Source organism: Bufo gargarizans, chromosome 7 (assembly GCF_014858855.1).
Source record: "Bufo gargarizans isolate SCDJY-AF-19 chromosome 7, ASM1485885v1, whole genome shotgun sequence".
NCBI classification, from domain to species: Eukaryota; Metazoa; Chordata; class Amphibia; order Anura; family Bufonidae; genus Bufo; species Bufo gargarizans.
The window spans coordinates 149,976,001-150,101,601 of NC_058086.1; the positions used below are offsets into that span (position 1 = coordinate 149,976,001).

Sequence of the window (125,601 nt, forward strand, 5' to 3'; positions counted from 1 at the left end):
TTAGCATAGGAACGTTGCCTTATACTATCAAGATAAATAATCGCAATACGCGAAGAAAAAAAAAAATCGTATATTATTCGCGATAATTGGAATAATTACGAATATTCGATTTCGACGAATATAACACGAATATTCATTCGAATATTCGCGAAATATCGCGAAATCGAATATGGCACCTCCCGCTCATCACTATTTAGAACATATAACTGCACCGCTGAACGGCAAATATATTTTTATTTTGCCACTTATACACAATACAAAAGGCTTTAGAACATATAACTGCACCGCTGAACAGCATATATATTTTCTTTTGCCACTAATATATGCCACAAAAGGCTTTAGAATATATTACTGTACCGCTGAACGGCAAATATATTTTTCTTTGTCCACTATTACACGACAAAAAGGGCTTTAGAACATATAACTGTACCGCTGAACGGCAAATATATATATTTTTTGCCAGTAATACATGCCACAAAAGGCTTTAGAACATATAACTGCACCGCTGAACGGCAAATATATTTTTATTTTGCCACTCATACACACCACAAAAAAGTATTTGGAACATAACTGCACTGATGAACGGCAAATATATTTTTCTTTTGCCACTAATACAAGCCACAAAAGGCTTTTGAACATATAACTGCACCGCTGAACGGCAAATTTATTTTTCTTTTACCACTAATACACGCCACAAAAGGCTTTAGAACATATAACTGCACTGCTGAATGGCAAATGTTTTTCTTTTGCCACTAATACACAACAAAAAGTGCTGTAATTTTAGCACTTCACCACACAACGGCTAATAAGCCATTTTTTCCCACTAATACAAGCCAAAAATATTTCCTTGTAATAAACCCTGCTAATGACTGTAACACCCCAATATCAAGAATGGTTTGCTGGAATTAGTGTACTTTCACACTAGCGTTTTTCTTTTCCGGCACTGAGTTCCGTCAAAAGGTCTCAATGCCGGAAAAGAACTGATCAGGTATATTCCCATGCATTCTGTTCAGGATGCATAAGGACTGATCAGGCAAAAGATAAAACCGCAGCATGCTACAGTTTTATCTCCGGCAGAGATAAAACTCTTCTGGTCTGTGCATGTGCAGACCGCAGACCGAAAAAAAGCTGAAAAAAATAAATGCCGGATCCGTTTTGCCGGATGACACCGGAAAGACGGATCCGGCATTTCAAAGCATTTTTCATCCTGATCAGTCTTACAAATGCCATCAGTTGGCATACGTTTTACCGGATTCGGCAGCCAGTTCCGGCGACGGAACTGCTTGCCGGATCACTCTGCCGCAAGTCTTAAAGTAGCCTTAGGCTCTGTTCACACGTCCGCAAATGGGTCCGCATCCGTTCTGCAATTTTGCAGAACGGGTGCGGACCCATTCATTTTCTATGGGTACAGAATGGATGCGGACAGCAAACAGTGTGCTGTCCGCATCCGCATTTGCAGAGCGTGGCCCCGATCTTCGGGTCCGCAGCTCCGCAAAAGATAGAACATGTCCTATTCTCGTCCGCAGCTGCGGACAAGAATAGGCATTTCTATAGGGGTGCCGGGTGGGTGTATTGCGGATCCACAATTTGCGGGCCTGCAACACACCACGGATGTGTAACTGGAGCCTTACAGAGCTGTATAATGGCAATTTGGATCCCCAGTCAGTGCAGCAAGGTGTAATAGGATTGTTCCTATTACCCAGGCAGTAACCTCCCCTACTGAACCCTGTTCAACATAAATGCTGTGGAATTATTCCTCCCTATTTTTTCCTTACACCTTGAATAATCTTTCCCCGTACTTGTAAATATTTTTTTTAGCACAATGAAGTTTTTTCTAGCACTCTCCCTAGCTCCTGCTGACGTCTCTCCCTGCACTAAGTACACTGGAAAATGGCAGAATCCAAGATGGCTGAGGCTATTTATAAGGCTGTGACATCACAGGGCTGGCTGGCTGCTGATTGGCTGCATGCATGGCATTATGGGTGATCCTGCCTTCCCAGAGTTCCTTGCTGCATGTCCTCACATGTGCAGCAGCCATTTTAGGAAAAAATGTGATTCGTTACCACGAAGTGTGAGGAAATTTGGATTCGGTGCAAATTGAATTTTTCCTGAAATTCTGATGGAATTCCACTTCGTCAGCTTCGATTGGCTCATCGGTAGATGAAACCACACCTGACACTTTGGAAATCCAAGCACTTGCACAAGAAGATCCCTCTGTAACTGCTGCAGTTAGCAGTATACGATTCCTATGTGGTATGCAAAGAATCTGGAACTGAGGGCTCTTCAATTTTCAAGAGATTCTAACCTCACTGCTGTACTCATCAGATGATATTCCTGTGAGCTCTGAGTCATTTCAGTAGAAAGAGTGAGTTACCTGGGGCCTTTCTCTTAGGCCTCATGCACACGACCGTTGTGTGCATCCGCGGCCATTGTTCCGTTTTCAATGGGTCCGTGGAAAAATCGGAAAATGCACCATTTGGCATCCGCGTCCGTGTCCTGTGTTTCCAGTCCGTGGAAAAAAATAGGACCTGTCCTATTTTTTTCACGGACAACGGTTCACGGATCCATTCAAGTCAATGGTTCCGTGAAAAATCACGGATGCACACAAGATTGTCATCCGCGTCCGTATTCCGTATCCGTTTTTTCCTATCATTTCAAAGGCAAACTTGACTTAGATTTTATTTTCATTTTTCATGTCCGTGGATCCTCCGAAAATCAAGGAAGACCCACGGAAGAAAAAACAGACACGGATCACGGAACAACGGAAACCGTTTTTGTGGACCGCAAAAAAAAAAACGTCAGTGCCCATGAGGCCTTACTAAAAGCAAAAATACTCCACAGAAGAGGTGCAGGGTTTGTTCAAATTGCATGACATTTGAATAGACACCAGATATTGTCCCCAGTGTCCATCAAACACTGGCCTCTGTATAATAAATTGCATCAGATAAGAACACACGTCATTACATTATTTGCCTGAATGTCACAGATTTTTCCAAAATTGTGACCCATTGCCATAAAACATTTTTGTTTGATAATTTTGAGTTTTTCCTTCAATATTTATTTAAAAAAATATATTACCGTATATACTCGAGTATAAGCCGACCCGAATATAAGCCGAGGCCCCTAATTTTACCCCCCAAAAATGGGAAAAATTATTGACTCGAGTATAAGACTAGGGTGGGAAATGCTGCATATGTGGGGGATCGTGGAGGACGCTGTTATGGGGTGGATCTGTGGAGGACGCTGTTATGGGGTGGATCTGTGGAGGACGCTGTTATGGGGTGGATCTGTGGAGGACGCTGTTATGGGGTGGATTTGTGGAGGACGCTGTTATAGGGGATATGTGCTACGACACATAGGGCAATGAGGGGGAGGCAGCATAAGACATATAGCATCTTATGCTGGTCCCCCTCATGGCCCTATGTGTCCCCTCGTGTCCTAAACTGCGCACATAACTGCCTTTGCATGTAAAGTATGTTACTCCTGTGTAAAACAATCTCTCTCCTATTGATAACAGGTCTGGCCTCTGTACTCACTGTTACGATGAATGCACTACAGCGAGCGGGAGCTGGCTGGCCGGCGCGTGACTGACATCACTTAGTAACGCTCCTCCCACTTCAGGAAGCAGGAGCGTTACTAAGTGACGTCAAATCGAGACTCGAGTATAAGACGAGGGGGCTTTTTGAGCACAAAAATATGTGCCAAAAAACTCGTCTTATACTCGAGTATATACGGTATATCTGTTATTTAATGTGTGAAAAATAATATCAAATACTTGTTAGGTTTCCTACAGAAGTTAAATAATTATTTTAGTTAGATAGGCCCTTATGCTAAAATTAAAAACTTGATCTGGTAAGGCCGGGGGTTAAAGTTGAACGCTCTGGAAATTCAGTTATTAACTAGAGTCACATAACAGAAATACATAGGAGGAGATTTATCATGAGGGAAATATTTAAACCCTGTTTTGCAGGAGTCTGCTGTAATGCATTTTTTTGATAAATGTGGTGCATGTCTAAGGCCCCTTTCACACGGGCGAGTTTTCCGTGCGGGTGCGATGCGGGAGGTGAACGCACTGCACCCGCACTGAATCCTGACCCATTCATTTCTATGGGGCTGTGCACACGAGCGGTGATTTTCACGCATCACTTGTGCGTTGCGTGAAAAAATCGCAGCATGCTCCTCTTTGTGCGTTTTTCACGTAACGCAGGCCCTATAGAAATGAATGGGGTTGCGTGAAAATCGCATGCATCCGCAAGCAAGTGCGGATGCGGTGCGATTTTCACGCATGGGTTCTAGGTGACAGTCTATTCACTGTATTATTTTCCCTTATAACATGGTTATAAGGGAAAATAATAGCATTCTGAATACAGAATGCATAGTATAATAGTGCTGGAGGGGTTAAAAATAATAAAAAGGTTAACTCACCTTCTCCTCTTGTTCGAGTAGATGCCGGTCTGTTCTTTAGCTGTGGGCTGAAGGACCTGTGGTGATGTCAGATCACATGCTTCATCACCACGGTGATGGACCATGTGATTGGAGCATGTGATCTGACATCACCACAGGTCATTCAGTCCACAGCTAAAGAAAAGACCGGCATCTACGCGAACAAGAGGAGAAGGTGAGTTAACCTTTTTATTATTTTTAACCCCTCCAGCACTATTATACTATGCATTCTGTATTCAGAATGCTATTATTTTCCCTTATAACCATGTTATAAGGGAAAATAATACAATCTTCAGAACATCAATCCCAAGCCCGAACTTCTGTGAAGAAGTTCGGGTCTGGGTACCAAACATGTGCGATTTTTCTCACGCCAGTGCAAAACGCATGACAATGTTTTGCACTCGCGCGGAAAAATCGTGCATTTTCCCGCAACGCACCCGCCTCTTATCCGGGCAAAAAACATGACGCCCGTGTGAAATAGGCCTAAGGGTACTTTCACACTTGTACCCTTAGTACCCTAACACTTCTGCCTTGAGCTGTTGCTCCACTTTTTTCACCTCTCGTTTACTGGAGTAGGGTGGCAACAATATTTGCGACTTTTTAAATATGTTCCCGATGATAAAACTGGCTTAAAGGAGCATTCGGTTAATTCTAAGCTATCCCCTATGTACTGGAAAGTAGTGTTGATCGCGAATATTCGTATTACGAATTAATGCAAATATCGGCACTTTAAGAATTCGCAAATATTTAGACTATAGCGCTATATATTGGTAATGACTAATGTTTTTTTTTGTTGTTTTTTTTTTTAACACAGTACACATCAGGTGATCATCTCTCCCTTCTTCTAGCTTGTGGGCCAATGAGAAGGCTTTGTCGCAGCTTAGCAACATCCCTAGCAACCAAAATAAAAGTTGCCTGCCCCTTACTATATAAAAACCTCCCCAGCAGCCATTTTTTTAAGTTTATTGCAGTTATGAAAGAGACAGCAGTGTCATTGCTGGGCTCTGTGCTCTATTACATTAGACAGTTAACTTATATATATAATTCAGAAAGTTATGGGGGAGATAGTCAGTGTAGGTTAGATTGATCTATAGTGTAGCAGATAGGTTCCAGTGCAGGGTCTTAGGTAGTGTGATAGGTTCTGCTGTCCATACATACATGCTACAGACATAGTGCTGTGATGTCACAAGTAGCACGTATTGCAAAAAAATATGCGCATCATTAATTACTGAAAATTTGCAAGCACAAATATATTGGAGCACTCTAACTGCATATAAAGCTATTCTAATTTTCTGCCCTGTCAACCATTTTCTCCAGTCTCAGGAAACTTATACCAGGTTGAAAAATGTAGCTTAAGTGACCAACGCCTGTATTTTGCGCGCATTACGCAAATATTACATTGCCGATTTTTGCAATGAAGAATATAATCTTGAATTCGCTCAATATGACAAATATTCTACAAAATATTTGCTAAATATCTCGAATTCGAATATTGCCCCTGTCGCTCATGACTACTGGATAGGGGACATAGGTGGAGGTTCTACCACTGGGATCCCCACCAATCACAAGAATGGGGACTCAGTACCCTGCAGGGCCCCATGAAATAAACAAAGCTGGAGGTCATGCATATTGCCCTCCATTCATCCCTACGAGACTACTGGAGATAGCTAAGTACAGCGTTTGGCTATTTCCAGCAGGTCCCATAGCGATAAATGGAGAAGTGCTGCTCATGCTCGGCATGCTGTTCATTTTGGGGGGCCTGCAAGGCACAGGGTGCCAGTTCTAGTGATCAGTGGTGGTCCCAGCGGTTTAATAGTTATTCCCTATCTTGTGGTTAGGATATAGCTTCAAATTACTGGAATACCCCTTTCAATCAGATCAACAGGCTAGCAACATCCACCTTCCCACCTACTTTTCAAAACTGGAGTGAGTGGTGCAAAAATGCAAAATGTTGCAAAATATTTTAAGAAATAAAATCTAAAATTCTCATAGAGCTGTTATTTTTTCGTGACTTTTTGAAACCACTACAGAGTTTGATAAATTCTCAAAAACTGATCTGGGTCTAATTGAATCCACACTGCTGGAATCTGTAGTCCAACACAGCAGAATTCTTATTCTGCAACCCTTAGTGTACTTAAGAGATAAAAAGGTTAATAGATGCACTAACTCCTAGTTTCTTTTTTTTTCATTACAGGGAGGAGACTGACATTGTTACTTGGCAAGATCTTTTAAGAAAATATCGGCAGACCACAAGCTTCAGAGCTAGCAGCAGATACATATCCGGTCAAGGTTCTATACACTTCATATCCAGTCAAGGTTCTGTCCACTTCAAACCATCAAAAAAAAAAAAGAAAGAAAACCTAATCTCAAGCAAGAGCAGCAAAAAGTAAGTAATAAAAGAATCCGATGCAAATATGTACTCGCTGTGTAGACGTCACTCGTTTTCTATCTTCCTAAATAATCTGGAGCTATCTAGTATATCTCACCCTAAACAAACTATGATATATATATATAACATTATTAGCATAAAACTTAGTAGTCAGAGAAGCATGGTGCCAGCATTCTGTGTAGGCAAGGAAAGAAAAGCTTGACAACGCTTCCTTAAAACTCTAATAAAATAATGAATAGTTACAGTACAAGAGCAGGAGGAGTCATATCATTAACCATTTTATGTTGTCATTTTCCTTTATGTTACTTCTGTATGTTATATTAGCATGTTGTTTGTTTATTATTGAAACCCTATGCTTCAACAATTAACTTTTTCCAGATTTTAATGCATAGTTAGGTTGGTGTCACAGGGGTTGCTTTTTTGGTGTGTGCCCCCCCCCACCCCCATCATTTTTTAAAGTGTATTTTTTGCTGCCTTTTTAACCTTTTTCATGCTGACATGTTTCTTTAACATCTATAGTACATAGACAAACATTTTTTTCTGGCTGTTTTTGGGATACATTTGGGCACTTTTAATGTTTTTTTTTTATTATGCAGCATGTTCAATATTTTTCTGGCATTTTTTCCCATAGGTCTCTTAATAGTGGTTGAAATACAGTAGAAAAACGCAGTTTGAGGCACGCATGAAACTGTAAATTAATAGAAGGGTTTTGACCATTCTGTACCCGCATCCATTAGCCATAATGGAGAACTGTTCTCTCTCTGTGGGACCAGACATGTCCAAATCAACTATAGCCATACACAGGACAATCTTCAGCTGTTTGCTGCGGAGCCTCACCAAGCCCCTGTTCAGAAAATGTATAATAAATGCAGCTCAGCAATCAAAAAGTTAATTCAATGTATATTACTCATGACCACGAGGTACTATTAAAGTGCCGTCATTTTTATTCAGTGCTCTGACTTTAACTCATATTTCATAGTATAGCATTTAGAGAACACTGACTTTTCTGTTCCATCCACGTGACATCAGGCATCAAACACATTTCCTCCAAAAAGCTGCGCAAATAGAACAGGAAAGTCAATGGGCCAGAGTTATCATGACTCTGACAGCTCACTCCACTTTCACATATGGCTAAAGTCAGTTTTAGCCAAGTCAGATTTATGATTGGCCCTTTAAGACTATAATAAATGTGGTTTGATGGTAGCAGTTTATCTATCAGTAAGCGGCTTTACAAAAGTCGCACGTTTTTATGAAAAAGTCGCATGTTCTATTAAAAAGTCTCATAAGATAAGCATGGTCCTCACTGAAGTGAAATTGCGACTTTTTAAATAGTCCCAATAGTAAATCTGTCTAGAGATTCATTTACATAAGAAAACACGCCAACTTTCAGAAAACTGGCGAACATAGTGCAGAGCAGAAAAAAGTCGCAAATTTTTGCGCAGTTTAAGCGATTGCGCAAAAACATGAGACTTTTTCACTCCATTATTCTGACTTGAGCTAATGATAAATCTGGCCCAATGTTTTTTAAATTCTATGCTATAGAAGTATGAATTGAAGTCAGAGGACTGAATAAAGATGATGGCACTTTAAAAGTACCTTGTGGTCGTGAGTAATATATTGATGCTCACTTCTGATATAATGAATTAACTTTTTGATTGCTGAGCTGTGTTTATTATACACTGTGTGACCAGACATGTCCACATATTAAATGGCCAGCTCACGAATTTCAGTGGAAATGGAGCAATCTCTTTGGCCTGTGGTCACTAGGGATGAGTGGACCCGTGGATGTTCGGGTTCGCCGGGTTCGGCCAAACTTCGGGTCAAAGTTCGGGTTTGGGACCAGAACTTGACCTGAACGTGAACCCAAACTCCATTGAAGTCAATGAGAACCCGAACTTTGGTGCACTAAAATGGCTGCAAAATAGTCATAGTAAGGGCTAGAGGGCTTCAAAAGGAAGCAAAAGGGGTAAGAGCAGGATAATTGCCATGCAAACAAATGTGGATAGGGAAATGACTTAAAATAACATGCACTAGAAAAAATAAATAAATAATAATCTTGAACTTGGAGGAGGATGTCAAAGTGGAGTAGGAGGTTGAGGTGGCGGTGTAGGTGGAAGCGGCGGTGAAGGAGATAGCCAAGACTGTTTTTGGTTTTTTTCCCCCTTTTTTGTTTATTTATTATAAATTTGAGAAGGCCACTAAATATTGAGAAATGGAAAAGAGAACGCAAAGAGAAAGTGCGCTGGAGTATAACAATGGCTGTGTGCGGCCGGTATACTTGTCTATTCAGCACAAGTCCTATGGGATCCATGCCTGGTTCATTTTAATGTATAGTGAAATTGAGGCACACAGATTTTCAGTGTTGCAATTCAAAGTATTTAGTTTCACAGTAGTTTCATCCAATTGCCTAATATTTGTTTTCAAGGTACAAACAGAATTTCTAGACTGGATGTTTCGGTCACATTAGTTTATACGCGACGCCGAGGATGTATGTATTCAGCAACTCCCAGACAACTTGTGATCTTGGGCATAGAGCGTTTCTCCTTGAAGTACCGAACATGTATTAATATATTGAGCATTTCTCCTGAATATACTGTCTGCTATTAGCATATGATCAGTATGGACCGCATGCATACTTATACAGGTGCCCTATGTTTACAACAATTAGATCTATTGTGTGATGTTTGCTAATTACATATATCTGGCATTATCCTCTATATACTTACCTTTATAATTTTCACCTAACGAGTCCGAATTTATAAGTACTTTATGAATTACAAAAAATTAAGCCTTAACATAGTTCCTGTCCATTGTGTCTGTGGATTTGCCATTGTGTCATATCGCTTGTATTTCTAGCAACATATTGGATTGTTATATTTCTATATTATTGAATGTATATACCACAATTTCTTCAGTATTTCTACTCCAGCTCATTTCCTGTATTGTATATTATTGCAGATAAAATGTGACCGCTGATGAAGGTCTAATGTGACTGAAATGTCCTGTCTAGAAATTCTGTTTGTACCTTAGAAACAAATATTGGGCAATTGGATGAAACTACTGCGAAACTAAATAAATACTTTGAATTGCAACACTGAAAATCTGTGTGCCTCAATTTCACTATACATTAAAATGAACCAGGCATGGATCCCACAGAACTTGTGCTGAATAGACAAGTATACCAAGAAAGCAGCCAGCCATTGTTATACTCCAGCACGCTTTCTCTTTGCATTCTCTTTTCCATTTCCAAATATTTTGGGGCCTTCTCAAATTTTGTTTGCCTCAATTCAGCCCTTGATTGGCACCAGAACCTATCGAATAGAGTGCGGTTATCCACTTCATTATATATGGTTCATTTTATTGACCTGCCTCGCTAAACACACGACCTGCCTCGCTAAACACACGACCTGCCTCGCTAAACACATGTTTGGACAATACACTGGCCGCAACGCAGGCCAGCACCTCCAAGGAGTAAAGGACAAGCTCAGGTCATGTGCCCAATTTGGAGACCCAGAAGTTGAATGGGGCAGAGCCATCAGTCAGTACGTGTAGGCGTGTGCAAACATACTGCTCCACCATGTTGCTGAAATGCTGCCTCCTGCTAAGACATTCCGTATCAGCTGGTGGTGCTGGTTGTTGTGGCGTGCTGACAAAGCGTTTCCACTTTTCGGCCATGCTAACCCTCTCTTCTGACGTGCTGGCAGTGCCCCAGCTGTGTTGGCGACTTCTTCCTCCTCCTCTGCCTTCACCTTGTGCTTCCACTGTGCCCCCCCTGTCAGGTGGGAATGCCATCAGCAGCGCGTCTACCAGCGAGCGCTTGTACTTGCGCATCTTCCGATCACTTGTAGAGGGGATCCAGCAGGTTGGTCACCCAGTAATCAACACTGATTAGAAGGTGGGCAACTGGGCGGTCATTGTGCAGGCACTGCATCATGTAGTTGCTCATGTGTGCCAGGCTGCCCAGAGACAACGACAAGCTGTCCTCTGTGGGAGGTGTATCGTCTGTGTCCTCTGTATCCCCCCAGCCATGCTCCAGTGATGTCAATGAGCTGCTTTGAATGCCACCCTGCTGTGAACACGGTAACAGAGGAAGCAGAGTAGGAGGAGGAAGCAACAGGAGGCAACGGGAAACATTTTGCAATCCTCGGAGGCAGAAGGACATGCGCCAAACTGCTATTCGCCTCAGGCCCAGCCGCCACTGCATTTACCCAATGTGCTGTTAGGGAGATATAACGTCCCTGCCTGTGCTTACTGGTCCACATATCGGTGGTCATGTGCACCTTGCCAGAGATGGCGTTGCGCAGTGCACACCTGATTTTGTCCGCCACTTGGTTGTGCAGGGCAGGGATGGCTTGCCTGGAAAAGTAGCCACCGCCATAAGGTTTTAAAAAGTTTCCATCTCCACCAGACAGAATGACAGCATTTGAAAGGCCAGGAATTTTGAAATGCTGGTGGGTGGGTAGGGGGGTACTCCCTCTTTCTCTCCAGTTTTTGGGAGATGGACAGCTCAACGCTTCTATGGGACAGTGTGGAGATGCTTGGTGATGGTAACTATGGTGGAGGTGGTGGTATTGCTGCCACAATCTCTGTTTGCTTGGTGGCAGGTGCAACTGTCACTCTAAAGGGGGAGGAAGAGGCCGAGACTGCAGCAGAAGAGGGAGCAGGAGGAGCCTGAGATCTTTCATGGTTTTTGAGGTGTGTACTCCACTGCAGCTTGTGCTTTACATTTAGATGCCTGGTCATGCAGGTGGTGCTAAGGTTTAGAACATTTATGACTTGCTTCAGGCTCCGATTGCACAGCGTGCAAGCAACTCACGTCTTGTCTAGTGGTGAGCGAGCATGCTCGGCCGAGTACCGGTTTGGCTCGAGCATCGCTAGGCTCGGCAGTACCACATGTGCTCGAGCGCCATGCTCGAGTCTCCTCCCCGCACATTTGGCGCCTTCTAAGCTGCCAATAAACATGCTGGTAAGTATTGCCATCACTGTAATGCCATTAGACATGTTTTCTAGTGGCATTACAGTGATTGGCTGGCCAGAACACGTCATCGGGTGCTATATAGCACCCGGGCACGCGGGTTCGGCTTATTGCGAATCAGGGAGAGCTGCTGTTAGGAAGGGACAGAGAGTGTAGGGAGAATTTGATTGCAAATTACTCATTTTAGGTACGTTTCAAAGTCCCAAAAGTTCTTTTAAAGACTATTGTGTGTGTTGACAGCAATTTAAAGTACAAATTTGCACTTTTTTTTTTTTTTTTACAAAAAAATCGCTTCCTTGGCAGAAGGTGTCTGCAGTGACTTCTGACATCAGTGCAATACCTTCTGTGTATCAGGGGCATAGAATATCAGTAAAAACAGCAACCAGTTTTCTTGTCTGCGGCAGAATCCGTTTATCGCAGCGCATTGCATTTTTATACCATCTGAATACTTCAATCCCATATATTGGGAAAAAGTGAAAATCAATATATATACAAATTTCACAGAATCAGCACACAGTTTTCTTATCTGCGCTAGAAACAGTTTGTAACGGATCTCCTGGCACCCCGACCGGGTACCTCCGTTGATGGATGCTCCTAGTGCTTCCCAAGGACTCCAAGTACTCCACTCGACACCATAACCACTACAGGAACCAGGAACAGGAACAGCTTGGTTGGGGTCTCACCGTCCTCCACCCACGCTGGACCCAAGCCTGGGCTTCAGCTTCCAGAGGGTGAACCTCTCCTAAATCCAGAGAGCAGGAACAGCTCTTACAAGAGCTAGTAGTTATAGCAAGGGGAGTATAGCAAATCTTCAGCGTATCGCAATCCCCAGTGTCAATCAGTTACCCAAACACCAGCCTCAACATGATGAAGGGTAAAACAGGAACTCTTTATTGAACACACAAGCATTGACTTATATACACATTTTCCAACAAGGGTACCACCCCTGTGGACCTGGTTGGGAACTGAGGACATAACATAGCAGCCAATCCTTTACAGTTTTACAGTTTAAATACAAAAACTATACATTCAACAAACACAATGGCATCGTCTGTGACGCAATTAACAAACACAATTACCAAAACACAATGGCTCTGCCTGTGATACAATTACCAAACATAATGGGCTAACTTAATCATTTACAGGCAGAAACACACATTTTTCCCCAAAACACAGAAAACACCTCAAAACCCCACATATCTCCATAATCCTGAAGCAAAAGGCTGGCAAACAGGCCCATCCAAAGCCCAGTGGCGAGGTTATTTTCACCACACATCTCCCCCTCCCAGGGAAGACTAACCAGATACCTGACCTCACACCGGTCGGTACCTGAGTTAGTCTGGCAGCCCACCCACAACCAAATACTGGAGCTGTGTAATTTGATAGCCTGTCTCTGTCCAGTGAGTCCACCAAGGTTGTGTTGGTAACTAGTACTCCCGGTCTCTGTGTTGCTCCCTGGCTTGGAGTGGAGGTTGCTTTGTGGGCAGGGATCAGCAGTACTCTGCCCTGGTGCGAGCGCATCAGCTAGGCTAGTCTGTGTGGAGTCAGCCTCTGGACAAGAGGATAGGGGAGGGCAGAGGCCAACTGTGCTTTGCCCAGATGCCAGCTCTTCCGCTGGGGTAACCTGTGGGGAGTCAGCCTCTGGACAAGAGGATAGGGGAGGGCAGAGGCCAACTGCACTCTGATCAGCAGCTCTCCGGCAGAAAACAACTCAAAACCCTACATATTCCCATCATTTTTACACCCATGGATAGCTCTGACCTGGGTGAACAACATATCCAAAAATCCCCCAGATCCGAGCAGGGGTTCCCGAATTCCATGAAAGTCACATATTGCCGACCGCAAGCATGGCTTTCCTGCCCAAAACAGTTCCACAGATTTAGGCTGGGCGGCCAGTCTACCTTCTTCTTCAAAGTTAGTATATGGGCCATAATCCTGAGGTAAGAGACTGGCAAACAGGCCCCTCCATAACCCAGTGGCAAGGTTATTTTTGCCACACCGTTTATCGCAGCGCATTGCATTTCTATACCGTCTGAGTGCTTTAATCTCATATATTGGGAAAAAGTGAAACTCAATCTATATACAAATATTACTGATTCAGCACCCAGTTTACTTGTCTGCTGCAGAAACAGTTTATCACAGTGCATTACATTTCTATATCGTCTGAGTGCTTTAATCTCATATATTGGGAAAAAGTGAAACTCAATCTATATACAAATATTACTGATTCAGCACCCAGTTTACTTGTCTGCTGCAGAAACAGTTTATCACAGTGCATTACATTTCTATATCGTCTGAGTGCTTAAATCCCATATATTGGGAAAAAGTGAAAATCAATGTACAGGGAGTGCAGAATTATTAGGCAAGTTGTATTTTTGAGGATTAATTTTATTATTGAACAACAACCATGTTCTCAATGAACCCAAAAAACTCATTAATATCAAAGCTGAATATTTTTGGAAGTAGTTTTTAGTTTGTTTTTAGTTTTAGCTATTTTAGGGGGATATCTGTGTGTGCAGGTGACTATTACTGTACATAATCATTAGGCAACTTAACAAAAAACAAATATATATCCATTTCAATTATTTATTTTTACCAGTGAAACCAATATAACATCTCAACATTCACAAATATACATTTCTGACATTCAAAAACAAAACAAAACAAATCAGTGACCAATATAGCCACCTTTCTTTGCAAGGACACTCAAAAGCCTGCCATCCATGGATTCTGTCAGTGTTTTGATCTGTTCACCATCAACATTGCGTGCAGCAGCAACCACAGCTTCCCAGACACTGTTCAGAGAGGTGTACTGTTTTCCCTCCTTGTAAATCTCACATTTAATGATGGACCACAGGTTCTCAATGGGGTTCAGATTAGGTGAACAAGGAGGCCATGTCATTATATTTTCTTCTTTTATACCCTTTCTTGCCAGCCACGTTGTGGAGTACTTGGACGCGTGTGATGGAGCATTGTCCTGCATGAAAATCATGTTTTTCTTACCTTGCAGACTTCTTCCTGTACCACTGCTTGAAGAAGGTGTCTTCCAGAAACTGGCAGTAGGACTGGGAGTTGAGCTTGACTCCATCCTCAACCCAAAAAGGCCCCACAAGCTCCTCTTTGATTATACCAGCCCAAACCAGTACTCCACCTCCACCTTGCTGGCGTCTGAGTCGGACTGGAGCGTTCTGCCCTTTACCAATCCATCCATCTGGCCCATCAAGACTCACTCTCATTTCATCAGTCCATAAAACCTTAGAAAAATCAGTCTTGAGATATTTCTTGGCCCAGTCTTGACATTTCAGCTTGTGTGTCTTGTTCAGTGGTGGTCGTCTTTCAGCCTTTCTTACCTTGGCCATGTCTCTGAGTATTGCACACCTTGTGCTTTTGGGCACTCCAGTGATGTTGCAGCTCTGAAATATGGCCAAACTGGTGGCAAGTGGCATCTTGGCAGCTGCACGCTTGACTTTTCTCAGTTCATGGGCAGTTATTTTGCGCCTTGGTTTTTCCACACGCTTCTTGCGACCCTGTTGACTATTTTGAATGAAACGCTTGATTTTTCGATGATCACGCTTCAGAAGCTTTGCAATTTTAAGAGTGCTGCATCCCTCTGCAAGATATCTCACTATTTTTGACTTTTCTGAGCCTGTCAAGTCCTTCTTTTGACCCATTTTGCCAAAGGAAAGGAAGTTGCCTAATAATTATGCACACCTGATATAGGGTGTTGATGTCATTAGACCACACCCCTTCTCATTACAGAGATGCACATCACCTAATATGCTTAATTGGTAGTAGGCTTTCGAGCCTATACAGCTTGGAGTAAGACAACATGCATAAAGAGGATGATGTGGTCAAAATACTCATTTGCCTAATAATTCTGCACGTAGTGTATATACAAATTTCACTGAATCAGCACACAGTTTTTTTGTCTGTGGCAGAAATCGTTTATCGGGGCGCATTGCATTTCTATGCCGTCTGAGTGCTTCAATCCCATATATTGGGAAAAAGTGAAAATCAGTATATATACATATTTCACTAAATCAGCACCCAGTTTTCTTGTCTGCAGTTTAAAATGTTAATCGCAGAGCATTGCATTTCTGTACCGTCTCTGCGCTTTAGTCCCATTTATTAGGAATAATATGGTCATAAATATAAACAACATCATAAAACAGTGTCTGTACTGCAGATTACAATAATCTGTGGCTAAAATACTGTCCAAAATCTGTGCTGTTCTGTGTCATATACTGCCATGTACCTGAAAACTTTATTTTGTGGACAGTAAAAAAAACAGCGTCACAACCAGTAAAAAAATCAATAAATATGTACAAGTTTATGGGGTACAATGTTTTATGGGGTTTGCTCACCTTCAGGCCCTCAACCATAATGTTTAAGAGGGTCAGCTGAGCAGCAGGCCCTCACCCGTAATGTTTTAGAGGGTAACCAGCAGGTCCTTGCTCCTAATGTTTTTTGAGGGTCAGTTTCAATTTAATAAAGGGTGTGTATAATGCCCTCCTTTATGTGTAATAACAGGTGCAATGGAGTGCCTGTTCCTTGTAATTTTTGGCAGGCCTTTTACTTATTTCATAGGCTGTCTGAGTGTATGAGTCCCACTACCTGAACAATTGCAGCACCATGTGAATGAGGCCCTACTTTATGTGATATAGAGGCTGTATCTCTTTTTCCTTGTAATTTTTTGCAGCACTTACACTTTATATACAATTGAATCTACAGGAAAGAATTCAATTTCCTAACAATTTTTCCTCTAAAAAGGATATATATATTTTTGTGGGGGCGGGGTTTTGGGCATTTTTTTTTGTCAGTCTGTGAAAGTGGCGTACAACTCAGACAACATGGTTCCCAGCAGCAACATTGGTGTCCAAGATGCAGCCAGACATGGTCGATTTTAGAGGTGTTTACATCACTTTCAGACCTTTTCCTGTGAACCAGGCACCCTCCCCTCATCCGAGCAGGGGGTGCCTGGTCGCCTCCCATTGACTTCCATTATACTCGGGTGATCGGCCGAGAGCACGAATATCGCAATGTGTTCGGACCGAACACACAAACACTTTGGTGCTCGCTCATCACTAGTCTTGTCGTCAGCACATTGTCTGAAGAACTGTAATGTCAGGGAATTCCTTGGAGATGGCTTTGGTGAGCTCAGTCCCTGGGTGCGGTGGGCAGTATTAGACATACTGGCTAGGGGACGGCCACTCTCCTTTTGCAACCTGCTCTCTTTTGCTGTGTGGCTGGCGCTGAGTGACCTCTTTCTCAGAATAGTACATGTCACTCGCATGACTTTGATTCCATGTGGGGCCTAGGACCTCATCATCCTCCACATTATCTTCCACCCAATGTTTACCCCTGCCCTCCTTCCAGGTCTGCACACTGCAGAAAGCCACAGCATTCGTCATCATCAGAGATGTGCTGAGGTGGTCCTCCTATGTCCACCTCCTGAAACATAAGTGGTGGGGCATCAGTACACTCAATCTCTTCCACTTCTGGTGCAGGGCTAGGTGGATGGCTCACGGAAACCCCTCCAGCAGAGTCATCAAAAAGTATAAGAGACTGCTGCATGACTTGGGACTCAGACTGCTTGGCGGATTTTCAAGGGGGTGAGGTGAAAGACAGATGCCCATGGACTGCAGGTACAAACTCTGCGCTTTCAGGAGGGGACTGGGTGAGAGACAATGTGAAGGAACTGGAGGCACTGTCAGCCACCCAATCTACTACCGCCTCTACTTGTTCTGGCCTCACCATTCGTACGCCGGTATTCGGGCCTACAAAATAATGCTGAATGTTCTGTCGCCTATGTGCACCTGAGGAAGACGTTTCATCTGTGTAGCTGGCACAGATCAACCACGTCCTCTCTTTGCAACAGGAGCTCCACCAGCAGCACCACGACCAGGGCCACGTCCCTTATTTGACGCTCTCCTCACCCACTGAACTAAAAGACGGATTAACTATATTAATTTCCCTGTCTCATATGGAGTGCAGGTGTACCTCACACCAAAAAATGGGTATATGTCACCCACTCATCTAAATACGGATTAACTATATTAATTTCGCTGTCACGGATGCAGTGCAGTTTAACCTCACAAAAAAAAATGGGTATATGTCACCCATTGAACTAACAGATGGATTAACTAAATTAATTTCCCTGTCAAGATGCAGTGCAGGTGTGCCTCACACAAAAAATGGGTATATGTCACCCCCCTAACTGACAGACGGATTAACTATATTAATTTCCCTGTCACGGATGCAGTGCAGGTGTACATCACACAAAAATGGGCATATGTCCTCCACTGAACTAACCGACGGATTAACTATATTAATTTCCCTGTCTCAGATGCAGTGCAGTTGTACCTCACACAAAAAATGGGTATATGTCACCCATTGATCTAACAGACAGAATAACTAAATTAATTTCCCTGTCAAAGATGCAGTGCAAATGTGCCTCACACAAAAAATGGGTATATGTCACCCGCCGAACTAACAGACCGATTAACGATTTTAATTTCCCTGTCTTAGATGCTGTGCAGTTGTACCTCACACAAAAAATAGGCATATGTCACCCATTGAACTAACAGACGGATTAACTATATTAATTTCCCTGTCTTAGATGCAGTGCAAGTGTACCTCACACTAAGGCTGCATTCACACGTCCATGTGTGTTTTGCGGATCCACGGATCCATGGATCCGCAAAACACGGACATCGGCGATGTGCGTTCCGCATTTTGCGGACCGCACATTGCCGGCATTCTCATAGAAAATGCCTTTTCTTGTCCGCAATTGCGGACAAGAATAGGACATGTTCTATAATTTTCGGGATCGGAATTGCGGACCCGGAAGTACGGATCCGCAATTCCGGATCACGATGTGCTGCCCGGATCCGGAATTGCGGATCCGTACTTCCGGGTCTGCAATTCCGATCCCGAAAATTATAGAACATGTCCTATTCTTGTCCGCAATTGCGGACAAGAAAAGGCATTTTCTATGAGAATGCCGGCAATGTGCGGTCCGCAAAATGCGGAACGCACATCGCCGATGTCCGTGTTTTGCGGATCCATGGATCCGTGGATCCGCAAAACACACATGGACGTGTGAATGCAGCCTTAGTGTGAGGTACACTTGCACTGCATCTAAGACAGGGAAATTAATATAGTTAATCCGTCTGTTAGTTCAATGGGTGACATATACCTATTTTTTGTGTGAGGTACAACTGCACGGCATCTAAGACAGGGAAATTAAAATAGTTAATCGGTCTGTTAGTTCGGCGGGTGACATATACCCATTTTTTGTGAATGGACCCTAAAAATGGGTATATGTTACCCATCGATCTAACAGACGGATTAACTATTATATTTTTGTGTCAGGGGTACAAAGATGGTGTATTGCACCCACAAAAACATCACTTTAGGTCACCCACAAAATTAACAGCCAGACTAAATATTATATTTCTGTGTCAGGGGTGCAAAGCTGGTGTATTGCATCCACAAAAAAATCACTATAGGTCACCCACAGAATAAATAGCCAGATGAGATTCCAAACACTTTCCCTCAGTTCAGCTGCCTGCTTCCTGTCCCTGCACTACTCAGAGCTGATGGGCGGTGCTACACATGATACAGCTTGTATAGAGGCTGGGTCACATGATGCACCGGCCAATCACAGCCATGTCATTACTAGGCATGGCTGTGATGGCTTCTAAGTGCCCACAGCTTAAAAGCTTGTTGATTGGCTGCCCTGCAGCCTTTCAACAAGCTTTTTTAAATGCCCATGGAAACAAGCAGTATATCATTTGATGGAAAAATGAATCAAGCCAGCAAAGGAGACATTATGGACAATCACAATAGATTTGTAAGTGCCTTGTATTAACTTTCTCTACATGATAAATGCCATTTGCTGAAGTGATGCAACCTCTTAAAGGCTCAATGAATGGGGTTCCAGCATTTGGGCACCTTGTAATCAGCTTAAACTGGTTTATCAGGCTCCTGATATTGAGGACCTATGCTCAGGATAGGTCATTAATATCTGATTGGTGAGCGTGTGTCATCCCGCTCCCACACTCATCAGCTGTTCCCTGCAGCCTCCAGTGCAGGAACCAAGAATAACAGCTCCATTCAGAGCGTACTGGCCGTGCTTGGTTACTGCAGCCCATTTCCCATCTAAGTGACTGGGACCTGAGCAGCGGTAACTAAACATAAAAGGATTTCCAAAGTGGACTATGAGTTCAAATCAATCATTCCAATTAGACTTTTGTTAGTCAGATGACACACAGTTGGACTATCATCAGAGCTGAGCAGCGGTAACTGATCAAGGCCACTACACTGTCCCAATCCTCAGCTTGTGTATAAAGGTCCTAAACATAAAAGGATTTCCAAAGTGGACTATGAGTTTAAATCAATCATTCCAATTAGACTTTTGTTAGTCAGATGACACACAGTTGGACTATCATCAGAGCTGGGCAGTGGAAGGACGTTCACCTTTTTATCATTTGACTTCCCTAATGTTACATTAACCTTCTGTCACATATCATTGTGCTGAAAAGGTAATTTGACCTCTTACCTCCTTAGTGACCACGCACATTTTTTCATCAATATACCTTTATGAGGCCTTTTTTTTGCAGGACAAGTTATAGTTTTTAATGCACCATTTTGGATACATATAATCATTGGTTAACACCAGCTATCTGTCTTAAGCCCCCTTTGTTTACGTCAGTAAAAAGTCGTATTGGTGATCACTAAGGGGTTAATGCACCTTGATGTAGATGAACATCATGGAATGACTTTTCAGAAGGCACCATGGCATATATACATGGTCACAGAAGATGGAGCCCCAAGGAGCCTGCTCCCACTGTAAAGCTTGGATCAGAGAAACTCTGATCCCAACCATTGAATCCCTTATCCCATGATTGATGTAAAAAATGAAAATCAGACATCATAAAGTAGATGACAATCTCCTTCTGACAAGATCAGGAGACAGTTGAAGGATAAAAACTGAAAATGTGCGGCCAGCTCAGTGAGCCGGGCAAATAAATACTGTAAGGCTACTTTCACACTAGCGTTCGATCGGATCCGTTCTGAACGGATCCGATCATATTAATGCAGACGGAGGCTCCGTTCAGAACGGACCCGTCTGCATTAAAATGGCAAAAAAAAGCTAAGTGTGAAAATAGTCTGAGCGGATCCGTCCAGACTTTCAATGTAAAGTCAATGGGGGACGGATCCGCTTGAAGATTGAGCCATATTGTGGCATCTTCAAACGGATCCGTCCCCATTGACTTACATTGTAAGTCTGGACGGATCCGCACGCCTCCGCACGGCCAGGCGGACACCCGAACGCTGCAAGCAGCGTTCAGCTGTCCGCCTGTCCGTGCGGAGGCGAGCGGAGCGGAGGCTGAACGCCGCCAGACTGATGCAGTCTGAGCGGATCCGCATCCATTCAGACTGCATCAGGGCTGGACGGAAGCGTTCGGGTCCGCTCGTGAGCCCCTTCAAACGGAGCTCACGAACGGACACCCGAACGCTAGTGGGAAAGCAGCCTAAGAAAGATAACAAACAGCAGATTTTATTGAATAACTCAGTGACTATACAAAAATGTTTATTACATGAAATTACAAAAGTATTAAGATCCAGGTGCTGGTTTGAAAACTGTAGAATTTTTTTCATAGGAGAACCGCTTTAAATGTTTTTGTTACATCTAGCAACATAAGCATAGCCTAATACATTGCATGTCAGTGTTACACAGATTGGCAATAAAGCCTTATAATACTAAATATTGGATTTGCAACGTTCCCTTTAACTTTACAAAAAATATTTTGTTGTTAAATGAGATCAATTAGATTTTAAAATGAAGCTAATTTAGAATATTGATCTTTCACAAGATGGTGACGTGTCTTGAACGTATGGCTTTCTCTAACGCACACAGCTGTCTCCTGTGTTAAGAGCAACTAATAGGCTGCCCGTCATAGACAAGAGCTCCTGTCCTTGGTTCAGCCTCTATGAGGTTCAATCTCAGACTGCCAATTCCCTGGAAAAAAATTACAGCATGCACACTGAAGACCTGTAAACCTGGCAATACTGTGGATGAATGACAGAACATAGCCGACAGACGAATGAAACCTCTGTCTCTTTGTGATACCTTTATTTGGTATGTGATGGCGCGTGCTGCAGTTTCTATCTGGTAGATTCTCATGGAATCCATGAGAGGTACAGTACTATGGGTGCCTTATTAAAGCGTTGTACCACACAGATCCATAATATAAGATTCTCCAGGAATGGGGGGACTGCACTATACATTATGCTTTGATACTTGCATATAGAACACCTTGGTGAGTTTACCTGTCAGTCTGCTCAGCCATTATGGCATATCATAGGAAGGATCACATCATTACCATTGATTGTAGAGCAGTGTAGTGGGGTCTGACCCCTTTACCCTCCCAGGCAGCTCTGAAAGTGGAGGACATCAGTTCTCGTCACATATGAGGACAGGTGACTGGCAGACATTTTAAATCATTCCCAGAGAACCTCTTTAATGAGCCACAATGCTTGATGGGGGTTTCTGGAATCAGCACATCAATAGTTTATTCTTAGAATAGGTCATTAAAAAGGTTTGTTCAGGATGATATTGATGGCCTATCCTCAGGATAGGACATCAATATCAGACCAGAGGGGGTCTGACACCGGGTGATCAGCTGTTTGGTTATAGCTCCTGCACCAGTAGTCAGCAATGGAGCTACACAGCTCCGCATACTTGCCAACGTTAAACTTGATAAATTTGGAGAATATAAGCCCCTCCTTGGGATATCCCCAAACCCACAACCCCAAACCCACCCAGGACCACCCACATAAAGGTTGGGCTTATATAAGCCACACCCATTTTGGCATGAGATAGTCTGAATTGCTGGGACTGGATCTCAAAATTAGTGACAATTCCTGCATATTTAGGAATGATGGCAACAATGTTACTGCCGCACTGCCCAGCAATAGGTTAGGCCAGTGGTGGCGAACCTATGGCACGGCTGCCAGAGGCGGCATTCAGAGCCCTCTCTGTAGTTTTTTTTTTTTTTTTTTTTTAATATATTTTATTAGTTTATAATACAAAAATTCATATCCATATTACAATTATAATATTATAAAATCCTACAGTCCGTGAAATTTGTAATTTGCAACATGATTAAGAACAATTTCATACAAGTATCCATGCTTATGGAGACATCAAGAATACAAATGGAGATCTCACTTGCTGGGGGAAATGCGGGATACGTCCGTCATCCACAGCCTAATACGGCAAAACAAACACACAAAACATCCCACTTGACATGTTGTTGTCTATACAGGGGGAAAAAAAAAAGGTAAGGGGCCCGCAGCCCGGGCAGCCTCCGGGCCCCTTACCTTTTTTTTTCCCCCTGTATAGACCTCTCTGTAGTTAACCACACCCTGGAAGAAATCTATGGTGTACCAATCTGCCTTAGGGTAGCAGGCAGCGCATTGAATGTAGGCAGGCTATTATAGCTAAATGATAAAGTACACGGAAGATATACTGTAATTGGTATTCAGGTTAAATTGCTGTGTTGGCACTTTGCAATAAATAAGTGGGTTTTGGGTTGCAGTTTGGGTACTCGGTCTGTAAGAGGTCAGCCATCACTAGAATAGGCCATCAATTGTTGAAATCCTGGACGATGAACAGTATAATCTTGAAATCTTGAAAAGGAAATGGCACCTTTTCAAACAGTTGATCGGTAGGGGGGCTTATACACACCCAACCTGATGATGATGACCTTTCCTATAAGTCGTCATCAATAGAAACCCCCTGCACAACCCCTTTAAGGCCTAGTTTACACCCTTTGCAGATATATTACCTATTTTTTTTGTTAAACCTGGAATAGATCTGGCTGCTGATAGATATATATATATATATATATATATATATATATATATTATTTTATTTTTTAAAGCAGACTCAAAGTAAATTCTTGTACAGGCTGTTCACATGAGAACATAAATCAAGCACAGAAACAAATATTTATCCAGTACAAATTATACCTCACAGATGACGCAAAGAAATTTCTGAATAGTGCCTATCCTTCTGTAAGATTATTTGGCTCGCCAATTATCTAAGGAATTATTATATATAAATATATATTAAATATATACTATATACAATACACCCTCTTACTGGGTCTGATTCGAGGTTGGATGCAATAAATGAGACAGAAGAGTGAACGTATTAAAAAAAAGATATATTGTATAGTGTGGGAAATTGATATTACAGTATTATTATTGATGAGCATGGAATTACAATGGAACAAAAATAACTAAATATTACGTAGAGAGAGACTTATACACTAATAACAATAATTCCAATTACTTCATCAATCCAAGATGACAAAACTTATACAACAGACAACTCTGCAAACCTTACAGTACTGTATTTACCACGCATGGCCTTTTTAAATCTGTACACCAGTCTCCTATCCTGTCCCCTTCCAAGTTTCTCCCAGCCTTCTCCAGCTTTTCCCCCAGCTTCCCCAAAGCATGGATCTTTTATTCTTTGAAAGCTCTCAACCCCCACCCGTGCCAACGCCCCATATCAGTTATCTGAGTCTCTGGGCCTGCCGAGAAACTGAATCTTGATCAACCAGTTATTTTAGAATTTTACAACACTTCTCTGCTATTGAAACATTTTGTTCTCTGCCAATCAGCATATGTAAGAGATACAGGATAGTACAAGGCCTTTATCTGTGAGAATCAGAGTAAGACAAAGTCAGCTAGATACATACTAATGCGTACAGTCAGCTACCGGTCTCTGATTCACACAAATAAATCCCTCATAATCTATAAAATATAATGCAACATCATGCATATATTATTTCCAAAACCTGTATTTCTTACACTTGTCCTATCTCACCACATAGAAATAGCATTTCTTGATAAATATATTATAGCACCAGGCCATACACCATTTGAGCTTTTTAAAGGTCATTTCCTTTTTTTTTTTTTTATATTAGATTTTATTACCAAATTATAGTATTTACCAATGCTTTCCACTGAGCAATATTTTACTGTGCCAAGAATTGTTCGATGGAGAAAACTGCAGGTATGGCGTGGCCATTGCTCCTCTTCAAGGGACGAAAAGATACATACTTAATGTTACTTCAGGACCAGGCCACTTTCCATTTTTTCATTTAATTTTTTTTACTCCCTGCCTTCCCAGAGCCCATAACTTTTTTTTATTTTTTCCATTCACACAGCCGTATGAGGGCTTGTTTTTTGTGGGACAAGTTGTACTTTGTAATGGCACCATTTATGGTTGTATATGGTGTTGAGCGAGCACCATAGTGCTCGGGTGCTCGGGGGCTCAGCCCAAACACATCGGAATGCTCGGGTGCTCTACCGAGCATCCGAGTATATTGGAAGTCAATGGGAGAACCCGAGAATTAAACCACGCATCCCCTGCTCTGAAGAGGGGAGGGTGCCTGGTTCCTAGGAAAAGGTCAGAAATTGATGGAAACACCACCAAAATGGTTAGGGAACAGCATGGCGAGGATGACTGGATGCATCTTGGACTGCCAGATCGCTGCTGGGAACGATGTTGTCCGAGTAGTACGCCACTTTTACAGGCTGACAATAATACGCACAAAACTGAAGATAAAATACGTTTTAGCTGAAAAATTATTAGGAAACATTCTTTCCTGTATATTTACTTGTATATAAAGTGCAAGTGCTGCCAAAAATTACAAGGAAGAGGCACTCTGAGACAACCTGTATATCACATAAAGGAGGGCCTCATTCAATTTGTTGTACAGTTGTTCATGTAAAGTGACTCGTACACTCATAAAGCCTATGCACTAAGTGAAAGGGCTGCCAAAAATTACAAGGAATGGCTCTACAATACACTCTTTGTTACACATAAAGGAGGGCATCATACCCAGCCTTGAAAAAGTATGATTGATGGCCTGCTGGTGACCCTCAAAAACATTTTGAGCAAGGGCCTGCTGATCTAACCATCTAAAACATTATGGGTGAGGGCCTGCTGCCGCTTTGGTGACTCTAGATAACCTGGGGCCAAACGCACGTCCCCGTGATGGCAACGATCCATTCGGATGTCTGGCCTATCAACTTTCTATGTTATTGTCAGCGCAAACCATGGTGACTATGGGTAACGGGAAATCAGGGTTCAATTCCAGAGAGAGAGTCTTAGAAACAGCTACGGTTTCCACATCCAAGCAAGGCAGCATGCGCGCAAATTACCTATTAGGTATAATTAGGCGAGGGTCTGCAGGTGATCTGACCCTGTAAAAGATTTTAGGTGCAAGCCTGCTGGTGAGATGACCCTGTAAAAGATTGTAGGTGAAGGCCTGCTGGTGAGCTGACCCTGTAAAACATTATATGCGAGTGCCTGCTGGTGAGCTGAACCTCTTAAAATCTACATGCGAAGGCCTGCTGGTAAGCTGACCCTTTAAAAAATGATATGCAAGGGCCTGCTGGTGAGCTGACCCTTTAAAAAATTATATCCGAGGGCTTGCTGGTGAGCTGACCCTCTAAAAAATTATATGCGAGGGCCTGCTGGTGAGCTGACCCTGTAAAACATTGTAGGTGAGGGCCTGCTGGTGAGCTGACCCTGTAAAACATTATATGCGAGGGCCTGCTGGTGAGATGACTGTAATGACCGGTGTCATGCACGGGGAGGAAAACAGGGAAAGCCCTGCCTAAGGGAGAGGGAAAGGTGGTGACCCCTAACTCACCTTGTGGCTGGCACCTGACTGCCCTGACGTCCCTAGACGGGTTCCTCACCCGTGCGGCGATCACGTGCCTAAACCCTGGCTTTCCCTGAAATGAGCCCTAGATAGTGAACGGGCCAGTGGGATCGCTAGTCCTCACCACTGCACTAAGAGGGAAACACCAGGGAGAGGACAGACAAACACAGACAAACACAAACACCCAGGTGGACGACAACAACTGTCCACAAAGGTCCAACAGGGATCCGGAGGGTAGCGTTCTGAATCAACAGTCAGAGAACGCAGCAACACAGCTCCAGTGGGTCAGGATAGATGTCCAGGCAGGAAGCTCTATCTCTGGCAACCAGAGAAGTGTGAGAGAGGAATATAAGGAGGTTTGGGAGTGCTGGACAAGGAACAGCTGAGGAGAAGGAGCTACGGATCCCTGAGTGAGCCAAAAGGGTTTGCAAAGCAAACCCAGAAAGCTACCATAAGGAAAACAGCCCTATCTTAAATAGAGCGTGCAGCCAACCGCTGTGACTTCCTGACCCCGGGTATAACGGAGTCAGGCGTGGTTCTTGATACCCTCATGACAGTACCCCCCTCTCTACGAGGGGCCTCCGGACACTCAGGACCAGGTCTCTCAGGATGAGAGGCATGAAAAACCCGAACTAACCTGTCGGCGTTTACCTCAGACGCAGGAACCCACATTCTTTCCTCGGGACCGTAACCTCTCCAATGCACCAGATATTGAAGAGAGCGGCGTACCGGACGAGAATTAACAATTTTGGATATCTGAAATTCTAGATTACCATCCACGACAACAGGAGGGGGTGGCAGCGGTGATGGTTCTAGAGGTGGAACATATTTTTTGAGTAACGACTTATGAAAAACATTATGAATTTTAAAAGTCTGAGGTAACTCCAGGCGAAAAGCCACGGGGTTGATGATGGCTACAATTTTGTAAGGGCCAATAAACCTAGGACCCAGTTTCCAAGAGGGAACCTTCAATTTAATATTCCTAGTAGACAACCACACATAGTCATTCACTCCTAGGTCCGGACCTGGCGACCGTCTCTTATCAGCCATGCATTTGTATTTACCTCCCATATTTTTCAAGTTAGCTTGCACCTTCTGCCATACCGATGAAAGAGATGACGAAAAACGTTCCTCTTCAGGAACCTCAGAAGACCCCCCCTCTTTGAAAGTACAGAATTGGGGATGAAAACCATATGCACCAAGAAATGGTGACTTGCCAGTGGATTCCTGACGACGATTATTTATGGCAAACTCAGCTAACGGTAAATATGATGACCACAACTCTTGGTTTTCAGACACAAAACATCTTAGATATGTCTCAAGGTTTTGGTTGGTTCGCTCAGTCTGTCCATTCGACTGAGGATGGAAAGCTGAGGAAAAGGACAAGTGTACCCCCAAACGGGAACAAAAAGCTTTCCAAAATGTAGAAATAAACTGGGTACCCCGATCCGAAACAACATCGGAGGGGACCCCATGAAGCTTCACGATTTCACTGACGAATACCTGAGCAAGAGTCTTAGCATTAGGTAGTGCGGGTAACGCAATGAAGTGTACCATTTTGCTAAACCTCTCCACTACTACCAAAATCACTGTTTTACCCGCAGACAAAGGTAAGTCAGTGATAAAATCCATTGACAGATGTGTCCACGGTCTATTGGGAATGACGAGTGGTAATAGAGACCCTGCAGGACGTGTATGTGAAACTTTTGCGCGCGCACAGGTAGAACAAGAAGACACAAAATCCAATACATCCTGATGCAACCTTGGCTACCAAAATCGACGAGACAATAGCTCCAAGGTTGCTTTACTACCCGGGTGCCCAGCAAGTGCCGAATTATGATGTTCCTTTAATAATTCGAAACCTAGGTTCAATGGTACAAACAATTTCTCTGAGGGGCAAGAGACCGGGGCGTCCCCCTGGGCCTCTAACACCTTCCCCTCCAAAACAGAGTGTACCGCAGAGACAACCACTCCTCTTTGTAGAATGGGCACCGGATCACTCACATTACCCCCTCCAGGGAAACAACGAGATAGTGCATCAGCCTTGGTGTTCTTTGCCCCAGGACGATAGGTAATAACAAAGTTAAACCTGGTAAAAAAATAGCGACCACCTAGCCTGTCTAGGGGTGAGACGCTTAGCTGATTCGAGGTACAGGAGATTTTTGTGGTCCGTAATCACAGTGACGGGGTGGACTGCCCCCTCTAAGAAGTGTCGCCACTCCTCAAACGCAAGTTTAATAGCTAATAGTTCCCTATTGCCAATATCGTAGTTCTTTTCTGCTGCAGATAGTTTTTTCGAAAAGAAAGCACAAGGACGCCATTTGCCAGGAGACGGACCCTGAGACAGCACCGCCCCCACTCCCACCTCTGACGCATCGACTTCAACAATAAAAGGCTGAGAGACATCAGGTTGGACTAGTACAGGTGCTGAGGTAAACCTCTCTTTTAGAGAGGAAAAAGCAACTTTAGAGGATTCAGACCATTTAGAAAAATCAGTCCCCTTCCTAGTCATGTCAGTAAGCGGTTTTACAATAAGTGAATAATTTTTAATGCATTTCCTATAGAAATTCGCGAAGCCCAAGAACCGTTGTAGTGCTTTGAGGTTCTCAGGAAGATCCCAATCTAAAATTGCCTGGACCTTCCTAGGATCCATACAGAAACCTGAAGCAGATAAAAAATAACCCAGGAATTGTATTTCCTGAACGGCGAAGACACATTTTTCAATCTTAGCATATAATTCATTCGTCCGTAGGACCTGCAGTACTTGTCTGACATGCTCCTCATGTGTTCTCAGATCAGACGAATAAATTAAAATATCATCTAGGTATATTACCACAAACCTGCCGATTAGATGACTAAAAATGTCATTAACGAAATGTTGAAAGACGGCAGGAGCATTGGTCAGACCGAAAGGCATAACTAGATTTTCATAATGCCCCTCAGGGGTGTTAAACGCTGTCTTCCACTCATCCCCCTCCTTAATACGAATCAGATTGTAGGCCCCCCTAAGATCAAGTTTGGAGAACCACCTAGCACCCGCAATCTGATTAAACAGGTCAGGAATGAGAGGAAGAGGGTATGGGTCTCGGAGGGTTATCCGATTTAATTCGCGAAAATCTAAGCAAGGACGCAGGCCCCCATCTTTCTTTTTAACGAAGAAAAACCCTGCAGCCACGGGTGAAGAAGAGGGCCTGATGTGTCCCTTAGCCAAGCTCTCGGAGATATAATCTTTCATGGCTTGTCTCTCTGGACCCGAAAGATTATATAACCTGGTCTTGGGTAATTTTGCGCCGGGAATAAGGTTAACCGGGCAATCATAAGGACGATGAGGTGGTAACTTCTGACAACCCTTTTCAGAAAAAACATCCTCAAAATCCGAAATAAATGTAGGTAGGGTAGTTATGGAGGCGACTAAGCAATTGCTATTTAAGCAATTTTCTCTGCACTGCTCACTCCACTCCAATATCTCCCTGGCCTGCCAATCCACTACTGGATTGTGCGCTACCAACCAGGGAAGACCCAGCACCACCGGAGTGGGAAGCCCCTCCAGAACATAACCTGAAAGCATCTCGTTATGGTGGTCCCCTACCCGAAGGTGTATATTATGAACAATGTGGGTGAGGTTTCTCTGAGACAGGGGAGCAGAATCAATAGCAAATATGGGAATGGGTCTCTGTAACGTACAGAGAGACAAACCCAAAGTGCGGGCAAAATGGGCATCTATCAAATTTACCCCTGCTCCACTGTCTAAAAAGAAAGAAATAGTCTCCGTCTTATCACCAAAAACAATAACCGCTGGCAACACAAATTGCGATGTACGTATGGAGGAGACGTATACCCCCCGGCTGACATCCTCCACACAGCCTGGGGTTAGTAGTTTTTCCGACGGTCTTTTGTTTCTGAGGAAAGAAGGACAGACATTAATGAAATGACCCCTCTCCCCACAAAAAAAACAAACCCCACGCCTACGGCGAGCCTCAGGAGGACGGACCTGACGAGTAGTTCCTCCTAGCTGCATAGGCTCGTCTAAGTCCGTACAGACTAACTGCTGCTTGAGAGGAGTTACCAATTTCTCCGGTTCTTTCAACCTGTCCCTAAGGCGTCTCTCTATACGGATAGAAAGGGACATAACCGCATCAAGGGAAAAGGGGGTCTCATATAATGCAAGCGCATCCTTAACCCTTTCGGATAACCAAGAGCAGAACTGACTCCTGAGAGCCGGGTCGTTCCATTGGGTATCCGTAGCCCACCTACGGAATTCAGAGCAATACTCCTCTAACGGCCGTTCTCCTTGTAAGAGTCTCCGTAATCTTGATTCAGCCAGTGCTACTCGGTCAGGGTCGTCATATATGAGACCCAAGGCCCCGAAAAACTCATCCACTGACCGAAGAGCCTGGGAATCAGTAGGTAAAGAGAACGCCCAGGACTGCGGGTCCCCCTGCAGCAGGGAAATAACAACCCCCACCCGCTGATCTTCATTACCAGAGGAGTGAGGGCGCAGTTTAAAATATAACTTACAGGCCTCACGGAATGCCAAAAACTTGTCCCTTCCCCCAGAACATCTGTCAGGGAGAGGGACCTTGGGTTCCGCAACAACCTGGTTACCAGTAGCAACCGCTGGGCTTGCAGTCAGTTGTAATTGCTGCTGTTGCTGGAGGACCGACGCCTTCAATCCTACCACCTCCAAAGACAGGCCATGAAATTGTTTGGACAGAGCAGCAATTTGATCCATACTGGATTCTAAGTAGGTAAAAAAAAAAATATATAATTTTTTTTTTTACCTACACAAAATAAAGGCCAGAGATAATGTAATGACCGGTGTCACGCACAGGGAGGAAAACAGGGAAAGCCCTGCCTGAGGGAGAGGGAAAGGTGGTGACCCCTAACTCACCTTGCGGCTGGCACCTGACTGCCCTGACGTCCCTAGACGGGTTCCTCACCCGTGCGGCGATCACGTACCTAAACCCTGGCTTTCCCTGAAATGAGCCCTAGATAGTGAACGGGCCGGTGGGATCGCTAGTCCTCACCACTGCACTAAGAGGGAAACACCAGGGAGAGGACAGACAAACACAGACAAACACAAACACCCAGGTGGACGACAACAACTGTCCACAAAGGTCCAACAGGGATCCGGAGGGTAGCGTTCTGAATCAACAGTCAGAGAACGCAGCAACACAGCTCCAGTGGGTCAGGATAGATGTCCAGGCAGGAAGCTCTATCTCTGGCAACCAGAGAAGTGTGAGAGAGGAATATAAGGAGGTTTGGGAGTGCTGGACAAGGAACAGCTGAGGAGAAGGAGCTACGGATCCCTGAGTGAGCCAAAAGGGTTTGCAAAGCAAACCCAGAAAGCTACCATAAGGAAAACAGCCCTATCTTAAATAGAGCGTGCAGCCAACCGCTGCGACTTCCTGACCCCGGGTATAACGGAGTCAGGCGTGGTTCTCGATACCCTCGTGACAATGACCCTATAAAAGATTTTAGATGCGGGCCTGCTGGTGAGCTGACCCTTTAAAAAATTATATGCGAGGGCCTGCTGGTGAGCTGACCCTGTAAAACATTATATGCGAGTGCCTGCTGGTGAGCTGACCCTGTAAAACATTAAATGGGAGGGCCTGCAGGTGAGCTGACCCTCTAAAACATTATATGCGAGGGCCTGCAAGTGAGCTGACCCTGTAAAAAATTTTAGGTGCAGGCCTGCTGGTGAGCTGACCCTGAAATTTTTTTTAGGTGCAGGCCTGCTGGTGAGCTGACCCTCCAAAAGGTTGTAGGTGAGGGCCTGCAGGTGAGCTGACCCTCTAAAACATTATATGTGAGGGCCTGCTGGTGAGCTGACCCTCTAAAACATTATATGCGAGGGCCTGCTGGTGAGCTGACCCTTTAAAAAATTATATGCGGGGGCCTGCTGGTGGCTGACCCTGTAAAAAATTATATGCAAAGGGCATATATGCGAAAAATAAGTATGTGTTGATATGATGGAAGAGGAGAAGGAGGATGAGAAAAGGAAGATTCAACCATACACCCTTGTTTGTGGTGGAAGGGGTGCATGGGAATACAGTGTATTCAGTACATTATTAACAACACATTTAAAGTGCCTTTATGTTCATCAGATTTCCTCTGGTGGAGTCGAGAAGTCATGGTCAATCCAGGCCTTGTTAATTTTTATAAGAGTCAACCTGTCAGCATTTTCAGTTGATACGCTTATCTGTTATAATGCCACCAGCAGCACTAAATACCCACTAAGACAAAATGCTGGTGGCAGGGCAGGCCAGCACCTCCAAGTCGTAGAGCGCCAGTTCATGCCACGTGTCCAGCTTGGACACCCAGTAGTTGTAAGGCACTGAGGAATCAATGAAGATGTTGACACGGTCTGCTATGTACTCCTTCACCATCTTCCAAAATGTTTCCCTTCTTGTGACACTAGGCTATGCATCAGAGTGAGGGTGCTGGCGAAGTGTCATATAACTGTCCCAGGCTTTGGAGAGTCTTGCCCTGCCTCTGTTGGAACTGCTGTGTGTTCCCCCTGTCTCCCCTCCTCGGTTGGCCAAGGAACTACGGACGCCACCAGCGTTGTCAGATAGAAATTTTTAGAGCAATTTTTCAACAAGGATCTTCTGGAATTGCATCGTTTTGATCTTCCTCTCCACCAGAGGAATGAGAGATGAGAAGTTCTCTTTGTAGCAAGGGTCGAGAAATGTTAAGAACAACCAGTTATCTGTGTTGTCCAAAATGCGTATAACGCGCGGGTTGCGGGAAAGGCAGCCTAACATGAAGTCAGCCATGTGTGTCAGAGTACCAACAGGCAAGACTTCGCTGACATCATCAGGAGGATGACTCTTAATCTCCTCATCCTCTTCCTCCTCTTCTGCCCACCCACGCTGAACAGATGGAATTAAACTTCCATGGGTACTACCCTCTGTAGCGGAGGCAACCGTCTCCTGCTCCTCCTCCTCCTCTTCATTGTCCAATTTGCGCTGAGAAGACTTACTGAGGGGGGGTCTGGATATCACCCTGTGTACTTTCTTCCCCTATTTCCACCTCTTCCACATGCAAAGCATCGTCCTTAATTGTTAACAGCAAGCATTAGAGTAGACACAGAAGTGGGATGGTTATGCTGATAAAAGCATTATCGCCACTCACCATCTGTGTTGATTTCTCAAAGTTTTGGCCATGCTGCAGCTGGTATTCCGCTACTGCCCTCTGCTGCTCTCTACTTCCCTCTGTCCAATATGTAGAACGTCGAGTTCCAGCACGTGCTCATGTCGCACAATAGCCTGCGAGCTTGCAATTTCAAGTGCTGCTGCAGCGTTGACAGACCGGCTGAAGCTGTCGATGACTTGCGGAAATGTGCACACATGCAGCACACCTTCACCAGTAGCTCAGGTAAATTGGGGTAGGTTTTGAGAAACCGCTGAACCACAAGGTTGAACACATGGGCTAGGCATGGGATGTGTCTGAGCTTGCCAAACTCCAAAGCCACAACCAAGTTACAGCCATTATCAGACACAACCATGCCCTGGTTGTAGGTTGAGTGGCGAGAGCCACAGCTCACTCTGGTCTCTTATCCCCTGCTACAGCTCTGCGGCAGTGTGTTGTCGCCTAAGCAAATCAGCTTCAGCACGGCCTTTTGCCGCTTCCCCACTGCAGTGCTACACTGCTTCCAGCTACCGACTGATTACTGACTGGTGCTGCACGCGGATAAATCGGAGGTGGAAGTGGAGGAGGAGGCGGAGGAGAAGAAGTGGGGTATGGAGCCACTAACGTAGGTGCTGGCGGAAACCCTGATCAACAAAGGGCCTGCATTCCTTGGCGTCGGTAGCACCTGTGCCATCCCAGGGTACGACTCGCTCCCGGCCTTCACAACATTCACCCAGTGTGCCGTCAGGGAAATGTTAAGTGAACCTTCCCAGTAACTGCGTTGTTCAGGGCACGTCTGATGTTACGGGACACATGTTGGTGTAAGGCGTGCACGGTACACCTTGAAAAATAGTGGCTGCTGGGGACTATGTAACGCGGGACGACTGCCAACAGCAGGCTGCGGAAGGCCTCAGTGTCCCCAAGCCTAAATGGCAATATTTCCAGGGCCAGTACTTTGAAAGCTGCGCATTTAGTGCTATGGCCTGTGGGTGGGTGGCTGGATATTTTCACTTGCGTTCAAAGTCCTGGGGTAAGGACATTTGGACACTGCGCTGGGACACGGAACTGGATGTGGTCGCTGATGTTGCAGGGCGGTAGGCATCAGGGTCTGCGCTTTCGACAGGGGATTGGCCAGAACGTAACATAGGGGAAGAGGAGGCAGTGGTATGACTCGCAGACACAGATTGTGGAACCAGGCGTTCGTCCCACTTATTTCTGTGCTTGGATGCCATGTGGTGGATCATGCTGGTGGTGGTGAGGTTGCTAGTGTTCATGCCCCGGCTCATTTTCGCATGACACAGGTTGCAAATGACTATTCTTTTGTCATCCGCACTTTCCTCAAAAAAGTGCCATACTGCGGAACATCTACCACTTGGCAAGGGAGATTTCCGCAAGGGGGTGCTTCGTGGAACAGTTGCGGGCCTGTTTGGTGTGGCCTGCCTTCTAACTTTTGCCACCCCATAGCCTCTTCAAGCCTGTTACGGTGCTGCAGATCCCTCCCCCTCTGTACTGCTGTCCTCGCTCAGCTTTCCACCTTCCCAGGTTGGGCCAGTGACCTCATAGTCCACCCCCTCCTCTTCCACTTCCTCACTCTGATCATACTCCTGATTTGTTGAACTAACCGCAACCTCAGTAATTGACAACTGTGTCTCATCCTCTTCATCAACCTCTTGAGACAGTAATTGCGGTTGACTCATTGGCAACTGTGTATCATCATCATCCACCTCATTAAACAGTAATTGCCGTTCCCCACCGTCATGTTCTTGTGACTGTGGATGCTCAAGAGGTTGAGAATCAGGGCACAAGATCTCATGTCTCTCTTCAAGCGTGCTTGGCGAGAGGGCCAAATCAAGTAATCGTGATGAAAAGAGGTCCTCAGAATATCCAAGTGTGGGATCACTTGTTTGGCCAGACTGTACATGGTGAGAGGAAGGAGGATCAGGGTGAGGATTGTGTTGATCAGACAACTGGCTACTAAAGCTGGACTTGGTGGAAGACAGGGTGGTGCTTAACCGACTGGAAGCATTATCTGCTGCAATCCAACTGACCACCTGGTCACACTGGTCTAACTTCAAGAGTGGTGTCCAGTGCCTCCCTGCAAACTGGGACATGAAGCTAGGTATTGTGGATCATTGTTTTTCTTGTGCTCTGGCAGCAGGGACGTCCTCTGCGTGCACCATCAGCATCACAGCCACTTCCCCATCCCTTACTGCTCCCCTTCTTCATTTTACATTCGATATATGCTTGAAAGTATGTCACACGTACAGTAGCGTAGGATTCGGAAGTGTATGAACAAAAAAATTTACAAAGGTATTTGTGATTAGGAAACGTTATACAGGACAGGTACCACAGGTAATGTCACTGTTCGCAATGTCTATGGAAAAAGGTACACATGACACTGATATTTTAGTGATGCGCACACTTTAAACAGGAAATGTGGCGCGGATAATTTAACTGTCCGCAGCGGACACCGTCTACGGAAAAAGTGCACTGGATGTCACTGATATTTTAGGGCTGCGCACACTTTAAACAGGAGATGTGGCGCGGATAACTTAACTATCCGCAGCGGAAACAGTGTACGGAAAAAGTGCACTGGATACCGCTGATATTTTAGGGATGCACACACTTTAAACAGGAGATGTGGCACGGATAATTTAACTGTCCGCAATGGACACCGTCTACGGAAAAAGTGCACTGGATGTCACTGATATTTTAAGGAAGCGCACACTTTACACAGGAGATGTGGCACGAATAATTTAACTGTCTGCAGCAGACAATATCTACTAAAAAAGCGCACTGGATGTCACTGATATTTTAGGGATGCGCACACTTTAATCGGATCCGCAAAACACGGACACCTGCAATGTGTGTTCCGCATTTTGCAGACCGCACATCGCCGGCACTTAATAGAAAATGCCTAATCTGCGGACAAGAATAGGACATGTTCCATTTTTTTTCGGTATCGGAATTGCGGACCCGTAAGTGTGGGTCAGCATTTCCGGATCCAGGCAGCACATCGTGCGGTCCCATTGAAATATATGAGTCCGCAATTCCATTCCGCAAAATGCTGAACAGAATTGCGGATGTGTGAATGGACCCTAAGGCCTCATGCACACGACTGTATTTTGTTTCCGTGTCCGTTCCGTTTTTTTTTTTTTGCGGATAGGATGCGGACCCATTCATTTCAATGGGTCTGCAAAAAACGCGGACAGCACACTGTGTGCTGTCCGCATCAGTATGTCCGTTCCATTGCTCCGCAAAAAAAATAGTGCATGTACTATATTTTTCTAGTTTGCGGACAAGGATAGGCATTATTACAATGGATCCGCCCAAAAAATGGATCCGCAAAACACATAAGGTCGTGTGCATGTAGCCTAACACTGAGCAATTTTGCGCAGGTTGCGCTACAAACATATATTGCTGCTGTCACACATAATAGTCCTTCCAAGGACTTTTGGGTCTCTGAAACGTTTTGGTACCAAAAAAATATTAAATTACACTCCCTACACTCTCTGTCCCTTCCTATGCTCAGCTCTCCCTGACTAAGGCCTCATGCACACGGCCGTTGTCCGCGGCCGAGAGCGGACCGTGGAAACCCGGCCGGGATTCCTCCTGACAGCATGAGCGCACGGCGTCATTGGTTGCTATGACGCCGCGCGCTTCATGCAGCCGCTCCTGTACAGTAATACACTATACGAGTGTATTACTGTACAGGAGCGGCTGCATGAAGCGCACGGCGTCATAGCAATCTATGACGCCGAGCGCTCATGCTGTCAGGAGGAATCCCGGCCGGGTTTCCACGGTCCGCTCTCGGCCGCGGAACACGGCCGTGTGCATGAGGCCTAACACTGAGCTGAACATGTGTCATCAGGTGCTATATAGCACCCGATGACACGTTCCGGCCAGCCAATCACTGTAATGCCAGTAGCCAACATGGCTACTGGCATTACAGTGAGGGCAGTACTTACCTGCACGTTTATTGGCTGCGTAGCAGTCAGGAAACGTGCAGGGAGGAGACTCGAGCATGACGCTTGAGCACATGCGGTATTCGGCCGAGTATGCTTGATCATCACTAGTTGCATACAATGTAGTGGGAAGCGGATTTTTTTTTTTTCATATGGGGTGGAATTATAACAAAAACACAATTCTGCCACAGTTTATGTGTTTTGTTTTTATAACATTTCCTAAGTGATAAAACTGAACTGTTACTTTCATTCTTTCAGGTCTTTTCAGGTCTCTATCATTACAAAGAAATGTATATAGTATTTCTTGTGTTTTAATACTGAAATTTTTTAACTTTATATTGCCATATTAATACCCCTAAAACTTTTATTTACAGTAAATGTCTATGGAGCTGTGTGAGGGCTCATTGTTTGCAGGATGAGCTGTAGTTTATATTGATACCATTTTGGAGTATGACTTTTTGATCCTATTACTTTTTTGGGGGAGGTTACAAAAATGGTGAATTAGCGATTTTGATGTTTTTTTCCATTTCGCCATTCACAGTATTGGATAATTATTTTTATATTTTAATAGTACGGGCATTTTTGCATGCAGCATGTTTTTTTTTAAATATTTTTAAAAACTTTTTTTTAATAGTTCCCGTACAAAACTTGAACAAGCGATCATTATATTGCTCCTCTTATAGACTCCAATATATTAGCATTGGAGTCTATGAGAATTTCACTATGTTCCTATTGTGCCCTGCCACAGACAGGGTCTCTATAGGAACATAGCTGTGGTAATCTCGAATCCATCAGGAGGACCAAGGCTGCTGCACACAACATCCGTCTCCCCTATTCTTCGCATGGAGGATGCTGGTGCACGGCCGGGACCATGACATCTGAAGGGTTAAATGTGTGCAATCAAAATTATCATTGATCGCAAACATTGCTCCTAAGTGTCTGCTGTTTAAAACAGCAGGCTTCCCTAGTGGCTAGGACGCCTGCTTGCCGGCGCTATCTTTAAATGCCTGACTACTGATGTATATTTACATTATCGCTTGGATATGCCACCAATGTCAGATAGGTATAGGTACTGCTACGCATGTGCAACCTCCCTCCATTCATTTCTATGGGACTAATGAAAATAGCCGAGCCAGCGCAATCTCTAGGAATGAATGGAGCTAGGCTTTTCTTGTGCATTATCCATTGCTTCTAAGGAACTTCCGAAAGTAGTTGAGCGTGCTCACTCACTATTTTCGGAACTTCTATAAAAATGAATGGAAAGCATGCTGCGCATGCATGGTGCGATCTTCTTCACTTTCTATGTCTGTTGTGGAGATAAATGAAGGTTTCAAAGGTAATACCTGCACCTATCTGACATTGGTGGGATATCCTAGCGATATGCCAACAATGTCTCAGATGAGGCAACCCTTTAAAGATTTTGAGGTACAGATTCTGAAATCATTTTTTTCAAAGGGTTTATTACATCAGACCAGGAGAAATAAATATAGCAACAACTCAAATAAGGTAAATAGAGAGGGTGTGGTCCATGTTCCATTTGTGAAAGTGTAAATGTGTAGCACAATGTATATTATGTAATCACATTTGGCAGAGGTACCTTTGATGAATCATGTATAGTTGAATAATTATATTTTTGGCTACTGGTGAAACATAAATGTAGGAATCTAGAATTTCAGTCAGGATGGGAATGATCAGATAGCAGGCACCTTTTTTGCCCCAAAATCCAATTGCTAAGGGGCACTTTTCACTCCCAGTAGATGTGTGTAGAGAAAAGATATGATACCATTTGCACCCTGCAAACTAAGAAACCAAAAAAGAGGGTTCCATGGCTTGTCTGTAAAGGTCAGGGAATCTAGTTTGTAAGGTATGTCTAAACTGTAATGGAATAGGGGTGTATAGAGACTTTATGTGAAGGATTCCTACATTTTGCCATAAACCAAAATGGTAGGTTGATCAAATTGGTAAACATGTGGTTGAACCATTAATAGGTTATATTAGGTAGACATATAAAGTATGTCAAGGCTTTTGCCTCTTTCCAAACTGTAGTAGTTAATGTATCTAGAGGAAGGTGAATCCAAGAAAGCATAACAGGATGCTCAAAACATGGGCATAGAGTTTGGATGTTTAGTCAAGATGATGTTTGTGGTTGGGTAGTTCCTCCATAAACACCTATGCTAATAAGTGCCTCAGTTTGCTGGTCTGATAGTAAAGAAATAAGTCTGGAAGAGCAGTTCCTACCAAAAGTTTAACTCCTTCCCAACACATGACGTACTATTACATCATGGAGAAAACAAGGAACAGAGCTCATAGTACCGTATGTAAAAATATAATTTTTATTGTAACATGATTAAAATGTAAAAAGAATAAATAGTATGCCGTTAAAAAGTGAAGAGAAGCAGCAAAGAGAACGCCATCCTGGGGCTGCACACGTATCAAATATAGAAACGTAATAATGAATGGTATTGATTGTATGTAGTACAATGACCAACTATTGAAAGAGAATAAGTCATAAATATTGGGTCAACAGTCAAAAATAATAGCTGCACACCTGGAGAGGAAGGGATTGCATGCAAGTGCAGCGGTGACCAAATGGGAGCAATCCACAATAGTAACCAGGTATCCACAATAGTAACCAGGTATCAAAATAGTACCTATATCCAATGCTGTGTAAGTTAAAGATGACAGAGACTCACCTAAATAGATCGTGTGCTGTATCAACCAGGATGGCGCTACCCCGACGCTCGTTTTCGGCGTTTCAGCTTGCCTTCGTACCTCATGGAAGCCAGTGAGTTTCCGCATCACGACATAATAGTTAACTCCGGTCACCACACTGCATCACGCAGTGACCGGAATAAGATGGCTGCACTAATCGGCAGGTAGCCATCTTAGTTGAGGGCGAGGAAGAGTTTTTCCGCCCTCCTGCATCCCTGATTGGCTGATTAGTGGCTGATTAGTGAAGACCGGACCATTGCAGTGCCGGCAATGTATGGAGCTGCAGGGAGGCTGAGCTAGAGGTGGAAGGGGCTGATGACATCAGCCCATGTCTCCTCCTAGGTCAGGGAGGGGACACAGGTGTCCCTTTCCAGCTCCGGGATTGGCTTGAGCAACGCTCCAGCCAATGGCAGCGCTATACTACTATTAACGAATCTGTGGTGCCGCTGGTGGCTGGGACGGAGGTGATTGGGGCTGATTACATCAGCCCATGTCACCTCCGAGGTCAGGGAGGGGACATCAGACACTGAGGTGCCCTCCCAGTGCTGCGATTGGCTGGAACAACACTCCAGCTAATGGCAGTGATATGCAGCTGTAAGAACAGTTGGTTCCTCTCTAAAGAACAACATCTGGAACAGCTGTAGTGATCTTTGGCTTTTTATTTATTTTTTGGGCTTTTCCAGCTCTGCACCACTTTTTCTGCATTTTTTTCAGCACTTGTTTTTATATATATATATATATATATATATATGGTAGAAAGGCACAAGGGACCATTATAGATAGAAGATATGTGTCACCAAGGTTCCTGGCCTCTGTGAAGTAGGAGCCAGTAGTGCATATGTCGGCAGCAGTTGCTGATGGACACTTTAGTAGTTACCATAGCTGTGAAAAGCTAATCTGGGACGGCTCTTACTGAGAGTAGCCATAGTGCTGGGTGGGTGGCTACTCCGCACAGTCCAGGCCGGATTTTGACGCGCTTACAAAAAGTCAGCCAGCAGGGTCAGGGATGTCGGTAATTTCCTGGCTGATGGTGGAACTCTGTGTTTTTGGAGCTGATTGAAAACCAGAGGGTCTCTGCCAAGAGACAAAGGACAAAGCAAGGTCCCCATCCACTCCGTGGGGAGTGTGATACTGTGCCCAAATCCTTCCCTCTGGTTGGACTCTTAAAGGGCCAGTAGCCTAAATTACTGAATGGACTTTTTTGTTGAAAGGAAGTTATCCAATTGATGTCCTGGTTTAAAGCAGCAGCTGAGCTTCAACAAGAGTCGGTGAAAATGGAGGATCTTATCAAGCAGATGGTGTAGAGCAATCTGCAGCACCAACAGGCATTGGAGCAGCAGCAAAGGGCTCATGCAGAGGATTTGCAGGCTCAACAGCAGACTAATGCCCATCCGCAGGAGACAAACCGCCTACTGTCTGAGCAAATTGCAACCCTAAGGGCCGTTTCACACGAGCTGATGCCGTGCGTGGCATCAGCTCCGTGAAAGAGTGCCAAGACCCGATGCAGACTGCAGAGGCTGTGATCTCTTTACGTGACAACTGTGATTTCGTAGTAAAGAGATCACAGAGAGGCACGGAGCATTATCAGTCATGTTAATGCTCCGTGCCTCTGCAGTCTGCATCGGGTCTTGGCACTCTTTCACGGAGCGGATGCCACGCACGGCATCCGCTCGTGTGAAACGGCCCTTAGAGAGAGGGTGGCAGCATTATCCCCTATCTAGACAACTTATTAATAATAAGCAGCTCAGAAGAAGAAAGTTTGTGGACCACCCAAAAGGTTTTAGACACTCTTTCAGATCTAGGATGGATTGTAAATCTAAGAAAATCTACTCTAACTCCATCTACAAGGATAAGATTCCTAGGTGTAGAGTTAGATTCCAGATCTCAGAGGACATATCTACCCGGGGACAAAGCAGAAACCCTCCAAGAGAAGATATCACACTTTCAGAAGGTTCACAGATGTTCCATCAGGGAGGCTATACGTCTATTAGGAAATCTAGCTTCCTGTTTGATCTCAGTTCCTTGGAGTCAGTCTCACACAAGAGTGACACAGACCTGGATTCTAAAGGAATGGAATGGGAAACAATCAACTCTAGACAAAAAGATTCAGATACCACTAAGAGTAAAGACAGATCTCACATGGTGGAGGAATCTTCTTCAAGGTACAGACTGGCTCAGACATCCAGAGGTACAGATCATAACCAACACCAGTGCCTCGGGCTGGGCACAAAGATAGGGGGTCAGTTTCTTCAGGGAATTTGGCCCAGCAGTATAAGAAGAAAATCCTCAAATACAGAGAACTATATGCAGTTCTCAGGACTCTCTTGGAAGGGGAGAATCTTTTAAAAGGCCGACACCTGAAAATCCTCTCCGACAACGTCACAACAGTAGCATACCTGAAACACCAGGGAGGAACAAGATCGAACCTATTAGGGGAAGTGGCAAGGAAAATTTTCTCCTGGGCAGAAGAAAATATTCTTTCATTAACAGCATTTAAAGGGTTCCGACAATATAGAGGCAGATTTTCTAAGCCGGAGAAGGATAGACAGGGGAGACTGTTGGCACCATAAGGAATGGGAAGGGGAACTCCAAACCTTCCTCTAGCCCCGCATACCACCCCAACTAACCCCTTCAATAACGACACTGACACCGTTCAACTTTTAACCTTTTATTTTGTTGGGTGGTAATCGGCCACAGCTTTATTCAAACGGCAACTATAACCTTGAACCGTGCTCTCCGCCAGCTGCTGGTCTCCCAGCGGGCGGATTCGCCCATTTCTCCTCCAACACCTTTACGCTGCAATAACTAGCCGCCAGCTGTGACTTAAACATTCCAAAGAGGCACTCCGCCTCAATAGCCGTTCCCCAGAATCACTTCTGAGCACACCATCCGAACCATAAACCAAACCATCAACTCACAGGGGAGGGAGGGAGGGACAAAGCGCTTCCGCTCAAAGAGGAAGAGGGAAGGCGGGACAGTGGCATATATGCCCTCCCGGCTGACCGCCCACTCTCCTAACCGGAACCCTACATTAACCCCTGCATGCCCAGGCATAAGAGGAAGAACGTTCTAAAGGGGGGGGGAACAGGGGGGAGGGGGGCCCACCAGTCCCTGCCCACCCTCCCTAAGCCGTCGGGTGGCCACCAGAATGATCCCTAAATCGGGATATCTTCCAGAAAATAACACCCAGGTGGGGTCGGACAGAAATAGATCTATTCTCATCAAGAGAAAATGCTCAGGTGGATCTATTTTGTTCACTAAATCCAAGAGACAGACCATGGGCAGTTTATACCCTATCAATAAGTTGGCATTGGACTCTAGTCTATGCATTCCCTCCGATTCCTCTAATTCCTCGGGTCATATAGAAGATAAAAAAGGAGGGAACAACAGTAATCTTAGTGACCCCACTTTGGGCAAAAATAAGTTGGTTCTCCATTCTAAAGCAATTAGCATTGGAGGAACCTTGGGAGATCCCGTTCCAGAAAGACATGCTGATTCAGGGTCCCATACAACATCCAGACCCTCAAATATTCAGACTAGCTGTTTGGATCCTGAAGGCGAGACACTCAGGAAGAAGGGTCTATCAGAAAAAAGTAATTCTTACCCTGAAAGCCAGCAAGAAAAAGAGTAACATCGGCCATATATCTCAAAGTCTGGAGGGGATTTTGTAGTTGGCTGGGAGAGGAACGTCCAGATACTTCTTCCCCTCCAATAAACAAGATCTTAGATTTCTAACAGAGTGCATTAAAGCTAGATTTAAGACCTAGTACCCTTAGGGTACAGATAACAGCTTTAAGCACCTTTTACAACACTTGTTTGGCAGAACATAGGTGGATAAGGAGATTCATAAGAGCTGCCTTTAGGGTAAGACCAGCGTCCAGAGTTTCTCAGTGGGATCTAAACATAGTACTAGAGGGACTAACAAAACCACCTTTTGTTTCCTTATCCGAAATTTCGATTAAACGCCTTTCTTTCAAGACAGCCTTTTTAATAGCCATCCCTTTTTCCGCAAGATGTATAGGGGAGATCAAGGCAATTTCTTGTAGAGAACCTTACCTCCAGATTCTTGACGATTATATAAAACTTAGATTAGATCTAGGATTCTTACCTAAAGTAGTCTCTTTCATCGTGAACAGGAGATTGTCTTGCCCTTGATCCCCAACTTTCAGGGAAAGGAGATTGAGGATAAGATGAGACTCTTAGATGTAAGATGTACTGTCTTGCAGTACTTAGAAGCCTGCAAAGAATTTAGGAAGGATGGTAACCTATTGATCCAGTTTTCAGGAAAAAATAAAGGAAAGAAGCTTTCTAAATCCTCCATAGACAGGTGGATCAGATCCACTATCGTTTTCTGCTACTCCCTTCGGCCCCTTTTACACGGGCGAGTTTTCCGAGTTGAACACATTGCACCCGCACTGAATCCGCACCCATTCATTTCTATGGGGCTGTGCACATGAGCGGTGATTTTCACGCATCACTTGTGCGTTGCGTGGAAAATCGCAGCATGCTCCTCTTTGTGCATTTTCCACGCAACGCAGGCGCGATTTTCATGCACGGTTGCTAGGAGACAATCGGGATTGGGACCCGATCATTATTATTTTCCCTTATAACATGGTTATAAGGGAAAATAATATCATTCTGAATACAATAGGCTGGAGGAATTTAAAAAAATTATAATAATTTAACTCACCTGAATCCACTTGTTCGCGCAGCCGGCATCTCTTCTGTCTTGTTCTATGAGGAATAGGACCTTTGATGATGTCAGTACATTCATCACATGGTCCGTCACATGAACCATCACCATTGTAAAAGATCATGTGATGAACCATGTGACGAGCGTAGTGATGTCATCAAAGGTCTTATTCCTCACAGAACAAGACAGAAGAGATGCGCGAACAATGGATTAAGGTGAGTTAAATGTTTTTATTTTATTTTTAACCCCTCCAGCTCTATTGTACTATGCATTCTGTATTCAAAATGCTATTATTTTCCCTTATAACCATGTTATAAGGGAAAATAATACAATCTACGCAACCTCGAATCCAAACCTGAACTTCTGTGAAGAAGTTCGGGTCTGGGTACCACATTCAGTTTTTTATCACGCGCGTGCAAAACACATTGCACCTGCGTGATAAAAACTGAACAACGGAACGTAATCGCAGTCAAAACTGACTGCAACTGCGTACCTACTCGTGTGGGTTTGCTGCAATGCACCGGGACGCATCCGGACCTAATTTGTACACGCTCATCTGCAAGGGGCCTTCAGAAGAAAGCATTCCCAGAGAGTATTAAGGTGCACTCTACTAGAGCCACCCACTGCTTCCTCTTGGGCTAAGAAGGGAGGCGTTTCACTGGATCAAATTTGCAAAGCCGCAACTTGATCCAGCCTTAATACCTTTGTCAGACACTACCACCTGTGTCTGTCCAATTCTGCAGAATTACAGTTTGGTCAGAAAGATATGCAGGCGGTATCCTACCTTAATAATATTTGTTAGTTCTCATTGTAGCTGTCATGGTGGATGAAATGGATAAAACTGCAATTAGTCTTACCGGTAATTCCGTATTCTTGAATCCACCATGACGGCCTGTACAAATCCCTTTCCAAAAAAATAAAATAAAAAATATATATAGGTATATAGATGTGTGTGTTTATATATATATATATATATATATATATATATATGTATATATATATATATATATATATATATATATGAAGCTAGGGTATGAAGAAATATCCTAAGAACTCCTATTACAGTTCACCTACCTTGGTAATTTGTTAAACACTTAGGGGGTGAGGGGTGGGGGGTAGATTTAAACTCTCTGTGTGTTCCTGCCGTACAGAGGTCAAGGGTCATCACTCATTGTGGCCGTCATGGTGGATTCAAGGAAACAGAATTACTGGTAAGACTAATTGCGTTTTTTTTTCTATTAGAAAGTCCACTAAGAGATATTAAATGTAAAGAACAGAGAGGGGGTATTTAGTAAAACATGTGGCAACCTGTAACCCTAACCCTTTGACCGTTTTTAGCCACTCCTCACTTCCTAAAGGGGCATAATCACAGATTTGCTCCTATAGACATAGAGGCCTAAGAATACGTCAAAATATGGATTTGTTGGATAGCTGCCACATGCAACTTCACCAACGCTAGATCATCACTGTAGAATCCCACTCTATGCTATGCATTAAGCTCAGCTGATCCAGGTGGCTCAGGTGACTTTATTAAGTTATTGCCTAAAATCTTAGTAGGGCCCCATGCACACGACTGTAACTGTTCTGCAGTCGGCAAATGGTGGGTTCACAATATACGAATGCGGCCCGTGTTGCGTCCCCACTTTTTGCAGACCTATTGATATCAGAGGGTCTGCAGTCCGCATTTTGCAGAAAAATATAGCACATGTTTTGTCATTTTGCCAAATGGACATACAGATGTGGAAAGCACACGGATCATGTAACAGTGTTGAAGTGTCGTGTTGCCTCTTCCTAACCTCAAGTACGTCTTTTGCAACGTTTACAACATTTTAGCCTCTGCAGCCAGGTACACAATGCAAATTTAAGGAATTGTAGTTTCTACTTTCACATTGCCTATTAGCATTGTGAATTTGTAGCAGCTTTGGAACATGTTGCATTTTTTAGTTTGTTGTCATGCTCTTGCTGTGTTTTTCCATTTTGATAATGATTATTATTATTTAATACATGATACTGTATAATAAATACCACTGGTGTGAACTAGAAGCAGGGGAGTAGCTAAAGGCTCATGGGCCTCCTTCCCTCAGTACTTTGTGGCCAGGGGCAGGGAAGCACATAGCCTTCATGCTGCCCAAGGCAAAAATTTAAATGGCACCCTCCCCATGCCAAATTCTAGACCTAACCCCTTCCCTCCGCCAGAGGTATAACTTGACCAGCATGCACTTTCTATAATACTGGTGTCTTCTTATGTGGCACAGGGGTCTTTGGGACCCCTCAGGCTCCAGGGCCTGGGAGCGACTGCTACCTCTGCACCACCTACACCCCTGCCCCACATACTTCTGTTGTTCCTGCTTACTTCTGGTCATCCTGCCTTCTTGTGTTGCCCCACCTTCTGCCAATCTGGACCCGCTGCCCGCTGGTAACAATGGTTCGCTTTTAGTTTTTCTTCCAAGGCCATTTTGAGTTCCCAGTCCACCCCTGTTTATATGTTTTTTTTTTCTGTATGCTGCACTTCATTAGAGGCATGGGAATTTCCATATCCTTTATTGCTGAAAACGTAAATTGCTTCTGTGCACATGATGTTCAGTACAGTTCAAACATAAAGGATGAATTCAGAGAGCAGAATTGTTCCAGAAATTTTTTATGACTGAAAGCCAGTTTTGTTCATCTACATGAGGTTGTTTTGGCAGCAAGCTTATGTACTCCTGCAAGCCCCAATGAGACGAATTGGAAAACTGGAAACATTTCTAGAACACCTGTGCGACATGTGAATTGACCCTCAAAATGGTGACACACATTTTTTTATTTTATATGCCAACTTTTGGGGACACAGAAGGACATGTGGGGGAAAAATTATATTATGGTGGGATACTGTGTTTGTGTGTGTGAAAAATATTATGGGAGGGATTGCAATGTGGGGCAATAATTATGGGAGGAAATAGGGATTACTATGTGGGGGCAAATTACTATATGGGGCAATGTGGAGGAAACTACTGTGTGGGGCAAATTATTAATGGCGGTAGTGTGGGCAGTTTGGGGAAAATTACTGTGTGGGGGACACTACTGTGAGGGGGCAGTGTGGAGAAATTTACTATATGGGGCAGTGTGGGGGAAATTACTGTATGGGGCAGTTTTGGGGAAATTACTATATGGGGCGGTGTGGGGGAAATTACTATATGGGGCAGTGTGGGGCAGATATCTATATGGGGCAGTGTGGGGGAAATTACTGTGTGGGGCAGTGTGGGGGAAATTACTGTGTGGGGCAGTGTGGGGGAAATTACTATATGGGGCAGTGTGGGGGAAATTACTATATGAGGCAGTGTGGGGGAAATTACTATATGAGGCAGTGTGGGGGAAATTACTATATGAGGCAGTGTGGGGGAAATTACTATATGGGGGCAGTGTGGGGGAAATTTTTGTGTGGGGGTAGTGTGGGGGAAATTACTGTGTGGGGATAGTGTTGGGCAAATTACTATATGGGGGAAGTGTGGGGGAAATTACTGTATGGGCGGCGTGGGGGGGCTATTGGGGAGGCACTGTAGGGGCAATTCTATTATTTCTGGGGACACTATACAGGGATTATTGCCTGGAGCACAATATAGGGTGTTATTATTACTGGGGGCTCTCTAGGGGATGTTATAGCTGCTGTGGACCCTATAGGGATACTTGGGGTAATTTATCAAAGTGGTGTAAAGTAGAACTGGCTTAGTTGCCCATATCAAATTCCACCTTTCATTTTTGACATCTCTTTTGGAAATCACGTTCTACTTTACACCAATTTGATAAATGACCCCAATTACGTCTACTTGGGTCACTATTTTTTCAGCAGTATAGTACCTGGGGCATTGAGGGGCACAATGGGCACAGTATTGGGGGTGGCAGCAGGATGACACTGTGGGGACATGTGGATGGGGAGGTTGATGTAAAAATTAAGAAGTCTAACGTGTTTGTGTTACAAACTCTGTAGAGACGAGATACGGCTGAAAGAATTTGTCATGGCGGTTTTCAGTGTGGGGATACCTCAGGGTCACTTCAGATGCAACTTTGCTCAGTAAGACCATTCCAGCTCCTTTCCTTCTTAGCCCTGTCGTGTGTTTCTGTAAACTGCAGAATCAGGGCAATACATATTGAGGTTTTTTTTTTGTTGTTAACCCTTAATGTGTTACAGGAAAAAAATTATAAAAATGGGAAATCTGCAAAAAAAAATGTGACATTTTAAAATTTCACCTCTATTTTGCTTTAATTCCTGTGGAATACTTAAAGGGTTAACAACATTTGTAAAACAAGTTTTGAATAGTTTGAGGGGTGTAGTTTCTAAAATTGGGTATTGGTGGGTGGTTTCTATTATGTGAGCTCCTCAAAATGACTTCAGAACTGAACTGGTCCTTAAAAAAATTGATTTGGGAAATTTTCTTGAAAATTTCAAAAATTGCTTCAAAAATTCTAAACCTTCTAACAACCTAGAGAAATAAAATTACATTACCAAAATTATGCCAATATAAAGTAGACATATGGTGAATGTTAATTAATGAGTATTTTATGAGGTATTACTTTCTGTCTTAAAAGCAGAGAGATTCAAATTTATAAAACTGAAAAAAAATTCAACTTTTTGTTAACTTTTGGATTTTTTTTATAAATAAAGGTGAAATATATTGACTCAAATTTACCATTAACATGATGTAAAATGTGTCACAAGAAAACGATCTCTGAATGGCTTGGATAAGTAAAAGCGTTCCAAAGTTGTGGTACAGAGGACCTCTTGAACAATATGCTTCCTGATGAAGGAAAAATCTTGGACATTGATATTTGGCTCCAGTCCTTTACTTCAGATTGGGTCTCTGATTTCAAGCGACCTCTAAAAGTCATTGAGGATACATCCTGCATAGCTTCAGAGGATGAGCATCTCCATTAGAATGAACTGATCTTCTTTCAACCCATAAAAAAATTAGATCGGATGCGGACTGAAAACACGGTCATGTGCTTGAGGCCTTATTCACACGTCAGTGAATTACACCAAATCCGAATTTCCTTACGCTTCGTGGTAACGAATCAAATTTTTTCCTAAAATGGCTGCTGCACATGTTAGGACATGGAGCAAGTAACTCTGGGAATGAGAGATCACCCATAATGCCATGCATGCAGCCAATCCGCAGCCAGCCAGCCCCTGTGATGTCACAGCCCTATAAATAGCCTCAGCCATCTTAGATTCTGCCATTTTCCAGTGTACTTAGAGCAGGGAGAGATGTCAGCAGGCTTTAGGGACAGTGGTAGAAAAGACTTTAAAACTTTTATTTTGCTGTATAGAAGTTCAGGGCAATGATAGGGAGGAATTATTACACAATATTGAAGCAGAACAGGGTTCAGTAGGGGAGGTTACAGCCTGGGTGATAGGAACAATTCTATTACACTTTGCTGCACTGACTGGAGATCCAAATTGCCATTATACAGCTCTGTAATTCCAGCAAACTGTTCTTATTATTGGGTGCAAGTGCTGATTGATACAGCCATTAACAGGGTCTATTACAAGGAATTATTTATATGTCTTATTTGCCCTTGTGCAGTGCAGTTATATGTTCTAAGCATTTTTTGTCTTTTATTTGTGGGAAAAAAAAGGTCTTATTAGCTGTTGTGTGGTGAAGTGTGAAAATTACACCCATTTTTGTTGTGTATTAGTGGCAAAAAATTGTAACTAAAATTGTAACTTTGCCATTCATAAAAGTTCATAACAGTAAAAGCGCTCTTGTATTAGGTCCAATATATGTGGAATATGGACTAAATAGGGTACATATGATATCACTATTGCATCATCCGAAGCAATATGTCCAAAAGGATGATGTATTATAACCAATTAGAATTGGCCCATTCATGTTAATGACATATTCAGAACGATCCTCTTTTGGTTGTTAGTATCCTCCTTTTTCTTGCAAACATATGTTACTGTTTAAATAACGTCTCTACTCACTCAAGACTTGTTTTATACCTACACCAGAGGCGTCCCTCCTGGTATAGGTACACTCACCCACCCTTGTATCTTCGTCAGGCGTGTATGTGTTGGCTTTCTGTGCAGCGGCCATACTTCTTCGGTCTCGCGCTATAGCTGGCGTCCCATGTGATGCCCTATCACGTGACTCGTGTGGTGGAGCTTGTGATTCAATGTTTGTCACGTGATGCCTAGATGGGTGTTAGATAATTTGTAAAGAAAATACTCAGTTTTATCCTGGAGTGCCTTTTTGTTGTCCTTAAATGTACAATATAGATGGGTTATGGTGGGTAATTGGCCATTGGTGGGTCTATTTGCCATTCAGCGGTGCAGTTATATATTCTAAAGCCTTCTAAAAAGGCTTATTAGCTGTTGTGTGGTGAAGTGAGAAAATTACAGATTTTTTTGGGATGTTTTAATTTCCTATTTATTTATTTGATCTAACAGCATGTCAGACAGAGAAGTGCCAGGCCCTGCACAGGGGAGTGGCAGAGGCCTAAATGTTTCTGGCGCAGGCACAGGTCGCAGCAGAGTAAGGCGTCGTGGCAGCAGGAGTCGCAGCGAGAGGCCTGAGCTTCCAGTGTTATCTAGCGGTTGTGTGTTGACCAGCAACCCAGTGGTTCTTGAATGGTTGACTCGGTAATCCACTTCAACCCAACTGACATCAGACACCCCCATACAGCAAGGACGAGCTAATAGAGGACAGTCAGCAGCTACTGGCCAGCCAAGATGTGGAGGAGACATCCGCTGCTTCCTCCAAAAGGCAGGCAAGTAGTGATGAGAATAGTGGCGTGGGAGCTGGTGTTGCGAGCAGTCAGGCTCCTGTCCCAGAGACCTTTGAGGAGGACATCAGTGACGTGCAGACAGTACTCGATGATGTAGCTGATCGCACTTGGGAGCTGAATGAATTTGGGGCTTCATCATCATCGGGAGTAGAGGGTGGCAGCTTGCCTGTGAGGCAGCGGCGGAGCCAGCAAATCGCTAGCGTGGCCGGGAGTCAGCAGGGTGGCTGCAGTGGGAGATCGGGAGCCAAACGTGCCCGGGGTAGACCACCCGCTTTGCAGGAGCCTACCTGCCCGGAAAGTAGTGGTGCAGGGGTTCACAGAAGCAGCGACGGAGTCAGTCAGTGTGGAGTGTTGAGGGTAAAATCACCTACTCGGCGGTGTGGCAGTTTTTTGTTAAGCCCCTGGAGGAGGTGAACTTGGCCAATTGTAGAATCTGTGGGCAGAAGGTGAAGCGTCAACACATATGCAGCATCACCATAAAGTGGCCTGGGAGAACCGTAGCTCCGCTGTGGTTGTTCCAGCCTGCTGCATCACCCAGTGGCACGCATCCGATTTCAGGCAGTCAAGGCTCCACCACCTCAGCCAAAGGGAGCTGTTTGTCCTTTCCATCATCTGCTGGTCCTGATGCTCCTGTTCCTCCTCCTACTCTTTGTCAGTCGTTCCGTCAGAAATAGATCACCGAAGCAATTGCCAAGAGACAACATTATGCGCGCACTTATCCAACAGTGCAGATGCTGAATGTGCTCCTGGCCAAGTTGCTGGTGCTGCAGTCCCTCCCTTTCCAAGAGAACTGATGGCTTGTGCCAAGCTGAGGTGGAGAGTCCCAAGCCGTCATTTATTTGCCAAAAAGGCAATACCAGCCCTGCACACATATGTAGAACAGAAGGTGTGCCAGACTGTCGGTGTCTGCCAAAGTGCACGGCAACGCCGACGTGTGGAGCTGTAACTGCGATCAGGGACAATATATGTCCTTTACGGCCCACTCAGTGAATGTGGTTCCTGCACAGCCACACCAGCAACTTGGCCAGGTGACACCGCTTAAGCTTCCACGTTCTCACACCATTGGTCCTGCAACAATGTCTGCCTCTGCCTCCTCATCCTCCACCGTGTCCTCAGCCTCCACTGCAGGGACAATTCACAGTGCCCCTCCAGCATACCACATGTGCAGGGCACGGCGATGTCACGCTGTTCTACACCTCGTTTGCCGAGGAACTGCTCTATGTCCTTCATCAAGAAATGAAATCCTGGCTTTCTCTGCGAAAACTCAAAATCAGAACCATGGTGACCAACAATGGGAAGAACATGGTGTCGCCACTGCGTCAAGGAGGGCTGAGCCATGCACTCTGCATGGCAAATGTGTTCAATCTGGTTGTCAAGCGGTTCCTGAAGTCTTCCACCCATCTGTAAGACATCCTAAAAATGGCCAGGAAACTTTGCATGTACTTTAGCCACTCATACACCGCAAAGCACACCCTCCTTGAGCTGCAGTGGCGGAACCGCATCCCCCAACATAGGCTATTATGCAACGTTTCCACACGGAATTCCACCCTCCATATGTTGGACCGACTATACGAACAGAGAAAGGCCATAAACAATTTCTTGATGATCTAAGCGAACAGGACTCCCCTGTGTAACTTTGATGTCATCCAGTGGTAGCTTATGCGTGACACCTGCCGTTTGCTCAGACCTTTTGAGGAGGCCATGTTATTTGTCAGTCGCCAGGACTACGGTATGAACAACGTCAATCCACTGCTTCATGTCCTGGAATAGATTCTGGTAAATCTGGCTGTTCAGCGGACTGGAGACGTGGCGCTTAGATCGCACGGCCACATGAGCCCTGTGGGGGCTGAACTGGAGGAGGAGGAGGACATTGGAGCACAAGTAATGTGTAGCGAAATTGGTGTTATTTCTACACAGGTGACAGGAGAGACAGAGCAGGAGCAGCAAGAGGAGCTACAGGGTGATGAGGAAGAAGAGGCAGAGGACCCAGACACATCATGGCAGTATGCTGTGGAGATGGAGGCAGGGAGTCCTTCCGAGTCACTTGCACAAATGGCCCGATGCATGCTCACTTGCTTGCGTAGTGACAGCCAAATTGCCACCATTCGGCAGAGGGATGACTTCTGGCTCTCCACCTTGTTGGACCCTCGCTACCGGTCCAAAATGGGGGCCTTTTTTACACCCGCTGAGAGGGAGGACACACTGAACTACTATAGAAACATCCTATGTAGTCAGTTGGCTGCTGCCTATCTGCGCCATCTTCCATCCTCTTGCAGGTCTGACTGGGGGGCCCTCTGCGCTCACGTTCCTCTGCCATGGCTGCTGTGGCAAGGTGGGGGGGTAGGAGCAGTTCCAGCTCCATCAGCAGAAACTTGAGACTAGAGTCACTGATGAGCAGCTTTCTTCACCCACCTAGAGAAGAAACTACTAACCAGTAGCAGCAGCAGCTAGACCTGGAGCAGGACCTGAACCAGCAGGTGGCGGCATACTTGGATAGCACCCTGCCGCCCCACATTGAAGATTCACTGGACTACTGGGCAGCCAAATTGGATTTGTGGTCGCAACTGGCAGAGTATGCCCTGGAAAAGTTGTCCTGCCCGGCCAGTAGTGTGGCATCAGAGCGGGTGTTTAGTGCAGCGGGGGCCATAGTACCCCAAGAAGAACTCGCTTGCCCATCCAAAATGTGGAGACTGACCTTTGTCGAGATGAATCAGGCATGGATCAGCCAGGATTTCCACCCACCAATGCCTAAAGCATCAGACTAGATCATCCATGGTGCCACACCAACACGTTGACAAGAGACTGGTTTCTTTTGACTACCTGCCTCAGCTACTATTCTGATGCTGCCACACATCTGATGCCAAGTGCTCCTTCTTTCACCCATCATCTTCAGCTGGTACTGGTATTACCACCATCCTCCACACTCTGCCACCGGGTCACTCTGTGGTCTTCTGATGCTGCTGTTACCTCAACACTATGTCACCTAGCCACTCTGTGGCCTCCTGATGATGCTTCTACCACCTCCACACTCTGTCATTGTGCCACCATGTGGCCTCCTCCTGAAACTGCTATGCTGCCACCTCTACACTCTGTCATTGTGCCAATCTTTGGCCTCCTGATGCTGCTGCTGACATCTCCACAATCTGTCATTGTGCCAATCTGTAGTCTCCTCATGCTGCTTCCACCTCCGAACTGTCATTGTGCCACCCTGTAGCCTCCTCCTGATGCTGCTGCTGCCGCCACCTCCACACGCTGTCATTGTGCCACTCTGTGGCCTCCTCATGCTGCTTCCACCTCACCACTATGTCATAGAGCCACTCTGTGGACTTCTCATGCTGTTCCCACCCTCCCCACTTCATGATTGGTCCACTATTTTGCCTTTCGGCCTGGCTGACAAAATGTATTTGACCCTTCTTCTAATCTGTCAGAAGGAATAAAAAATGAGACGCACAGTGGATCCTGTCTATGTAACAGCTGTAAGACCTGCATGACATGGTCCTTATTTTGCATCAGAATTGGCTTATGATTTGGTAGCCAAAAGCAGGATTGGGTTCAAAACACAGAAGACATACAAATATTCCATTCACGTGTCATTTCTGTTTTGGATCCACTCTTTTTTGGGGCTTTAGCAATACTGATTGATTACTGACCAAATGCTGACCGAGTGAAGGCAGATGCTCCACGGACAGGATCCGTTTTTTGGGGGGTTATTGTTGTGATGGATAAGAGGAAGGGCAAAATAATCAGTGATGTCAACACAAACTTACTGCTGACACCCTCTCCACTCTGTCAGGGGGCTCCATTTGTATAAGCGTTTAATAGAACTGGTTCTGTAGTAATCTATGTGGAATCAGCTGTCGATGGTGTAAAAAGGGGGCTGAGTTCACACTTGAGTTATTTGGTCAGTTTTGGACCCTTAACTGCCCAAATAAGTGAAGTGTGCAGTGATTCTAAGAGCGACGCCTGTCATCTGCACGTCATATGGACTCACAGTATTGTTTCACTACCACATCAGACTCCCTATGTGTGTTACTGAAATGCACAGTGTTCTACACCACTATAAATGCAGCACGCCAGACCTGCAGGGTGTTGCGATAGTAACTGTCTGTAATTCTGAGCTACTAGTCTATATAATACATATGTATTATATAGACTAGTAGCTCAGAATGGCACCAATATCCATTTACTATTACTGCCAGAACATGTTGGGTGTAGTAGTTTCAGCCCAACTGGGCAGTCAGAGGTTGCCGGCTACAGAAATATAGGAGAGCTAGTTATAAAGCCAGCCCCTGCCAGCCCCCAGCAGACCCTACTCTGAGTCTATTCTGAGCAATTCTGAAGACCTTTTTTTTATTTTATTTTTCTTTACAAATCTAATCTTATCTTCATTTCGGACTGGCACCTGCATCTTCGCGAGCTTCCGGCGCCTTCTCCCTGCTGCGTCTCGGCGTCGTTGTGCGTCTGCGCAGCCTTGGGAAGCGTCATGTCCGGTGCGGCCGCCCAATAGGAAATGACGAGGCGCGCCGCACCGCCGCACCGCCGCACCCACAGGAGAATCAGGGGAGGAGAATCAGGGGGAGGAGACTGAAGGAGGGTAGGGCTGGCACATAGCACATAACACTGGGAGGCGGGCCTGGGAGGCGGGCCCGGGAGCGGGCCCCGGGTCGGCCGCCTGGTTTATACAGCACTACTGCAGGGCGGGGCCAGGGGTCCACAGGCGGCCGGGCCCCCTGGAGGGCCGGGCCCGTCGCAACTGCGACCCCTGCGACCCCTGTATGTACGCCCCTGCCTGCTTTATATTAAAGTACCTCCGCCTCTCCGCTTACTTCTCTGCTGGGTTGGAAGGTGGCTGCAGGTTTCTCCCAGGAGGTCCATTCCTACTACTGGGGTTACTTAATCTGTGTTAGCTGGATTACTGGTCTCCAGGCAGGCTGTACTCCTTCTAGCCTCCTGGTGCAACTAGAAGCCTGGACTATCCAGCTGCATGTCAGGAGGAGGCCCTCAGCATATCTCTGGCTGGTGCCTTCTCACTTCTGTCTCCACAGACTCCTGACTATGACCTAACCCCTCCCTGTCTGTGCCTGGACATTTATACTAGGGGCTCCCTATCTCCCTCTAGTATCTAGGATGTCTAATTACACCCAAATAGGCCTGCTGAGCATTAACAGGGGAAACATACAAATATAAAAACACACAGAAAATACATTACAATGCATGGATAAATATAATATCACTGTCCCTTGTGAGCAGAAGTAACACGCTACCCAATTGACCCTTGTGTAGTGCCCACTCCTACCTAGTGGGACACTACATAAAGGCTCTTTGCAACTAGGAAATAGCCGTTTTTTTAACACGATTCGCCGCAAATAAATTCGGCGAACCGGCCCAATTAAATTTTTGAGAAATTCGCTCATCTCTAATGGCTACCTCAGATACATTCAGGATTGCTTGCCTCAGTAAACTGTAACAAATAATTTACAAAAAAATAAACCAGGGCTCCACATTGTTCATAGCCTGAATTTTATTAAACTGAACAGAACAGGAGTGTTGATGGTATGGCCATAACTAACAGTGTGTATCACCAAAATTGGTACACTTAGAGAATCTGGAGAAACTTTATATGCTTTTTAAAATTTTATTATCAAATATCTGACTGAGCCTAGTTGCTCCTTAGTATGAGTTTTCAAAAATGCAAATTTTTATTTACAGTATATATGAAGATCAATATGTAAGAATAGAAACATTTTTATTGAAATTTCATGTTTTTTTTAAACCCATTTACATAGGTCATGTCAAAAACTGTAGCGATAATTGGCTCTGGTATAAGTGGACTTGCTGCTCTGAAATGCAGTTTAGAGGTTGGCCTTAATGCAACCTGTTTTGAGAAGAGTGACTGTGTTGGTGGCCTCTGGAATTTTATGGTAAGTTTTTAGGTGTATTTTCTTCTTCTGTGTCTCTACTAAATGCTTAGAAATAACAATACAACTTGATATTCTACAACTCGATAACTCCTTTTAATATTAGGACTGAAATGCCACAAATATGCTAAAATGCACTTAAATTGCATATAAGGAAATGCAATGCACTTAATGTGATTGTGAAAGAATTGAGGTGGGGGGGCATCCTCTTAGTCAGAGCTGTGAAGGGAAGCTTTCTTAACTGCTTCTAAGTGCTGGTTCCCCACTCCTTCTCCTGTTGGCGTTAAAAGTTTTGCTGGGCTCCATCGCTAAAACCATCTGGACACCTGCAGCCATTTACTGGCCATGGCAGTAACCTGATCGCCTTGTGTCATGTGACCATTTATAATGACTTTAGGGGAGGCAGATTGGCTGTAGCCATGTCAAACTGGATGTTCTCAGCAAGGGAGACCAGCAGAGCATTGCAGGCCAGGAGGAGAAGGAGCAGAGAGCCAGTGCTGGAAAGTAGGTAAGTTTTCCTTTACAGGTGTAGCCAAGTGGGTTGGTTTGCCAAAACCCTCTCATTCTTGCACAACCCTTTAAAAGGGAATCTGTCATCAAATCCATTCTATTAAAACCAGCTCACATGTCCAATGAGCCCTTGCCAGTTGAATCTAATGTTCTTGCTCCCATGTCGAACCATGACCTAATTGCAGAGAAACTGTTTTATGATCATATGTAGGGATGAGCGAACTCGAACTGTATAGTTCGGGTTCGTACCGAATTTTGGGGTGTCCGTGACACGGACCCGAACCCGGACATTTTCGTAAAAGTCCGGGTTCGGGTTCGGTGTTCGTCGCTTTCTTCGCGCTTTTGTGACGCTTTCTTGGCGCTTTTTGAAAGGCTGCAAAGCAGCCAATCAACAAGCGTCATACTACTTGCCCCAAGAGGCCATCACAGCCATGCCTACTATTGGCATGGCTGTGATTGGCCAGAGCACCATGTGACCCAGCCTCTATTTAAGCTGGAGTCACATAGCGCCGCCCGTCACTCTGCTCTGATTAGCGTAGGGAGAGGTTGCGGCTGCGACAGTAGGGCGAGATTAGGCAGATTAACTCCTCCAAAGGACTTGATTAACTGATCGATCTGCAGCTGTGGATCATTGAGCTGCTGATCCTCAATTGCTCACTGTTTTTAGGCTGCACAGACCGTTTGTCAGTCTCATTTTTCTGGGGTGATCGGCGGCCATTTTGTGTCTTGTGGTGCGCCAGCACAAGCTGCGACCAAGTGCATTTAACCCTCAATGGTGTGGTTGTTTTTTGGCTAAAGCCTACATCAGGGTGAAGCTGTCACACCAAGTGCATTTAACCAGCAATAGTCTGTTCATTTTTTGGCCATATACAAAATCAGGGGCAAGCTGCGCCTGTCACCAAGTGCATTTAACCCTCAATGGTGTGGTTGTTTTTTGGCTAAAGCCTACATCAGGGTGAAGCTGTCACACCAAGTGCATTTAACCAGCAATAGTCTGTTCATTTTTTGGCCATATACAAAATCAGGGGCAAGCTGCGCCTGTCACCAAGTGCATTTAACCCTCAATGGTGTGGTTGTTTTTTGGCTAAAGCCTACATCAGGGTGAAGCTGTCACACCAAGTGCATTTAACCAGCAATAGTCTGTTCATTTTTTGGCCATATACAAAATCAGGGGCAAGCTGCGCCTGTCACCAAGTGCATTTAACCCTCAATGGTGTGGTTGTTTTTTGGCTAAAGCCTACATCAGGGTGAAGCTGTCACACCAAGTGCATTTAACCAGCAATAGTCTGTTCATTTTTTGGCCATATCCCAGTCTAATTCTGTCACTAAATCCATACCGGTCACCCAGCGCCTAAATACTAGGCCTCAAATTTATATCCAGCTAAATCTGTCCCTAGTGCTGTAGCTGGGCGAGTTATTTAGTGTCCGTTCAAGCACATTTCTTGTTCTGGGTTGAAATACAATTCCCAATTTAGCAATTTCATAATTTAGTGGTTCCTGCTATATCAGAGCTCTTTGAAATCTATCCCAAAAAGGGTATATAATATTGAAGGTGCACATAGGGTCATTCAGAGTAACTTCACACACACCCGCTACTGTGTATTTCCAAGTCTAATTCTGTCACTAAATCCATACCGGTGACCCAGCGCCTAAATACTAGGCCTCAAATTTAATTCCCTCTAAATCTCTCGTTACCCACCGCTGTACTGTTGTTGCTGGGCAAGATATTTAGTGTCCGTTCAAGCACATTTTTTGTTCTGGGTTGAAGTACAATTCCCAATTTAGCAATTTCATAATTTAGTGGTTTCTGCTATATCAGAGCTATTTGAAATCTATCCCTAAAAGGGTATATAATATTGAAGGTGCACATAGGGTCATTCAGAATAACTTCACACACACCCGCTACTGTGTATTTCCAAGTCTAATTCTGTCACTAAATCCATACCGGTGACCCAGCGCCTAAATACTAGGCCTCAAATTTAATTCCCTCTAAATCTCTCGTTACCCACCGGTGTACTGTTGTTGCTGGGCAAGATATTTAGTGTCCGTCAAAGCACATTTTTTGTTCTGGGTTGAAGTACAATTCCCAATTTAGCAATTTCATAATTTAGTGGTTTCTGCTATATCAGAGCTATTTGAAATCTATCCCTAAAAGGGTATATAATATTGAAGGTGCACATAGGGTCATTCAGAATAACTTCACACACACGCTTCTGTGCATTTCCAAGTCTAATTCTGTCACTAAATCCATACCGGTGACCCAGCGCCTAAATACTAGGCCTCAAATTTAAATCCCTCTAAATCTCTCGTTACCCACCGCTGTACTGTTGTTGCTGGGCAAGATATTTAGTGTCCGTCAAAGCACATTTTTTGTTCTGGGTTGAAGTACAATTCCCAATTTAGCAATTTCATAATTTAGTGGTTTCTGCTATATCAGAGCTATTTGAAATCTATCCCTAAAAGGGTATATAATATTGAAGGTGCACATAGGGTCATTCAGAATAACTTCACACACACGCTTCTGTGCATTTCCAAGTCTAATTCTGTCACTAAATCCATACCGGTGACCCAGCGCCTAAATACTAGGCCTCAAATTTAAATCCCTCTAAATCTCTCGTTACCCACCGCTGTACTGTTGTTGCTGGGCAAGATATTTAGTGTCCGTCAAAGCACATTTTTTGTTCTGGGTTGAAGTACAATTCCCAATTTAGCAATTTCATAATTTAGTGGTTTCTGCTATATCAGAGCTATTTGAAATCTATCCCTAAAAGGGTATATAATATTGAAGGTGCACATAGGGTCATTCAGAATAACTTCACACACACGCTTCTGTGCATTTCCAAGTCTAATTCTGTCACTAAATCCATACCGGTGACCCAGCGCCTAAATACTAGGCCTCAAATTTAAATCCCTCTAAATCTCTCGTTACCCACCGCTGTACTGTTGTTGCTGGGCAAGATATTTAGTGTCCGTCAAAGCACATTTTTTGTTCTGGGTTGAAGTACAATTCCCAATTTAGCAATTTCATAATTTAGTGGTTTCTGCTATATCAGAGCTATTTGAAATCTATCCCTAAAAGGGTATATAATATTGAAGGTGCACATAGGGTCATTCAGAATAACTTCACACACACGCTTCTGTGCATTTCCAAGTCTAATTCTGTCACTAAATCCATACCGGTCACCCAGCGCCTAAATACTAGGCCTCAAATTTATATCCCGCTGAATTTGAATACAATACATTGGGCCAAATAATATATTTGTTGTTGTGGTGAACCATAACAATGAGAAAAACATCTAGTAAGGGACGCGGACGTGGACATGGTCGTGGTGGTGTTAGTGGACCCTCTGGTGCTGGGAGAGGACGTGGCCGTTCTGCCACATCCACACGTCCTAGTGTACCAACTACCTCAGGTCCCAGTAGCCGCCAGAATTTACAGCGATATATGGTGGGGCCCAATGCCGTTCTAAGGATGGTAAGGCCTGAGCAGGTACAGGCATTAGTCAATTGGGTGGCCGACAGTGGATCCAGCACGTTCACATTATCTCCCACCCAGTCTTCTGCAGAAAGCGCACAGATGGCGCCTGAAAACCAACCCCATCAGTCTGTCACATCACCCCCATGCATACCAGGGAAACTGTCTCAGCCTCAAGTTATGCAGCAGTCTCTTATGCTGTTTGAAGACTCCGCTGGCAGGGTTTCCCAAGGGCATCCACCTAGCCCTTCCCCAGCGGTGAAAGACATAGAATGCACTGACGCACAACCACTTATGTTTCCTGATGATGAGGACATGGGAATACCACCTCAGCATGTCTCTGATGATGACGAAACACAGGTGCCAACTGCTGCGTCTTTCTGCAGTGTGCAGACTGAACAGGAGGTCAGGGATCAAGACTGGGTGGAAGACGATGCAGGGGACGATGAGGTCCTAGACCCCACATGGAATGAAGGTCGTGCCACTGACTTTCACAGTTCGGAGGAAGAGGCAGTGGTGAGACCGAGCCAACAGCGTAGCAAAAGAGGGAGCAGTGGGCAAAAGCAGAACACCCGCCGCCAAGAGACTCCGCCTGCTACTGACCGCCGCCATCTGGGACCGAGCACCCCAAAGGCAGCTTCAAGGAGTTCCCTGGCATGGCACTTCTTCAAACAATGTGCTGACGACAAGACCCGAGTGGTTTGCACGCTGTGCCATCAGAGCCTGAAGCGAGGCATTAACGTTCTGAACCTGAGCACAACCTGCATGACCAGGCACCTGCATGCAAAGCATGAACTGCAGTGGAGTAAACACCTTAAAACCAAGGAAGTCACTCAGGCTCCCCCTGCTACCTCTTCTGCTGCTGCCGCCTCGGCCTATTCTGCTGCTGCCGCCTCGGCCTCTTCCTCCGCCTCTGGAGGAACGTTGGCACCTGCCGCCCAGCAAACAGGGGATGTACCACCAACACCACCACCACCACCTCCGTCACCAAGCGTCTCAACCATGTCACACGCCAGCGTTCAGCTCTCCATCTCACAAACATTTGATAGAAAGCGTAAATTCCCACCTAGCCACCCTCGATCCCTGGCCCTGAATGCCAGCATTTCTAAACTACTGGCCTATGAAATGCTGTCATTTAGGCTGGTGGACACAGACAGCTTCAAACAGCTCATGTCGCTTGCTGTCCCACAGTATGTTGTTCCCAGCCGGCACTACTTCTCCAAGAGAGCCGTGCCTTCCCTGCACAACCAAGTATCCCATAAAATCAAGTGTGCACTGCGCAACGCCATCTGTAGCAAGGTCCACCTAACCACAGATACGTGGACCAGTAAGCACGGCCAGGGACGCTATATCTCCCTAACTGCACACTGGGTAAATGTAGTGGCAGCTGGGCCCCAGGCGGAGAGCTGTTTGGCGCACGTCCTGCCGCCGCCAAGGATCGCAGGGCAACATTCTTTGCCTCCTGTTGCCACCTCCTCCTTCTCGGCTTCCTCCTCCTCTTCTTCCACCTGCTCATCCAGTCAGCCACACACCTTCACCACCAACTTCAGCACAGCCCGGGGTAAACGTCAGCAGGCCATTCTGAAACTCATATGTTTGGGGGACAGGCCCCACACCGCACAGGAGTTGTGGCGGGGTATTGAACAACAGACCGACGAGTGGTTGCTGCCGGTGAGCCTCAAGCCCGGCCTGGTGGTGTGTGATAATGGGCGAAATCTCGTTGCAGCTCTGGGACTAGCCAATTTGACGCACATCCCTTGCTTGGCGCATGTGCTGAATTTGGTGGTGCAGAAGTTCATTCACAACTACCCCGACATGTCAGAGCTGCTGCATAAAGTGCGGGCCGTCTGTTCGCGCTTCCGGCGTTCACATCCTGCCGCTGCTCGCCTGTCTGCGCTACAGCGTAACTTCGGCCTTCCCGCTCACCGCCTCATATGCGACGTGCCCACCAGGTGGAACTCCACCTTGCACATGCTGGACAGACTGTGCGAGCAGCAGCAGGCCATAGTGGAGTTTCAGCTGCAGCACGCACGGGTCAGTCGCACTACAGAACAGCACCACTTCACCACCAATGACTGGGCCTCCATGCGAGACCTGTGTGCCCTGTTGCGCTGTTTCGAGTACTCCACCAACATGGCCAGTGGCGATGACACCGTTATCAGCGTTACAATACCACTTCTATGTCTCCTTGAGAAAACACTTAGGGCGATGATGGAACAGGAGGTGGCCCAGGAGGAGGAGGAGGAGGATGAGGAAGAGGGGTCATTTTTAGCACTTTCAGGCCAGTCTCTTCGAAGTGACTCAGAGGGAGGTTTTTTGCAACAGCAGAGGCCAGGTACAAATGTGGCCAGCCAGGGCCCACTACTGGAGGACGAGGAGGACGAGGATGAGGAGGAGGTGGAGGAGGATGAGGATGAAGCATGGTCACAGCGGGGTGGCACCCAACGCAGCTCGGGTCCATCACTGGTGCGTGGCTGGGGGGAAAGGCAGGACGATGACGATACGCCTCCCACAGAGGACAGCTTGTCCTTACCCCTGGGCAGCCTGGCACACATGAGCGACTACATGCTGCAGTGCCTGCGCAACGACAGCAGAGTTGCCCACATTTTAACCTGTGCGGACTACTGGGTTGCCACCCTGCTGGATCCACGCTACAAAGACAATGTGCCCACCTTACTTCCTGCACTGGAGCGTGATAGGAAGATGCGCGAGTACAAGCGCACGTTGGTAGACGCGCTACTGAGAGCATTCCCAAATGTCACAGGGGAACAAGTGGAAGCCCAAGGCCAAGGCAGAGGAGGAGCAAGAGGTCGCCAAGGCAGCTGTGTCACGGCCAGCTCCTCTGAGGGCAGGGTTAGCATGGCAGAGATGTGGAAAACTTTTGTCAACACGCCACAGCTAACTGCACCACCACCTGATACGCAACGTGTTAGCAGGAGGCAACATTTCACTAACATGGTGGAACAGTACGTGTGCACACCCCTCCACGTACTGACTGATGGTTCGGCCCCATTCAACTTCTGGGTCTCTAAATTGTCCACGTGGCCAGAGCTAGCCTTTTATGCCTTGGAGGTGCTGGCCTGCCCGGCAGCCAGCGTTTTGTCTGAACGTGTATTCAGCACGGCAGGGGGCGTCATTACAGACAAACGCAGCCGCCTGTCTACAGCCAATGTGGACAAGCTGACGTTCATAAAAATGAACCAGGCATGGATCCCACAGGACCTGTCCGTCCCTTGTCCAGATTAGACATTAACTACCTCCCCATAACCATATATTATTGGACTCCAGGGCACTTCCTCATTCAATCCTATTTTTATTTTCATTTTACCATTATATTGCGATGCTACCCAAAGTTGAATGAACCTCTCCTCTGCCTGTGTGCTAGGCCTAAATATATGCCAATGGACTGTTGCAGTGGTGGCTGACATGAAGCCTGATTCTCTGCTATGACATGCAGACTAATTCTCTGCTGACATGAAGCCAGATTGTCTGTTACGGGACCTCTCTCCTCTGCCTGGGTGCTGGGCCTAAATTTATGACCATGGACTGTTGCAGTGGTGGCTGACGTGAAGCCTGATTCTCTGCTATGACATGCAGACTGATTCTCTGCTGACATGAAGCCAGATCGTCTGTTACGGGACCTCTCTGCTCTGCCTGTGTGCTAGGCCTAAATATATGCCAATGGACTGTTGCAGTGGTGGGTGACGTGAAGCCTCATTCTCTGCTATGACATGCAGACTGATTCTCTGCTGACATGAAGCCAGATTGTCTGTTACGGGACCTCTCTGCTCTGCCTGTGTGCTAGGCCTAAATATATGCCAATGGACTGTTGCAGTGGTGGGTGACGTGAAGCCTCATTCTCTGCTATGACATGCAGACTGATTCTCTGCTGTCATGAAGCCAGATTGTCTGTTACGGGACCTCTCTGCTCTGCCTGTGTGCTAGGCCTAAATATATGCCAATGGACTGTTGCAGTGGTGGGTGACGTGAAGCCTCATTCTCTGCTATGACATGCAGACTGATTCTCTGCTGACATGAAGCCAGATTGTCTGTTACGGGACCTCTCTGCTCTGCCTGTGTGCTAGGCCTAAATATATGCCAATGGACTGTTGCAGTGGTGGGTGACGTGAAGCCTCATTCTCTGCTATGACATGCAGACTGATTCTCTGCTGTCATGAAGCCAGATTGTCTGTTACGGGACCTCTCTGCTCTGCCTGTGTGCTAGGCCTAAATATATGCCAATGGACTGTTGCAGTGGTGGGTGACGTGAAGCCTCATTCTCTGCTATGACATGCAGACTGATTCTCTGCTGACATGAAGCCAGATTGTCTGTTACGGGACCTCTCTGCTCTGCCTGTGTGCTAGGCCTAAATATATGCCAATGGACTGTTGCAGTGGTGGGTGACGTGAAGCCTCATTCTCTGCTATGACATGCAGACTGATTCTCTGCTGTCATGAAGCCAGATTGTCTGTTACGGGACCTCTCTCCTCTGCCTGGGTGCTGGGCCTAAATTTATGACAATGGACTGTTGCAGTGGTGGCTGACGTGAAGCCTGATTCTCTGCTATGACATGCAGACTAATTCTCTGCTGACATGAAGCCAGATTGTCTGTTACGGGACCTCTCTCCTCTGCCTGGGTGCTGGGCCTAAATATATGCCAATGGACTGTTGCAGTGGTGGCTGACGTGAAGCCTCATTCTCTGCTATGACATGCAGACTAATTCTCTGCTGTCATGAAGCCAGATTGTCTGTTACGGGACCTCTCTGCTCTGCCTGTGTGCTAGGCCTAAATATATGCCAATGGACTGTTGCAGTGGTGGGTGACGTGAAGCCTCATTCTCTGCTATGACATGCAGACTGATTCTCTGCTGACATGAAGCCAGATTCTCTGTTACGGGACCTCTCTCCTCTGCCTGTGTGTGTGCTGGGCCTAAATATATGCCAATGGACTGTTGCAGTGGTGGCTGACGTGAAGCCTCATTCTCTGCTATGACATGCAGACTAATTCTCTGCTGACATGAAGACAGATTCTCTGTTACGGGACCTCCCTCCTCTGCCTGGGTGCTGGGCCTAAATATATGCCAATGGACTGTTGCAGTGGTGGCTGACGTGAAGCCTCATTCTCTGCTATGACATGCAGACTGATTCTCTGCTGACATGAAGCCAGATTCTCTGTTACGGGACCTCTCTCCTCTGCCTGTGTGTGTGCTGGGCCTAAATATATGCCAATGGACTGTTGCAGTGGTGGCTGACGTGAAGCCTCATTCTCTGCTATGACATGCAGACTGATTCTCTGCTGACATGAAGCCAGATTCTCTGTTACGGGACCTCTCTCCTCTGCCTGTGTGTGTGCTGGGCCTAAATATATGCCAATGGACTGTTGCAGTGGTGGCTGACGTGAAGCCTCATTCTCTGCTATGACATGCAGACTAATTCTCTGCTGACATGAAGACAGATTCTCTGTTACGGGACCTCCCTCCTCTGCCTGGGTGCTGGGCCTAAATATATGCCAATGGACTGTTGCAGTGGTGGCTGACGTGAAGCCTCATTCTCTGCTATGACATGCAGACTAATTCTCTGCTGACATGAAGACAGATTCTCTGTTACGGGACCTCTCTCCTCTGCCTGGGTGCCGGGGCCTAAATATCTGAGAATGGACTGTTCCAGTGGTGGGTGACGGGAAGCCAGATTCTCTGCTATGGAACCTCTCTCCAATTGATTTTGGTTAATTTTTATTTATTTAATTTTTATTTTAATTCATTTCCCTATCCACATTTGTTTGCAGGGGATTTACCTACATGTTGCTGCCTTTTGCAGCCCTCTAGCTCTTTCCTGGGCTGTTTTACAGCCTTTTTAGTGCCGAAAAGTTCGGGTCCCCATTGACTTCAATGGGGTTCGGGTTCGGGACGAAGTTCGGATCGGGTTCGGATCCCGAACCCGAACATTTCCGGGATGTTCGGCCGAACTTCTCGAACCCGAACATCCAGGTGTTCGCTCAACTCTAATCATATGATAATTAGTCCTTAGGTGTGATGGGGGCACCTGGCAAGCTTCATCCCTGCACTGTGCATGTACCGAACACAGGGGCAATGAGCTACAATGCTTTAAGGGCCAGGGATGCATAAATCTACAACCCTGGCCCTAATCTACAACCCTGGCCCTGTCACTCAAAGAGGAGAGGTGCTGTATGTAGAGAGTGAGCGGTGCAACAATGCCCTCATTGCACCCAATAACTAACTGACATATGATCAAAAGGCTGTTTTCTTTGCAATAAGGCCACAGAGCGACATGTGCGCATGAATTTTAGAAACAGCTGGCAAGGGCTCATAGGGCATGTAATATGATTTTAATAGGATGGATTTGATGACATATAAATTTTAAATGCTTTGCCATTGTACACGCATTGCAAATTCATTCTCCAAAAAGTAGATCATGTGAATGATGGCTGATGAAGTGGCTCACCTCTACATTACATAGCTGTGCCCATGTGCTTTTATGACAAGCCATGTACATATGTAAGCAACTTAATACTCTATGACGTGATATGTCTATGGAGCTAGCACAGCCCACAGGGGGGAGGCGTGCCATAAAGAGGAAGGGGTGGCAATGCCATGGATGGTCATAGTTCTCATTGTGATAATTCCTTCTCTGACTCTCCCCCAGTTGCTGCTGCAGTGGTGGTCATAGTCTTCATAGTGGCTGCCTCCCAGGGCAATTGTGTCCCAGTGTTTAGGAATGCAGAGTGGTGATGTGGCCCTAATAGTTTGTGTCACGGTGCTCCTACCTGGATACTGTGGCTCCCCATGGTTAGGCTCCGTAGTAACATAGGAGTTGTAGTTCGTGAAGTATGTAGAGTCCAGACCTGGTAAAGTTCAATGGTTTTTGATTGAATAAACGTGCAATAAACTGGTGTCATCCAAACAATACTTGATCTTTCTGTTGGCTCCAGCAAGCTAACATTAAACTGGAAGGTACTCTTGAATGCTTTGCTTTATCTATCTGCTTCTGTGGTGATATCTGGGATAAGCCTGGTTCCTATCAGCTTCAGTTACTGTTTCTTATGAGGGTTAGGTATCCTGTGACCTGTTTTGCTGAGTAGGGTATCTTTAGCTCCATTTTCCCTCTCAGTAGTACTTTTATATATCAGGAGTGGTCTGCTCTCTGAGCTACTGTCCCATGGCTCCTGCAGCAGTGAGGGGAAACGCTCCCTCACCACACCATGCTGCTTTACTCTCTCGCTCCTACTCTAAACTCCACTCTCTCTCCAGATTTCTACAACCTCTCCTTTAGTAGGAAGCCCACTACTGCCCAAAAAGGGGGAGAATGTGCAGTAAGCCAGATTGGGACTAATGCACACTGGCGCAAAGTTAATAATTTTTAGTTCATGTGTCACGGCTGAGGATGGGCGATGCCAGGTGGTGTAGTGGCTACTCGGCCATGAGAACAGAATAGGGAGCAGGTCACCTCCTCACGCATCCCTACCCTGACCCTAACTCCTAACCTGCATGGGCCGACCTTTAAGGTAGGAGGACCCATGCGCAGGAACCTGGGTAAGACGAGCTACTCCTCCTTGGCACGGAGGAGCAGGAGTCTCAATAGCCAAGCTGTTGGGAAAAAGGGGGACATGAACAGCCTCAAAGGAAAGGCAGGCGAACACCCAGTTCCACCAACCTGCCACAGCCTTGCTGACTGGATCCCTAAGCAGACAGGAGACCAGAACCGTGAGCTGCACCAAACATAAGAAGGTCCCAACAGAACAACATACAACCACACACGCATAAAGACATCAAACAAACGACAATTATTTTATGACCACAGGGGTGGCTCTCACAGGCAGATCATAAGCACAGGAGGCTGCTCCAGCCATGGATGACTGAAGCAACCTACTGAGCCATGCCAGACACTCAGGCTATATAGGCCAAGAAGCCACACCCCACAGTCGGACACACCCAGTGACGTCACACACACTGGGAAGGGAGTTAACCCTTCCAGCACCACAGAAGGGAAAACACACAGACAGGGTAAGTGTCCAACAGATCACACTGTGGCTGTTGCCGCTGGCAACAACATGGGTGGCAGCCGTCCAGAGAGACAGCCCGAAGGCCAGGACACTGCCACCACATTTACAACATACCAGACGCTGCCACGGGCAGCCACAGTGAAAGGAAGATGTACGTGCGCACCAATCAACAACAAGTGCACACCAGACATACAAACAAAGTGCATCCACACACGCACACAACTCCCCGGGAACCGCACACATAGCTGTTGTCCGCGGCAACCGCACTGAGGCCAACTACATTATGCCTCAGCTGCGGTTGACACAACAACCACAACCGCGGGCAACTGTATGCGGCTCCCAAGGAGTCACGACCATAACAGTGGCCGTGACATCATGACGCCAATTGCAATGTGCGCAGGTTATAGTCTCAGGCCCCTTTAAGAGGTTATAACTCACGTACCAGGTGAGGAATGCCAGAGGGGGATAATGTCTCAATGTAGTGTCAAGGGTGTCTCCTACCTTGGTACGGCTGGACTCCTGGATCCTGGCTCACTTGCAATAAAATGAGTGTTGTTAATAGGAGTAATGGAGGGATAAATGAGATCCAGACTTAAAGTATAATGCAACTTGTCTTTACTGGATGGATGGCAACATAAATCCATACGAGTAAAGCAATAGTCTTTAGGTCCCAGCAGGTATTGGCAATGTATGGCAGGGAATAATATCTCTTCTGCAGTTTAACTATATGCCTGGAGAATCTGGCAGGTATTTATCTTCTGCGCTGTCTGTCTTCTGCTTAGTATGGGCCTGACTAGCTGAGGAAGAATTTGGCTTCTCCTGGACTCTGGATAAGTACTCACAGGACCGCTCGCAGGGAATGATGCTTCCTGGAGATCTGTAGTTCTGGAGGTGTTGCTTGCTTGTCACCAGCTGAGGTAGATGACTCAGGCTGGGAAGAGTGATCTTTGGCCTCAGCCGAGGCTGGATCCTAGGTTGGGATCACTGTAACTGGGAGCTCCTACTAACACAGCCTACCCCATGCGGGGGTAGCTGGTACACTAACAACTTCCTTCTCCTCCTCATGAGACAGGACATGGGAACAACCCACTTCTGCTTACACAGGGGAGACTAGATTGGAATGAACTATTCCGGTCTAGGTATAGTAAACTAACTATGATCTGCTGAACATATTGCTGCCACCTGCTGGTGCACATAAAAATTACAGCAAAATACATAAAACAGGCCTAAAAGTATATATACAGGGAAATGCAATGTTAGATTACACAAGATGACAATACATTTACACCTGACATGTTGTAGCAGGGAAACAGAGTTTAGTAACATACTCTGGGAGGTTACAAATGGAATGGTAAGTTCCATTCTAACTAAAGTTCTCTGCCAGATACACTACCACCTGCTGGTAAACCCAGGCACAGTGCATGAAATACAATACATAACAGTTACATAGCACCTAATGAACAGACCTGAAAACAGAAGGCATGTTGATGGCACACATTGGTTAGGCATTTTAGACAGTAGCAGGTTGTAGGAATGGCAATCCACGCTCTGGGGTACTACAACTGCTAATTCAACACTTCCCCAAGTCATGGCTGCAGTGGTTGAAGGAGTGCACCCTTTCCTACCCTTAGGTCAACACGCTGGGTTTTGGGTCTTCCTACCTGGTGATTCAAGGCAGGAGAATAGTGTAGGAGCGGATGATGGAGGTAAATGACAAGGCTAATTGGGCTATAGCAGACAAGCGTCTCTTTACTGGAGATGATGAGTAGTGCAAATATAAGTAGTATACACAGTTCTTAAGTATTTCACAAGGCAGACATTTCCCAAAAGGCTTTGTATGGGGGGCAGACCAGGGGCGTAACTAAAAGCTCATGGGCCCTGGTGCAAGAGTTCAGCTTGGGCCCCCGTCCCTCAGTGCTTGTTGGAAAGGGGCAGGGGAGCACATAGCCTTCCTGCTGCCTGAGGCAAACATTGAAAGGGCACCCCCTCAAGCCAAATTCTTAACCTAGCCCCTTCCCTCCAGCCAGAGGTGTAAATTGACCAGTATGCACTTTCTATAATGCCAGTGTCTTATGTGGCACAAGGGTCTTTGGGTCCCCTCAGGCTCCTGGGCCGGGTAGCGACTGCTACCTCTGCACCCCCTATAGCTATGCCCCTGGGGCAGGCATTATGGTGGTCCCTACTAAGTCTCTCTACAGATATTCCTTGCAATCCTTCCAAATGACCAAAGTCATGCAAGTCCTTTCTCAATATATTGCAGCAATACCCAACTGCAGGTTGCAGTCCTAGATCAGATGCCCGGTCCGTCTCAGTAGTGTTGTGAGCCAAACCACTTGCAGTAAAGTCCAAAGCTGTAAAAAAGCATTACTTTTACGGTCTTTAATGTCCACACATGTCCCCTTCAATAGTCCTTAACCATCTGTAGAAATTCAATGCTTCCCTCAATTAGAGGTTGTCTCTCAGCACACTTTCTTTTCTGGTAGCTTGATATCTCACAGGGATGTTTTTTTTCCTGGATAATTCTACACAACAGCTTTTGGCTTGGCCTACTTGTCAGCAGCACTTACTAGACATGTCCTCTCTTTTGCGGATGCAGTACCCTAGAATGGTTACTGCAAAGGGTTAATTGCTGTAGTTCCATTTTATTGACTTGAATGTTGTGATTGTTTGTATCTATGTACTTAATAGCATTGTATGGACAGTCTTGGCTCACCGTGTTAGGCTGCAACTTAGATTAGGAGTTCCGGCTGTGCTAAGTGAAGACATACATGTGCAATCTCCTCAGAGCTGGGCCGAAGTTCAGAGAATCCTCATTAGGGATGAGCGAACTCGAACTGTATAGTTCGGGTTCGTACCGAATTTTGGGGTGTCCGTGACACGGACCCGAACCCGGACATTTTCGTAAAAGTCCGGGTTCGGGTTCGGTGTTCGTCGCTTTCTTCGCGCTTTTGTGACGCTTTCTTGGCGCTTTTTGAAAGGCTGCAAAGCAGCCAATCAACAAGCGTCATACTACTTGCCCCAAGAGGCCATCACAGCCATGCCTACTATTGGCATGGCTGTGATTGGCCAGAGCACCATGTGACCCAGCCTCTATTTAAGCTGGAGTCACATAGCGCCGCCCGTCACTCTGCTCTGATTAGCGTAGGGAGAGGTTGCGGCTGCGACAGTAGGGCGAGATTAGGCAGATTAACTCCTCCAAAGGACTTGATTAACTGATCGATCTGCAGCTGTGGATCATTGAGCTGCTGATCCTCAATTGCTCACTGTTTTTAGGCTGCACAGACCGTTTGTCAGTCTCATTTTTCTGGGGTGATCGGCGGCCATTTTGTGTCTTGTGGTGCGCCAGCACAAGCTGCGACCAAGTGCATTTAACCCTCAATGGTGTGGTTGTTTTTTGGCTAAAGCCTACATCAGGGTGAAGCTGTCACACCAAGTGCATTTATCCAGCAATAGTCTGTTCATTTTTTGGCCATATACAAAATCAGGGGCAAGCTGCGCCTGTCACCAAGTGCATTTAACCCTCAATGGTGTGGTTGTTTTTTGGCTAAAGCCTACATCAGGGTGAAGCTGTGACACCAAGTGCATTTAACCAGCAATAGTCTGTTCATTTTTTGGCCATATACAAAATCAGGGGCAAGCTGCGCCTGTCACCAAGTGCATTTAACCCTCAATGGTGTGGTTGTTTTTTGGCTAAAGCCTACATCAGGGTGAAGCTGTCACACCAAGTGCATTTAACCAGCAATAGTCTGTTCATTTTTTGGCCATATACAAAATCAGGGGCAAGCTGCGCCTGTCACCAAGTGCATTTAACCCTCAATGGTGTGGTTGTTTTTTGGCTAAAGCCTACATCAGGGTGAAGCTGTCACACCAAGTGCATTTAACCAGCAATAGTCTGTTTATTTTTTGGCCATATCCCAGTCTAATTCTGTCACTAAATCCATACCGGTCACCCAGCGCCTAAATACTAGGCCTCAAATTTATATCCAGCTAAATCTGTCCCTAGTGCTGTAGCTGGGCGAGTTATTTAGTGTCCGTTCAAGCACATTTCTTGTTCTGGGTTGAAATACAATTCCCAATTTAGCAATTTCATAATTTAGTGGTTCCTGCTATATCAGAGCTATTTGAAATCTATCCCAAAAAGGGTATATAATATTGAAGGTGCACATTGGGTCATTCAGAATAACTTCACACACACCCGCTACTGTGTATTTCCAAGTCTAATTCTGTCACTAAACCCATACCTGTCACCCAGCGCCTAAATACTAGGCCTCAAATTTAAATCCCTCTAAATCTCTCGTTACCCACCGCTGTACTGTTGTTGCTGGGCAAGATATTTAGTGTCCGTCAAAGCACATTTTTTGTTCTGGGTTGAAGTACAATTCCCAATTTAGCAATTTCATAATTTAGTGGTTTCTGCTATATCAGAGCTATTTGAAATCTATCCCTAAAAGGGTATATAATATTGAAGGTGCACATAGGGTCATTCAGAATAACTTCACACACACGCTTCTGTGCATTTCCAAGTCTAATTCTGTCACTAAATCCATACCGGTGACCCAGCGCCTAAATACTAGGCCTCAAATTTAAATCCCTCTAAATCTCTCGTTACCCACCGCTGTACTGTTGTTGCTGGGCAAGATATTTAGTGTCCGTCAAAGCACATTTTTTGTTCTGGGTTGAAGTACAATTCCCAATTTAGCAATTTCATAATTTAGTGGTTTCTGCTATATCAGAGCTATTTGAAATCTATCCCTAAAAGGGTATATAATATTGAAGGTGCACATAGGGTCATTCAGAATAACTTCACACACACGCTTCTGTGCATTTCCAAGTCTAATTCTGTCACTAAATCCATACCGGTGACCCAGCGCCTAAATACTAGGCCTCAAATTTAAATCCCTCTAAATCTCTCGTTACCCACCGCTGTACTGTTGTTGCTGGGCAAGATATTTAGTGTCCGTCAAAGCACATTTTTTGTTCTGGGTTGAAGTACAATTCCCAATTTAGCAATTTCATAATTTAGTGGTTTCTGCTATATCAGAGCTATTTGAAATCTATCCCTAAAAGGGTATATAATATTGAAGGTGCACATAGGGTCATTCAGAATAACTTCACACACACGCTTCTGTGCATTTCCAAGTCTAATTCTGTCACTAAATCCATACCGGTGACCCAGCGCCTAAATACTAGGCCTCAAATTTAAATCCCTCTAAATCTCTCGTTACCCACCGCTGTACTGTTGTTGCTGGGCAAGATATTTAGTGTCCGTCAAAGCACATTTTTTGTTCTGGGTTGAAGTACAATTCCCAATTTAGCAATTTCATAATTTAGTGGTTTCTGCTATATCAGAGCTATTTGAAATCTATCCCTAAAAGGGTATATAATATTGAAGGTGCACATAGGGTCATTCAGAATAACTTCACACACACGCTTCTGTGCATTTCCAAGTCTAATTCTGTCACTAAATCCATACCGGTGACCCAGCGCCTAAATACTAGGCCTCAAATTTAAATCCCTCTAAATCTCTCGTTACCCACCGCTGTACTGTTGTTGCTGGGCAAGATATTTAGTGTCCGTCAAAGCACATTTTTTGTTCTGGGTTGAAGTACAATTCCCAATTTAGCAATTTCATAATTTAGTGGTTTCTGCTATATCAGAGCTATTTGAAATCTATCCCTAAAAGGGTATATAATATTGAAGGTGCACATAGGGTCATTCAGAATAACTTCACACACACGCTTCTGTGCATTTCCAAGTCTAATTCTGTCACTAAATCCATACCGGTGACCCAGCGCCTAAATACTAGGCCTCAAATTTAAATCCCTCTAAATCTCTCGTTACCCACCGCTGTACTGTTGTTGCTGGGCAAGATATTTAGTGTCCGTCAAAGCACATTTTTTGTTCTGGGTTGAAGTACAATTCCCAATTTAGCAATTTCATAATTTAGTGGTTTCTGCTATATCAGAGCTATTTGAAATCTATCCCTAAAAGGGTATATAATATTGAAGGTGCACATAGGGTCATTCAGAATAACTTCACACACACGCTTCTGTGCATTTCCAAGTCTAATTCTGTCACTAAATCCATACCGGTGACCCAGCGCCTAAATACTAGGCCTCAAATTTAAATCCCTCTAAATCTCTCGTTACCCACCGCTGTACTGTTGTTGCTGGGCAAGATATTTAGTGTCCGTCAAAGCACATTTTTTGTTCTGGGTTGAAGTACAATTCCCAATTTAGCAATTTCATAATTTAGTGGTTCCTGCTATATCAGAGCTATTTGAAATCTATCCCAAAAAGGGTATATAATATTGAAGGTGCACATTGGGTCATTCAGAATAACTTCACACACACCCGCTACTGTGTATTTCCAAGTCTAATTCTGTCACTAAACCCATACCTGTCACCCAGCGCCTAAATACTAGGCCTCAAATTTAAATCCCTCTAAATCTCTCGTTACCGCTGTCCTGTTGTAGCTGGGAAAGTTATTTAGTGCCCGTCAAAGCACATTTTTTGTTCTGGGTTGAAGTACAATTCCCAATTTAGCAATTTCATAATTTAGTGGTTCCTGCTATATCAGAGCTATTTGAAATCTATCCCAAAAAGGGTATATAATATTCAAGGTGCACATTGGGTCATTCAGAATAACTTCACACACACGCTTCTGTGCATTTCCAAGTCTAATTCTGTCACTAAATCCATACCGGTCACCCAGCGCCTAAATACTAGGCCTCAAATTTATATCCCGCTGAATTTGAATACAATACATTGGGCCAAATAATATATTTGTTGTTGTGGTGAACCATAACAATGAGAAAAACATCTAGTAAGGGACGCGGACGTGGACATGGTCGTGGTGGTGTTAGTGGACCCTCTGGTGCTGGGAGAGGACGTGGCCGTTCTGCCACATCCACACGTCCTAGTGTACCAACTACCTCAGGTCCCAGTAGCCGCCAGAATTTACAGCGATATATGGTGGGGCCCAATGCCGTTCTAAGGATGGTAAGGCCTGAGCAGGTACAGGCATTAGTCAATTGGGTGGCCGACAGTGGATCCAGCACGTTCACATTATCTCCCACCCAGTCTTCTGCAGAAAGCGCACAGATGGCGCCTGAAAACCAACCCCATCAGTCTGTCACATCACCCCCATGCATACCAGGGAAACTGTCTCAGCCTCAAGTTATGCAGCAGTCTCTTATGCTGTTTGAAGACTCCGCTGGCAGGGTTTCCCAAGGGCATCCACCTAGCCCTTCCCCAGCGGTGAAAGACATAGAATGCACTGACGCACAACCACTTATGTTTCCTGATGATGAGGACATGGGAATACCACCTCAGCATGTCTCTGATGATGACGAAACACAGGTGCCAACTGCTGCGTCTTTCTGCAGTGTGCAGACTGAACAGGAGGTCAGGGATCAAGACTGGGTGGAAGACGATGCAGGGGACGATGAGGTCCTAGACCCCACATGGAATGAAGGTCGTGCCACTGACTTTCACAGTTCGGAGGAAGAGGCAGTGGTGAGACCGAGCCAACAGCGTAGCAAAAGAGGGAGCAGTGGGCAAAAGCAGAACACCCGCCGCCAAGAGACTCCGCCTGCTACTGACCGCCGCCATCTGGGACCGAGCACCCCAAAGGCAGCTTCAAGGAGTTCCCTGGCATGGCACTTCTTCAAACAATGTGCTGACGACAAGACCCGAGTGGTTTGCACGCTGTGCCATCAGAGCCTGAAGCGAGGCATTAACGTTCTGAACCTGAGCACAACCTGCATGACCAGGCACCTGCATGCAAAGCATGAACTGCAGTGGAGTAAACACCTTAAAACCAAGGAAGTCACTCAGGCTCCCCCTGCTACCTCTTCTGCTGCTGCCGCCTCGGCCTATTCTGCTGCTGCCGCCTCGGCCTCTTCCTCCGCCTCTGGAGGAACGTTGGCACCTGCCGCCCAGCAAACAGGGGATGTACCACCAACACCACCACCACCACCTCCGTCACCAAGCGTCTCAACCATGTCACACGCCAGCGTTCAGCTCTCCATCTCACAAACATTTGATAGAAAGCGTAAATTCCCACCTAGCCACCCTCGATCCCTGGCCCTGAATGCCAGCATTTCTAAACTACTGGCCTATGAAATGCTGTCATTTAGGCTGGTGGACACAGACAGCTTCAAACAGCTCATGTCGCTTGCTGTCCCACAGTATGTTGTTCCCAGCCGGCACTACTTCTCCAAGAGAGCCGTGCCTTCCCTGCACAACCAAGTATCCGATAAAATCAAGTGTGCACTGCGCAACGCCATCTGTGGCAAGGTCCACCTAACCACAGATACGTGGACCAGTAAGCACGGCCAGGGACGCTATATCTCCCTAACTGCACACTGGGTAAATGTAGTGGCAGCTGGGCCCCAGGCGGAGAGCTGTTTGGCGCACGTCCTTCCGCCGCCAAGGATCGCAGGGCAACATTCTTTGCCTCCTGTTGCCACCTCCTCCTTCTCGGCTTCCTCCTCCTCTTCTTCCACCTGCTCATCCAGTCAGCCACACACCTTCACCACCAACTTCAGCACAGCCCGGGGTAAACGTCAGCAGGCCATTCTGAAACTCATATGTTTGGGGGACAGGCCCCACACCGCACAGGAGTTGTGGCGGGGTATAGAACAACAGACCGACGAGTGGTTGCTGCCGGTGAGCCTCAAGCCCGGCCTGGTGGTGTGTGATAATGGGCGAAATCTCGTTGCAGCTCTGGGACTAGCCAATTTGACGCACATCCCTTGCTTGGCGCATGTGCTGAATTTGGTGGTGCAGAAGTTCATTCACAACTACCCCGACATGTCAGAGCTGCTGCATAAAGTGCGGGCCGTCTGTTCGCGCTTCCGGCGTTCACATCCTGCCGCTGCTCGCCTGTCTGCGCTACAGCGTAACTTCGGCCTTCCCGCTCACCGCCTCATATGCGACGTGCCCACCAGGTGGAACTCCACCTTGCACATGCTGGACAGACTGTGCGAGCAGCAGCAGGCCATAGTGGAGTTTCAGCTGCAGCACGCACGGGTCAGTCGCACTACAGAACAGCACCACTTCACCACCAATGACTGGGCCTCCATGCGAGACCTGTGTGCCCTGTTGCGCTGTTTCGAGTACTCCACCAACATGGCCAGTGGCGATGACACCGTTATCAGCGTTACAATACCACTTCTATGTCTCCTTGAGAAAACACTTAGGGCGATGATGGAACAGGAGGTGGCCCAGGAGGAGGAGGAGGAGGATGAGGAAGAGGGGTCATTTTTAGCACTTTCAGGCCAGTCTCTTCGAAGTGACTCAGAGGGAGGTTTTTTGCAACAGCAGAGGCCAGGTACAAATGTGGCCAGCCAGGGCCCACTACTGGAGGACGAGGAGGACGAGGATGAGGAGGAGGTGGAGGAGGATGAGGATGAAGCATGGTCACAGCGGGGTGGCACCCAACGCAGCTCGGGTCCATCACTGGTGCGTGGCTGGGGGGAAAGGCAGGACGATGACGATACGCCTCCCACAGAGGACAGCTTGTCCTTACCCCTGGGCAGCCTGGCACACATGAGCGACTACATGCTGCAGTGCCTGCGCAACGACAGCAGAGTTGCCCACATTTTAACCTGTGCGGACTACTGGGTTGCCACCCTGCTGGATCCACGCTACAAAGACAATGTGCCCACCTTACTTCCTGCACTGGAGCGTGATAGGAAGATGCGCGAGTACAAGCGCACGTTGGTAGACGCGCTACTGAGAGCATTCCCAAATGTCACAGGGGAACAAGTGGAAGCCCAAGGCCAAGGCAGAGGAGGAGCAAGAGGTCGCCAAGGCAGCTGTGTCACGGCCAGCTCCTCTGAGGGCAGGGTTAGCATGGCAGAGATGTGGAAAACTTTTGTCAACACGCCACAGCTAACTGCACCACCACCTGATACGCAACGTGTTAGCAGGAGGCAACATTTCACTAACATGGTGGAACAGTACGTGTGCACACCCCTCCACGTACTGACTGATGGTTCGGCCCCATTCAACTTCTGGGTCTCTAAATTGTCCACGTGGCCAGAGCTAGCCTTTTATGCCTTGGAGGTGCTGGCCTGCCCGGCAGCCAGCGTTTTGTCTGAACGTGTATTCAGCACGGCAGGGGGCGTCATTACAGACAAACGCAGCCGCCTGTCTACAGCCAATGTGGACAAGCTGACGTTCATAAAAATGAACCAGGCATGGATCCCACAGGACCTGTCCGTCCCTTGTCCAGATTAGACATTAACTACCTCCCCATAACCATATATTATTGGACTCCAGGGCACTTGCTCATTCAATCCTATTTTTATTTTCATTTTACCATTATATTGCGATGCTACCCAAAGTTGAATGAACCTCTCCTCTGCCTGTGTGCTAGGCCTAAATATATGCCAATGGACTGTTGCAGTGGTGGCTGACATGAAGCCTGATTCTCTGCTATGACATGCAGACTAATTCTCTGCTGACATGAAGCCAGATTGTCTGTTACGGGACCTCTCTCCTCTGCCTGGGTGCTGGGCCTAAATTTATGAAAATTGACTCTTACAGTGGTGGGTGACGTGAAGCCTGATTCTCTGCTATGATATGAAGACTGATTCTCTGCTGACATGAAGCCAGATTGTCTGTTACGGGACCTTTCTCCTCTGCCTGGGTTCTGGGCCTAAATTTATGAAAATTGACTCTTACAGTGGTGGGTGACGTGAAGCCTGATTCTCTGCTATGATATGAAGACTGATTCTCTGCTGACATGAAGACAGATTCTCTGTTACGGGACCTCTCTCCTCTGCCTGTGTGTGTGCTGGGCCTAAATATATGCCAATGGACTGTTGCAGTGGTGGCTGACGTGAAGCCTCATTCTCTGCTATGACATGCAGACTAATTCTCTGCTGACATGAAGCCAGATTGTCTGTTACGGGACCTTTCTCCTCTGCCTGGGTTCTGGGCCTAAATTTATGAAAATTGACTCTTACAGTGGTGGGTGACGTGAAGCCTGATTCTCTGCTATGATATGAAGACTGATTCTCTGCTGACATGAAGCCAGATTGTCTGTTACGGGACCTTTCTCCTCTGCCTGGGTTCTGGGCCTAAATTTATGAAAATTGACTCTTACAGTGGTGGGTGACGTGAAGCCTGATTCTCTGCTATGATATGAAGACTGATTCTCTGCTGACATGAAGCCAGATTGTCTGTTACGGGACCTTTCTCCTCTGCCTGGGTTCTGGGCCTAAATTTATGAAAATTGACTCTTACAGTGGTGGGTGACGTGAAGCCTGATTCTCTGCTATGATATGAAGACTGATTCTCTGCTGACATGAAGCCAGATTGTCTGTTACGGGACCTTTCTCCTCTGCCTGGGTTCTGGGCCTAAATTTATGAAAATTGACTCTTACAGTGGTGGGTGACGTGAAGCCTGATTCTCTGCTATGATATGAAGACTGATTCTCTGCTGACATGAAGACAGATTCTCTGTTACGGGACCTCTCTCCTCTGCCTGTGTGTGTGCTGGGCCTAAATATATGCCAATGGACTGTTGCAGTGGTGGCTGACGTGAAGCCTCATTCTCTGCTATGACATGCAGACTAATTCTCTGCTGACATGAAGACAGATTCTCTGTTACGGGACCTCTCTCCTCTGCCTGTGTGTGTGCTGGGCCTAAATATATGCCAATGGACTGTTGCAGTGGTGGCTGACGTGAAGCCTCATTCTCTGCTATGACATGCAGACTAATTCTCTGCTGACATGAAGACAGATTCTCTGTTACGGGACCTCCCTCCTCTGCCTGGGTGCTGGGCCTAAATATATGCCAATGGACTGTTGCAGTGGTGGCTGACGTGAAGCCTCATTCTCTGCTATGACATGCAGACTAATTCTCTGCTGACATGAAGACAGATTCTCTGTTACGGGACCTCTCTCCTCTGCCTGGGTGCCGGGGCCTAAATATCTGAGAATGGACTGTTCCAGTGGTGGGTGACGGGAAGCCAGATTCTCTGCTATGGAACCTCTCTCCAATTGATTTTGGTTAATTTTTATTTATTTAATTTTTATTTTAATTCATTTCCCTATCCACATTTGTTTGCAGGGGATTTACCTACATGTTGCTGCCTTTTGCAGCCCTCTAGCTCTTTCCTGGGCTGTTTTACAGCCTTTTTAGTGCCGAAAAGTTCGGGTCCCCATTGACTTCAATGGGGTTCGGGTTCGGGACGAAGTTCGGATCGGGTTCGGATCCCGAACCCGAACATTTCCGGGATGTTCGGCCGAACTTCTCGAACCCGAACATCCAGGTGTTCGCTCAACTCTAATCCTCATCTCTGAGACTTCTACAGCCAAGAAAGCAATTTTACTATGAACATGCTCCAGAGACAAGGAAATTAGAAGGTCTAGGACCCTCAGGGCCATGTATTGGAGTCAGACAGAAAGGTAATGTGTACGTTTATGGCCAAAAGACTTTGCTGCTGTGAGAGGGAACATTGCTAACGCACCCTTCCACAGTTTGAAATGGTTTAATCAACCTTATCTTGTCTGCACCACTCAGCCGGGGAGTAGCAGAATTGTTCAAGAACATTATTCCATGCTTATGGTCCTGCAAAGAGACTTTAAAGAGAGACAGGTCAAGGTCTACGTGCTTCTATTGGGGAATGATTGCGCTTTAGAACTAAGCCTTGTTTCTTTTGGACATACTACTACTCCCATTCTGAACTTTAATAAAGAGAGAATTATTTATTAGTACCAACTGGCCTGATTAGTGACTCCACCATCCACCGGCCTTTACACCTGCTCTCCTGCCTTGCACCCAGACAAATACCTAACATCAAGGGCTACCTACTCCAGCTACCTACAAGGAGGAGCCCCAACTTCAGGAAGTACCCGAGGGGAAAAAAGGGTGCTTCGTCCTGCTTTGTCCCAGGGAGAGTTAGATGTGGAGATCACCACTGTGACCTGTGAGTACCAGAACCACCTTTCTGGCCATAACTACCACTCCCATTCTCCTCCATACACTCCCATGTGCGTTGCTGCACTTGTTCACCAGAGGATTCATTCACCAAAGAACTTGCTCATCATAGGACTCATTAACTAGGGGATGGAGCCTGCCTGGTTCGAATTGTCAGTTAACTATTTCCTACATATACATAGCCTGTTGCAATACATGGTGCATAATTAACACCACAGTAAACACTTTAACACTTTAACCCATAGCTTTAATCCACTTCAGATTATAGCATTGACCCATTTGTTATTTTCTGTATAGGACCGTGCAGAGGATGGGAGGGCTAGCATCTACCATTCAGTATTCACAAATGCTTGCAAAGAAATGATGTGTTATCCAGACTTTCCTATACCGGATGACTACCCTAACTTCATGCATAACACTGTGTTTCTGGAATACCTAAAGTTATATGCCAAGAATTTTGATCTGTTGAGGAACATCAAGTTTAAGGTACGTAAGTGCTTTGTAAAGTTTTATTTCTATATCATCATAAATAATGTGAAGCATAATGGGAATCAATTTCTAACACTTTGCATTTTACATTGTGTTAATATGTTCTCAACTACAAAATGAATAGACGAAGCTGTGACCTTTAAGTTGCTCTTGGCAAGGAACTGCAAGGACAAACCTGCAAGAATCTGTTGCCGCAAGTCTCAAGGATGTGTCTACTGCAGTAGTACAAGCTCTCTCTGTTTCCCATGTTGATTCTGTATCAGTCTCAGCATTGGCATAGCACGGGTTGCCCGCCCTGGGGCAAGCCAAGTATTGCATGCTCATAATAACATTATAATAACATTATTCAAAGACCAAATAATACCACTTCAAAATTACCTTACCCATATAGGTCCTATTCATTAATAATTCTATGTATGTCCCCACTCAGTTACTTATAGGTGATGTCTCCTCTGACTGAAGTCATTCTCATGACCAGAATTTGATTCTGCATCACTGGACACACAGAACACAACTATTTAGTTATAATGCCTCCATTTATGCCCTTAGTAATCTTCTCCATTTAGGCTCCAGTCCCACTTGGCAGTAATTTACATTTAGGCCCCAGTAGATATAATGTCCCCTGTAGTGTCCTCTGTACATATAATGGCCCCAGTAGTGCCAACTGTACATTAATATCCCCAGTAGTGCTATTTGTACATTTAATGCCCACAATAGTGCTCTCTGTACATATCCTGCCCCAGTAGTGCTATCTGTACATATAATGCTGCCAGTAGTGCTATTTGTACATGTAATGCCCCTAATAGTGCTATTTGTAGATATTATACCCCTCAGCAGTGCCTTCTTTACATACAATGCCCGCACAGTACCATCTGTACATAATGCCCCCAGTAGTGTCCCCTTTACATATAATGCCCCAAATAGTTTCCTCTTCACATATAATATCCCCTTGTAGTGCTCTCTGTACATAAAATGTCCCCAGTAGTGGCCTCTTCACACATAATTCCCCTTAGTAGTGCTGTCTTTACATATATTGCCTCCCAGTAGTGCCTCTCTCAGTAGTGCCTCTATATATAATGTCCACCTGGTAGTGCTGTCTTTACATATAATATCCACCAGTAGTGGCCCCTACACATAAAATGCCCCCAATAGTGCTGTATTTACATATAATGTTCCCTGATAGCACCCCCTGTACATATAATGCCCCCCAGCAATTCCATCTGTACATAAATATAATGCCCCCAGTAGTTCCCTATTCACATATAATACAGACCCCAAGTAGTCACCTCATTACATATAATGGTGCCCATTAGTGGCCGTATCACATACAATGCCCTTTGTACATTTATTGTCTCCCCCCCCATGGTATCCACCCCAAAACAATACTTACCTTACTCCCACCATGTGCGAATCATTGGGCATCATCATCGTGACCATCCTGCACCATTTTACTGCCTTCTCCAGTGTCCTCCTGTCAACTCCGGTGCCCCTTTCCAATTTGGTTCCCCGGGCAATTGGGCCTCCTCCATGCTATGCCACTGGTCCTCAGTAAAATTTTGCAAAGCAGGGGATGTACAGAAGCAGGATTATGGGGTTAAAATCTTTGTGTCCGTAGACCTTTCCTCACTTCCCCGCAGCTCCCCTCCTTCTGCTGATTAGACACTCTATATCGTCTGCTATCTGCTGATGAAAGGACATTGCTGCGTGGTATTTGGTTACATTTTGCCAGGAGAGGGCAGACAGCTTTGCAAACCTTAGTCCAGTCAAAGGGGGACGGAGAGATTGACGGCTCTGGTGTCTCCAAATCACTGCTGTCTGGAGCAGTCCTTTCCTGCTTCCACAACCTCTGTCATAGTAACCATGAAAGCCTTCAGAGAATAGACTTGATGGTTTTCTTATATCTTGCCACGTGTAAACATAGTATACGCCCACGCGGCACAGTCGTGATGCAGTCATCATGCAGCTAGGAACCACGGCATTTCATTTTCCAATAGAAGTCAAAAGAAAAAATGTTTCTGAGACAGACCTGGCATTTTCAAAGTTGTGATGACTGCACCTGGTTGATTGTGGATACGGGCTATCTTCCTATAACTGGAATGTTGTTTTAATCCTTCACTTTACTCAAATAGTAGTAACACCAATTTTCCTATTAGACAGCTGTGGTCAGTATACAGAAACGACCAGACTTTGCAACAACTGGACAGTGGGATGTTGTTACAGAACATGATGGAAAACAGAAGTCGGCCATCTTTGATGCTGTGCTCATTTGTACTGGCCATCATGTTTATCCGAATCTTCCCCTTCACTCTTTCCACGGTATGCCATATTTCACAAATAATACTCTAGTGAAGCATGTGACATTAGAAATCATTATATCACTGAATGTTACAATGTCTAGTTTTAGTATACACTCACCTAAAGAATTATTAGGAACACCTGTTCTATTTCTCATTAATGCGATTATCTAGTCAACCAATCACATGGCAGTTGCTTCAATGCATGTAGGGTTGTGGTCCTGGTCAAGACAATCTCCTGAACTCCAAACTGAATGTCAGAATGGGAAAGAAAGGTGGGTTACAACAGCAGAAGACCCCACCGGGTACCACTCATCTCCACTACAAATAGGAAAAAGAGGCTACAATTTGCACAAGCTCACTAAAATTGGACTGCTAAAGACCGGAAAAATGTTGCCTCGTCTGATGAGTCTCGATTTCTGTTGAGACATTTAAATGGTAGAGTCCGAATTTGGAGTAAACAGAATGAGAACATATATCCATCATAGAAACATAGAAACATAGAATGTGTCGGCAGATAAGAACCATTTGGCCCATCTAGTCTGCCCAATATATCTGAATCCTATGAACAGCCCCTGGCCCTATCTTATATGAATGATAGCCTTATGCCTATCCCATGCATGCTTAAACTCCTTTACTGTATTTGCAGCTACCACTTCTGCAGGAAGGCTATTCCATGCATCCACTACTCTCTCAGTAAAGTAATACTTCGTTATATTACTTTTAAACCTTTTCCCCTCTAGAGGGCAGACTGTGCAAGCTGGTGGTGGTGGTGTAATGGTGTGGGAGATGTTTTCTGGGAACACTTTAGGCCCCTTAGTGCCAATTGGCCATCGTTTAAATGCCACGGGCTACCTGAGCATTGTTTCTGACCATGTCCATCCCTTCATGACCACCATGTACCCATCCTCTGATGGCTACTTCCAGCAGGATAATGCACCATGTCACAAAGCTCCAATCATTTCAAATTGGTTTCTTAAACATGACAATGAGTTCACTGTACTAAAATGGCCCCCACAGTCACCAGATCTCAACCCAATAGAGCATCTTTGGGACATGGTGGAACAGGAGCTTTGTGTCCTAGATGTGCATCCCTCAAATCTCCATCAACTGCAAGATGCTATCCTATCAATATGGGCCAACATTTCTAAAGAATGCTATCAGCACCTTGTTGAATCAATGCCACATAGAATTAAGGCAGTTCTGAAGGCAAAAGGGGGTGCAACACCGTATTAGTATGGTGTTCCTAATAATTCTTTAGGTGAGTGTATATCATAGATGCCATGCAACTGCTGTTGGGGCATTGGTTAGAAGAAGATAAGCCCTGGTTGGTCAGATGCCCTTTTCTATTGGATGACAAGACCCTATGCAGAACTCCAGAAAACATGTATTTTTACCAGTTTCCTATGAAACAAGAATTGTACCAACTGCATGGAAATGGTGTGGCTGGGAAACAAACCAGGCATCTCCTCCTCCTCTCTCTCTCTCTCTCTCTCTCTCAGAATCAGAATTTTTTGAAAAATGTTAGAATTGATTTTCTAATCTTATATTTTAAGTATTAGAGGATGTTAAACTTAATGGTGATAAAAAGCCTTAAGGCTGTGGTAAGGGTAACATCATCCAGGGGTGCCTTAGCTGTTAAGGAGAGGAGTGAGGATCTTTGGCATTTTGGGAAATACTATATCTCCTTATGGAGAGAACCTAATCAGTATGAGGAGTCTTGTAGGCCAGGCAATATTCCACTGGTATTCTGGGAAGAGGGTATGCAAATTAGGTATTTTGCAAGCTCTGCCTCTAATGCCACCAGATGAAAGTTAGCTATCCTATAAGTCAATGTTCTACCTTTTAAACAGGCTTAATTATTTTCCGAGTCATGTCTGAAGGCCTGTTTAAAGGTTGAACATTGACTTATAGGATAGCTACCTTGCATAAGGAGGCATTAGAGGCAGGGCTTGTTAGGAGCTCATTTGCTCTTGTTGCCCGAAAACAAGTAAGTGTAATATGCAGATCCAGGTATTTGGTGGGCTACATTCCTATCAAAAATGTTTAAAGTGTTGCCAGATGGCACAGTTGTATAAATGGGCAATCTTATGATGCTTGTACAGTGTAAGAAAGCACAGATTAGTATGCTGGGGCTACACTTTAAGATGAAAAATGCTGGTGTTTACTATACCATTAAAACTTTGTATAGCATCTACTTCTTCCATCTGTAAATGGCTTCTATTGGGCTTTCGTTCCAAAATACATTTTCCTACTTCCAAATTTAAGGACCTATTTAGGGTTTTATTAGAATTTTTTTTTTTTTTTTTTTTTTTTTATATATATATATTCAGTATCATTATAAACTGTACAATCCTGTTAATTTTTTAGGCATTGAGAAGTTCAAAGGCCAGTACATGCACAATAGAGAGTACAAGCATCCTGAAAATTATACTGGAAAAAATATGCTTATAGTTGGTTTAGGAAACTCTGGAGCAGATATTGCTGTTGAGCTCGCCCGGACAGCTAAAAAGGTAAGTCAGTAACAAGGCATCCCTATTTATAAATGGAAGCAAGAAAAACCATTCTGTATCATTTCATTAAACATTAAACAGATTCAATTTAACCTTTCATGTAAGGCTTCTTTTACACTTGTAGTAAGCTCTGTGGCAGGCTGTTCTGGCAGATGACTCTTGCTGGACCTCTCTGGATCCGGTATAGCCAGATGTTACCGCAATGCCCATTTGCCTCATTCACCAAAATGGGATCAAGGAATCAGATGGACAAAAACCTGTAACATCCGGCAATGCAGACTCCAGAGAACTCCAGCAGGCTGTTCTCTGCCGGAACCATAGGCGTGCGAACGGGGCGTGCCCCCCCCCTGCTAATTCAACTTTAACTGTTAGACTGGCCCTGTAAATTGCAATACCTGGCTGCGGGCGGCAGCTAGTAATTCACATAGGGGGCGGACCTGGCAGAGGCAGAGCCATGTTTGCTGCGCAGGCTCAGCCTGCGAGTGGTCCCGTCTGGGCGGCAGAGTTGACGTCACGATGCGTGCCCCGCGCACCTGCTAGTGAGGTGATGGTGGCAACGGTTTGGCGTGATAGTGTTGAAAGGGAACTTGGTGCCCAGCTGCTCCGGTCCGGGACCTATATAACGCATTATAAAAAAGAAGTATGTATCCTGTCCCACAGTGCTACCCCTCCTCGGTTGTCCCGTGTATAATGTACCCTTATAATATAACTGATGGGTATCAGGTTAAATTATACAGGGGGTAATACAACTAAGGGGTATCAGGGTACATTATTATACAGGGGTTATATAACTGAGGAAGGCTGTCAGACATTATACAGGGGTAATATAACTTATATTACCCCTCTATGATGTACCCTGATACCCCTTAAGGCTACTTTCACACCTGAGTTTAGGTGCGGATCCGTCTGGTATCTGCACAGACGGATCTGCACCTATAATGCAAACGCTTGTATCCGTTCAGAACGGATCCGTTTGCATTACCATGAACAAAAAATAATAATAATAATGCAAACGGATCATTTTTGACTTACATTGAAAGTCAATGGGGGGCGGATCCGTTTTCAATTGCACCATATTGTGTCAGTAAAAACGGATCCGTCCCAATTGACTTACATTGTAAGTCAGGACGGATCCATTTGGCTCAGTTTCGTCAGACGGACATCAAAACGTTTTGGTGTCCGCCTCCAGAGCGGAATGGAGGCTGAACCGAGGCAAACTGATGCATTCTGAACGGATCCTTGTCCATTCAGAATGCATTGGGGCTGAACTGATCCGTTTTGGGCCACTTGTGAGAGCCCTGAAATGGATCCCACAGGTGGACCCAGAAACTGCAGTGTGAAAGTAGCCTTAGTTATATTACCCCCTGTATAATGTCCCCTGATAGCCCTCCTCAGTTATATTACCCCTGTATAATGTACAGGGGTAATATAACTGTACTGTATGTGTGTATATAACATATATATATATATATATATACATACGAACACCCTAATGCAATAGGCTGCGGACACCTATGGCCAGAACTATAAAGCCTCTTTCACAAGGGCAAGGTGAGGTGAACGCATTGCACCCGCACTGAATCCGGACCCATTCATTTCTATGGAGCTGTGCACTGTGCACTGTCATACAACTTACCACCCAAAAGAATTTTACCTCCTTTTCTTCTCACTAATAGAGCTTTCGGTTGGTGGTATTTCATTGCTGCTGACATTTTTCCTTTTTTTATATTAATCGAAATTGACCAAAATTTTTGAAAAAAAATGAAATTTTTCACTTTCGGTTGTAAAATTTTTCAAATAAAACTACATTTCCATATAAATTTTTATATAAAAATCAATTTATTGTTCTACATGTCTTTGATAAAAAAATGCAATAAGTGTATATTTATTGGTTTGGGTAAAAGTTATAGCATTTACAAACTATGGTACAAAAATGTGAATTTCCACAATTTGAAGCAGCTCTGACTTTCTGAGCACTTGTCATGTTTCCTGAGCTTCTACAATGCCCAGACAGTAGAAACTCCCCACAAATGACACCATTTTGGAAAGTAGACACCCTAACGTATTCACTGATGGGCATAGTGAGTTCATGGAAGTTTTTATTTTTTGTCACAAGTTAGCGGAAAATGTTTTTTTAAATAAATAAAACAGCCCTTGAGAAGTGATCACTCACTCGTGCTTGAAAACTTCACCCACACTTGGCATTATCCCAAATAGTCATAGTTTTCAAATTGATTGATAAGGGAACGGCGACACTGTTCACGCAACATCTGTAGCGACCAGGATAGCACAGTAGCAGTGATCCCATGGAAAGTAATGGTGTTGCCGCTCAAGTCACAAACAACCCACACAGCTGGATTTTTTGCAACTCGTGCAGCAATCTCATTAATTTTCATAGGATTACCACTACTCTGCAATACTGGCCGCTACGCTTGGGAGAGAAGGAAAAACATATTTTGCAGAGCTTATACTATCAGGACTAGTGTGAATAGGAACTTTATTCTGACCACAGGTCAGTTTACACTGTGGATTTTTTTAAGCAGAGTTCAGATGAGATTTCCTAAAATATTATCCACTTTGCTGGTACTGTCAACTTTGTAGATTTGTCAGACAAAACTCTGTGACGAGGAATCTATAGTCATACTTCAGGATGGGCCACCAATATCTGATCTGCAGGGATCCAACAAACACACCACACTCCCTGCTGGCTCCAGCATCATCTGTAGTGGACAGAGTTGGATACTTCAGTGTTGCGTTCAGTTCAATGCTGGAGCTACTCTGAAACAAGACCTAAGGATAGCTCATCAATATAAAAAATGGGAAAACTGGAAGTATGTGTACTGGAGAGGATCCTCAAACAGCTGAGCTCTTTCTGCCGTGCTCATTACTACTCAATAAGGGGACCACCACATGGTGTGGTCGCACTGCAGTCGAGCACCATATGGTTGCAGCAGGCAATATTAAATGAATAAAGACCACACTGTTTAGTACAGGTCTATATTGTTAATGGCCACACAGCATCTTTAATACTGTGTGGTCATTAACAATGCAGACTGAATAGACAGCTTGGTCTTTATTAGTTGTACTGGAAAATGCTGAGGCCAAATGGCACTGGACTGAGTGCAGCTGCAACAGGACTGTACCATGTGGTTATACCCTAAAGCAGGCATGTCCAAACGGCAGCCCTGCAGCTGTTGCAAAACTACAACTCCCAGCATGCCCTAATAGATGTAAGCTATCCAGGCATGCTGGGAGTTGTAGTTTTGCAACAGCTGGAGGTCCGCAGTTTGGACATGCCTGCCCTAAAGTGTCTTCAAATGCAGGATCAGAACCAGTAATGCCAAATAGAGCTGGTGTAGAAATATTAACCAATGGAACACTGGGGCAGATTCACTAATCATGTAAAGTGTAGACAGTGTACTTAGACAGGCAGTCTACACATTTACATCTACACACGCCAAATTTATCATAGTGGTTCAGAATGGACGATAAATTTGGTGCTGGAATTCAAATTTGCACAAAATGGTGCATCGCATACCACTTCTCTTTTCAGGTGATGCATACTGTATTCGATTATACTTTTTTGGTCACTTACATCATAAATATATCTAAAATCAGATGCGCCATAAATGTGCCAATTTGGCACAGCTTTGCTTTTACTGTATATTTGGGGCTAAATACATTTGGGACCTTTAAACCAGTAAAGTGTCATTGACACCTTTGCCCCCACACACAGATCCCGACAATAGATAATATTCTATAGATGCTGCCTGACAGCATTATGATGTGAAACAAATCTATACTTGACATATTCTAGATTTAAGTGACTTCAGCAAAGATGTCAAGTATGTATTGTACGAGGGGTTGAAGCAAGACTTTCTGACGACCAGATTTTCCTTTTTTGTTTCTTTCTTCTATATTCTATATTCTTCTTCTCTATCATTATTTTTGTTTTAGGTTGTGCTAAGCACCAGAAGTGGCTCTTGGATTATGAGTCGTGTTTGGGATAACGGTTATCCTTGGGACATGATTTATCTTACTCGATATCAGAGCTTTCTAAACCACATTCTACCAAGGGTAGTTTCCGACTGGCTCTATGAAAGAATGATGGAGAAAAGATTTAACCATAGCCACTATGGTTTGGTACCTGTGAACAAGTAGGTTAATATTTTTGATACATTTTACTCCTGTCCATATGCATGACTGTGTACTTTGCGGAATATGATGGTGGTGTTTCTTTAAGTTAAACAAATCAGCCACAAAAATAAAGGTGATACGGAAAGAACCAGAATGCCATGCACTGCTTTAATGACAGTTAAAGCACTTTCGAATTTACAGAAATTTGATATCTCTACTTAGGAGACTCTGCAAGGGGCTTGAAGTGAATGGACTCCTGTCCATTTAAATAAATATGCCTACTTACTTGAATAAAGTGTGCTTATATATGGCACTATGTCTGGCAAAAAATGAAGGGGATCCAGCGCTTAGTGGAGTGCCACAGCTAGTGTTAAGCAAACCAGAACTGTAAAGTTCGGGTCCATACCGAACTTTGTGAGTTCGGGTACCTGGACCCGAACTTTGCCGGAAAAGTTTGAGTTCGGTGTTCAGGCATTTAATAAAGCTTGTTGAAAGGCTGCATTGCAGCCAATCAAAAAGCTTTTAAGCTGTAGGCATCCATCACAGCCATGCCTACTAATGGCATGGCTGTGATTATCTGGTGCATCATGTGACTGTCACGGTGGGGAGTGGGGGAAGCCCCCCACCATGCGGTGTCAAAGGGTAAAAGGGTATCAGCCTGGCCAAAAGGAGTAATAAGGGAGCAGGTAACCTCGTACAGCATCCCTAATCCTCTCTCTGACTCCTCACCATATGAGTGGACCCCGATGGTAGGACAGCTCATACTCTGGATTCCTAGAGACCCTGAGTCGCTCTGGTAATCCCTCACCAAGGAGCTAGGAAGAGATGTTCATCCCAGTCATGGAGGAACAGGAGTCTCTATCTGAGGCCAGGCTGCAAGGAGAGGGGAAGACATACAGCTTATGGAGTTGGCAGGTAAGCGAAACCCATAACACGCTTACCTGCCACAGACATACTGACTGGAACCCATGCACAAACCACAAACACACAAGAACCCAGGACACCCATAGCTGCAATAAACATGAGACAGGAGAATGTCTAGCAAACATGCTGGACACCAAACATCACCAGCCATGTAACATAACACAAGACATACAACACCCTGAACATAACAAAAAGATAAGAAGGGAAAAATACACCATAATAACATCAATGACCACAAGGGTGGCCCTCACTGGACAGATGTTAAAAGGCAGGAACAGTGAACCACCAGCATACACCAAGGCTGGAGGAACACTGCGCTTCAGGCATCCAGCAGAGGCTAAATAGCCCTTATAATCTTGTAGCAGCTCTGGGCCTAGCCGGTTTGACGCACAACCCTTGCCTGGCGCATGTGCTGAATGGTGGTGCAGAGGTTTCTGAAAAATTACCCCGATATGTTAGAGCTGCTGCAGAAAATGCGGGCCACTTCACCACCAATGAGTGGGTCTCCATGCGGGACGTGTGTGCCGTGTTGTGTTGTTTCGAGTACTCCACCAACATGGCCAGTGCAGATGACGCCGTCCTCAGCGTTACTATCCCACTTCTATGCCTCCTTGAAAAAAACACTTTGGGCGATGATGGAAGAGGATATGGCACAGGAGGAAGAGGGATCATATCCTCGGTTATCAGGCCAGTTATTCACAAGTGGCTCAGAGGGTGGGTTACTGCACCAACAGAGGCCAGGTACACAACTGTCCAGCCAATGCACAGTTCTGGAGGATGTGGAGGAGGAGGATGATGAGGAGAAGAAACAGTTTTCACAGCAGGGTGGCACCCAAAGCAGCTCATGGGCATCACTGGAGCGTGGCTGGGGGGAAACAGAGGATACAGACGCTACACCTCCCACAGAGGACAGCTTGTCATTGCCTCTGGGCAGCCTGGCACACATGAGCGACTACATGCTGCAGTGCCTGCTAAACGACCGCCGAGTTGCCCACATTCTAACCAGTGCTGATTACTGGGTAGCCACCCTGCTGAATCCCCGCTACAAGGACAACGTTCCATCTTTAATTCAGTCACTGGAGCGTGATAGGAAGATGCGCGAGTACGCTGCTAGGCGCGCTGCTGATGGCATTCCCACCTGACAGCGGCGGCTCAGTGGAAGCACAAGGAGAAGGCAGAGGAGGAGGAAGAAGTCGCCAACGCAGCTGGGGCACCATTAGCACCTCAGAAGGGAGGGTTAGGATGGCCGAAATGTGGAAAAGCTTTATCAGCACGCCACAACAACCAGCACCACCAGCTGATACGGAACGTCTTAGCAGGAGGCAGCAATTCAGCAACATGGTGGAACAATATGTGTGCACACGCCTACACGTACTAAATGATTCAACTTCTGGGTCTCCAAGTTGGGCACATAGCCTGAGCTTGCTCTTTACGCCTTGGAGGTGCTGGCCTGCCCTGCGGCCAGTGTATTGTCCGAACATGTGTTTAACACTGCAGGGGGGGCGATCACAGACAAGAGAACATTTATTAAAATGAACCTGGCATGGATCCCAAATGACTTGCCCGTACCTTGTGCTGAGTAGACAAGTATACCGGCCGCACCCAGCCATTGTTATACTCCAGTGCACATTCTCTTTGCATTCTCTCTTCTATTTCCCAATGTTTTTGGGTCTTCCAGAATTTATTTAAAAAAAATACCAAAAAATGAAAAAAAAAATTAAAGAAAAAACAGTAGAAAAAAACTAAAACTGTGTTGCTACCTCCTCCTCCTCCACTGCCGCTTCCACCTACACCGCCATGTCCACCTCCTCCTCAACCTCCTACTCAACTTGACTTTCGCCTCCTAGTTCAAGATTATTATTTTTAATTTTTTTCTATTCTATGTTATTCTAAGTAATTTCCCTATCCACATTTGTTTGCAGGGCAATTGTCCTGCTCTTACCCCCATTTTGCTTCCTTTTGCAGCCCTCTAGCCCTTACTATGTATATTTTACAGGCATTTTAGTGCCCCAAAGTTCTAGTCCCCATTGACTTCAATGGGGTTTGGGGTCAAGTTCGGGTCCCGAACCGAACTTTGAGCCGAAGTTCGACAGAACCTGGCGAACCCGAACTTGTAGGTGTTCGCTCATCCCTAGCCACAGCCCCTATATTCAGCTGATTAGTAAGATTGCTGGGAGTTTTGCAAACCCATTAGATATTGATTGCCTGTGATAAGAACAGGCTATCAATCTGGTCCCAAAGAACACGTTTAAATGTTCTTAGTTTTATTAGAGGGAAGCTGTCAACATGAAAATGCAATCTCCCAGCAACATGTTGCAGAGCAGGAGGAGTTTTATGGGAAAATATTCAGTATAATTTATATTCCATTTAAATGTTTGTTCTTTTTGGTCTTTAATTTGGTCTTTAAAGTCTGAGATGGGGGTCCTGTCAGTGATTGACCACTATCTACCGTATTTTTGACCCTATAAGATGCACTGGCCCATAAGATGCACCTAGGTTTTAGAGGAGGACAATAAAAGAAAAATATTTTTCATTAGATCTCAGGTCAGACCATCAATCAGACCCCCAATGTTAATCAGACCTCAGCTAACAGCCCCAATTAGACCCCCAATGTTAATAAGACCCCAACAAGACCTTAGATCAGATCGCAATCAGACCCCAGCTCAGACCCCAATGTGAATGACTCCCAATCAGACCTCAGATAAGAGCCCCATGCCTCTCATCAGTCCCCATATGCTTCACATCAGCCCCCAGCAGCCCCCATTGCCTCATATCAGCCCCTATTACCTCTCATATTAGCCCCCAGCAGTCCCCATTGCCTCATATCAGCCCCCATTGCCTCTCAGTTGCCCACAGCAGTCCCCATTGCCTCAGATCAGCCCCCAGCAGCCCCATATTGCCTTAGATCAGCCCCCAGCCTGCCCTATATTGCCCCAGATCATACCCAGCAGCCCCATATTTCCTCAGATCACCCCCCAGCAGCCCCATATTGCCTCAGATAACCCCCTAGCAGCCCCATATTGCCACATGTTTTATAAAATAAAATAAAACACTTGCCTCTCCTGCTACGGATGCTGCTGCTCCAGCGCTCTTCTTCCTCCTCCTCCATCAGCTGTACTGTGATCTGGCGCGCACAGTGCCCTCACGCTGAGCGCAGCCCCATCACATCTGACCGCCGAGGACCAGGAAGCGGTTAGTACAGAGCCTTCACCACTTCCTGGTCCTCCAGTACTAATGAGCACTTCCATAAAGGAAGCTCTCATTAGTATTTGCCCCATAAGACGCAGGGGCATTCCCCCCCACACTTTTAGGGGAAAAAATACGTCTTATTTGGTGAAAAATATGGTATATATACACGTTCATAGAGGGAAGGCTGCCAGTCACTAGTAGGACCACCTTCTTGACTTCAAAGACCAAAAAGAGCAGAAATTAAAATGGATGAAATACAAGTTCTACTGAATCTTGCCCCATAAAACTTTATATCCGTCTACTCAGCTCCTCCTGCTCTGTAACATGCTGCTGACAGATTGCATTTTCATGGTGACAGGCTCCGTTTAAAGGGGTTGTCTCACTTCAGTAAGTGGCATTTATCATGTAGAGAAAGTTAATACAAGCAACTTACTAATATACTGTTATTATCCATATTGCTTCCTTTGCTGGCTGGATTAATTTTTTCATCACATTATACACTGCTCGTTTCCATGGTTACAGACCACCCTGCAATCCAGCAGCGGTGGCCGTGCTTGCACAATATAGGAAAAAGAACTAGCCTATATGCGCTCCCATGGTCCCAGCCACCAGAGAGACTGGCGCTTTATCCTATAGTGTGCAAGAACGACCACCACTGATGGATTTGATGGTGGTCTGTAACCATGGAAACGAGCAATGTATAATGTGATGGAAAAATGAATCCAGCCAGCAAAGTAAGCAATATGGATAACAAAATATTAGTAAGTGACTTGTATTAACTTTCTCTACATGATAAAGGCCACTTGCTAAAGTGAGACAACCCGTTTAAGTACTGTAGATGTAGGTATTGAAAAGTAGTTCCCTAAATCCTAGTGCCTTGCTAATCTAATTACAGAGCTAATTTTAATTAATAACTTTTTTGAGTGATCACTTTTCCTCAACTTCCTTTTCTAGATCTCTAAGGAAAGAGCCTGTATTTAATGATGATCTACCAACTGCCATTACATGTGGCACCGTGATTGTAAAACCTAACATCAGAAAATTCACTGAATCCTCTGCAGTCTTTGAAGATGGTTCTGTGATGGAGAATGTGGACGTTGTCATATTTGCCACTGGTTACAGCTATGCCTATCCATTTATGGATGACTCCATTGTCAAAAACAACAACAACAAGGTTTCACTTTATAAAGGAGTTTTCCCTCCAAAATTAGAAAAGCCAACACTGGCAGTCATTGGATTGGTGCAGTCGTTGGGAGGGATACCACCAACTTCAGATGTGCAAGCCCGATGGGCTGTAAGAGTTATCAAAGGTACGTATGTAGACCATTACCATTACAAGTTCTTGCACTTCATCTGCTCAGGACTCCTATAGGAGCAAGAACAAAGAGACCCTAGAGCAGAACATACATTTTAGATAGCTGTAAAATGAATACTTGTTTAGTTAACAGATTTCTCTCCTGACTCTTCCATGTACATGCACACTGAGTTTGGTCAAGGGTGCATGTGTTCTGAATGAGGAGAGGGGAAAAAGTAGGTGCCAGACACCTGATGGTGGCTTATCTCTCTGAGAACAAAAGGATAAGAAATGTTGGAATTGAACTGCCCAATCCTTCTCCCCACAACATATACTGTTGGGGATGAGTCGGGAGGCTCCTATTCTGACTTTTACCAGGTTCCCACCTCTTTTGTTCTTCCTGGCTCATCTTGACACACAGAAAATGCCTGCTCAGCCAATGACTTGGTGAAACAGGTCAAAAAGGTGGTCCTGCCACTTATATTGGTGAGCTATCATCAGGATTGGTCATCAATATCTGATCAGTGGGGAAACGACACCCAGCATCCTCACAGATCACCAGACACTTCTGAGGTCACACCCAATCTCTACCCTCAGACCAGGGAAGCACAGGTGAGGGCTAAGAGTGTGCAGAAGAAGGAACCTCCCACCACATATTAAAGTCAGGAGACATGGCAACAGAGGTTCCCTGGCAACAGCTGATGCTAGGGGTCCCGGGACCCCTGACAAGCATCAGCTCTGGGAATGATGGCGTCCCGTCTCCTAGCACTACCAAGATTCAAAGTGGATCTCACAGAGTGATTCACGCACGTAAAGCGTGAACCTTTACTAGCTCTGCCCTTCAGGGGCAACACCCGACCCTCGTGGCAAGCGAGGGGCAAGGGATGTCCCGCCGGAGGTCTGGAGACCACCTGTGAGAATGAGAGACACATCATCGCGTGGTGATATGCTTCCTGTGAGACTGCGTCTGTCTCCCTTGCTGCCTAACAGTAACCCCCTCTTGAGGAGAGACCTCCGAACTCTTACCACCCAGTTTGTCCGGGAACCTAGAATGGAATTCAGCAATCAACATATCGGCATGGAGATGCCTTTTAGGGACCCATGACTTCTTCTCTGGCCCATTCCCTTTCCAATGCATTGGGTATTGAACTGAATTTTTGACCTTCTGGGAGTCAATAACCTGTTAAACCTCATACTCCTCCTGACTATCGACCAGAACAGGACCAGGAGGAGTATGGGATACCAAAGGCTCCCAGGCTTTTTTAAGGAGGGATCTGTGAAACACATAAGGATTCTTTAAATTCTCAAGGAGTTTAATTCTAAAGGCAACCCGATTGATTACCTCCAGAACAGGAAATGGTCCGATGAACCTGGGGGCGAGCTTAAAGCAGTGCACTTTGAGTTTCAAATTTTTGGTGGATACCCAAGTCTCCAACGATTGGTTGGTTCTTTCCATAAGACCATTCGACTAAGGATGATATGCTGATGAGAAAGATAACTCCATCCCAATATGCCCACAGAAGGCTTTCCAAAACCTGGAAATGAACTGTGTGCCTCTGTCGCACACAATGTTACAAGGAACCCCATGAAACCTGACAACATTGATAAACACATTGATTATTTCCCAGAATGAAGGCAACTGAGGAAGAAAACTGATCCACAATAACCCAAATAATGGCCATGCCTTCAGAGATAGGGAGATCAATAATGAAATCCATTGAAATATCCAACCAGGGCGGGGGATGGGTAGGGGAGGGAGCTTCCCAGTCTAAGCGGACCGAGGTACCGTACTCCTGGTGCACACCTCACATGAATGGACAAACTCACCAACATCCTCCCCCAAGGAAGGCGACCAAAACTTCTGCCTAACCAGATCTGTCATCCCTTTTACCCCTGGATGACCGGCCAGCATGGAATCATGGCAACTCTGAATAATATGGCGTCTCAGATTAACTGGAACAAACAACTTATCCCGTGGGGTGTCTGTAGGAGCTAGATGTTGCGACTTCATCACCTACCATTCAACGTTGGTTGAGGCGACTACCATTCCCAGGGAAAGAATAGGGGGAGGACTGGGCTTTTCTTGCTGGACAGAGCACAGACTCCTGAATAGAGCATCTGCTCGAATGTTTTTAGGCCCACCTAGCCTGTCTGGGGGTAAGCCTTTTAGCATTTTCCAGGTAAATTAAGTTCTTATGGTCAGTAAGCACCACACATGGATGTCTGCCCCCCTCCAGGAAGTGCCTTCATTCCTAAAGGTACCATTTAATGGCTAATAACTTCCTGTTACCAATATCGTAGTTTAATTCTGTGGTTGAGAACTTTCTAGAAAAGAAATCACAAGGTCGGCGGTACGTGAGGGAAGGGGACTCCTGGGACAACACCGCCCCCACCCCAACCTCCGAAGCATTCAACTCAACTAAAAATGGCCTGTCTAGGTTGGGTTGGACCAGGACAGTGGCAGACGCAAAAGCCTCCTTGAGGCTGGAAAATGCAGAAACAGCATCGGCCCCCCACCTAGACACATCTGCACCTTTGGAAGTAAGGTCAGTAAGGGGCTTCACAATTTTTGAGAAACCCCCTAATAAACTTCCTATAGAAATTGGCAAAACACAAAAAAACAATTAAAGGGCCTTAGGGTCCCTGGGGTTAACCCAATCCTGTATTGCTTGCACCTTGGTGGGATCCATCCGAAAGCATGCAAAAGAACACTTGGGTAAATTTACATACAGGAAGTTATCCTTGAGCCTTTTTAGAACTGTACACACGTGGTCCCTGTGTGACATCTTTAGAAAATATCAAAATGTCATCAATGTACACAATGACGAATAATCCCAAAATATCCCTGAATGTGTCATTAACTAAAGCTTGAAAGATGGCTGGGGAATTGCAAAGTCCTAAAGGCATCACTAAGTACTCAAAATGCCCTTCTTTGATACGGACAAGGTTGTAGGCCCCCTTAAGATCTAATTTAGTAAAGATCTTGGCCCAAATAAGCAGGTTGTACAAGTCAGGAATAAAAGGAAGAGGATACTGATTCCTAATACTGATCTTATTTAGTTCATGATAGTCAATACATGGCTTTAATACCCCATCTTTTCTAGACACAAAAAAGAAACTGGCTCCTACAGGAGACTTAGAGGGGTGAATAAAACCTTTGGAAATATTTTCCCAGACATAATCCCTCATGGCTGCCCTCTTGGGTTCCAAGAGATTAAGGATTCTTCACTTAGGCAGAGGGTCCCCAGGAATCAATTGAATATAACAATCATAGGGTCAATGAGGTGGTAAAATCGAACTTCCCCCCTCCAAAAACACCTCAGGAAACTCCTTTATGTAACATTAGACCTGTGTAAAGGAGCATCTAATTTGACTGATCTTTTTAATACATTCACCCTGACACTCCTTACTCCAACTAGTAACATCCCACTGGCCCAATCAATACAGAGATTATGTTGTCTGAGCCAGGGCAGGCCCAAAACCACAGAGGCAAGGAGAGAATGAATAACCCAGAAGGTAATCTCTTCCTTGTGAAGACACCCCACCTGAATGTATACTGGTCTGTCAGTAACCGCCTCTGCACTTTGGGCAAGAAACGAACCGTCAAGTGAGGTGAGTCTAATACCTGACTCCAAGGCTCTATGGGGCACCCCAGATCCTTGGCTATGGCAGAGTCCAAAAGATTAATCTCAGCCCCGCAGTCTACAAATGCACGCCCCTTCACCTCCCGCCCCCGGAAAGCAATCATAATAGGAAAAAACATTTTTTTAAATAGGGGTACCTAGGTGCCTAGTTGGGAAGCCCCTGATCCAACTAGGATCGGTAATTTCCTGACCGCTCCAGAAGAAGGCAATCCCGCACCAGATGTTTAGGTGACCCACAGAGCAGACACTGTCTCCATTTCCAGTGACGTCGCCTTATATCAAGTTAAAGGGCGGTCTTTCCCAGCTGCATAGTTGTTGACCCTGCCACAGGCGAGATCCCCTTGTAGGCGAACATATCTTGTAGACGTTCATGTCTCCTTCTAGCGAGACAAACAGCCAAGGTCATGGCAGTTTCGAGACTTTGTGGCTTTGAGTGGTGCAATCACAGAAAATAATGCACTATTATAGTAGATGCAAGCATAACATATTGACTAAGCCCTCACTCTATTGATAAAATCTGAGACACTTGGTCAATATATTTTGATCAAAACACATCTAAGCCCACCTACCAAGCGACAAGGTGGTCTCAGTTCAGGCGGGTCCTACGCTAAACCTTCATAGAAACATAGAAACATAGAATGTGTCGGCAGATAAGAACCAATTGGCCCATCTAGTCTGCCCAATATATCTGAATCCTATGAATAGTCCCTTCCTATGCCATTATGCATTTATGTTCAGGAGCGCAGACCCCACACATATAGTGTGTTGCTCCTAGTTACCTCCATGTGCAACAGCAAACGGTGGGAGGAGAAGCACACACACCTATATGTGCCACCTTAAATCAAGGTCGCCTATTAGATAGGTGGGACAAAAGTGCACATAAATACTACTCCCAAAATTGGAGCGTATTCACAAATGAAGGTGCCACTCCTTCAAGACAAGTTAAACAAACAACGGGAAAAAAAAAATATAAATCATCCTGCACGATATAATAATGAATGTTGCGGATGTACATGGCTACATTTATACAATCACAGAAAATAATGCACTACTATAGTAGATGCAAGCATAACATATTGACTAAGCCCTCACTCTATTGATAAAATCTGAGACACTTGGTCAATACATTTTGATCAAAACACATCTAAGCCCACCTACCAAGCGACAAGGTGGTCTCAGTTCAGACGGGTCCTACGCTAAACCTGTCTATGCTGTTATGCCTTTATGTTCAGGAGTGCAGACCCCGCACATATAGTGTGTTGCTCCTAGTTTAAGTAGTGCACCAACATGTCCTTGATGGAATCCGCTAACCTACTCAGAAAAGAATTTTGCAAGGCTAGATCATTCCATCCTGTTTCAATGGCCCAACGCCTGAACTGGGAACAATACTCCTCTGCCAGAAGATCGCCCTGATGGAGTGATCTAAGGTTAGACTCTGCAATGGCGGTTCTATCTGATTCATCATAAATGAGGCCCTAAGAAATTCCTCAATAGAATTACGAACCAAAGAATTCTCAGCTAAAGTGAAGGCCCACGTCTTGGGGTTCCCCTAAGAAGGGAAATGACTAAGCCCACCCGAGTCTTCTCATTGCCCGAGGAAGTGGGTCTAAGTTGGAAGTATAGCTTCCACCTCTTATGAAAATTTTAAAAACTGCTTGCAATCCCCAGAAAAAAACTCAGGTAGGGAAACCTTAGGCTCAGAAAATGCCCTTCCCCCTAACCCGGGACTTAATAAGGGCTGATTTGATACCTAAAAGATTTTAGTTTGTTTTTCAATTGAGTTGTACAGTTTATAGGTCACATTAAAGGTGGAAAAAGTTCTGAAATGATTTATCTTTGTCTCATTTTTTTTACATCACAGAAATCTGACATTTTGGGGAGTGTAGACTTTTTATAGCCTTGTGTATGTAAAAGTATGAATGTCTATTCAATAATAGGTCTTCACTTTATAGGATTCACCTCATAAATATAAACATTTGGATTGAACTCCTTAATCCTTTGTTAAATAGATATACCTCCTTATCAGAGTGTATGTATGATATGATCATGCATCATTAAAAAGAGAAAGAGGGACAAAAGAAGATGCAGGTGTCACCTATTCATCTGTCCAGATTTTTCCTTTCCTATTTAGATGTTTGTGCAATGGTCCCTTCACTCACAAGAGTACCCAGAGAATGAATACAGCCTACTAGATGAAATGGAAGTTCCCTTAAGAAGGTAAGGAGTCATCCATCAAAAGGCTGCTTGATATTCTCTACATCCAGATGATTGACAGCAATGAGAGAACATTATGTTGCACAGAAGGGCTGTGTCAATTATCATTGATATAATCATATCACACACCACGGTGCTGCTTCTACCATCAGATAGCCAACTCTCTTCTAGATGACATTATAATAGCCATCACAGCCATACAGACAGAGGAGACCCAGGGTAACAGCCTCTCAGCATCCACATTGGTTGCCAAATTGGCCCAGAAGGTGCATGAACATATCATAGATAGACTCTGATAAGGAGGTATATCTATTTAACCAAAGATTAAGGAGGTCAATCCACATGTTTATATTTGTGAGGTGAATCATATAAAGTAAAGACCTATTATTGAATGAACTTTTATACTTTTGCATATATTTTATACGACTATATGAACAATATACAGTATGTACTTTCTGACAAAAAAGGGTCTCTATCAATAAAAAAATAAAAAATACCCGAGAGTTGGTCACATTTTGAGGAGTAGTTTTTTTCTCTTAAATGTGTATTGTTGTGGTCTTGTTTTGTGCAAATCCATATGTATTGTTGTGTTTTATCTGGAGTGATTACGGCACATATGGTAATCTCCAATAGTTTATCCCCAGATGAACCAGTAATGTGGAAATGTGTCTAGATAATTATGGAGATCTAATTACCAATATCATATTATTTTATTTGTGTTATTAATATTTGGCTACCACTTAACATTTGTGTGGTTTTTGTTTTGTAATATGTTGTAAAGTTATATACAAGGAAATGTAGGCAATGCTTTGAACCAGAAATGTGTATAAAATCCTTCCATGTTTGAGATCAATACAATTTTTTATACTTCTGTAATATTTTACACTTAAAAAGCAACACTAATCCAGCTAATTCTTGGATCCAAACCACTCCTCTTGTGCAGCACAAGCTCCTGGAGTTCGGGTCCCAAACAATTCCACAAATATAAATTGATAATCCAGCACTAAGACTTTGGAGTTGCCAAAATGGAGCACAGTGTGCATGTTTTAGAACATTGCCTTATTCAAGTAAGTATGCACAACACACAAGCATATGTGTACAAGAATACAATCATATCTGCAAAAGCAAACAGAAGGAAAGTTACCTCAGCTGTATGATTGTGACCCAGAGTAATGTCACTACTTCATAATTTTACCAATACCCAATTTATCTTAAAAGGAAAAAGGGGGTCAGTCAGCACATCCCAAAGCGCAGGAGCACGTTGCTATGGCTGAGAACAAGACTGTTAAACAAGATATACAATGCAACAGCTCACTGCAAACCAAATAAAGTACAAAATTGCATCACAGTTGCAAATGCTATACTAATAAGTTAGAGATGCTTGGCAAATCATTTTGTACCAAATTATTTGAGCCCGTCTGCCGCATGTCAAGGCGATCTCTAGTTAGACGGGTTCCTAACACTAAATTCTATCTGTTATGTGCCATAACGGCTATCATATAATTCAGCAAGTGTAGGTTCCACATGCATGCTAGGCCTGCTTTAATTTCTGTAATTTTTTGGTGCCAAAATGGTCTCCATTATATCCTAGAAAAGCAGGTACCAACATGCATGCCGGGCCCACTCCACACCACTCCCGGCGCCAAATGGCCACCAAGGACTGCAATGAGAGTCCACACACTATCTCTCTCCTGGTGCCATATGGCTTCAGTGAGTGAGGGGGAGCAGGCCAAGCTATATACTCACACTAGTTAAAATCAGCCTATGGGGCAGACAAGCTGATCAGGAGTGCACGGCTGGGGAGGCAGCCACACCTCCAGCACAAACTACAAAGGAAAAAGGGGGTCAGTCAGCACATCCCAAAGCGCAGGAGCATGTTGCTATGGCTGAGAACAAGACTGTTAAACAAGACATACAATGCAACAGCTCACTGCAAACCAAATAAAGTACAAAATTGTGTCACAGTTGCAAATGCTATACTAATAAGTTAGAGATGCTTGGCAAATCATTTTGTACCAAATTATTTGAGGCCGTCTGCCGCACGTCAATGCGATCTCTAGTTAGACGGGTTCCTAACACTAAATTCTTTCTTAATTATCTTAAAGTTGGACATATTTGTATCTTCACCTTTTCATCTCTGCTGGGACTCACCCTGAGGTGTCTTTTGCCATCATCTTTAATCTGTGAGCGCTTTCACCGTACATTGTATGTGCTTGGTATCGCAGGTCAGCTCCATTTACTTCTATGGAGCTGAGCTGGTCCTAGGTCATGTGACTGATGGACGTTTCGACACTGGCCTAGGAAAAGCTGTGAGAAAGCCACAGCACTACTTCGAGCGCCACTGCCTTCTCAAATAGCTGATCGGCATGGGTCCTGGTTGTCGAACCCCCACCAATCAGATAGGTCAGGATAGGCCATCACTTATGAAGTCTTGGAAAACCCCTTTAAGCAGTAACATGAGGAATTAAAATGCAACACATTGCTGGAAGAATTGTTTTGGCTAAAGTCAGAAGTCTGTCTCTTTTTTTTTTTTTCCACTGTAGAATAAACCTACTTAAAACATAACTTTTAATTAATGCTGTTAGGATAAGTCCCACTAGACAAACAACAAACATATATCGATAAAAAGTATTATTTACTCTAGGGATAATCTCAAATACAAGTTCAGGAAGACAGAGCTTTGGTAAATACTCAGATTTCACTGTAATCATGCCACTCACGGTTTTGTTGCTTGATGAGTAGCAATGAAGTATAGTGGTTCCAATGTCTAAGGTCTGGAAAATCAGATGCCTTCGGTGTCCATCCAGGTACCACTTTGCCGTCAGATGATATTTTTGCTTTTTTAGGCTGGGTTTTGGGAAATCTTACCCTAATTGTACTAGTATATCCTGCCTAAAAGCTGAGGAATCGGCCCGAAAGGGGCGGCTCCACTTATCAGTGTCTCACCCTATTCTGAACTTTCCCTTCCGTTCCCTATCCCTTTTGTTGTCTTCCCAACGCTTTGACAACTAAACTTCCACACCTTACCTGTTTTTACCCTAAAAAAACAAGAACCACTGTATGGGTGTGTGGTATGGGCTACCCTGCAGGGCAGCACAACAGCTTACAATCTTACAGTGCTCTACAGTATTCCCCCTCCCATAACTGGTCCTGTAGCACGTGCCTGAGTATTCCTTCTGAGCAAAACACCAGCCTGGCTTGAGTTTGTGGGAATTTTATCGGCTCTCCAATGTGAAATGTCACTTTAAGTTATGGAGTCCTTGCAATGAACAGTAGTAACACTTGTAACACAGAGACCCTAACTAACTAACTACAGGCCTGGTCTCAGTCTCAAGGTGCAAACACTGTAATGAGGTGCGTGCACGATCTTACAGACCCAGGTCTGCTCTGCATCTGCTGGTGACTCTGAGCAGAACAAATGCCTCTCTAACAAGCATGCACTACCACAGTGTATGTAGCTTTGCTCCTCAGCTCTCACCAGCGTCCCTGAAAGCAATCCTTGTTACTCTGGACAGATTCAGGGTCTTGAACACTATCAGCTTTATTTAGCTGTAGCTCTGGTCACTGAGGGATGCTTTCACACCTGGATGCTATTGGATTCTCTGCTCACACAGTTCCTCAGTCTCAGCTTCCTATAAGATGGATACTTCCTTTTCTTCCCCAGGCCCTTAATCTCCACCTCTCATGAATATGAAAATATATGCAGTCTGTTAGCTGTGTTTTGGAAACAGCGGCATCTTATGGCCAAACAGCCGAATTTCAGTCCAGATAGTTTAATTTAATCTATACAAACCGTGTTAAGACAATGAGAGCTGTTTCCCCATCTCACAACACTATAGTCAATCTGCTGCCTTTTTATGCCCCGTATCATCTGGTTCAGATGTATATTTAACTCATTACGCCTGCACTCCCTTTCAGTAGCTTCCACTATTTTGGCATGCATACCAGCGTTGATGCGCCTGTGCAAAATCACACCATGTCTCGCGATACCTCATTCGTGTCTATTTCCTTCGTGAGCATAGGCAGTCCAAAACGCATGTGCAAGATAACATGGTGTCTCATGACATCTTGCCGCCAGGCCCAACCTCTCTGACCACACTCCCGGACTCATGCGCCACCCCTCGCAACATTGCCCGAATGAAGAAACATGTTCCCCATACATGCTATGCATGTACCACATTAGAAAGTCCCCATGAATTTTCTATCCAACCATGTGTCCTGTTTATTTGGTGGTTTATAATAGCTGTGGACAAATCAGTCCTCCAATGATCTACCTCTTCTGTATGTGATTGCTGGGTGGTAAGGGATGATATATTTGATGTCTGGGCCTAAACGCAATAGATCAAAGGATTTTTTTTAAATGTCTCGCACTCCCCTATTGTAATTATCATATGTTCCAATAATTTGGATGTTTTCTCCTTATTTTTGTTATTATCCTCTTTATTAGATAATAGGTCCATCCTATTTTTTACTTAGGGCAGATTTAAATGCTCCATGTAAAACCTGGTTAGGATAGCCTCTCTTTTGGAATCGTGTTTGCAGATCCCTAGCTTGGTAGAAAAAATCACTCTGAGTGGAACAGTTTCTTCAAATGTGCAGATACTGTCCTTTCGGAATTCCACACCTTAAACTCATTGGGTGGTGACTCTCCCATCTGAGCAGGTTATTTGTGGCAGTGGGTTTTCTGTATGGTCTGGTGTGTAGAGTCCTGTCTGTAAGGGTAATTTGTAGATCTAAGAATGCCAGGCTATCTTTGTTAGTCTCTGTAGTGAAGTGCATGCCAATGTGATTGGCATTAAGTTCATCCATAAATTCAGAAAAAAGTCCTCTGAGGCGTGTCACAGGACAATTATGTCATCTATGTATTGGCCCCAGAAGACGATCCTTGGTGTTCATATACTGTTCTATGTGAACACCAAAGTGTCCTCCCACCAGCCCAGGAACAGGTTGGCATATGTGGGGGCACATGCGCTCCTCATCGCTGAACCCCTGAGCTGGTGGAAGAACTTGGAGTCAAACAGAACGTAATTGTGCCTTAGGGCAAACTCAATTAATTAGAGAATAAATTGGTTATGTGCAGCAAATTGAATTCCTCTGATCTTTAGGAAATGATTTATGGCAAGTATCCCCATTTCATGGTAGATATTGCTATAAAGTGACCCTACATCAGTTAATGCTAGTAGTACCCCATCTTCCAATTCCAAAGTCAATACATCAAATTTGGTTAATCAGTTGTATACCTGATGTATGATGGGAGGGCTGTGACAAAGTTTCTTAGAACTGTCTATATAGATCCCACATTCTGTGCCATAGAGTTAATACCTGCTACTATGAGTCATTCTTTTAAAGGTTTTAGACCCTTATGGATTTTTGGTATGGCATAGAATGAGGGGATTTATGGATGTTCTATGAGCATGAATCTGAGTTCGTCATGAGATATCAGTCCCTCCTCAAATGCTCCTAGGAGTGAAACCTCAAGCTTGGTATGAAAATCAGGTGTTGGATCCTTGGTGATTTTAGTGTAACATTTTTTATCATTTAAGATGGTGTTACACATTTGTTTGTAGTTGTGGTGGTCCATGATTACTAGATTACCTCCTTTATTGGACGGTTTTATCATGATGTTAGAATCTGATTCTATCTTACTCATCACTACAACTTCTAGCTTGTTAAGATTTGATTTGTAATTGTGCTTTCTCTGTTCTAGTTTCTCTAGTTATTGGGTAACTACACTCAAGAATAGATCTATAATATTAGTTTCCATTGGAGGAGGCGGTTTTGTGATTTTTAGTTTTAACTTAGTAAAGGGACCTTCTCCAATACCTTTCTCCCCTTCACTGAGGAGATCAGCCATAAGTCTGGCTACTGGGAGTTCTTCTAGTGGAATCCCTAATTTGAGGCTTTCTTCCAAGTCATTATGAAAATCTTGTGCCAGAACAGATGTATGTCTTTAATCCATGTGAAAGAATTATATCTAGTAGTTGGTTCCCTTTGAGAGAACACTAATTTCTGTATCTGAAAAGGTTATTTGTGATAAATTAATAATCTGACCCGTTTCACTCTGATCAGGTTCTATTTTTCTAGTCTGGGGCAGTCCCTTAGATGGTAAGGAGCCCCCCTCCCGATTCCAAAAAATCAGAATAGGAGCTAGAGGATCCTAAAGATTGTGCTGATTCTAGATGTGCTGTCATCTGGTCGCCCCGATTTTCATTTCCCCATCTCTGTCCTTGGTTTCTGGGTCCTCTTCGTCCCCTATTTCCTCTTTTTTTTGTTTACCCTTAAAGGTTCTATCAGCTGATCTTTCTGTATATGAGGTTTCTACATCAGATAATGATGCCTCTTTATCTGGTATAGTCTTTTTCTCACTCAAATAAGAGTAACCACTTTTTTCCTTAATCTCTAGAAGGTCTCTTTTAAACTGTTTATGTTTTCTTTCTTTTATGGAGAGGTGATATTTCTGAATAGATGTCTGTACATTACTTTCTTTTTTAGGGAAATCAGGGTCACCTTTAAACTTAAGGATCTGGTCTATTAATATGTTCAATCTGGTCATAGTTTTGATCAGTGTTAGTTGTTCTTCAGCTAGTAATAATCTCATCAAATTTTATTGAGCTATCTGTCAATATCTGTTCCCACTTAACCATCAACTTGGGTTTTTGGGTTCGGTATGCCAGTATCAGGGGGATCCGTAAACCCTTGAGGACTATACATGCTTTAATATAGTTTTCCAGGGACTGGGTTTCCCACCAAGATTTGATGTTGTCCCTATAGCATTAGTATAATTCTTTGAATAAGGTTTTCAAATAATTTGATGAGCCCTCTGGTTCTAAATCTTTGTCTGAGAAGACTTGGGAAGCCTTAGCAAGATATTGGTCTGTATTTATTGGCCCTGTCAGTACACTGGCCATTATTTAAATACTACAAAATCACTGAAACAGATAAATAATAGTAGGTGTGTATACTGTATTTTTCACTGTAGAATAAACCTACTTAAAACAATAACTTTTAATTAATGCTGTTAAGATAAGTCCCACTAGACAAACAACAAACATATAGCGATAAAAAGTATTATTCACTCTAGGGATAATCTCAAATACAAGTTCACGAAGAGAGAGCTTTGGTAAATACTCAGATTTCACTGGAATCATGCCACAGTATTACCAGAGCTCTCTCTTCCTGAACTTGTATTTGAGATTATCCCTAGAGTGAATAATACTTTTTATAGATATTTGTTTGTTGTTTGTCTAGTGGGACTTATCTTAACAGCATTAATTAAAAGTTGTGTTTTAAGTATGTTTATTCTACAGTGAAAAATACAGTATACACACCTACTATTATTTATCTAACTGTTGTAGTGATTTTGAGACGTCTGTCTACCATCATCCTGGCTACTAGGGATGAGCGAACTCGAACTGTATAGTTCGGGTTCGTACCGAATTTTGGGGTGTCCGTGACACGGACCCGAACCCGGACATTTTCGTAAAAGTCCGGGTTCGGGTTCGGTGTTCGTCGCTTTCTTGGCGCTTTTGTTACGCTTTCTTGGCGCTTTTTGAAAGGCTGCAAAGCAGCCAATCAACAAGCGTCATACTACTTGCCCCAAGAGGCCGTCACAGCCATGCCTACTATTGGCATGGCTGTGATTGGCCAGAGCACCATGTGACCCAGCCTCTATTTAAGCTGGAGTCACATAGCGCCGCCCGTCACTCTGCTCTGATTAGCGTAGGGAGAGGTTGCGGATGCGACAGTAGGGCGAGATTAGGCAGATTAACTCCTCCAAAGGACTTCACTTGATTAATCGATCGATCTGCAGCTGTGCATCATTGAGCTGCTGATACTCAAATGCTCACTCACTGTTTTTAGGCTGCCCAGACCGTTTGTCAGTCACTTTTTTATGGGGTGATCGGCGGCCATTTTGTGTCTTGTGCGGTGCTGCGACCAAGTGCATCCAAGCTGCGACCAAGTGCATTTAACCCTCAATGGTGTGGTTGTTTTTTGGCTAAAGCCTACATCAGGGTGAAGCTGTCACACCAAGTGCATTTAACCAGCAATAGTCTGTTCATTTTTTGGCCATATACTAAATCAGGGGCAAGCTGCGCCTGTCACCAAGTGCATTTAACCCTCAATGGTGTGGTTGTTTTTTGGCTAAAGCCTACATCAGGGTGAAGCTGTCACACCAAGTGCATTTAACCAGCAATAGTCTGTTCATTTTTTGGCCATATACTAAATCAGGGGCAAGCTGCGCCTGTCACCAAGTGCATTTAACCCTCAATGGTGTGGTTGTTTTTTGGCTAAAGCCTACATCAGGGTGAAGCTGTCACACCAAGTGCATTTAACCAGCAATAGTCTGTTCATTTTTTGGCCATATACTACATCAGGGGCAAGCTGCGCCCGTCACCAAGTGCATTTAACCCTCAGTAGTGTGGTTGGTCAAGCTGTGACACCAAGTGCATTTAACCAGCAATAGTCTGTTCATTTTTTGGCCATATACTACATCAGGGGCAAGCTGCGCCCGTCACCAAGTGCATTTAACCAGCAATAGTGTGGTTATTTTTTGGCCATATCCCAGTCTAATTCTGTCACTAAATCCATACCGGTCACCCAGCGCCTAAATACTAGGCCTCAAATTTATATCCCGCTAAATCTCTCGTTACCGCTGTCCTGTTGTGGCTGGGAAAATTATTTAGTGTCCGTCAAAGCACATTTTTTGTTCTGGGTTGAAGTACAATTCCCAATTTAGCAATTTCATAATTTAGTGGTTCCTGCTATATCAGAGCTATTTGAAATCTATCCCTAAAAGGGTATATAATATTCAAGGTGCACATAGGGTCATTCAGAATAACTTCACACACACGCTTCTGTGCATTTCCAAGTCTAATTCTGTCACTAAATCCATACCGGTCACCCAGCGCCTAAATACTAGGCCTCAAATTTATATCCCGCTAAATCTCTCGTTACCGCTGTCCTGTTGTAGCTGGGAAAGTTATTTAGTGTCCGTCAAAGCACATTTTTTGTTCTGGGTTGAAGTACAATTCCCAATTTAGCAATTTCATAATTTAGTGGTTCCTGCTATATCAGAGCTATTTGAAATCTATCCCTAAAAGGGTATATAATATTCAAGGTGCACATAGGGTCATTCAGAATAACTTCACACACACGCTTCTGTGCATTTCCAAGTCTAATTCTGTCACTAAATCCATACCGGTCACCCAGCGCCTAAATACTAGGCCTCAAATTTATATCCCGCTAAATCTCTCGTTACCGCTGTCCTGTTGTGGCTGGGAAAGTTATTTAGTGTCCGTCAAAGCACATTTTTTGTTCTGGGTTGAAGTACAATTCCCAATTTAGCAATTTCATAATTTAGTGGTTCCTGCTATATCAGAGCTATTTGAAATCTATCCCTAAAAGGGTATATAATATTCATGGTGCACATAGGGTCATTCAGAATAACTTCACACACACGCTTCTGTGCATTTCCAAGTCTAATTCTGTCACTAAATCCATACCGGTCACCCAGCGCCTAAATACTAGGCCTCAAATTTATATCCCGCTAAATCACTCGTTACCGCTGTCCTGTTGTGGCTGGGAAAGTTATTTAGTGTCCGTCAAAGCACATTTTTTGTTCTGGGTTGAAGTACAATTCCCAATTTAGCAATTTCATAATTTAGTGGTTCCTGCTATATCAGAGCTATTTGAAATCTATCCCTAAAAGGGTATATAATATTCAAGGTGCACATAGGGTCATTCAGAATAACTTCACACACACGCTTCTGTGCATTTCCAAGTCTAATTCTGTCACTAAATCCATACCGGTCACCCAGCGCCTAAATACTAGGCCTCAAATTTATATCCCGCTAAATCTCTCGTTACCGCTGTCCTGTTGTAGCTGGGAAAGTTATTTAGTGTCCGTCAAAGCACATTTTTTGTTCTGGGTTGAAGTACAATTCCCAATTTAGCAATTTCATAATTTAGTGGTTCCTGCTATATCAGAGCTATTTGAAATCTATCCCTAAAAGGGTATATAATATTCAAGGTGCACATAGGGTCATTCAGAATAACTTCACACACACGCTTCTGTGCATTTCCAAGTCTAATTCTGTCACTAAATCCATACCGGTCACCCAGCGCCTAAATACTAGGCCTCAAATTTATATCCCGCTAAATCTCTCGTTACCGCTGTCCTGTTGTAGCTGGGAAAGTTATTTAGTGTCCGTCAAAGCACATTTTTTGTTCTGGGTTGAAGTACAATTCCCAATTTAGCAATTTCATAATTTAGTGGTTCCTGCTATATCAGAGCTATTTGAAATCTATCCCTAAAAGGGTATATAATATACAAGGTGCACATAGGGTCATTCAGAATAACTTCACACACACGCTTCTGTGCATTTCCAAGTCTAATTCTGTCACTAAATCCATACCGGTCACCCAGCGCCTAAATACTAGGCCTCAAATTTATATCCCGCTAAATCTCTCGTTACCGCTGTCCTGTTGTAGCTGGGAAAGTTATTTAGTGTCCGTCAAAGCACATTTTTTGTTCTGGGTTGAAGTACAATTCCCAATTTAGCAATTTCATAATTTAGTGGTTCCTGCTATATCAGAGCTATTTGAAATCTATCCCTAAAAGGGTATATAATATTCAAGGTGCACATAGGGTCATTCAGAATAACTTCACACACACGCTTCTGTGCATTTCCAAGTCTAATTCTGTCACTAAATCCATACCGGTCACCCAGCGCCTAAATACTAGGCCTCAAATTTATATCCCGCTAAATCTCTCGTTACCGCTGTCCTGTTGTGGCTGGGAAAGTTATTTAGTGTCCGTCAAAGCACATTTTTTGTTCTGGGTTGAAGTACAATTCCCAATTTAGCAATTTCATAATTTAGTGGTTCCTGCTATATCAGAGCTATTTGAAATCTATCCCTAAAAGGGTATATAATATTCAAGGTGCACATAGGGTCATTCAGAATAACTTCACACACACGCTTCTGTGCATTTCCAAGTCTAATTCTGTCACTAAATCCATACCGGTCCCCCAGCGCCTAAATACTAGGCCTCAAATTTATATCCCGCTGAATTTGAATACAATACATTGGGCCAAATAATATATTTGTTGTTGTGGTGAACCATAACAATGAGAAAAACATCTAGTAAGGGACGCGGACGTGGACATGGTCGTGGTGGTGTTAGTGGACCCTCTGGTGCTGGGAGAGGACGTGGCCGTTCTGCCACATCCACACGTCCTAGTGTACCAACTACCTCAGGTCCCAGTAGCCGCCAGAATTTACAGCGATATATGGTGGGGCCCAATGCCGTTCTAAGGATGGTAAGGCCTGAGCAGGTACAGGCATTAGTCAATTGGGTGGCCGACAGTGGATCCAGCACGTTCACATTATCTCCCACCCAGTCTTCTGCAGAAAGCGCACAGATGGCGCCTGAAAACCAACCCCATCAGTCTGTCACATCACCCCCATGCATACCAGGGAAACTGTCTCAGCCTCAAGTTATGCAGCAGTCTCTTATGCTGTTTGAAGACTCCGCTGGCAGGGTTTCCCAAGGGCATCCACCTAGCCCTTCCCCAGCGGTGAAAGACATAGAATGCACTGACGCACAACCACTTATGTTTCCTGATGATGAGGACATGGGAATACCACCTCAGCATGTCTCTGATGATGACGAAACACAGGTGCCAACTGCTGCGTCTTTCTGCAGTGTGCAGACTGAACAGGAGGTCAGGGATCAAGACTGGGTGGAAGACGATGCAGGGGACGATGAGGTCCTAGACCCCACATGGAATGAAGGTCGTGCCACTGACTTTCACAGTTCGGAGGAAGAGGCAGTGGTGAGACCGAGCCAACAGCGTAGCAAAAGAGGGAGCAGTGGGCAAAAGCAGAACACCCGCCGCCAAGAGACTCCGCCTGCTACTGACCGCCGCCATCTGGGACCGAGCACCCCAAAGGCAGCTTCAAGGAGTTCCCTGGCATGGCACTTCTTCAAACAATGTGCTGACGACAAGACCCGAGTGGTTTGCACGCTGTGCCATCAGAGCCTGAAGCGAGGCATTAACGTTCTGAACCTGAGCACAACCTGCATGACCAGGCACCTGCATGCAAAGCATGAACTGCAGTGGAGTAAACACCTTAAAACCAAGGAAGTCACTCAGGCTCCCCCTGCTACCTCTTCTGCTGCTGCCGCCTCGGCCTATTCTGCTGCTGCCGCCTCGGCCTCTTCCTCCGCCTCTGGAGGAACGTTGGCACCTGCCGCCCAGCAAACAGGGGATGTACCACCAACACCACCACCACCTCCGTCACCAAGCGTCTCAACCATGTCACACGCCAGCGTTCAGCTCTCCATCTCACAAACATTTGATAGAAAGCGTAAATTCCCACCTAGCCACCCTCGATCCCTGGCCCTGAATGCCAGCATTTCTAAACTACTGGCCTATGAAATGCTGTCATTTAGGCTGGTGGACACAGACAGCTTCAAACAGCTCATGTCGCTTGCTGTCCCACAGTATGTTGTTCCCAGCCGGCACTACTTCTCCAAGAGAGCCGTGCCTTCCCTGCACAACCAAGTATCCGATAAAATCAAGTGTGCACTGCGCAACGCCATCTGTAGCAAGGTCCACCTAACCACAGATACGTGGACCAGTAAGCACGGCCAGGGACGCTATATCTCCCTAACTGCACACTGGGTAAATGTAGTGGCAGCTGGGCCCCAGGCGGAGAGCTGTTTGGCGCACGTCCTTCCGCCGCCAAGGATCGCAGGGCAACATTCTTTGCCTCCTGTTGCCACCTCCTCCTTCTCGGCTTCCTCCTCCTCTTCTTCCACCTGCTCATCCAGTCAGCCACACACCTTCACCACCAACTTCAGCACAGCCCGGGGTAAACGTCAGCAGGCCATTCTGAAACTCATATGTTTGGGGGACAGGCCCCACACCGCACAGGAGTTGTGGCGGGGTATTGAACAACAGACCGACGAGTGGTTGCTGCCGGTGAGCCTCAAGCCCGGCCTGGTGGTGTGTGATAATGGGCGAAATCTCGTTGCAGCTCTGGGACTAGCCAATTTGACGCACATCCCTTGCTTGGCGCATGTGCTGAATTTGGTGGTGCAGAAGTTCATTCACAACTACCCCGACATGTCAGAGCTGCTGCATAAAGTGCGGGCCGTCTGTTCGCGCTTCCGGCGTTCACATCCTGCTGCTGCTCGCCTGTCTGCGCTACAGCGTAACTTCGGCCTTCCCGCTCACCGCCTCATATGCGACGTGCCCACCAGGTGGAACTCCACCTTGCACATGCTGGACAGACTGTGCGAGCAGCAGCAGGCCATAGTGGAGTTTCAGCTGCAGCACGCACGGGTCAGTCGCACTACAGAACAGCACCACTTCACCACCAATGACTGGGCCTCCATGCGAGACCTGTGTGCCCTGTTGCGCTGTTTCGAGTACTCCACCAACATGGCCAGTGGCGATGACACCGTTATCAGCGTTACAATACCACTTCTATGTCTCCTTGAGAAAACACTTAGGGCGATGATGGAAGAGGAGGTGGCCCAGGAGGAGGAGGAGGAGGAGGAGGAAGAGGGGTCATTTTTAGCACTTTCAGGCCAGTCTCTTCGAAGTGACTCAGAGGGAGGTTTTTGGCAACAGCAGAGGCCAGGTACAAATGTGGCCAGCCAGGGCCCACTACTGGAGGACGAGGAGGACGAGGATGAGGAGGAGGTGGAGGAGGATGAGGATGAAGCATGGTCACAGCGGGGTGGCACCCAACGCAGCTCGGGTCCATCACTGGTGCGTGGCTGGGGGGAAAGGCAGGACGATGACGATACGCCTCCCACAGAGGACAGCTTGTCCTTACCCCTGGGCAGCCTGGCACACATGAGCGACTACATGCTGCAGTGCCTGCGCAACGACAGCAGAGTTGCCCACATTTTAACCTGTGCGGACTACTGGGTTGCCACCCTGCTGGATCCACGCTACAAAGACAATGTGCCCACCTTACTTCCTGCACTGGAGCGTGATAGGAAGATGCGCGAGTACAAGCGCACGTTGGTAGACGCGCTACTGAGAGCATTCCCAAATGTCACAGGGGAACAAGTGGAAGCCCAAGGCCAAGGCAGAGGAGGAGCAAGAGGTCGCCAAGGCAGCTGTGTCACGGCCAGCTCCTCTGAGGGCAGGGTTAGCATGGCAGAGATGTGGAAAACTTTTGTCAACACGCCACAGCTAACTGCACCACCACCTGATACGCAACGTGTTAGCAGGAGGCAACATTTCACTAACATGGTGGAACAGTACGTGTGCACACCCCTCCACGTACTGACTGATGGTTCGGCCCCATTCAACTTCTGGGTCTCTAAATTGTCCACGTGGCCAGAGCTAGCCTTTTATGCCTTGGAGGTGCTGGCCTGCCCGGCAGCCAGCGTTTTGTCTGAACGTGTATTCAGCACGGCAGGGGGCGTCATTACAGACAAACGCAGCCGCCTGTCTACAGCCAATGTGGACAAGCTGACGTTCATAAAAATGAACCAGGCATGGATCCCACAGGACCTGTCCGTCCCTTGTCCAGATTAGACATTAACTACCTCCCCATAACCATATATTATTGGACTCCAGGGCACTTCCTCATTCAATCCTATTTTTATTTTCATTTTACCATTATATTGCGAGGCTACCCAAAGTTGAATGAACCTCTCCTCTGCCTGTGTGCTAGGCCTAAATATATGCCAATGGACTGTTGCAGTGGTGGCTGACGTGAAGCCTCATTCTCTGCTATGACATGCAGACTAATTCTCTGCTGACATGAAGCCAGATTGTCTGTTACGGGACCTCTCTGCTCTGCCTGTGTGCTAAGCCTAAATATATGCCAATGGACTGTTGCAGTGGTGGGTGACGTGAAGCCTCATTCTCTGCTATGACATGCAGACTGATTCTCTGCTGACATGAAGCCAGATTGTCTGTTACGGGACCTCTCTGCTCTGCCTGTGTGCTAGGCCTAAATATATGCCAATGGACTGTTGCAGTGGTGGGTGACGTGAAGCCTCATTCTCTGCTATGACATGCAGACTGATTCTCTGCTGACATGAAGCCAGATTGTCTGTTACGGGACCTCTCTGCTCTGCCTGTGTGCTAGGCCTAAATATATGCCAATGGACTGTTGCAGTGGTGGGTGACGTGAAGCCTCATTCTCTGCTATGACATGCAGACTGATTCTCTGCTGACATGAAGCCAGATTGTCTGTTACGGGACCTCTCTGCTCTGCCTGTGTGCTAGGCCTAAATATATGCCAATGGACTGTTGCAGTGGTGGGTGACGTGAAGCCTCATTCTCTGCTATGACATGCAGACTGATTCTCTGCTGACATGAAGCCAGATTGTCTGTTACGGGACCTCTCTCCTCTGCCTGTGTGCTAGGCCTAAATATATGCCAATGGACTGTTGCAGTGGTGGCTGACGTGAAGCCTCATTCTCTGCTATGACATGCAGACTAATTCTCTGCTGACATGAAGCCAGATTGTCTGTTACGGGACCTCTCTCCTCTGCCTGGGTGCTGGGCCTAAATTTATGACAATGGACTGTTGCAGTGGTGGCTGACGTGAAGCCTGATTCTCTGCTATGACATGCAGACTGATTCTCTGCTGACATGAAGCCAGATTGTCTGTTACGGGACCTCTCTCCTCTGCCTGTGTGCTAGGCCTAAATATATGCCAATGGACTGTTGCAGTGGTGGCTGACGTGAAGCCTCATTCTCTGCTATGACATGCAGACTAATTCTCTGCTGACATGAAGCCAGATTGTCTGTTACGGGACCTCTCTCCTCTGCCTGTGTGCTAGGCCTAAATATATGCCAATGGATTGTTGCAGTGGTGGCTGACGTGAAGCCTGATTCTCTGCTATGACATGCAGACTGATTCTCTGCTGACATGAAGCCAGATTGTCTGTTACGGGACCTCTCTCCTCTGCCTGGGTGCTAGGCCTAAATATATGCCAATGGACTGTTGCAGTGGTGGCTGACGTGAAGCCTGATTCTCTGCTATGACATGCAGACTGATTCTCTGCTGACATGAAGCCAGATCCTCTGTTACGGGACCTCTCTCCTCTGCCTGGGTGCTGGGCCTAAATTTATGACAATGGACTGTTGCAGTGGTGGCTGACGTGAAGCCTGATTCTCTGCTATGACATGAAGACTGATTCTCTGCTGACATGAAGCCAGATTGTCTGTTACGGGACCTCTCTCCTCTGCCTGGGTGCCGGGGCCTAAATATCTGAGAATGGACTGTTCCAGTGGTGGGTGACGGGAAGCCAGATTCTCTGCTATGGAACCTCTCTCCAATTGATTTTGGTTAATTTTTATTTATTTAATTTTTATTTTTATTCATTTCCCTATCCACATTTGTTTGCAGGGGATTTACCTACATGTTGCTGCCTTTTGCAGCCCTCTAGCCCTTTCCTGGGCTGTTTTACAGCCGTTTTAGTGCCGAAAAGTTCGGGTCCCCATTGACTTCAATGGGGTTCGGGTTCGGGACGAAGTTCGGATCGGGTTCGGATCCCGAACCCGAACATTTCCGGGATGTTCGGCCGAACTTCTCGAACCCGAACATCCAGGTGTTCGCTCAACTCTACTGGCTACCTTATCTTGATTAGACCTCATGCAAGGGCCTAATGTCAGAAATTGAATATCCATTTCAGAGCCATGCTACAGATTTCATTCTAGCACATCTTGTTACAAGTAGCTAAAGTTCAGTTACACACTTACATACATTCTAAAAAATATTAGCTATTGATTATTAGAAAAGCTGCATATGATTATTTTCTTCATCACGATTCTATCGATTCGCTCATTAGATTAGATTCAGTCCTAATAAATTGGACCCGAATTGAAAGTGCCTCAATGATGCTTTGAGGTCTTCTAGAACTGTATCCATAATGACAAAATGAGAGCAACAATTATGGCTATGGACAGAGGGATGGTAGCTGGTGTTTAAAAACACACCACACTTCCAGCTTTTATTTTTAAAAATCAGGTATGGTCTACAATGTATCCTTTTTTGGGTGACATATGCCTTCTTTTCTGTCTTTTAAGATTTTCTTTGTCACAAGTCTATTGATTCGGCCATCAGATTAGTTTCATTTAGAATAAATTTGAATAGAATTGAAATTTCCCCTAATGACACTTTGAGGTCTTCTAGAACAATATCCAACCCCTTCAAGCTATTGGACAAAAATTTTGCCATTTGGCTGGAATCTGAATTTTTGGGAATTTGTAACAAATTTGGTTTGTCTAGAATCGATTTGCTCATCTCTGGTAATCGAAGCTCAGACACAGATGTTAACACAGCCTTAGTTTGCTATTATTTTTGTTATCATTTTTATTAATACTATTGTGCTAATACTATATTATCATTCCAGGAACATGCAAACTTCCCCCAAAAAAGACAATGATTGATGAATTAAATGAAGAGGAAGGGGAAAAAAAGAACTGGTAGGCTGCAGTTTTTTTGTTCTGTTTTTGAAAGTTTCTTGGTAAAGAACTGTAACATTCATTGCCACTTATAACTCATAGACATATTGCAAATATGTTAGTACTTTCTGTTAAGCTTATACAGTATGTCCCCCATAAGCTTGCATGTAAATACAAGAAACACATAGCACCACATCTGAAAAAAAGGAAGACATTGAACATAGCTTGAGAGTGCTACTCAGTGATACGCTTGTTTTGTAGTTAGCACTCGCAAACTACTGGAAATATAGATTATTCTCTTTCTGTACATTCCAGGTTTGGTCGTAGTGAGACGCTGTCCACTGACTATGTCACTTACTTGGATGAATTAAGTTCTTTTATTGGATGCAAGCCAAATCTTCGTCTTCTCTTTCTTACTGATCCAAAACTGGCATTGGAGGTATTCTTTGGGCCTTGTAGCCCTTATCAGTTCCGCCTCCATGGACCAGGAAAATGGGATGGAGCACGGAAGGCTATATTAAACCAGTGGAATAGAACCATTGCCGCAACAAGAATGAGGGTTGTCCCCTCTCATCAAGAATCATATTCAGTTGTTGCTTTGTTTAAAATTCTGTTTTTGCCCTTGTTGCTCCTCGCATTGTTTTGTGCATGGGCTTAGGCTCTCGAGCTTTTATGTGTTTTTATGGTAATATTTATTTAGATTTACCATGAGATGCTGCATTTTATATCAATAAAAACGGATCATTTTGTTTTAATTTTTTTTATTTCTATTAGATTTTTATTCTAGCAATTTCCCTTGTCATGATGTAACTTTTTGGAGGTCTCTGTTAACTAGATTGTGTAAGTGTCCCTCTTTACTTACCACAGAGGAGAGCCACTAACAAAAACTTGCTTCTCGTTCTGATTTCTTGATTTGACCCAGATATCAATTGCATATGCAACAATCCAGGGGTTGTGGGGAGTGTGAGGAGGATGGGAGTTGTAGTAGACAGGATGGAGGTGGTAATCCTTGGTCTGGGTCTGATCTGATCATGATGTTCATGCTGGCTGGGCGTCTCTCAATGCAACCCCCCTTATTCCTAGCGTTGGTGCAGTGATGAGGGGATTGTATTTGTGATGAATCTGAAAGTAATTCCTCCAAGGCACACCCTGAGTTAGGGTTTGCTGGTTGGTGGAAGGTGGGGTGCCTTTGGTGTTGATTAGGGATGAGCGAATCGACTTCGGATAAAACATCCGAAGTCGATTCGCATAAAACTTTGTTTCAATACTGTATGGAGTGAACGCTCCGTACAGTATTAGAATGTATTGCTCCGATGAGCTGAAGTTATTACATAATTGCATAATAACTTCATAAATTGATTTCCCGAACTCTGGTTCGATTCCAAGCTTGCGAAGTAATAACTTCGGCTCATCGGAACCAATACATTCTAATACTGTACAGAGCGCTTGCTCAGTACAGTATTGAAACAAAGTGTTGATAGGTAGAAGACTGAGATGCAGTTTAAGGCCTCATGCACACGACAGTTGTTTTTCACGGCCTCCGTTCAGTTTTTTTTTGCGGATTAATTTCAATGGGTCAGCAAAAAAATGCTGATAGTTCATCCGTTTGTGTTCCACGTCTGTTGTCCGTGTTTCCCTTCAGCAAAAAAAATTGTGCATGTCCTACTTTTATTACATTTGCGGACAAGGATAGGCATTTATTACAAGGGATCTGTGGAAAAAAAACGGATCCTCCTCAAAAAAAAGAATGCTGCATCCACTTTTTGACGGATGCACAATTTGCGGACGCAAAAAACAACTGTCATGTGCATGAGGCCTAACAAGTAGAATAACTAACTAAGAGGGAGTCATTTATCATTCCTTACACTAGTTTTCTGGCATAAATAAGTTTGTGACTTTTTAAACACCATTGCACCTAAATCTAGGCACAAGTGGTGTTCTATGATGCCCTCACTACTTTCTGAGAAGGGGGCAGGGCCAGTGGGCCCAACAAATGTATCTTCTTATACACCAGTTTTCTGGAGTAAAAGAAGGTGAAATCTACAGCAGCTTCCATAGGTTTAATTCTAGGCACACAGACTGACAGAGCATTCATCTAATTTATTATGAGGCCTGCAGTTCGTCGTAAATTAAGTGCAACCTCTGGCAGTGCAGGGGATATCAAAGACCAATGTAGAACACCAGTCAGTAATACATTTCACCTACAGCTTCTTTACTTGGCAGCAAGTTGCAGAACACTTCCAAATGAGATGGAGGTACACAATCTAACAAGACAGTTTTCCATCAAAGCTTGGGGTGAGCAAAAGCTGCTGAGCCAGGTAAGAATCCTAAGGCCTAGTCAAACCTGAGAGGCCCTTGCTCCACGTTCTCTCCTCACTAAAAAGATATAGCTGAGCTCAAGATTGCCTTACTTGTAGAAAAATCTAAAAGGAAAACACACAGACCTGCTTCAGCCACAGCAATACACACCCAAGCCAGATTAGCATATTACAGCTATTCTAAGCAAGTAAAAGCAAACAGTGCAAAGAACAGTGCAAACAATAGAGCATACTACCGTGAATATCAAAATAAATTACGCCATATAAAACAGTATAAAATATTAGCCATTTATCCACTAGTAGTGTTTTAACGGGACACTACAGTTGGTGGCTCTTTCATTTGCATGGCCAGTCTATAGTAGCCTTTTATATATTTGACCAGCTACATCATCCACTGGTCATATCTACTGCTCATAAGCTGTGTGAATTGTATACTGTATATACAGTCAAATCCCATTTTACAGAATTGCACACAAAATGGTCTTTTATGGGAAGTGGTCCTTTCAAAGTTAAATGGTATTCAGAATATTGCTTAAAGTGCTTAATACAGTTAGCAAATATGTACAGTATATTAAGGGTTAGCGAGTATAGACCCAATGTGTCAACTACCAAGTCTGGCTTTGTGGTAAACCCTAAATGAGTTATTTTGGTGCTCCCCTTGCATTCACCCTTTAAACCCTGAACAGTGATCTGACTTTGGCTCCAGTGAAGCAATTAGACTGCTAATTAGTGATGTCGCGAACATAAAATTTTCCGTTTGCGAAACGGCGAACACGAATTTCCGCAAATGTTTGCGAACGTGCGAACCGGGCGAACCGCAATAGACATCAATAGGAAGGCGAATTTGAAAACCCACAGGGACTCTTTGTGGCCACAATAGTGATGGAAAAGTTGTTTTAAGGGGACTAACACCTGGACTGTGGCATGCCGGAGGGGGACCCATGGTAAGTTGAAATCGCAATGCGATTTATAGAACTTGAATTAATCGCATTGCGATTTCAACTTAGAGCTTCTGCCGACTTCCGTGCTCATGGAGCGTCCCCATCACCATGGGAACGGCTCCATGCTAGAATGTACTGTCGGATTTGAGAAAGTTGTAATCGCAATGCGATTAATGCAGGTTATATTAATCGCATTGCGAATTCAACTTAGAGCTGCTGGGTTCCTAATGATTGTATTGCTAGAATATAACGAAGATTGAAAATATAGTGCTATATTCGTTATATTCGGCAATTCTAGCAATATAACCATTAGGAACTTAGCTTGCATTCGCTAGCTTGAATTCGCAATGCGATTAATATAACCTGCATTATTCGCATTGCGATTACAACTTAGATCTGAGTTCCTAATGGTTGTATTGCTGGAATTGACAACGAATCTAGCACTATATTCTCAATCTTCGTTATATTCTATCAATATAACCATTAGGAACCCAGCTCTAAGTTGTAATCGCAATGCGAATAATATAACCTGTATTAATCGCATTGCGATTACAACTTTGTGACATTGCAGCTTCAGAATGAATCTAAGATGGATGCTGTTCTTGCTTTTTGATAGACGGTGGGAAGGTCTGGGAGGGAGGGTATGCTGATTGGCTGGAATGTGTCTGCTGACCGTGAGGTACAGGGTCAAAGTTTGCTCAATGATGACGTATAGGAGGCGGACCGAACATCGCATATGTTTGCCCGCAGCGGCGAACGCGAACAAGCTATGTTCGCCGGGAACTATTCGCTGCCGAATAGTTCGGGACATCTCTACTGCTAATTCCTGGGATAGTTCCGGTGTAGTTGGCAGCTGACCCACAGGGTCAGGGACTCTAATATAAGCACTAGAAGCTTGGGATACAGAATATGCACCAAAAACCATGGGTATAGTTTGAACAGTTACTAAGACTGTAAGGGTTGTAATGTAAGTTTCTGAGATCCAGACATCACACTTGAAGTGCAGATGGTCGGAGGCAGAAGATAAGCAGGCAGGCAGTGTAATACTGAAGATAAAGATGAGGCAGGCAGACTGGATACTTGGCAGGAACACAGATAAGGCAGATGGACAGAGTTAACTAAACACAGACAAAACTGAAACTGGAACAGGAAGTGCTGGAACACCAGGCAGGACAGGTACAAGCTGGAGCACAGATAGAAACAAATGCAGGTTAAACGCAATAGCAAAAGACTATCAGAACAGCTTTGCTGGTCACCGGGGAACCTAAAGCTCAGGTACCCTATACCTGAATAGAGTACCTTAAATATTCAGAAACATCCAACGATTGGCTGGAGAAGGATTTACTAGCAAGCACACTGGCACTGGGTCACTCTGTGGTCTCTTGATGCTGCTGCCACCTCCACACTATGTCACCTTGCCACTCTGTGGTCTCCTGATGCTGCTGCTGCCACCTCCACACTGTCATTGTGCCACTCTATGGCCT

General features: G+C 44.9%; 1 protein-coding gene across 1 annotated transcript; it reads left to right on the forward strand.

Moving 5' to 3' along the window:
* The first annotated feature begins 6,657 nt into the window (after positions 1–6,657).
* LOC122943240 (dimethylaniline monooxygenase [N-oxide-forming] 3-like) lies at positions 6,658–121,613 on the forward strand. Its single transcript, XM_044300826.1, has 9 exons — positions 6,658–6,829; positions 57,616–57,750; positions 83,008–83,196; positions 85,353–85,515; positions 87,864–88,006; positions 91,964–92,163; positions 97,211–97,566; positions 120,807–120,879; positions 121,174–121,613. Exons 2-9 carry the CDS (start codon positions 57,619–57,621, stop codon positions 121,514–121,516), a joined length of 1,599 nt encoding a protein of 532 aa, XP_044156761.1. The 5' UTR covers positions 6,658–6,829; positions 57,616–57,618; the 3' UTR covers positions 121,517–121,613.
* The last annotated feature ends 3,988 nt before the right edge of the window (positions 121,614–125,601 follow it).

Bases quoted from the DNA above. Each gene is read 5' to 3' on its own strand.
- LOC122943240 (XM_044300826.1), top strand. From the start codon at position 57,619: ATGTCAAAAACTGTAGCGATAATTGGCTCTGGTATAAGTGGACTTGCT. The intron at 57,751-83,007 runs GTAAGTTTTTAG...TTTTCTGTATAG, and splicing joins GTGGCCTCTGGAATTTTATG to GACCGTGCAGAGGATGGGAG. The intron at 120,880-121,173 runs GTAGGCTGCAGT...TGTACATTCCAG, and splicing joins GAAGGGGAAAAAAAGAACTG to GTTTGGTCGTAGTGAGACGC.